The sequence below is a fragment of the Aptenodytes patagonicus genome, chromosome 7, assembly GCF_965638725.1.
Source record: "Aptenodytes patagonicus chromosome 7, bAptPat1.pri.cur, whole genome shotgun sequence".
NCBI lineage: Eukaryota > Metazoa > Chordata > Aves > Sphenisciformes > Spheniscidae > Aptenodytes > Aptenodytes patagonicus.
In genome coordinates this window covers 42,292,628-42,436,806 of record NC_134955.1, presented here as the reverse complement: position 1 = coordinate 42,436,806, position 144,179 = coordinate 42,292,628, and the positions used below count along the sequence as shown (strand labels likewise).

Here is a 144,179-nt window from a genome sequence, read left to right as displayed (position 1 = left end):
TACGCACTTGTATTTTACCTGTAGACCCATTTTTTTATTTTATTTTTTTCAATAGAAAAGCTGACTTGTCCACTGCATAGTCAATTTTTTTCCTTCTCTGCTGGTATTTCAACTTGATAACACACGTAGACTAAGACAGAGTTCAAGATCAGAGAAACCAACACTTACTATCCTTCATATTAAAAGTTTTACTGATTACTGCCTAAACAAGAAACCCCCTCCATTTGTATTGCTGCTATGACTATAGCTGCTATTAAATTGGCAGCCAACACAGTGCCACTTCCTCTGCCCCAACCTTTTGGCAGAACAATTGCCACGATATACTCCAGGACGTACAGCAGCTAGTCATGCTGCCCCTGGATCAGTTCAGGACTGAGCCTGCACCCTTCTAACCGCTCCTTTGCCACTGAACTGTCAAGATATCCTCAGACAGAAACGAGAATGGTGCTAGAAAACTTACCATACAGACTGTATGGGACAGTGGTCACGACCATTTAAAATCCCTGTTGCAAAAGCAGTTTAAACCAGCGAACAAGTTTTGCTTGCCTTTTTTTTTTTAATAATCTTTATATTTCTGAGGTTCTTAGCTGTCTACTTGATACTTATTTCAACAGAGCTTTTCAGACACATTATTGTTGAAGTACAGGCTTTAGGTAACTCTCAAAAAAAAATTTCTACCTTTACTGTACTTACCTTAAAGATTAATCAGAAGTCACTCCCACAACAAATACACAAAGATGATGCATTTTGAGGTAGCTTGTTTAATCTGAACCAAGTACCGTTGCACTGAGTCAAGACACACAGAGTAAAGGGACAAGTGCTGAATGGGACTATACTAAAAAGTAGGCAGCTTCTGAAGTGTATGTTAAGTGAAAACTGAATAGAAAAAGCCTAGTGCTACAGATGACACTGGAGAACTATCAAAACTTCCTTACCTGGTCTTTAACGATATCCTCAGAAAAAAGAACTGTCTTTTAAAAAACTCAAACAAAAAAAATGCTCTCTTCTATCTCACCTACAGGCAAGCAAGATTCAAAGGAAGTGTTAACAGAGGTGAAATAATTTTTACATGAAGATAACTATGGCAGGGAAATAGGAACAGTTAAAACCCAGATAAGAGAAAGATCACCCTGCAGTATGAACGGGCCTACAGTACATCTAATTATGTGAACGAACAAGTCACTTCTCAGCCACAACGAAACTTTGGATAATTTCAAGGCATGTAAACTAGAGATATATTTAGCTGAAAGAGTTATGAATACGTTTATATAGAATCAAATGTTCCATTACTGTTTGTAATTCACTTTCACTACAGGTGAAAAAATCATTTCCTTATGTATTTCTTGTTCTTCCAATAACTTATCTTCATCCCTTTCCTTCTTTTCTATTGAGCAATACTTTTAATAAAAGTAGGACACATTATAGAATCAATATGCTATATATTTTCATTTATATACTGATCTGATACACATTCCTCAATAGATATGTAATGTATGTAATATCGTATACTAAACTGTTAACTCTATTTTGTGTTCTAAGGCACACTTCCTTCAAACTCTGTTTAAGGAAAATGATATGATGCGTCCCCGAAAACCGTCCTTGTTCCTGAGATATGGATTACCAGAGAAACACCAAGCACTGATTTTGGTCTTGAGTATTACTGCCTGTTATCTACCAGTCCAACACCATACAACACACAAGAACAAAGGTAGCTTCTCAGACTAGACTCGTGGCAAAAGGAGAGCCTGGATTTAAAAGGTGGTGTTTTATCTGAAAAACAATGTCCATCCTGGCCATACGCAAGTAGAAGTGAAAAGAGACAAAAATGAGGTTGGACTCTGGACTGTGCTGAAAAGCCATTCATCCACCAAAGAAGTAAAACCAGAGAAGGACAAATATACACATATTACAAAGAGTGAAGCTACATGCAGTAAGTATATAAATATATATATTACGTGCTTTCTTAACAAATGTATTTTCCAAAGTAAGAATTCCAGAAATTTAAATAAGTTGCAAGTGTAAGAGAAGCATTTAAATACTCATTACAGGCACAGACCACCAATTATGAGTTAAGAAGTTAATGAGTTAACAAGTCCCCATTAATGAATTTGGAAACTAGGCCCTTCGATGCTTTATTGGAGTATCTGAAGCATGATAAACTCTGGAAAACAGATTTGTTCATATGGAAAAAACCAAACAAGCATCCAAAGTTATTTACAGAGTGAACGCATAGTTGATGCTCTTAAAACAAACAAAAAACCCTCCACCATCTAACAATAAACACCATTATAAAATACCACCAGTGTTTTTAATGCAGAAGTCTGGGAACCTCTGTGTTTTCTATCTGGCTGACTTAATTATTTTAAGAACTTAATATTTTATCAGCTTGTCTGAATGCACACAAGCTCCTTACACTTACATTATACTATAAATCTAGATTAGGGTACTACTTTAAATGGTTTATATGTAGCTATAGAAGTAAAGCAGCTATTTCTTAAGAACATGGTTTTAGAAAGTTAAATACAAGCAGAAGTATTTTACTCTTGCAAGCAACTTTATCCTGTCAAACAAAAGGTAATAGCTAAGACCAACCAGAACAGATAAAGAGAAAACAAAGAAAAATTTCAAAGCCCCCAACAGATCACACAGCTATTTCTAATGTAAAATGAAATTATAGTATCTTTAAAAACATCATCGCATGCTGTGTTCCTCTCTTGTTCAGACGTCCAAGGCTATAACACTATTGGTTCTACAGTTAACCCCTTCTTGAGACTGACTAGTAACTATGTCAGAAGGGAGAATACAGTTTTTAAAACCAAAATAGCATATGTTAGTCTGGAAAATCTATTTGTTATTTTCTAAAAGCCACCTGTACATCAGATAGAACCTGCTGGTTCTCCCTGTGATCTGTAAGCTTCTTTCTTCGAAAGAGGAGATGCAAACAACTTTCTCCAGCACAGATTTAAGACTACCATGGTCACCACGCAGAAGCAAAATGCTTGTGGGGAAAAGAAATTTAGCTGTAAAGCCTTCCTCTTTCAGAATTCAGGTTCCACTGTCAGGGAAATCACTGATGCCCCGAACATTAATGGACTCTGTCTCCTTCCTACAGCATGGTCGGCCAGCATGTAACTGCTTCGTCGGTTGCTAGGGAGCAACGAGCTCATTACACGGCATCATCCGCACCCTCCAGAAGGATGCTGGCACATGCTTCCCATCTGGGGATACTACTGATTGAAGTAACAGCACTGGAGTGCCTGCCACTTCAGTCTCCCAGGGTGAAGTACACCAATACAGCAGGTGCTAACTTTAGCTCTACCTCCGACGTTTTAGGCTGTAGTCTTTGTGAGCCTGGCCAATGCAATGCAACACACAAAGAGGTCAGAACAGCCTTCCACAGCTATCGGCCTGGATAGCCCTTATTTTTAAAGGCCAAATCTAGACAAAGATGTTCTTCCTGAAATTTTGGCAGACACATGGCTTTTCTGACTAGGGCAATAATTGCCACTATTCTAAAGTCTGTGTCAGAGGAGAAAACAGTAAAAATGGAAAAAGGCTGAAAAAAAATTAAAATCTTCTTTTCAGTCATTAAGGGAGCACAAGATTTGGAGGCATTTACAGAATACATACAGAAACCTAGTGATCTCCAAGCTGTATACATTAAATCCCTGGAATGGATGTCAGCCGTGAACAATCTGGGTCACTTCAAAGTCTAAACGTGCAACCTTAATGCATTTTTTCAGCTGTTTGTCTCATTAGAACTTCACAGATCTATTCACAATAAGAGGGGGGAAAAAAAAAAAATCTGTCAAGAAATAAAAAAGCCACCCCGCTTCCGTGTGCCAGGAAATTTATTAACTATCAACCTATCTGCATTACACAGAGATGGTATCTAATGGTTTTCATGTACCTGTCATATGTCAAACGCCATCCAAGAATTCTTAGTGCTGGTGATTAACAAGCACATAAGGGAATACAGCTGTAGATATGCATAGATACCTATACATTCAAATCCTTAGGCAACCTCAAAATGCCTTTTTTTTTTTTTTTAACAATTGCATAAAGAAACATAAAAAGGAATGAGAAGGAAGGCAAATTGGGGTGATTCACTCATCAAATGCATGGAACAACAGGTCTATTTGAAGGGGATAAATACAAAAAGTGTCAACTTTCCCTCTTACCTGAAGTTAAAACTAAATTCTTAAGAATTTAAGACCACCAAAATACAAAAATGCTCACCACCAATACATGAAACAATATCATGGACACTCATGTATCAGTTAAATGCATTTTAAAATAACCGATTAGTTTGAAACACAAATATGTACCCTCAGTCCTTACCTGTCTCAACAGCTTCTCAACAGCTGACATTACCATGAGCCCTCTCCACACAACTGGGGCAGTCTCTTCTATCAAGAAACCCATAGACATGCTGAAACAACAAAGCAAAAAGTTAAGCTTTCCAGCACAATACCAAGTACATCTGTAAAGAAGTTTGAGTTAAATTAAAACATATGCTTACCATGCGATTCCATAGTTCTTAAGGGGCCTCATTAGATTTTCTAAAACAGAAGCAAACAAGGGGGGTTTTTTTGAGGGGGGGGAGTTGGTTTTGGGTTTTGTTTTTAGTTTTTTTAAGGGAAAAAAGCTTACACAATTTTTTTTCCTTTTAAGAGCAGTTTTCCCTCTCTGTTAAAAGCATTTATCTATTCCCTCCCCGTCCTTCCATATATGTATACATTTATCTATTCTACTCAAGAACCTGGCCCCACTTTTTCTTAGGTTGATACATTTTACTGATACCATTCATCTTTTCCCAGAATAACAATGCATTTGCCCATAATATAATGTTACTTCGTGCTGCTGAAACCGACTTCATCTATTTGTATGAAATCTCCACGCTCCGAGGCATAAATCCCCTATTAGGCAGCCTTCTACTTCTGCAATACTTCGCTAAATGCCGAGTCATTTATATCAGAATAAAATCAAAAGTCCTACAGCATGATGGGATTTTAATTTTTTTTTTTTAAACTATGCTATTCACTAATCTCATGAATCAGAGGATCGTTCCTATTAACACACCAGTGTTTTGGGGAATTCTTCTTGTATTAAGTGTGCTTTGGAACCCCAGAGGAGAGGTACCAAATAAAGCCACCCCTAAACTACATGCTGTCAACAGCTCCAGGTAAGAAGTCCTGGATTTCTTCAGACTGGCAGAAGCCTGTAGGACTTCTAAAATTTCTGTAGGAACAAAAGACGCATATTTGAACATTGCAGAGGTAATGTCCTTGTCATGCTCCACATTGCTATGCTTTCCAGTGTCAAGAAAAAAAAAAAGGGGGGGGGGAATATTGTAATTGTTCTGCTGGCAAAGGGGCAAGCAGAAAGTAAACACAAAAGAGTGCATTCAAAACAGAACCTCACAAAAGTCAAAAACTCCTCTTTATAGTCTCTGCCATCTAAATCTACAGCTTATCTCAAAATGGTGCGCGTGCACACACACACAAAAGAACAAAAGGAATTTTATTTGGTCTAGCTGGTTTATTTTAAGAGCATGCACAGGCAGGAACCAGCAGAAAACAGAAAGAATACTTTAAGCAATAAAAAAATATAATACAATACATATTTTGACAGAAACCTTTGATGCACCCAAAGTAAAATATATATAGATAGTAAAATAAAAACAATGTGAATATAATGCAATGCTTTCAAAGCTGAACTCCAAATTCAGACAAAATAACACCCAAAAGCACGCAAATTAAACAGCTAAACTCTACAGATTAAAGCTTTCAAGCAATCAAGTAAGTGGGCATACAAGCCATATAATTTTGTAGAAAATAAATTGGATGTTTTGGTTTACAAATCAAAAAGAACAAAATAGGAAGCTAAACAAATCACTTGCATAACTATTGCATTCAGGAATGAGTATGGAACTACTATTGGAAAAGAGATGGGGTTGGACTGATGCACTGCACCAGTGTAATAAAACTCTTCTCTACTTGCACAGCTCTCTTCAGTGGTTAGTCAGGGATTATTCTGGTGGCATTATACTGTCTAACCACATTTCTAGGAATCATAGTCTTACTTCTCCCCCCTGCAGTAAGATAGTTTTGTTATGAAGAGGTTGATGACGTTTGAACTTCAGCCTAGAGCCAACTCCAGGCACTGCTTTGGTGTCCTTGTAAACAACGTATGTACTGCCACAAGTTATAATACTGTTAGAAGTCTTGAGAAATATGACTACATATTTACCTATGAGAAGGTTTTAAAGAAAGAAACAGGAAAAAAAGTATCTGCAACAGCATATATCACTGCAGATTTAAGGTCTGCTTCATTTTTACCATGGAACAGGAACAATTTTAAGAAAAAACAAAAGAAAACAAAATGGGGAGGCCAATCCTTGACTGCTCGGCACATGAGGACCAGGAACTGGAGGGTAAGGAGAATGGGAAAGATGCATTTATTCTGAGAAAGTTGACGGAAGTACTATGCCACTTCTTAGTTCAATCCAAGTGCTCTACAGTACGTCAGTCAAATATCCAGAGGCTAACTTCTCAACATCCACTACCTGCATGGACAGTTTCTTCTGTATAGAGCCCAGATAGACATACTAATCTCACAGAACAGACACACCTTCAGAGACCTCCCTCTCCTTCACCTCAATGGGTAAAATAGGAGAGTTGCTGTAAGTACACAAACACTGACCTACAGAGTAGCCAAAGGGGCCTCTCTATTGTTAAAACATGTGCACTGTTTATTTCTCAACGGTAGAGTTTCATTTTATGAAAACTGGATCTTATTTTCTTTGGTTAACAACAAGGACTATAAACTGCTCCGACCACCAAGATTTAATCAAATTTATACAATGCACAAGAACAAATCACAACCTGCTGTATATTCTGGCTATTATGTTCTGCATACTCTCAAAGTAATACAAAATACTGCAGAGCACCCAAATGTTTGCCTACTGCTAAAAAGCATTCTTAAGACTATCTCAAATCTGAAGTGCTTCAGCGGGCTCTGGTAATCACCCTTGTCTCATCAAAAGCAACAGCGATTCCTCCTCCTTCGCCCTGCGTCTCATGAAGATTTTCTAAAACATAACATGTAAAGAAGATTTAGCTTAATGAGATCTCAGTAACACCTCTAATTTCCATTGCTTTCAGAGTAGAGTTAACACTTCCTTCTCTGTTATCAGATGCCTACTATACAGCTCCAAAAATCCAACACAACAGATTTCTTAAAATCGCAACACACAGCAATATATGCCACCTATGGTAAGAGATCAATAAAATATCCTTGTTTACAACTCTTCAGTAAGCTTGATGGCCCTAATTAAAAGGGTGCTGTGTTTTCTCTGAACATACAAAATCAGATCAATAAGATCAACAGAGCACCAAATGTCAGTAAAATGCCTTTTCCAGTAGGATACAAGTAGGGCACTGGAAAAGGCAGACACATGCAAATTCATGACAGCATTACAGCAGATTGCTGACTAAGAGTTTTAGGACTGGTCTGAAGGCTGGACTGTTACGTGGGGAAGAATGATGTCATTAAGATGGATCTTCTGCATTTTGTCATTTTGGGTTTTTTTAAACTTTTTTCCCCCAGAAGAATCAAGCCTTGCAGACTATCCTGACAAGCTAACTGAGTTACTCCATTCTTTTTCTCTAGAAAGCCCGGCATAGCTGTTCAATGGCAGCCATAGGTTAATGCAGCACAGAAAGTACGTACAGAGCCATATATATGGTTTTGGCTGGGACAGAGTTAAATTTCTTCAGAGTAGCTTGCATGGTGCTATGTTTTAGATTTGTGCTGAAAACAGTGATGATAACACAGTGATGTTTTAGTTATTGCTGAGCAGTGCTTACACAGAGTCAAGGCCTTTTCTGCTTCTCACACCACCCCACCAGCGAGTAGGCTGGGGGTGCACAAAAAGCTGGGAGGGGACACAGCTGGGACAGCTGACCCCAAATGACCAAAGGGGTATTCCACACTATATGATGTCATGCTCAGCAATAAAACCTGGGGAAAGAAGGAAGGGGGAACGTTCAGAGTGATGGCATTTGTCTTCCCAAGTAACCGTTACGCATGAGAGAGTCCCGCTTTCCGGGAGATGGCTGAACACCTGCCTGCCAGTGGGAAGTGGTGAATGAATTCCTTGTTTTGCTTTACTTATTAAACTGTCTTTATCTCAATCCACGAGTTTTCTCACTTTTACTCTTCCGATTCTCTCCCCCATCCTGCTGGGGGGGAGTGAGCGAGCAGTTGTGTAGTGCTTAGTTGCCAGCTGGGGTTAAACCACAAGGAGACATTTCAATTCTTGGCTTAGTTTTCAGAAGAGATCTGCTGACAGATACATTAGAGCAAGCAAAGGCTTACATTCAGTCTTATCTCATCAGGTAAGTAAAGATCATTATTCCAGAAGATTGTGATGTTATACTACACGTCCTTAGGAGGCATCATGCTGTTTAAGAAAAGCAAAAGGTAGCTTATAATTATTAAATGTGAGTATAGTGGATCATGCAACACCCTAGCAAATCTATTTTGAGCTCACTGACTGAGCAAGCACTAACGCAGAGGAGCCGCTCAGAGTTTTCAAGTGTCTGAAATAAGGGGTAGGTTGGGGTTTTTTACCATTTCAAAGGCAAAAAAAAAAATATCCAAACATGAGATGAGAACAGTAGAAGCTCAGATTTTCCTCCCTGTTAAAAGATTTCCTATTGTACTCATCTATTTTTGGAACTTACCACTATAATGGAAGATCAGAGACTTCCTAGAATGATAACTAATTATTTTACTTAATGTTTGTCTTCAAAAAAATCTTAATAGTTGAATTCACCTGTCCGTCCTAACTGGATTTTGGTCATCAAGCAGGAAAGTGTCGCTTTTAAGTTGTTCTAAGATGGGACATAAATAGCTAAATCTATCAAAAAGTAGAACAATTGTACAATTTTCCAGTTAAAAACATCCTACTGACCTTTGCATGCAGATTTCCAAATGTTTCCAAAGACATTACCGATGCAGAAGTGTTTGCCAGCACAGACACCACTGCAAGCTCCGGGCTATGCTCTGAATGCATCTGTTTCCCAATTCTTAATTTTTATACAAGCCCTGTTTCCGTAACACCCATGCACCCAAAATGAACCTTTTAACCTAACAACATGCTTCTGAGGTGGGGAATTATTATCTCATATTACAGATGAGGGAATCAAGACCTGGACTGTGAAACTTGCTCTAGGTTATTCAAGAATCCTGTGGATTTGGAGACCTATGCTGTGCTCCCCCAAGGTCTGATGCTCTAACAGAGCCATGGCTCCACTTACAGCATCTCCAATGTTGGAAAGCATGTAATGCGCAACTGATAAACGTCTAGGAGATTTAAACAGCTTAGGTGCATTGCTGAAGTTACATAATTTTCCCTTGAAATTCCCAAATATATCTGAAAGAATTAAAATTTTAAAAAGCAAACTGAGGCACAGTGTACAACAGAAAAAGCTGTAGGAAATTACACTACATATTGTCTATAATACCTAAGTCTCTGAATAACATTTTAGTATCTCATGTTTAAGCATTAAAGCAACGGCTTTAAAAGTGTATTTCTGACTAGCTCGTAAGTTTAAATATTCCTTCATCTTTCATAGTATGTTATTTAAATAAAACCCAGACTTTAACTCCTCTGCATACATTTATCAAAATTTCAGCAAGTTGATACTTCTTCATAGTTTATACAAAAGCTAAAGGTTCTGCCGCTGTTTGCACAGCTCATCATTAGCTGAGGTTTTCATGACAAATTGTTATTTTCCACCTCCTCACATCTCAGTGACATCTCACTGCCTAAGACACAGAAGGAGTACAGCACAACAAAACACACAGCCACCATTCTAGTCAGAGAGAGACACTGCAGAATAGCCTGTGGATTCCAGTGCATTAAACAAGATTATCTAAGACAAACTCAATTAATGTGCCATACATACAGACAAGCTGAAACAGATTTTCAGCGTGGTCACTTGTAAAATCTCAAAAATTTTTGCATCATCTGTTTTTTTGATTGTGTACAATTTCATGCTGCAGTGACTACAGAATATCACAATCTAAGTTAGGACTCCAGCTTACACAGCACTTTCTGTTAATCACAGTAAACAGTAATCCTCATATGGCTGTCACTATGTAAAAGTATAAGGATAACTTATACAAATAAGTATAACTTATTTGCTGTTTATTTTGAAAGTCACCTCCCACGATCAATGTTCTGTAACGGGAGGATCCAGGTTCCAGTCAAGGACACAAAGGCTTCAGACTATATATGGTTTCCAACAACAGAAGGGAGGAAGAAAAGGGGGAAGCGGAGAAGGGGTCATAGGACAGGAAGAGTAACAAAAAGGTTGGGCTTTACTGGTATAAATATAGATGTCTCCTGCCACTCTGGATGTCTTAGGGAGCTGAGATTTGTACAGGGCTAGCAGATTTGACAGAGGGCATACAGGAGAGCCATATGTTCCGAAGGGGCAGCTAGATGCCACACACCATACTCCAGCGTGTTTAAAGCAGTACTAGTTTCCTAAGCAAAAGCAAGTGAATTCCACCCATAGTGCAGTAAAGGGAAAAGAAATGCGGCGGAGGGGAGGGCTACAAATAGCAACAGAGCCCCAGGGTATCCTGCAATAAAACACAGAGACACCAACTTATGCCAGAGGGGAGAGGATGCTGTCACCAGAAGAAGGTTAGTCAGAGTCACAAATTTTAAATCATTGTTTTAACTGTAATCATTGTTTTAACTGCTTATGCCAGAAGCCCAGAATATTCTATGGCAAGTGACAGACTAATTGAGACTTCAAGCTTGATTTCACACTGTGTTACAAGTTTATTTGCAGGATTGCCCCAGAAATACTGCAATTTGTATTTTAAGCTTGAAGAGCTCCACACAAGAAAGGCTGTGATTTCCCATTACACCCTGCACTAACAATGTTACCTAACCATGAAGACATCACAAATACTTAAACCAAAGCAAACTAGCAATGAGACTCAAAGAGCATTATTCAATGCTCACAGTTCAACTTTAAGAAACAAATGCATAAAGAAACACAACTTTTTCCAACAGATTTGCTTCTCATATTTAGTCAGTCTACCAACCCCACTACCTGAGCAGGTTTTCCACTTTTTTTCCTCCTGATAGACTGCCGAGGAAACAAAGCTCTGTAAAAGCTTTTTCATTAATAGAACTGTTTCACAGATATGACTTCATCAGTCCCACCTAAAAGCAAAAGAACTAATTGCTTGCTGGAAGACTACACTTCAAAAGCAAGCCTGGCACAAGTAAACAGCACAGTGATTTAGTCATATCTTTGTTACATTTTAAAGCATTGCTGACTTTTTAGGTTTAGAATAGTAACACAGGACTAGTTTTAAGTATCTTGCCGTTACCTTCCATCTCAAATGTCTTCCTTACAATTGCTAAAATAACCCACATTTTGAAAAGCCCTCAGATCCCCATGGAGCCAAAAAAGTTTATTTATAGTGGATCAAAAGCTTTATTAGCCTAATTTGGGCGGGTTCTTTTAGTTCATTATACCCACGAGGAACGAAGCAGAGTAATACAACGTTCAGTTCAAGGCTTCTGTCCTGACACACAAAACCTCTGGGAAGGCTCATGTTATCTGAAGCATTGACTTGCTTCTGTGAGAGGGGGACTGCCCGGCCACATAACAGTGTGACAGGCAACAGTCAAGCAGAACAGGGAGAAGCAGGAACCCAAGGGGCAGACATTCCCTGCGCGTTACCTTCAATTCAAGATCTAACTTCAAAAAACATTCCAGTTAACTAGGGACTCAATACATTTGAGTCTACTCAGCCTTTTTAGGTTCAATATTGTAATCAAGACCCAAAAAAAGAAACACAGATTAAAAGACATGGAAACAAAAACTGCTCAAAGGATTATGTGCAATTTAAAAAAAAAAAGAAAAAAGAAAAAAGGCACCTGGACACTGATGACAGATGAAAACTACAGTAAACTTGTTGATTCTCCACTTTAAAAAAAAAAGTGTTTCTGTGTATATTAAATATTCCCTTTTGCATTTCATATGAATCCCCTCATACATCCTCCTGTGATTTTATACTAATTTCACCACTTGTAAAGTGAAGTTCGATGTACTTTACAAGATTATGACCATCAACTAAAGCAAAGGAAAAAAATGCTAGCTATTAAACTCTTAACTGTCACTTTTAGCCTCTGGTCACTATATGGAAAGGATTAAAATACATTTTTTCTATTTTTGATGTATTCCACTTCATTTCTTTATTCTGAAAAGCCACTCCATCGTACTGTAGAGAAGGGGAAGGAAAGAGGGAAAAATACAGCAAGAAACCCACAGAGAAAAAAAACATGAAAGTGAAATTGCAAGGTAAAAATATTAAGAAACTTCAGAACTAGTTACAGTTCTTTAATTTTACTTCTAGCAGAGAAGAGGGATGGAAACATTTATTCCCCTGAAATAAGCAAAAATGTAAATGTGTTCAGTGTACAAACAAAAAAATGAATCATCTCTTTTGTTTATGTATGTACAATGAAATGTGTATCTATCATGCTACTATAATAAAACCATTTTGCAATTTAATTCCAATTTGTATAGAAGCTGAACCAGACAAACCATTTGTATCTCTAAGAGTAAACTTTATGATGTAATGAATATTTGCTAGCCATAATCCATATGAAGACATTTATAATTACTGCACTGCAGGATTAACAACATGAAGAGTAATACAATTCTGCTTTCAAGTACTTGAAATGTATTTTTTCAGGTTACAGTGTTTCAGTAATTTATATTGCAATAGCATTTAGTAAAATTTGATTGCCATTTACCCAAAAAAGACTGCTCTCCGTCAGAGACTTTAATTACTACACTGTATTTCTCATCTTATACTTTTTTGCCTTACATTTTTTGTAATTGTAAATATGAATTTACGTATAATGAAGAATAACATTTTAAAAAACCTCTAGACAGTTAATTTAGGTTTTTGGGGGGTTAGGGTGTTTTGGTTGTTGGGGTTTTTTTGTTGGGTTTTTTTGGGGGGGGGTGTTTTTTGGTGGTTTTTTTGTTTGTTTGGGGTTTTTGGGGTTTTTTGTTGTTTTTTGTGGGGTTTTTTTGTTTGTTTTTGGTGTTGGTGGTTTTGGGTTTTTTTGTTTTTTGTTTTTTGTTTTTTGTTTTTTGTTTTTTTTTTTTTTTTACACAGCAGCTAACAACTTCATGCCTATAAATAATTCTTTGCAGAGTTGGGTATCCTCCACCTCCTTTCCCTTGCAAGTGAAGGTAATCAATTTTTTCCACAAATGAACTCAACAATAGCTGAATTAATCCAGTTTGAGGTTAATTGTTACAGGCTTGAGGGCAATAGTCAAGGTCCAGAATAAAATATTTAACACTTGAGTATTCTTCTCATTTTCAACTACCACATCACATATGAAAGAGCCTCCAAAATATAAACCACAACTAATTACAACATTCTGAATTATTATTTTGTCACATGTAAGACCCATGGGACTACTCTACTTCAGCCATCCAGTTAAACTGGGATAAGACATCACCAGAAGTAAAACACAGGGTTTCAGTTCAGACTTCTTTCAAAATAGACTCAGTAAAGCATACCATTGGACTATACACAATCTAAAAATCACTTGTTCACAAATCAAGAGGTAACAGCAGTAGCAAATATGTCTTTTTTTGAAAGAATCAAATTTAGTTTTTATTTAATCAATCATGATGCAGTTCCCCTGGTAAAGCATGATAAAGATAACTTTGTTTCAGAATACAAGCTGTATATTTAAAATTAAACCCTTATGTCAGATCGAGAAACTTCTTCATGTTTACCTTAGTAACTACCCTACCTATGTAACATTTTTCCTATTTAACTAGTCCACTCCAAATTTTCTATTTATAACCCTCAAATGGATGCACCACAATCCCTTGATACAGCTATTTCCAGCAGACATCTTTAAACAGTCACAACAGATTCTATTTTAAATTATCATTTTCTGCTATGAGATTCTGCTATCACAGTCTAAAGAGTAGCAGACATGTAAATGTGTCCCAGTGAAAAAATGCAAGTGTCCATTTCTGACTTTAGAATTTTATCAGTAATTTCATTTCTATAGCTCCTGCAATATTATTAGACTCAATGGGGCCAGACACAACTACTGCTAGCTTACTCTCAGAAATTACTTTTTATTCCAAATTTTAAAAACAGATGCTCACTACTGATCTTTTGAATGTACTATTTTATTAAGACATGAAAAAGACACTGAGGATATCATAAAACGGCAACAAAGCTCTGAAATATTAAGAGAGTACTCAACTGTCATAAAGCAAAAAAGCCCACCAAAACCTTCAGAATCATTTAAATTAAGAGAAGAAATGCTATATTTATCTGGCAAAATGGCAATATCTTTTTGGCAATATAATAGCTTTTATTCTCTGCCAACTAGTTTAAATGGTAGATTTAAAAAAAAAAAGGGGGGGGGGGGGAATGTAATTATGCCATTCACTAAGCCAGAAAACGGCTTTTAAATAAATTATTTGGGGAAAGAACAGAAGTAATGCTTTTGTTACTTATGCTATAAGCATTGCACTGTGCATATATTGTAGCTGATGTTAATATTTATTCCATAGTTAGATAATCCTCCATTAGCTAATTAAATTCAGTTGTGAACTTATTAACCAATATTTCCCTGACCATTTAGTTAAAGTATTTTGAATGTCACCCTATTAAATGTTAGCAGACTTTCCAATGTACTACAGATTGCAAAATTAAATTAATGGAGTATCTTCCATTTATACAGACTCTCTCCTCACTAAGAACTCCTAATTCATTTTGAAAACTTAAATTATAGCCTAACTATAATAATTTCTATTCAGAAGTAATAATTGTTGCATAGATTTATTCTGTATGGTACCAGGCATCCCTAATCCCTTTTGAACTGCTACATGTGAGAAAAGAAATAGAAATCAAAGAGTGCAAGAGTGCTCAGAACCTCCCAGGATTACTCTACTGATTCATTTTCAAATCCAGGCCTCACACTGAAGACAGCAATAGAATTTAAACATAATTTTCAAGTGCTATGCTATTAAAAAAATGGTTTTAATTGACTTATTGTTACGTATACATTGTTAATGCACATCTTTATCACAGAATTGCCTGGGTTTACTCAATTACTGTACAAAACAGTATTTGTTCAGAGATTACATTTTATTCTTGAAAATGTAGTAAGAAATTGGAAAATAACACTTAACCTCATTATACCAAAATACAAGGGTCATATATATTTCTATATCTATACATGCATATATACACCTATATATATGCACCATATATATACACTTATGATGGATCACTTCCTTGCAAGCTTATCCTACCTGTCACTCATTAAAGGAATCCTTGAAGTTCACAGTTAAAGCTTCCTACGCCCTCCAAATTCCTATTTTCACAATGAAATAATCTTAATGTCAGCTACTTTGCCAGCACTTTCATTGTTATTACTCTACAGCTTCATCAACTCAAGAGTTAAAAGTGCACAGAGAAGTGAACAGAATTCCTGAAATACAAATTCTATCCTGTTATCCTTCATACTGAATTACTACATGAGTTTCTCAGTAGACTTGAGTAATGTGCCAAGCTTTTGAAGTACGCAAATTCATTTTCTGTCAGTTAAAAAATAAAGTATGTTCTTAAATCCTGATAATACTTGCTTGTACATTCCACACAGAAGTAGAAAGAATACATTTCAGCGATCAAAATGTTAGTGCTTACAAGTCAACAGCAGCAATTTCAATTCAGGGAAATCCTCCAATTTCTTTCTATTACATTGAATTCTGTATTTTTAACAACACTCAAAACATGTTAAGACAAAAGCTTATAGTGAATTCTCAGCTGTACACCCAAAATATCTACAGTCACTGAAATTTATATACAAACAAAATTGAGCTGCCCTAATATCTGACTGAATACACTCTTAAGCTCTCGCATTCCTAGCAAGTTAATTTGTATGACCATATGAAATAGACTGGACAACTTGCTGCTTACTTGTGGCTTGTGACATGGATTTAAATTTGGTATGGATTGAAAAAATACATAGCAAAATGTGTAAGAAGTTCAAAGTTATCTAATCAATTTTTCAGACAGTGAGGGGGAAAAAAAAAAAAATGGAGAATCAAATTTTTACCTGATCTCCTTTGGAAAGGAAAAAGTCAACATCACATAAAACAAGAAGAGAGGAGAGATACGAAGAACACCGCAACATAGTTCCTTTTGTGTTCATATTGCATAATGCACTTCAAATGCAAAATTCATAGCAAAAAAATCTGGTATGGAAAACACAGCCTGTATGACATATACCCTCAACAGGGTCCAAAGTACAAGAGAATGCAAGAATACTTCAATTTGTATCAGGAAGTCAAACTCCACTGACGATAGATGAAAGAGTTCAGTTATTTATTTCTTACACAACAGAATTAGCCTTTGACTTCAAAAAAACAAAACAGAAGCCCAACAAATAAAACCAAGTACTCTCCTCCTCTCTTAGAAATTAATCTAAATAAAGTCTGTATTTGTAAGCCAGATACTTAAATGTAGAAAATACTCAATTTGACAGTTGCCTGTATAAGAACATGCAGTGCATCCGTATATGGAAATACGTTACTACTTCTTTATCCAGAGTACAGGGTATAAGCATAAGTAGACAGAATTTTAATTATATAAGAAATCCTAAGTTTGTCACTTAATTTTTCAGAGGCTAACGTCGCAAGCTCAATAACCACCCTTTAAAGATATTGGCACTGTTTCATTCTGCACGCTTTATACCAAGTGAGAATGTATAGAACAACCACCACTACAACACCCATACACATGCACAAATTAAGATCAGTTACAAACAGATGTTTTACAACAATAGCAAAGTAGATGTAGAGGGATGGAACACCTCTCCTGTGAAGAAAGGCTGAGAGAGTTGGGGTTGTTCAGCCTAGAGAAGAGAAGGCTTTGGGGAGACCTTCTTGCAGCCTATCAGTACTTAAAGGGGGCTTATAAGACAGATGGCAGCAAACTTTTTAGCAGGGCCTGTTGCGACAGGACAAGGGGGAATGGCTTTAAACTAAAGGGGGGTAGATTTAGACTAGATAGAAGGAAGAAACTGTTTACACTGAGGGTGGTGGAAGACTGGCACAGGTTGCCCAGAGAGGTGGTGGATGCCCCATCCCTGGAAACATTCAAGGCCAGGTTGGACGGGGCTCTGAGCAACCTGATCTAGTTGAAGATGTCCCTGCCCATGGCAGGGGGGTTGGACTAGATGACCTTTAGAGGTCCCTTCCAACCCAAACTCTTCTATCATTCTACGATAAATAAACAAAGATCATGGCATGAAAGGAAGTGTAAGAAATATTTAACTTCCCTTTTACCTAGCAATTACTGCCCACAGACATTAATGGGTATTTACAGTTGATTATTTCACTGAAGCCCTTTTACATCCTATTTGAACTGGTGCATGTCCTTGATCCCTCCCTGCCAACAAGTATTGCCAGTTTGTACTTTCTTCAGTAGGATCCCAGTACTTTTTGATGTGTAGCCCAGGTGTTACAGTGTAGGACCGTTTTTGTCTGTGGTTATATGTTTTTAATTTTTATAATTACATGCACTTTATTACAGGATGGACAAAACAAAGCATTAAACAAATCCTATCGCCTCAGTGTCCCTACTACCCCAAAAAAAGCACATTCCCTTACACTCAAGCATCACATGAACAGGGTATCAAGATAAAGCCATTCTTCAGTTTCACCCTTGGTTGGCCTGGGTGTAAGTTAATTTTCTGAAAGGTAAACAGACTTGATGCAACCTTTCTACTTTAGGTCTTCCTATTTCTCTCCAGACTCTCCTACTTGAATTTGCTTTCCCCCAGACCAGAATCCTTCCTAGCAGAAGGAAAATTAGGAGTTTTGTCTACTATCTTTACCTTGTGGTAGTGAAGTCACCACCACTGCATTCCTAAACACACAACTTCAAATAAAAATGAATCAAGTGGCCTGGCATGTTTGGCTGAAGAAAGAGAGACCAAACACAATCATTTCAATGACATTTTATACAAGCTACTATAATGATCCTTCTCTTATTTCCTAGATTAGTCTTTTTTTTTCCTAGACTAGTGGGGTTTATTTTTTAATTTGGAGGTCTTCTGTAGGGGGATCCTATATATCAAGTTTAAAACTACCGACAATAACCTTCCTTTCCTAGCTACCCTTTCCAGTGTCTCTAGTAATAATCCATGAAACTCCCGAGGCCTGTGGACCAAAAAAAAAAAAGACAACCCTGAATATGCTCGTAGTTGTACAAGCTAGCTTTGAAAGCAACCTCATTACTAAAAAAACCAAAAAAAAACCCAACAAAAAAAACCCCAAAACACTAAGACTTCATCTTCTGTTTGCGTCCCTTCTGTGCCACACCAAGGAAGCACCAAGGAGTGGTCCATGCTCATCCCTGAGCAGACGACAGCAAGAAAGATCACTTCCACTTACTTGGTGTTAATTCTGGGTTTCCTTTTAAGTTCATCATCTTTGGAATTGAAGGTCCATATATGTCTGCATCAAGTAAACCAACTTCTTTTGTCTGTGTAAGGAACAAAAAAAAAAAAGTATTTGTCAAAATGTCTGTCTTCCTTTATGAATTATTAGTTGAGCAAAATTTCATAACTGCCCATAAAAATACAATCTTGATTTTAGACATGTTATCACTGTTTTCTTTCTCTCTAAATTGCAATTGAAGCATGAAATATAACGTCTCTACAGGTTGAGCAAGATGTCTTCACAAAATCTAGATTCTCAATACACATAATCCTCACTTGCACATTTTCTTACTTACAATGTAGACCACAGACTTTACATTAACAAACATTATAAGCAATGTTCTCTCTACTCCATGTACATTTATGCAGAAATATCTTAACTTTTTTTAAAAGATATCAAATTTTATTGTTAAAAAAAAAGCAATGTTTGTAAATATATTTGAATTAATATAATTTGAATTATACTAGTGACTACAAGGCATGTAAAAAATATAAAAAACATTTATCTTCCATTTAAGTGGCCAGAGTAAACTTTTGCAGACAGCTTGAAAATACTGAAATGCATGTCTCTGAAGCCAATTAAGCAGGCATAACATTTTAATCAAATGCATTTACACAAAAGAATGCTAAAAAATAGGTTTATTCAACTACATATGGTACATTAGGCAATAAACTTTAAATAAAAATTATTTCAACTATGTAGTCTAGGCTTACAAGATTTCTATATGCTTTTTTATAGATATACATACATATTTTGTGGAAATTAAACTATTTTCCTACAGATGGCAAGACACACTACCAATTACCAAGTTCTGCAAATTAAGTAGTAAAGAGCAAGCCCTTTAAAGTGCTGAACGTCAAGTTTCTCTAATATAAAAAGCTAACTGTATTCAACATTTTGCAAAATTGCAAGCAAGTATGTTTAAGGGCTTGTTTGAAAGGTTAAGGCAGCAATGGGAGCTTTTCCAACAATGCCGAATCAGACTTTCACTGTTAGTGTTTCAAAATGTGTGCTTCATTTTTTGGATGGAGATTTCGTAATTTGGTATCATATATTAAGCCATTCTATTATCACAGTTTTGATGGGAAAGATGGAGCAGAAGACAAAGGCTCAGTGATAACTATCAAGTTTCTGGTTAGAAGATGACTATAACAAGGCTTCTAATGCAAGTGTATACAGCATCTCTACCCTTGAACAGGATTTCTAAACGTGAAGTATGTTCTGTGGCATCACAATCAGTTTGTTTTGGTTTTTTTTAAAACAAAAAAGCAGCTGGATTAAAAACCTAGGTATTCAGGCCACTTCTAAATAAATCTGAAATTCAATTAAGATAAAGAAACTAAATCACAGAAGCCTAGACACCTGAGAAGCAAGACTGACCCTTTTTACTACAACATATATAATAATTTGGGCTGGGGGGGTTGTTTTTCTGTGGGAGTTGCTTTCTTTTTTTCTTCTTCTCTTTTTTTAAGCTGTTGATAGTGAACCCTAAAGACACCCTTAACAGCTGAGCAATTTAAAGTGTCAAATTTACCTAAAACAAGCCAAATGCATCTTAGATTTTACAACTGAGAAGTAAAAAATGCATTATCATATGTGATCTACCATGCACTTTGCAAAAAAAAGTTTTTACTAAAAAAATCAACGAAATTTTGGTTTAGTTATTCAATACACTTTTTATTAAACAGAGCAAACCATATGTAATTACATGGATTATTTCATTTACATATTTTGATATTACTTTCTTTATAACATCTTGTGAAAGCTATTACAAAAAGGTTCAGGAGTTACTCTGACAAATTATTCTACTTCTTGCCTACTGTATGAAAGCTGCAATTTCAGAAAGATTGAAAAGACCCATTTTTATGTTAGACTTCAAAGACATCAACAACAGTATTAGAGCTTCTTTGTTCTTGTACAAAATGCATATTTTAACAGATTAGAAAGATTCATGACTCAGTCCCTTTATCTGTGTCAGCAGCTAATCGAACCCATCAAAACATCATCCAAGGGCTGTGCCACCTAATTACTTCTCAAACGAAAGTAAATATTTGCAGAAAAACCTACATAGTGTTTTAAACCTGACTGACATCCTTTCCCTCAACTTTTTGAGGGTTTTCCCCCCAACAAGGATCGTGACTATCCATTGACTGACTAACTACAAATGATCTTACAACTCACTACAGTTTTGTTTTCAACCTAAAGGGACTGAAGATTTAGGAAGATCTAAATTAGTTAGATTGACTTCATGATCTCCCGGGCGTAGTCAGATCTTCACCACCACAGGTCCACTTATTCCTAGGAGTCAGCAGGAGTGTATCTCCGAGTGTGCCAAATTTCCTGAAATGAAGAATAAATACATGCACACTGGAGAAAAAATATCCCTCAATTATCTAGGAGGACTTTGCAAATTCAGCTACTACTCCAAATTACAAAGCTGATCTTTGTTTCAAGCTAATACAATAAACCTGACAGTTTCTCAAAAAAATTTACACGCTTCCTCCAGAGTAAGAAAGATGCCTGTTTCCAAGATGCACTGCTTTTGTTCATGGATATGGTTCAATAAAATGGTTGTCTTCAAACAGGAAAATAATTAACAGATTCTCCAGTTTCTACAACTCTTGTTAATGACAGCACAAGCGTTCCTGTAGGCATGGTGCTTTCTACAGGATTATAGGAGAACGGTCTTTCAGAAAACCTTTAAGTCACTGGCAGAACCTCACTAAAGACAGCCTAAGATAGATTGTTTGGTTTTTTTTTTTCCACCAAGCAATTCAACATGTTAGGTAGAAAGAGTTCACACTGCCTAACAGTAGCAGCTTATACAGAAAGCACTGTCCCGCTAAGCTATGGTTTTGAGTTTTGTTTCTCCCAACTACCCCTGCATTTGCAGTACATAAGCATCCCTAGAATACTAATAATAACCCTTTACTCAAGGTTTACTTATCTTGGAAAAGCATTATGGCAGCTACCAAGGGATCTTTTAAGACAGGCACAGCACAGTCCAGATCATCTCTTCCAGCATTTTCAATGTTTTAAATCCCCAAGAGATGAAATAATGTGTATACACCTGGATGCTAAGACATGAAACTGTTAATCAGAATTACCAACACCAGATACTTCTCATGCTGAGTGAAGCTTAATCCAGGTGCATGAGTTACAATAATAAAAAAAAATAAATTAAGTTTTGATAAATGGTGTTTTCACCCATATAACCCACACCTCATAAAAATCAGCACATCTTTCAAAGTACTGCTATATGAAAACAAATCCTAAAGAATATGCATAACATCAGACAAGGCAAAAAAGAACATCTGGGCAGAAGGAATATATTACAGGGGATCACAAGCAGGGCCAAGAAAACTTAAGAAAAAAAAAAGCTCTAGGATTCCTCTGATATCCTCTGACGTTATTTTCATATGCATATACATTTCATACTGATGTGGAATCATTTTTTTTCTTAAGTAATATTAGGGTTATGCAGACAGAAATGCAGCAGTCAAAGCACACCCAAGCATGTCAAAGTGCACCTGCTTCTAAGTGTTTTTCAGAGCACAGCACATACCACTGCTACAGCCACCCTCAGCATTCTGCAGGAAAATGATTCAGGTAATACAACTTCACTGTCTTCTTATGGCTGCATTTTCTCCTTATGAAAATATTTCTATCCTGTGCTGTTAACAAACAGCATTCTGTCTCTCCAGCTGGCAGAGCAATAACCAAGTTCAAAACAGCTATTCTCAAGTTAATATTTGTCCTTTTCCTTCCACCTGCCCAAATGGGGAAGAAAGTTTGAATCAATCTTCAAGTTTACTTCACTTGGAAAATACTTTCTAGAGACCTGTATTTTTTTGTTGCCTAACTGCAAGTTCTAAACAGCTTAAACTCTGAAGATGTAACTGACAATGTAACCATTCCCATATGATTTAATCATGTACTTCCACGTCACTGGACATATGGCAAGCTACTTTGAAAAACTATACTAAAGTAACACATGCAGAATTATCGACCTCTTCAGTAAGATCATCGAATCATAGAATAGTTTGGGTTGGAAGGGACCTCTAAAGGTCGTCTAGTCCAACCCCCCCGCCATGGGCAGGGTCATCTTCAACTAGATCAGGGTGCTCAGAGCCCCGTCCAACCTGACCTTGAATGTTTCCAGGGATGGGGCATCCACCACCTCTCTGGGCAACCTGTGCCAGTCTTTCACCACCCCCAGCATAAACAATTTCTTCCTTCTATCTAGTCTAAATCTACCCCCCTTTAGTTTAAAGCCATTACCCCCTGTCCTGTCGCAACAGGCCCTGCTAAAAAGTTTGCTGCCATCTGTCTTATAAGCCCCCTTTAAGTACTGATAGGCTGCAAGAAGGTCTCCCCGAAGCCTTCTCTTCTCTAGGCTGAACAACCCCAACTCTCTCAGCCTTTCTTCACAGGAGAGGTGTTCCATCCCCCTGATCATTTTTGTGGCCCTCTTAATCAAGATCCTTATCAATATTCCATCAGGCAGAGAGAACACAAAATTAGAAATAAATATATTGTCGGCACATGAAAAGACAAAAGTACTCTCTCGGTCTATTCAGCAAAAAGTACACTTAAACACTCATAGATGTTCATATTTCCCTTCTAATCAATGCTTTTAAGGTGTCCCCCCCCCCTCTAGCTAGTGTTCTCTAGCATAGGCTAACTACTGCTAGGATTTGCTCTTTCTGCAATACTGGTGCCAGCCGTCATGGTCTCATCTGATCACTGGTGAGCTCAAGATCACAAAAAAAAACCCCAAACCCACATTTACAGGATAAAGGACTGTGGTAAAGAACTATAACTCCTCTTCATCTTCTACTTTTACATCACTGACTACATCATCCTTTTTACTTCACTATTGTTAATCTTCTCAACAAGATATTAATTTGCCCAGTTAGACCTGTCTAAAGATTTCTGACAAATATTCAGGATAAGGTACATCTATATAATCACTGCATCTCTTACCCCAGTACAAATACAGTAAAGTTGTCATTCCAATTTAGAAACTTCTCTCACCTACACTAAAAAATGAAAATAAGTTTTCACAGTCACCAGGTATAGATTCTGTATTTACGAGAAAACCAAATGCTACATCAACAGATAAAGAAGATATTCTTGCATATATCCCTGAAAGATGAGAATCCTACAGCTTCATTTTGTGCAGTGTACAAATTACAGGCATAGATAACCTCGCTAAAAAGATCCCTTCCTTTAACTTCTCTGGCAAGATTCTCAACATAATTAAAGTTCAGTTTAGCCTTTGAACTTGGCCACTGCCTTGTGAGCGATAGAAATCTGCAAGATAGCTGTATTCTGAATTAATGATTTTCAAGCTCTGAACTTAGTTGTAATAAATCCTTTTGGGAGAAAAAAATAAAGTTGTTGAAGGTCATATTAGACACAGTCCCTCTATAAACTGGCAAATAGAAGTCTTGTAAAAATCCTCTAAATTTTGCCTCCTTTGCTTTTCTTTATGCACATTCAAAATTATTCAATTGCTATTATGTTTGTTCTCTTAGGCAGGTGAGTTATACTCTACGTGGTCCTTGTACAGATAACATAGGTCCATGCTAATGACAAAATGATCCATATCTTTTCTCCCGTTAACTGTTTTAGCAGACACTTAAAGAGTTATTTAGTCTCTCCAATACACTTTCTTTATGTAGGTTCCCTTCTTTGTCTTTCAGGTAATATTAACTATGAAATCAATTACGTTTTCCAGTAACAGATTTTTCAACCAAATGCAACCAGTTCCATTCATGTATGACAGAGGACCCCTTCACACATACTTCTGTGTTCAGTGGAGAATCTGGTGATATTCATTGATTTCTTCCAAGTTGCCAAATGCTTTATTGAGGAACAAGCCTGATAAAAGACTTCATGCCAATAGAGAGAAAGAAAAAAAAAGAGAAAAATCAGCTCACAAAAAGCTGCTACGAATAGCTATTAATCAACATAGCCTATGTTACTGCTAAACATCCAAAGACTCTTCGACAGCATTAATTTCATTTTTGCTCATCTTTTCTGAGACTTTTTTCCATACTTGGTAGGGCATATATATACTCCACTGGACATTAGTGGATGATATTTTACTTGGAAGTAAACTCTGCAGACCAACAGAATTCCCTTGGTGTTCAGCCTGGGAGGGATGGAGGCACAGGTTAATGAGCTATCCTTGTTCTATACGGTGAAGGATTCCCTACATTAGAGGTGCTCCCAATATTCAGCAGCTGCAGCCCATACCAAAGACAGAAATTCCAGCTTTGCTAAGTGAAGGTGCCAGTTATTTTTAAAGCTGGTGCTCTTAATCCACCACAGGACTCTAAATTTACCCTTTTAATGTCATTATAGACTTAGAGCTAATCTCAAACTGCAAGCAGCAACAGATAGGACAAAAGGGAACTTAAAATCAGGATAGGCTCTGGATTCCTCGTTTGACATACTGACACACTGAATAGCCATCTTTTAATCCCTAATTCTCTAACTCTTTCAGCTGCACGCTATTTAAGTGCCTAGCTGTAAATTGGATTAAAGCCAAAAAAGCACCACTGCAGTTTTCTCACTCTCTATCCTAGAAACACAGACTTGTTTTAAACACTCACTCTTCTACTGATTTAAAAGCCCTTTCCCTTCATATGAAGATCTTCTAATTTTCTGTCAGCTACAGAACTTCTCTGGCATTTTTTTCCACAACAGTCTGCAGTAGGCTCCTAGTCAGAGTTCTAAATAATCAGATACCAGTAATTCAACCTTGCTTGGCCTTCTTGCACGTTATATATCCTACTGCAAAAAAAAAATTCAATACAGCACCATTTTAAAAATAAATTACCAAAATCCGAAACAGAATCCCAAACGTTACATCTCTACAAGATGCCTCACCGCTTTCACAGCATGCCAAATTTTTATAAACATGCTCCACCTTTCACATCAGCCTCTCTGGCATCTGCACTAGGCTTTCAATGACTTGAAGACTCAGGATGCAGGTAATTAAAAAAAAAAAGTAAAAATTTTTAAAGTATTGCATGTAGAGTTACTTTCCTCAAATTAAGGATACAGTCATTTGATTAAAATAAAACATTTTAAGTGGCCTATGCTTAAAAACATTTTTAATTTCACTCATTTTTTACTTGAAAAACAGTAAGATTTTTAAAGCTTTATTCTCTCATCTTCTCAGCTGATCTAGAAGCTGAGCTGTCATTGCAAGATAACCCCACTCAATTCTAACTGGCATCTCCAGCTTTATTGACACTTTTTAGCATTAAGAAACAAGCATGAACACCTTATCTATAGCAATCAGAGTCTTCTGATTCTCTAAGCCATGAAGCTAAAGATGCCTAGAAATCAAACCCTAATAATTAGGAAAGCTGCATAGGAGGAGGACAAAACAGGTCAAAACTTGCCTTCACACTATAATTATTCAGTGAAGGAGCCCCGTTATTGCCTAAATACTTCTAGATTTGTTTGTTCCCCCCACGTGGAATTTTTTCCTTACCAGAAAGAAACGTATATACCTTGTGAAGTCATCTATTAATGTACCAGTCAAATACTATCCTGTAGAGAAATAGTTTAATTACAGGAGCCAAATATTTGGAAAAAAGCTGGAATGTAAAGAAAATAGGCTGGGTGGATTTTGAGTAGTTTTAAAATTAATGTGTGTTGTTTGATTGAACACGCATTTTGAAATAATTAAAACTAATTTTATTATCACAACAGTGAATTCACATGAAGACTCTGCTCATAGCTACATACTTTCCATGCTACAACTTACTATGTATTTGTGAGAAACCTCTTACTCACGTATGCGTGTAATAGGCAGATATCCACACGAGTTTTCTGCTTTAAAAAAAAAAAAAAAACAAACCTGCCCCGTGACATGTTGACTGTGATATTGTTTGAGTAAGTGTTTTTCATTTAGCTAATCACCAACTTTCCCCAGCCTTGTTTACATTACGAGACAATGCGCTTGGCCTTTCACCGCCCGAGGTGAAAGGCAGCGCGGCGGGGCGCAGCGCTCCGCGCACCCCCCGGCGCTCCCTCTGCCGGCCGGCCGCCTCCCGCGGCGCAGGAACACTGACGGCCTTGTATTTAAAATACTACGTTGCTCAGCAACCAGCGGGTTTGCTCGGGAAAACAAAGGCCACTCCCCAAGATAAAATCACCCTTGATGTATTTCAAATTTTGGTCCTGGTCTGCTTGACCCAATAATCCCCTGACACACAGTTAGGCTAGAATAGTTAAAACTGATGCCTTTAATCACATGCCCCCACTACCGCAGGCAGAAGCCACTTGCTCGTGCTTAGACGCTAATTCGTTCCATATGGTTTTACTTCTTGCTCCTCTGTCCTTCACAACACAAAAACCATTTCATCCTATAGTGAAAAATGTGAATCTCCCCGGAAAGAAAAGGAGAGTCAAAGGAAATCTGACGGGGGAGCTTGCCTCGCTGTGACAGCACGAGCATGCGGCCTCCCAACTGGATTTGCGCCATCCTTAGTCATGCACAGCTGGTGTTTGCTCACTAAAATACTCTGTTCATAAACAAGCAATCTCTATCCTATTATTGCTGCCATCTATTAATTCAACTTGTTTCTACTATAATAAATCGTCTCTGGCCAGGCAGCTTTCATAAATAGTCATTCTTGTCTGAATATGAATCGTCCCGGCACGAAACCCAAAAATTCTTCCCAAGTGCTCCTAGGGGAGCACAACTGACTGCTGGTACATCAAAAGAACGAAAAGAATCAGCTGTCAAACTAAGCAAGCAATTAAAAACAGGACACAAGGGTAAAACTTTAAGTTATTTCTTAACACAAAAAGAACACTGTATAGATTTATAGGTCTTGACATAGGCACAAGAGCTTATACAATTCTTAACTAATCCATCTACAACAGGTAACCCGGGGTACCAAAAGCCTAATATTCCAGAAAGGGATAAGAGGCTGCCCTGCTTGCTTCCCTGGCTTTGCATCAAAAACACCCAAAACAAAACTCCAAAAAACCCTACTTTGTCTTGGACGTGGTATCTAGGCATCTAAATGAAATCCTGTCTTGAATTATTTACTCTGTAACCATGAGGTAAAAATACGCCAAACAGACTGAACACCAGCATGCAAGACTTGAACTCCTGAATTCTAATCCCAGCTCTGCCAACAGCACTATGCGCCAATGACAATGTCCAAGGCTCTGTCGATGCCTTAATACTTCAGACCATCACTAAAATAACTGAAAAAGCTTCCATATTAAAAAAAAATTATCTATCCATAGAAACAGTAGGGTTTGGGATTTTAGCTATAGAAAGTAGACTTTTACGAGAAGATGGACGGAAGCTTTCTTTTATCAAGAGGACAAAAAATTCCTTTATGCTTTGACTGTTAATCTGCTTCCATCTTATGACACTATCAAACAACAATAAGATGTCACAGCTGTTACTGAAAGCAGCAAGAATCTACTCTAATCTAATCTCCTCTGAAAGCATATTCCACAGATCTCCCTTACCAGAAAACAGTTGTTCTCAATAGTCTGTGACCTGTATAATCTTAGAAAAAGAACACTTGAAAGATCAGAAGACAACATTATTTTAAAAGTCATTTAGCTCCGGCAGACCACTTGCTTTGAAAATCTAGTTATAAACATTGAACTTGTAACAGAAACAGACTGTCTCTAACGAAGGAAGCACAGACCTTTATTGTCATGGTGACCTATCTTTCTCCACGAGTCCTTTCTTTCCTCCTTTAAACAGTACATCAAGTTCAAGCATCAGTTTCTATAAATCTGTATTTTGCTTGTAAGAGGCATAAGGACTGTAATGAAGTTGCAGGAGGCTGCTGAAGCTCTGATCTACTAACAGAATCATTACTGCTTCCTCAGAAAGAGGTGAACTTACGATAGCAACGAAGGGAAGGGAAACCACGGGAAAGCAATGCACAATCAGTAGTTATCAGAAGTAAAATGAAGAGGTCCATTCCTGCATATCTGAGGTCAAAGACATTCACTGTAAACGTCAGCAGGAGGCACCAATGGACTCTGGAAAACAACCTCCTTATTTATTTCACCGTAACAAAACTGAACATTGCAATGATCCCTACAATTCAGAGCACTGGACAATCCCAGACTGGATCAACATCCCAGAGATATTCATTTCATAACCCTGACTCACAAAACTAGTAAACTGAAATCAATGGGAGTACACAAATGAACACACCAGCAAATTCAAGCCCAAAGGTTAAACATAAATGTGATGTATGCCATCATCATCTTAAAAAAAAAAAATTAATGCATGAACAAACAAGATAGAGTTGAGTTTATTCAATCCACCTTAATTTCATATTTTCTAACCTATAACTACATCAATGCACAACTTCACCATGGCAGCAGCTTGTTAAATTGTGACCATCAGTTCATGCAAGTCACAGCTATTTCATCGATTTCAGCTGCTCTTCATTGATTAACATCCACCAGATGCTGGCCTTCGATTTTACACCACCACATAATCATAACATCAGAAATGACTAGTGTATTCTATGTTTACTTAACTTTCTTGGCTCGATTTCATTTAAAATTATTTCTCAGTCCCTGATTTTACAAATAACCCCGGCAACAACCTCTTCAATCATTCTAGACTACAGTCTCTCTTATTTGTGTGCTTTACAAGTGTTTTAATGGGCTACTGAAGTGGTGTATCACATCATTATGTTTAAAGCCAGATGTTTAACTCCTAACGAAAGGGTATAATCCCACCACTTGTGTATGACAATTACTAAGAGATGCTTTATCTAAATATAAATTTAAACAATGCACAAAACTGCATGTTTGAAAAGTATCAGGCACAATCCTAAAAACACTTAAGCTGGTACAGAAAGTTACGTACGATCAGTTGACATGGTTTCCATGGAGCTACTCAATGACCATGCCACAACACAGATCACATTGCAGGATCACATTCATTTTGTAAAAGTATTACAGCAAATGCCATGTTTTAAAGTTAATTAGAGAGGACCATTCAAGCAGTTTTGCTTTTCAACATGACAGATTTTTCTCTGCAATCAAATTACTCCAGCAGCCTATTTAAAACACAGAATTAAAAACTGAAATATCAAGATTAGATGCCATTACAAACAGTACATATTTCATGTAACGGGTTTAAACACTCTCTTCTTATCAAGTATGACTGAGTTTATGGAAATTTTTTTTATCTTTTACAAAATTCCTACAGGAAGGGCACAGATTGCATGTAAACCTCACTCCTTCTACCTGTTGTTTTCTTTTACTCATCTTTTACAACAAGAAAAAGATGCTACATTTACCAGATTAAAGTACTTGAGGATACTTTGTTTTTAATTAGTGCTTTATGAGTACAAAACCTGCGTTATACACCCTTACACAGGAAGTGAAGCTTGCTTCTGAGTTTACCTCTGTGGCAATAAATGTGCACAATGGAACTACTCCCAGTTTACAGCAGCAGGCGGACATAAGGAAGACCTGTTGTTTTTACACTTGAATGGTTCCCACTGTCTATTTATAGTCCAAGTAGTAGTTTGAGCAATACAAAACTGGGCAATGATATTTTGTCACTCAAAAAATATATTTCCAAGCTTTAGGGAAGATACATAGCTCCTTTTTTCCCTCAGCTGTTTATATATAAAGTATTTTTACACATTAATTTCTCCGGAAAAAATAAATCTTTAGAGCTATAAAAATGTTTTGGACACCATCCAGCACTTACTCACATTTTTTCCTTCAGTGCTCTGAAGTGATAGAATTTAATTATTTATTACGTGTCTCCAAGCTGCACAAACATCCTCTACTATGTCTACACATCCTTGCAGAATTGCAGTTGAACTCAGAGACACACAAGGGAAAGGACACAGCCAAACCCAGATGAAGGATGAGAGCTACTAAGTCATTCATGGTACTGATAAAATATAAACAAATTAATATTAACTCATAAGTCCGTGAAAAAACAAATAAAGAAATTAACTGTCAAAGTAAATACTTCGATTTAACATATGTGACTGCCCCCAGCAGTAACCATTTTATTTATGACTCACACTTGTTTCACATTAAGGCTAAAAATTAGATGTTCACCTACCGAATCATTTGCTGCTAGGGCGAGGGCTATATTTACTGCAAGAAAGAGGAAGGGAAAAAAAAAAAAAAAGGTTAAGTGCAAGAAAACATAATTCCTAAATATTGAGAATGTTATCATTTCTAACAAGAGAAAATATAAATACATCACACTTAATAATTGCATTCATCATCTTGATTCTTAGCTTCTTGCACCTCTACAATATTACTAGTTTAAGTGGCAGCAGCACCCGCATTTCAGTCCACGTTTGCTAACAGGCTCACAAACTCAAGCTAATCTGCAAAAACTTGCAAACTCCAAGTTTCTAGAGGACACTGCAAAATAAAAATACAATCTAAGTATTTTGCCAAAGGATAACATTAAAAAATATTTTGAGGTACCCACTTGACTTCTGAAAAGTGGACACTGTACTATAAAACTAAAATAGCCCTACCATAGGTAACCTTCAGCACAGCTTCTAGTGAACTTTCTTAAAACTAGAGATTAGGTAAGTATTGACCTAAACTATTATAGTACAGTGACCAGAAAGATGATCACACCCCTTTTTATGGTTTCTTGTGATATATTAAACGTGGATACTTTCTGGAAGAAGATGCAATGCATGCTTTTCACGTGATTTTTATGTCAGAAAACAAAGTCTCATCTACCCTGAAAGCATCTGTAACAACTAAAGAAACAGAAAACCGGAATGAAGCAATTAAAAAGACTGTGAGTTTGTTTACAGGTTTTACATTTCCATCAATACTTAACATGTAAGAAATGGTATCTTTTAATGGCTCACCAGCTTCAATTATGTTGGAAGACCTCCTAGAAGCTTCAGTATAACCAAATAGTAATTGTTATAATCCAAGGAGTAACATGTTTTAAAATAAATTTAAAAAGAAACACGACAAAAAAAACCCCAACACACACCCCCCTCTTTCTTGGGTAACATCTTTTGCTTTCTTTACACATTGCTGTATGTCAGTCCATAAAGCCTTTTAAGAACAACAAGCTGTGGTCAGCCTTGTCGTACTGGAAGAGTATGAAGGTACTGAGAACAAGCTGGGGAGCCAGATTCCCAGCTTAAAGAATTTAGTATTGAGAAAGGTAAGTTCCTTTAAACAAAATGGTGAGGAGGTTAACAAGGAAAATTGTACAGCTCTCCCTAAGAAGCACACAGCCTCTTACTCCTAAGCTGATAAAGCATATAGATTTTATTCTTCAGTTTGCTATTTAAACAGATGCTTGATTAACTGTTCCCTGAATCAATCACAGGAAAATCCATCCTCTGAAACTTGGAGACAAATCTACAAATCACAGATAATGAGAAAAAATATGCAAACCAATGATAAATAAAAAAGAAAAAAATAAAATCAACTGCAGCTTATGTCTGAAGAGGAACAAAGGACGCAGCAAGTTACTCCACACACTGTCTCAAAACCACTTTATACATCTTTCTTCTTCCTATGCAATTACCATGTGTGAAAATTAAAGTATGATCCACAACACTTGTTCAATAAAGGATATTCGACTACTGAAGGGAAAAAGGGGAGACAGTGGAAATAATATAGTAGGAAAACCTGAGTTTTTTAGCTGAATATCTAGCTGGACACCTCATGTCCTCTACTGAATCCAGCTGATTCTTGCGTTCCGTTGTCTTTGTATTACCGACAGTTCCAAGAGGGCGTAGAGATGCAACGTAGGACCTAACCTGACCCTAAACGTTCATGTTGGCCCTAACTAGTAAGATCCCATAACCAGGGGTGCAGGAGAGCAGGGCAGATACATTCCAGAAGTTCAATACAACTTTTTTTTTTTAATTGTTTTTTAAAACTTCAAAGCAGGCTCCAAGAAAGCACAGTATCTCCACCCATGCTAAACCAGCCAACCAGTATCAAGAATGATGCACATGGAGATCAGAGTTAGTCTTCTTGAAATCAGTACAAGTCTGGGAAAATTTATTAGTTTTGACTTTGTAACTTCCAAATCCTAACTGGTCCTAGGAATAGCACAGTTGAAATCCCAGAACATTGAGCTAACAATACAAATAAAATTTCTTGGCCCAAAATGAGACACACACAGAGCCAGCTGAGTGTATCTACATCTGTGACATGGTTAATCTACACCATCAATAAAACACCTAGATAACCAAGATGAACTCTCTCTGAAAGATAACTTTCAATACTTACATCTCAATGTAAGTGGCATTTAGAAATAGAATAACCAGTTTATGACTATTTATCATAATATTTTAACATGTAGAGAAGGCCCTGAATCAAAAAACATGACGTTGACCCTGGAAAAGAACCATGAACAAATACTATTACCACCTTTGCCAAAGCCCAGACCTATGTCTGGCTTGGTCAGGTGAATAGATGGATTTTGGCCCCTACCTTGAAAGGGTGTGTTTCAATAATAGTACATCCTACATGCAGAATAAAAGCATGCAAGAGGAAAAAAAAATTAAAACACAGTTAATATGACTGAGATCATTTGACCATGTGTTGACTTTATCAGCTCTCCTCAACAATAATGAAAAATCTCAGCCCGTTAGTCTTTGCTAAAAATGTCTGAAGGCCAAGGTAGTTGGTAGTATCAGTAGTTTTATTTTCCTCAAACTGCAGGATTAACAAAATGTGAGCAAGAACACCAGCCATTAATTTTATTCCACTTCCACAGCTGACAACAGTAAGAGTTCCAATAAATTAGAAACTTCTCTTCTTTCAAGACCACGCTTTGAACTCTTCTCATGCCAGGATCAATTTTCTATAGTACTCTCATCTTCAGGTAATGCAAAAGAGGGGACAGAAGAGACAAAAAAACCACCAAACGAACAAAAAAACCACACCAAAAAACACCCCCACCTTTGGCCAGGTGGAGTAAATACAGCAGAATGCTGGTAAAAGACAGAAACTTGACAGGAAAGAGATAGGAAACATAAACAACACTTACACCAGGCAAACAAAAACAACAACAATAACAAAAACCAATCAAAGTATTTAAACATGCATTGAAAAATATTTTCTGTAACACAATTTCTTCTTTTAATCATTGACTACATTGATTTCAGAAGACCAAAAAGTGCTAGAAGCAACAGAGAATACAATATGAAAGCTATATGCAACAAACAGAAAGTTATTCAACAGGAATACAAAGACAGGTTAAGGAATAGCCCTGACAAACTTGACCAGAATGCATATCCACTTGTCCTGAAACGGAGATCCAGTGCAATAGAAACATAAACCCACTGGGGGAAAGAATACTAACAGCCTTGACAGTCCTTCAGAGAGATGCAGACAGTAAGACTAATGATACTTTCTGTGGTGCTTTAGGAATTCGAGATATGTACCACCCTCCTTCCTTTTCAACTCCTGCTCTCAAAATGAGTCAGTGGAGTTGTCACCAAACATGTTCCCCACAAACCTCCATTATGAAGAACATAATTTTAAGTACATCATTCAGCAATGACACCGTGCAATACTTTTGTTCGTATGAATTATCTGATCTTCAATTGTTCATCTGAACCATTAAATTTATTCTCATTTTAATAAACAAGAATCTAGATTTGTTTTTCTTCTCAATATTATAAATTAATACATTCATTAACAAAAGGCTGTCCAATACAGCAACATCTGAACAGTTAATTTACATTTCAACTCTCATTTAATGCTTGTTGAACCCTGATTTTTTATTTTTAAATGCATGGGTATGAACTCTCAGCTCTTTAAGTGTTATTTATACATGTGTCATACTTTATGTACAAATTACATACAGATATGTACAAATTACATACAGACACCAGTTAGCGGAACTTAAATTAGCACATTTGTTTACAGACATGAGGAGGATAATCTGAATTTACTGCTCAAATTATGTGCAGTTTGTAAATCTGTTGATTTACAAACAGATACTTGGTATTTTCAGTAACCTAAAACAAACAGCCTATGAATTATAACCATCAACCAGAAAGTACACCATTAAGAACAGCAGGTGTTGATTGCTTTGCATGTCTTTGTACAGGAATGTGTATCCTACGTATAGGATAGTATATCCTATACGTATCCTATGTACAGGAAAAAATACTTTCAACTTATTTTTTTAAGTACAGTTACTCTCACTATGGGATATCATGTTTGTCTGTTCTAGTATTTATTAGATAGCAAGTCCTTTTCAAGCATGGCTGAAATACAAACCACAAAATGAGAAATTAAGAGCTACATCAATGTGTGATTCATGGTAAATGGAGATGAACAGCAGATAACATTCAGCTAAAGGATGACTCTCTTCCTAACCTAGATGCTAAGGAAGAGATTTTTAAACAAATTTCTAACACTTTACAGAGATCTTTGCAAAGAGGTTTACCTTCAGTATCATCTTTGTTTAAGTTCAAGGAAATTTCTGCAGTACTGGTAACCCATGTACTATCTTGTTCTACCACCTAGGAACTGCACAGTTAGAGAAAAATTAATTCAAAACCTAATGGTCAGGCTGAGAGAAGAGTTCAAGATGCTTCACAAGGCTCCGATCAATTTGTGTGGTTTATAACTACTGTTTCATCTTTTGTTTACGAAATGCCTATACAAGTAGTTGAGAAAATTGGAGAGACACCTGATTTTGAAACCTTCTAAATGTTAGTATCCTCTACAAAGCACATGACTATGCTGACATAGCACAGGGGAGAACTGTACAGGCACACCTACACTGCCAGAGAAGGAGGAACAGTATCACTGCACCGGCATACAATCCCTCCACCTCAGCTCACACCGCCTCTTAAGAAAGCAGGCTGTCCCAGGACAGCACTGCACTATTACAAAGATACTATTTCAAAGCTGCCTGCTCGTTTTGCACCTCATTTAAAGCCAAGACCTCTGTACCCACATAGATCCTCAGTGGCTGCAACAGGACTTGACAGAGTTGAAGGGTTGAGTTAGTGGGACTCAATTACAAGGTAATGACACAACAAGTGCCCAAATATTCCTTACAAAGTATTACAAAATGTTCAAAGTAAACAATAAAAAAAAACAAACAACCCTTACCTGCTGTTGTTGATTTCCCAACTCCCCCTTTTCCAGAAGCTAAGACCACCACCTGCTTAACTCCTTCTATGGGCTTCTGTTTCGGCAGTCCGCGTGACAGGATCCGGGCGCGTTTGTCCCTTAGAGCCTCATCCCTGGAGCTTGAGGACTAACAGAAACAGAAAGCAAGCGAATGCGTATGCACCCACCTGCAGCTTTCACAGAGAAAGCTGACAGGGAAGAACCCACCTGCGCACTGAGAAATTTTCACTACTGGTCAAAAAAAACGTTTTGCACGCAGGCTTTCCCAAAGGGAGCCTGCTTCACAGGCAAGCAGGCTGGCAGGAACGGGGCCTACTCAAAAATAACCCCAGTGGGCATTTTGTTTACACACACAGTTAAATATGATCGATCTTAACACTTAAAAGAAAAAAAGAATGAGGGCTTCTGTTAAAGTAAACTAGAACACCACTTAAAAAGTTGGAAGCTTTAAAAAATAGTCTAGACCTAGTGGCCTTTTATGTTACAGTTGCTTCAAGCACAACAAATACAGCTAACAGCAAAGGAGGAGAAACCCTAGGTGCTGAGGCGCCGGTGAAGCACAGGCGGCTTTCCGGAGGGCCGTCCCTCCCCTGAGCCGTGTCGGAGGCAGCCGTACTAGTGCCGGTTCGCTGGAGCAAGTCCCACTTTGCTGTTATTTCAGACCAAGAGGCACACGGCGGCTTTTCTGCACCCTGCGGACCCTCCGCTGCAGGACGGATGGACTACCAGACAGAGCCTGCATCTCTACGGGCAGCGTCCCACGTACTACCTGGTGGCCCAATTTTACCACCACAGGCAGTGAGCGACCGCTTGCTACTTCCACAGAATTGGCTTAAGGTCCAGGCAAAAAAGCCGGCAGAGACTCGCCCTCCTCTGCTCGGTCCGGCCGCTGCCCCAGAGCACCCCGCGCCGCTATCCCTACACCGCAGAGCAACTGCTGAACACAGCCCGCCAGGACAGAGCCCCCCAGGGTACCCGAGCAGGTCTAGGCCACGGCGGCCCTCCTGCTTCCCACCCCCCCGCAGCTCCCCCCCAAGCATACTGACGGCCCGACCCTCCGCGGCCGGCGGGCACGGCCGCCCCGCTCCCCTGCCGCCCCGGGGCGGACCCGGCGCACGGCGGAGAGCTCACGCTTCACTCACCGCGGAGTCGGCAAACGGAGCGGCGCAACTGGCGGGCCCGCAGCCCGTGTCGCGCCGCGGCGCCGTTGGAGCCCTCCCGCCGCCGGCGGGGAGGCGGGCGGCGCGCAGCGCCCAACGCCAGACGGGAGCCCCCATGCCCGCCGCCTGCCCCTCCCCGGGCGCGCTGAGATGGCGCCGTCTCGCCGCGCCACGGCCCGCCCCCTGCGCGGCGCCGGGCCTGGCCTTTCCGCGCTCGGCCCGTGCCCAAACACCTGCACAGTCCGGGAAACCCGGAGCCCCGGCGGCGGGGCAGGGGCTGGGCGGGCCCAGCAGGCCCCGGGGAGAGCGGGGAGCTTGCTGGAGATGGAGGATTTTGCGCGGAGAACTGCTGCTGCTCCGGACCTTGGCAGAACAGACCAAGGCCTTCCCGGATAGAGTGCCGAGCGGTGGCACTGTGAAGCAGCAGCGCAAAAAAGCAGCTCCCTGCCGCTCTCTGTAAGAAAACTGGGCCCGAGGGGAAAATACCGGGTGACCATATGCCTTACAAAGTGGTTTGGGGTTATTCCTCGTAGTGTTGTACTTGCCCCCGCTGAATCTCGCTCTGGTTTTCTCTGTGGCGCTCCTTCAGCTTGTCGGTGCCTTTTGAATTCTCATCTTGGCCTGCAAAATGGTTGGCCAAGAGCTCGGTCCCTCCTTGGTTTGTGTCCTCTGCAAATGTAATAAATAAATTCCATTTCATCGTTTGGGTCATTAATTAGAAGAACAAAGAGACCTGTAGCCAGGACAGATGCCACCTGGGTTTTTTTTTAATAATACTAATATTGAAGCACTGATAATTGTTCTGGTTATAGTTTTGGTTTTCCAGCCAGTTTACACCCGCTCTGTAGAAGTTTAACCAAAACCACCTTTCTGTTCCTTATGTCGTGTGAGATTTGTTTAAAGCTTTAAGATACACATCATCTACTGCTGCTCTCCCACCTACGAGGCTTGTAACCACGTTGTGGAAGGAAATTAGATCGGTTTGACATGATTTGCTCTTGACAATTCCATGAACAGTCCTTATTCATCTAAGTGGTATTATAGAAGTCATTCAGATCTTGGCAGTTTCAGGCCATTAGTTTTCAAAGATAAAATACAGTGTAGATAGTGTCCTTTGTAGGTATCTGTTGTAATACGTAATGGATCAGAGGATTTTACATTGGTTTAAAGCGTTATTATAATAAACATTTCATCTCTTTCACATTGAGCAGAATTTTCACCGCTATTTTAAATGTTATTTTTTGACTTGTATTATTGAAAGTGCTAATCAAGCATTTTGCTAAAAGACATAATTTTCAAAGGCTTATTCCGGTGGTTAGCTACCACACAAAAATTACGATGATAAAAATGAATTTTTTTGCTATCCTTTAAGTGATTCTCACTCAACCTCTCATTTTTGTTGTACCCGCATGAGCATATTTTGCATAGCTAGCACAGACACCTGAAAAGGTGAAATAGTTTCCCAATAATTTACCCTATTGCCAAATGATAATGTAAAAGAATACTGAAAACCAATGAGCCACTATATTGAAACTGTAATATAGATCTACCTCAAGGGCCTTTTTTTCACTGCCTCAGGAAACCATATTACCTTTTGCCTTGCAAGAAATTTGCATAATTGGTTTTCCTACCTTGAGCAGTTGGAGGCAGTGTTAAAGTGCAAAATACTATGCATCTCACAGAAATGAAATCAGTAATGCAGGATCACTGGAAGGCATACAGTTTAGATACCCATCACTTCAAAGTCTATACAAAGAAAAGAAAATGGCAAAAAAGGTCCATCATATACTCTTTGGTTCTGAAAATAGCTCTAATACCAACTGGAGCAACCCTCACAAATATTTTTGTGGGTTTGGTTTTTTGTAAAGCTGATCTAGCACAAAATAAAATTGATGTTTAGAAAAGTAAGCTGAAGGTGTTTTCCAAACTGTCACCTAAGAAAGAACAATTCTAAATGTTTTTAGTTTTAATAATTTCTTTTAGCACTGGTTTGGTAATAGTAGGGGAGCTAATATGGCGGTAGGTTGTATTGAATGTGACTATGAAAAGTAGAATTTGGCCATTAGGGATTAAATTTGCTCAGCAATAAAGCAGACATTTTCAAAATACCTTGATTGTTAATAGTGGAATACATTGATTACAGTTTGAATGAGTAGGATTCCACCATCTCTACTAATTGTGAAGACAGTTTTATGGATTATACACTTCTCATAATTGCTTTTGGCTTCCTATTTAAATTTTAACATTTGAAAGCATTGGTCTAAGTTGTTTGCCCAACATGTCATTGCAGTCCACATACAGTGCTAAAATATGAGTCTAGGAAAATGCAACCAAAAAATTAACAAAGATTTTACTGCCAGACTTGAGTCTTTATGGAAACTACAGGCAATCTCTGCATCTTTCAGAAAATTCCACTCCGGACTTTTCAATAGTTCAACAAAATGAAAAACATAATGTTTCATTTTAATGCAAATTGATAACGTTTTCTTTAAGTAAGTATAAGAAAATGTTTCAAAGACTTCAAATTGCTATTCAGACTGAACACTAACATGATAAAAAATATAATTGATTTTTGTCTGAAATTAGATTGTCTTGTGTTTAAATGTATTCTTTCTCCACCCAAAATCAATTAAGGGTATCCAGGTATAGCTAGGAGAGGTTCGTTGCCAAATGACTCCAAATTTTAAAAATGAATTAACATTTGAAAAATGACTTGGTAGATAATTAGGTTGATTTGTGTGCAATAGGAAGTAAGCAGCTAAAACAAGAGTATATCATCAAGACTAAGCTTTCAAGACTGATGGAGCCCTGCGTTTCCATTCTCATTTCTGGGTGTCTACATAGTACCACATTAATAATATAGTAAGTTACGGGCACGCTGCAAACTCTTAACTTATATGAGCCATCCATTTTGGTCACAATTTAAACTAGAAATTATATTAAAGAAAGGCTAAATAAATGTTCTTCAAAACTAAGGGGTCATTTTAGCTTCATGACCAGGCCTGTAATCTTTGGCCGCAGAGGTATATACCATAGCATACCAGGGCGAGTGTGTGTGGCACGGGGGTCACCGATTCTGTTTTTTCTCCCTGGCTGGTCAGCCAGGCCTGGCACCTTTAAGATAAATAAGGTTAAAATGTTGCTTTTTATCTTTTTTGTCCACATAGTGATAATTAATTGGTTCATGAAGAAAGGAAGTCTAAGATAGTTAAGTTTTAGGCCAGTTATCAAAGCTCATGTGATCGACAATGAGGCTGATGTTGCACGATTAAGAAATATAGATGAATACTTTAAATGATGAGATAATCTTCCATATATTGTTATATGGTAAAATAAGATACAATGTCCTAAAAAAGAGTTATGGAAGTTGTGGTACTTCTAGAGAAGCCAAGAAAACTTTCACTATGATTGCCTTTTAGAAGTTACAGACTCTGCTTCTCTCTGAGCCTCAGACTGCTGGAGAGCCAGGAGGACACGTGGGGTCATCACGTTCCCTTTTTTCCATGTTATCTTAAACTGGAGCAGTTGTTCCCAAGCTTTTTTAAAGCTAAGTCTAGTTTGAAAAAATGGTAATCCTCTGTGACTTCTTGTGCTCTTACCCAACAACTGCTGGTGCAGGGAGCCTTGCTGCTCTGTCCTCTTTTCTGAGCCTCGGGCTTGTTAGTGTTACCTCTTGGCTCAGCCCATGCACTGTGTCTCAGGATGGCTGCCGCCTCCTCCCTTTGGCAGCTCTGAGACCAAGATGGAGCTGCTCTCATGGCTCTTGCCAGACTATCGTTCTTCTGTGGGGCCGACAAACTAGATCAGGCTGCAAAATAAACCAAGCCAAAATGCCTACCGGTGTGAGTTCTTCACTTTATCTTTGCTACACTCCTCGTGTAAGTTAAAGCAACTACTTCATGCTGAGACACACAATCTGGTCCTGCACAGACCAGCGTCGGCTTGGCAGAGCTCATGCACATGGGCTCAGTGTCTTACCTGGGGGTAATAGGCTCCAGCTGTATCAGTAAGGCACACCTCAAAAACATGTAAGTAGGGAATTTCAGGCATGAGAGGAGAAAACAACTGCAGGTTTGTGTGAGGAGAGTCCCTGTGTCTCACACTGTTGCCTCTCCGTCATTCACTAGAATTTCTCTTCTTACATCTTTTTCCTGCTAGGCTTAGATACCAAGGCCAACGTCACTGACGTCAAGGCAGTTATGCCCACTCGTTGCAAAGCAAATTTGGCCCAAGGGATTTTAACAGGTTCTGATTTCAAACACCCATACAAAACAAGTGAGGTTTACCTGTGTTTTCATATGGAATATTACCTTGTTTGAGAAGCAAACTTTGTTCATTATATATGGCAAGACTTGAAACTGCAACATCTTAACAAGCACAATGAAAACACCTAAGAAACAGTAATAATGTATTCATTTTTCTTTATCATGTGTATTAATATTTTCAATAAATATAAGACCACAAAAGTAGCTTCATCCTATGTGAATTCACCTTAAACTGAGCAAGAAATTAAGTTGTCTCCTTCAGTTCCGTTTTGCTAAATGAGGAAGAAGGTCTGGCAGAATTGAGCCCAATTTAGTTTGTATATTGCTTTCGTGTGGACATTTTAATCAGTGCAGTCCGTCACAGTCAAGAAGAGATGAAAACCTTATTTAAATTATCGCTAGATTGTTCTGAAGTCAGTCATCAAGTTCTTCAGGTTAATATTGCTTACCGTAGTAACAGTCACATCACAATGAAGATGCAGCTAATATTACAGCAATTTTTCCAGCCTTAAGCAAGTGGTGCAGAAAATGGAGAGATTTATTTTGTTGAATATGCCCTTCAGTAACAAAGCCACATAATTCTTCTTAGGCACCTGATATATAGATATTCCTTGCATGAATGGAGTTAACTCCAATTAACAGTATTTCCATACTTGAAGAAAAGAGAAAAACAAAGGGTTTGAATTTTTTAAAAGTACTCCAAATCTTGCCTTATATTTTACAAGCGTTGAAGGAAGACTGGCATTTTCTTTCTTTCTTCTTTTTCTTTTATTTTTTTCAGTAATGGAGATAAATTGCAATGATAAGAGTCCCAGAGGCAGAAGGAGCCCTATTGTATTAGACATTGTACAAATACAGGATAAAAAAGATGCTCGCTGTCCTAAAAGCTTCAGTAAACCATTTGACAACACTGGTCTGAGTCATAATGGCATTCAGTCACAGTTTCAGTTTCTGAAATAATTTTAATTCTGCTCTTCATTCATTTTTCTCAGTAATGAGCTTATGCTTTACAGGAAGCATTTTTGTTAACATCAGAACCTTGAGCCTAACTGAGTTCTGTATAGCAAATTGATCTTACTTGACCAATGAGGCTGATTGAGACGTTACATCAACTTTTAGTGTTTTTGGTGTTTAGTAATTATTTTTAAAATCTGGTTCGTGTTCCAAACCAGTTCAGTTTTGCTCCTTGGCCATTCAATACTTATCTCATAATTCTCAGTACACTAGCAGTGCAAGATATTTCAGAAGGGCACCGATGCGCTTTGGGTGTACATGGACCACTTACACAACTGGGCCAGCAGCAACCTGCTCCGGAGTGTTTCATGTGCAAGGACCAATCTCAGCTGAAGATAAATGTGATCCAAGAACACTTCTTGTGTCTGTGCACCCTGTTTGAAGCACTATCATGTAAAACTGTGAGGCACTCCACCACTGTGGAGCCAGAGCAGCTGATTCTTGGAACGCAATCCTCTGGTTAATCCTCAACTGTGAAGGAAAGTAACTGTTCTTCAGGGTTTTACACTGAGCCAGAGGCAGATCCAGGAATATAATCTGGAGTTCCTGATTTCTAATCTCCTATGCTGAAGTGTTACTATTACTGATTTACCCCCCCAAAAAAGAGAGACACAGTGACTCAGATTTTTAATTATGCTAACGTCCTCTAATGTCAAACAGCAGGCCGCTATAGGCAGAATAGAGCCAACTGATGTTCCTAGCACAGAGAGCGAAGATAGGCATGTTTATAACTTGCCTATTTTCTCCTTTATAGGAAGCTTAGACCAAGGAAAGAACAGCCTAAAGGAGAGCACCTTTGAAGTTTAACTTTGACAAGAAGCTCAACAAGTTCCTCTCGATTCAGAGAATTTATCTTTGCTTTCTTTTCCATCCCAGCTCCCTGAGCATGAAGAGAAGAGGGACTGGGTTCACAGCTCCCTACAACAAAGTAACTACGTTTCTCATTGTAATTTGTTCAGAGGAAGGTAGTTTTCTAGTGAATTCTTCATGAAAGCTCTTGGCTGATGGATCTTGAAACTAAGGTCTAAAACCCAACTCTATCACAGAAATAAATGTAATTTGCATTCTTCTAATTACCGCTACTAAAGGACAGCACTGTACTTTTTAAAATACCAATTTAATCAAACTTTGACATGAGGAAATGTAATGGTATTACAGGAAATAGAGGGACTATTGATTGATAGAAAATACAAAATTGTTTTGACACTAAGTGATTGTTGAATTCAGCACTTGGCTTATTAGCTCACACTTAGGACTTATGAAAGTCGTTAGAGAAGGGAGGTTTGCAAAGCAGGGTGGTGTCATGCAACCCGCCTCTTGAGAATGGGCTCTGGCCCATCTTAACTGCTGAACCAGGACCAGAATTTTTTTGTTAGTGAGTGACCCCTGGCCAAAAGTATGTCAGGAATCGTTAAAAGTAAAGATGAGTTGCAGTGTCCAAGAATATCTCCTGTAATTGATTAACATCCTAGTACAGATGTAGCCTAGCGGTTCACCTGAAGGTGAGCTGAGTCATTCTCTAAGCTCCAGAGTGCATTAGTTAGATCTGTGTTTTCTATAACAGGAGCTAAAACACCTCATATTTGTGCTGGAATTTATTTGTGGGCAACAAAATGAAGTTTTTTTTAATCTGGATGTGGCCCTCACTCAGACTGTCACTATGAAGACACAATTATTTTTTGTCCTATGGGCAACAGAGTATCCAGGGAAAGATTAAATATCTGTAATTGATATTAAAATATCCCAAGTTACAGAGTAATTGTTTTACCCAGTTATTCATAAAAACGTAACCCTCCAGCAGTTCCAAGAATTATCTGTGAAATAAAAAGCTCTTTAAGAAAACGTTATACCAAACACCATTTTTCTATTTTGTTAGAACATCAAATATTGAAGATAAAGTGTTTTACTTCCACTCTGTAGCAGCTATTTAGCATCTATTGTAAAAGAAAGAAACTGTGACCCACAAAGATTTCGTGAAAAATCTTCTTTTCATCATTGCAGTGCTTCTGAGGTATCAAATAATAAAGTAATAATATCACCCCAAATGAGTTCAGAAACATGCATTAAAAAATCTGTGCTTTAAGAAAGTGTGAAAATCAAATATTAAAAAACAATTCTTGACACTGGAAGCTCTTTGAAACATGTTAAGCCACACTGGAAGTCATAGCAGGAAGCCACATTATTTCTTGACACGTGGTCTATTATCTTATTTGACTCCATGAATATTCATTAGAATTTACAATCTTCTATTATTTAGCTCACTGCATTAAACATCTGCTTTTTTTCCCACAAGACCTGAGGGGAAACAAGATCACCTTCATTTTATGTTGGTTAAAATCATAAAATGGATTATATATACACTATTGTATTAACTGAAACAAACCATCAAAAACTAAAGGTGGATGGTAAATGAAAGTCCTACAGTTGCCATTTGTTCTAAGCGGAACGAGTTCCCAAACTATAATTTTAAGAAAAGCCCATAGATCAACATTACTGTATCTGTATATGATGCTGTGCTATGGCAAAGTGAAATACCCATTTGTGTTGTAATGCAATGTTCTTACATCGAAGGGAATAAAATACCAAAATCTGTCAACCCTGCTTGGCTCATCGCGCTCCGGCAATCTTGTTGAACTGTGCCGCGACAGAGGTTGCTGTGTTCTGGGAACAACAGATCCAACAACTGATAAATGACAGACCAAGCATATAATTAGTGCCTCCTCAAACTTACCCAGTTTTATCATGATGCATGGCAAATAGCACTTGGGATGACTTCAGAGGTTTGCTATTCAGAGAATTTCCTAATGACGTATGATTTGTGTGCATGCTTTCCTGACTAGCTAAGGATCAGTATGCCTGAGGGGAAAAAACTGATAGGAGCTGTGGCTCAAGGAGAAAGCTTTTCGCCTGAAGCTGTGGTGAGAGTATTATTTTGAAAGTCATCCATATAAATGCAAAAAAATGACATGCAGCCTGATTATGCCTGCACACTCAAGAGTAACTGGAGGCAAGGAGTCCTCCAGGTACATAGCGAATAATAAATGACTTTTCATACCGTTTGTGAAAGGAGCAGAAAGAGCCACGTCTCAATCCATGTACATTTTTAATAATAACATGAGGCTTTATGCCAATAGTCTGATAATTTTACATATGGCATCTACTGAAAACATGGAAACTCAAGTTCCAGCTCCTAGAAGATATTGATGCATTTTTGTCTATAGCAACATCCTCACATTACCATCAAAATTTCTCACTGAAAATGAAAAAAATGGGATTAACTAACAAAAGCACATGTCTGTACTACTAATTGCTATCGCAAAAGTGTTTATGAGGTGAAGAGAGCAGTGATGCAGCAATACCTGGGGAAGAGAACAGATTTTAATTCCTTTACATGGCAGGGCTAGAGGACAGTATCCAGCATAACAGGGACCAATAATGCAGGGGCTGTGAAGCACAGCACAAACACTTGGTGGAGTCACCTTGGGTCTGCACCAAACCAACCCTGAATGTAGGACATAAAAAATGTAGGACTTGTGCCCCACAGTGCCTGCAACAGGGACTGGTCTAAATACCTCCTCCATTAGGAGGAACCCAGTTTGCAACACGCATCCGGATCAGTCAGGCATGGGTTAGCTTAGTGGATTGAAGCAAAGCAGAACCACCCCCTACCATGCTACCAGACCAGTGCCAGGCTCTGTGCAGATGTGTGGTCAGCAGCTCCATATGGAGCACAAGAAGCTGAAGCTGAGTTTCACTGATCAAAGCTGGCCTGAGTGGGTATACTGAGCTTCCCCAGGGATGGCAAACAGGCTGTACAACTGCAGGCTCTCATTCAGCACTCTTACTCCTCCCTGTTTGCTCCAGGCCCTGTGACCATAAGGTTAGCCTTTTACAGCTAGGTGGGTGCTTTTTCCCTCACCACTGCTTCAGTTACTGTCCTACATTCAAGTTGTTTTCATGCGCTCCTGTGTAGAACCCAGATCCCAAACTCAGGAGACTGGGGAACCAAGTACAAAGACATTTGAATATGGCTGCAGGGATCAGCCTGGATCTGGCAGTACCATTCCTAAACCAGAGCAGAAAACTGCTGACCTTTGAGGGACTCCTCCTGGAGTCAGTTTGGTGGCTCTGTACAACTTCCCTCTGAATTCCAGAATTGAGAGTGTTGTGTTGAAACTCAAGGTTGGCTCTACACAAGAAAGGTTCATAGAATCATAGAATAGTTTGGGTTGGAAGGGACCTCTAAAGGTCATCTAGTCCAACCCCCCTGCCATGGGCAGGGTCATCTTCAACTAGATCAGGGTGCTCAGAGCCCCGTCCAACCTGGCCTTGAATGTTTCCAGGGATGGGGCATCCACCACCTCTCTGGGCAACCTGTGCCAGTCTTTCACCACCCTCAGCGTAAACAATTTCTTCCTTCTATCTAGTCTGAATCTACTCTCTTTTAGTTTAAAGCCATTACCCCCTGTCCTGTTGCAACAGGCCCTGCTAAACAGTTTGCCGCCATCTTTTTTACAAGCCCCCTTTAAGTACTGATAGGCTGCAGCAAGGTCTCCCCAGAGACTTCTCTTCTCTAGGCTGAACAACCCCAACTCTCTCAGCCTTTCTTCACAGGAGAGGTGTTCCATCCCCCTGATCATTTTCGTGGCCCTCTTCTGGACCCGCTCCAACAGGTCCGGGTCTTTCTTATGCTGAGGGCTCCAGAGCTGGACACAGTACTCCAGGTGGGGTCTCACCAGAGCAGAGTAGAGGGGCAGAATCACCTCCCTTGACCTGCTGGCCACGCTGCTTTGGATGCAGCCCAGGATACGATTGGCCTTCTGGGCTGCGAGTGCACATTGCTGGCTCATGTCCAGCTTTTCATCCACCAGTACCCCCAAGTCCTTCTCAGCAGGGCTGCTCTCAATCCCTTCATCCCCCAGCCTGTATTGATACCAGGGGTTGCCCTGACACAGGTGCAGGACCTTGCACTTGGCCTTGTTAAACCTCATGAGGTTCACACAGGCCCACTTCTTGAGCTTGTCCAGGTCCCTCTGGATGGCATCCCGTCCCTCTGGCGTGTCAACCACACCACTCAGCTTGGTGTCATCTGCAAACTTGCTGAGGGCGCACTCGATCCCACTATGTCATTGATAAAGATATTAAACAATACCAGTCCCAATACGGACCCCTGGGGGACGCCACTCGTCACCAATCTCCATCTGGACATTGAGGCGTTGACCACTACCCTCTGGATGTGATCATCTAACCAATTCCTCACCCACCGGACAGTCCACCCATCAAATCCATACCTCTCCAGTTTGGAGAGAAGGATGTTGTGGGGGACCGTGTTAAAGGCCTTACAGAGGTCCAGATAGATGACATCTGTAGCCCTTCCCGTGTCCACTGCTGTAGTCACTCCATCATAGAAGGCCACTAGGTTAGTCAGGCAGGACTTGCCCTTGGTGAAGCCATGCTGGCTGTCTGGAATCACCTCCCTGTCCTCCACGTGCCTTAGCATAGCTTCCAGGAAGATCTGTTCCATGATCTTCCCAGGCACAGAGGTGAGACTGACTGGCCTGTAGTTCCCCAGGTCTGCCTTTTTTCCCCTTTTTAAAAATGGGGGTTATGTTTCCCCTTTTCCAGTCAGTGGGAACTTCCCTGGACTGCCACGACTTCTCAAATACGATGGATAGTGGCTTAGCAACTTCATCCGCCAGTTCCTTCAGGACCCACGGATGGATCTCATCGGGTCCCATGGACTTGTGCACCTTCAGGTGCCTTAGATGGTCTCGAACCTGATGTTCTCCTACAGTGGGCAGCTCTTCGTTCTCCCAGTCCCCGCCTTTGCCTTCTGCAGCTTGGGCGGTGAGGCTCAAGCACTTGCCGGTGAAGACAGAGGCAAAAAAGTCATTAAGTAACTCCGCCTTCTCCATATCCCAGGTAACCAGGTCTCCCGTTTCGTTCCAGAGAGGGCCCACATTTTCTCTCGTCTTCCTTCTGTCCCTGATGTACCTATAGAATCTTTTCTTGTTGCCCTTGACGTCCCTGGCCAGATTTAATTCTATCAGGGCTTTAGCTTTCCTAACCTGTAGCTTATCAGATTAGCTCAGTTCTGTGAAAAAAATTGTATTGCTTCTAACCAGTATGAGGTGTTACAATAAGACTCTATGGTATGTAGGTAGGCTACTCCCACTGCTCTGTTGATTTCATTGGAGCGGGACACACAAGTCCTTTTAACATTAATGTCTGTCAATCATGCAAAGGTTTGGTGCAGGAAACACCCAAGCAGGGAAAAAATACAGTAGTTAAATGTCACAGGCAAATGAACATGCCTGACACCTGTGGAGAAAGAAACTGTGATTAATAATGTTCTTATTTCCTTTAGGCAATCATGGTAAGCAAGCAGATTGCGTGTCTTTATCTGGCTACCTTTTCTTCCAGTAGAGCCAGATTTCTGCTTCTCACGCTGTAATTGTACCTGACACAGCCTTCACACTGAATCTGTTATTTTGTTCAGAAATTTAATTAACTTTTGATTACTCTAATTTAACACATTTCTGTACCTGTTTTGTAATTGTATGAAGGACTAAACAAAATACTAATCTATTTTTAATAGTGTATTTAATTTTTTTTGTGTACTTTAAACATGCATAAAATCAACTGCTCAAATCACAGGATTGTTCTTTCACAACAGGAATACCAGTCTTCACTGGAAGCAATTCTAACATTCATGGGGACAGTAAATTGGCTCTGCTGGAAGAGCTAAAGAGGTGTACCAACTCTGAAGCTATAAAACTGGTACTGAGTAAGTCACGACCTTCCTCAGAGCTATGGTGCACACCAGAAAGATAAAAATCACAGTGCCATCTCTTCCTCTCAATCATCTTCCCTCAGAAGTCTGCAATGCTTCTTTTGAAGGCTAAACAGATCTGGGGTCTGTTTGGAGAGCAAAGTTGATGATAGTCTTCACCCTACGTCTTCTCTGAAAGAGCTATTTCTAGTAGCTTTACACAGGCATTGTGCAATACTTGTGGTCTTTGAGTGACAGGACAGCAGACTGTTTCTGCTGCTTGACTTGTACTAGGGAAATTCTTCATGCCTTCTCTCCGCTTTCCTTATTTAAATACCTCTGGAGGAAGGAGGAGGATGGTTGGGAGGCAGACATACTCCTGACCTTAACATCTGGACAGTGCTCTGAATAAGAGAGAAGTCAGTACTAAATACAGTCATCATAATGTGTCTGCTACTTCGATAATAAAATGATTCTACCACGACCACCTAATCCTCTCTACACCCACATCGCTGTTCAGCAATATCTTCTCTCTTCCAGCTAATCAGCATTTCAGCTAGCAATTCTGAGGCTGTAGAAAGAAGAAAGCTTAATCGGGTCTTGAACTAGACTGAGAAACAGGCTACGAAAAAAAAGATCACCAAATACAAAGAGCCAGATAGCTCATCACAGATAGCATGAGTAGGCTAATGTCATGGTTTAACCTCAGTCGGCAACTGAGCACCACCCAGCCGCTCGCTCACTCCCCTGCGCCCCAGTGGGATGGGAGAGAGAATCGGAAGAGTAAAAGTGAGAAAACTCGTGGGTTCAGATAAAAGCAGTTTAATAATTGAAATAGAATAAAATCCTAATAATAATAATATACAAAGCAAGTGATGCACAGTACAATTGCTCACCACCCACTGACCAATGCCCAGCCAGTCCCCCAGCAGTGGCCCCCCCCGGCCAGCTTTCCCCCAGTTTATGTACTGAGCATGACGTCACATGGTATGGAATGTCCCTTTGGCCAGTTGGGGTCAGCTGTCCTGGCTGTGCCCCCTCCCAGCTTCTTGTGCACCCCCAACCTCCTCAGTCGGTAGAGCATGGGAAGCTGAAAAGTTCTTGACTAGTGTAAGCACTACTTAGCAACAGCTAAAACATCGGTGTGTTGTCAACATTATTCTCATCCTAAATCCAAAACACAGCACTGTACCAGCTACTAGGAAGAAAATTAACTCTATCCCTGCCGAAACCAGGACAGCTAAGTAGCTCAAAACCAGAAGCAACGTAAGTAAACTGGGAGCAAAAGAGAAGAAAAAGGGATCATCATCCAACAGAAAGCAAAGGACTTCGTTCAGGATGTGAGATTGTAAACATCACTTCAAAAACAAAACACACTATCATTCTTAGCTGTCTTGTGGCAGTTTTAACATCTTAGACTAAAGATATGCAGTATCTTTTTTTCTTTCTTTCTTTGAGGGATTGTTCTGTTGTTTCAGCATGGCCAAATTAAAAAGTGTATTTTGTTTAAACACTAATCCCAGTTTACAAAGTATTTTGTGGATTTTTCTTTATCTTGTGATGGAAATCTGCAATTCATTGCTGCAAATTCCACTTTCCAAGCCATCTCTGATGATGAAAGTCTTCTAACAGCATCTTCTACTAGCTAGCACAGCAGTCTATCAGTTCTGTCTCACCCTTCACAGCAGTAGTGGCATCCACCTGTGATTCTTTACTAAATGTTTCTAAGTGATTTAACTAAGTAGTCTTTCTTTCCTTATGTGTGCCTTGCTACTTGTCATTTTTTTTTTTTTTTTTTTTTTAAACTCTGTATGTGTGGGGAGAGTTTCACACTGGACGATGGAGAAAATAAAACGTTTAAAACTAATTCTTCCCCTGACACTCTGCAGCCTTTCAGCTACATCTGTCCCACAAGAGGTAGTTCTACCAAGATATAACCCTTACCAGCAACCTATTTTGTATCTTTGCTATCTAAGTGCAACTGCAGCTTTGTATAGTTTCTCTTCAAAACAGGTGACACTACCTAGGGGCACTCTGTTGATGTGATAGCTGCTTGAAAGACCTTTGATCACAGTTTCAGACACCGCAGACAGAGGACTAACATCTAAGATACATCCCGTCCCTTCGAAGTTCCAGTCAACTACTGCCCCTGCCAAATGGTATGTAACACCAAACTAACAAAAAAATCATCCCTAGGGAAGAATTCAAGACCACTTGAGATCATTTTGGTACTGAAAGACACCTCTAGCATTTCATCCTCTGATAAACAGGAAAAAGCCAAGAACCTGCAGAGGCAGTGCTCCCAGCACCCACCCCCCTCTTCACAAAAGGATTCATTCCATTAAACGTACATGAAATATGCATGACCATTCACACAAAGGGTAAGGCAAAACACATGTCCACTGAAATTTGTGAGAAATGGTTCATACTGCCATCTGCCCCTCTGAAAGAGAACTGATGTGAAAATAACTAGAAATGTCTTCTGGATACCAGTCTGAAAATACCTACTCTCTGCTCCAGAGACAACAAGCAGAGAGGATACAAGATATATTCTGCGACAGCTGTCAAATCCAAAACGTGCAGCAAAATGTCTTTATATAATAACTGATAAAAATATCAATACATTTTATGCATGGATATATTCTTTAGATGTCAGGAGGTTCTTTTCTATACAAAACCCACAATCAAATCCAAACTCTCATCTAAAATTTAACCAACAAATTTACTATCATTCTTTGGCATACAGAGAGGCCTTTAACCTAACTATGGCCCAGTAAGATTCAAGAAATGCAAGATGCATTACAACAAAATGAATTTGGCTTCCCAAGGAAAATATGACATAATTACACCAAAAATCTATAAATAAATAATGATGTCATACTAATTTTGCTATACACTTTCACAGGCATTTGTGTTGAAACTTGCACATGAGTAAACATTCTCCATCAAATCCTGGTGTAAGTAATGGTAGTGCAACAAAGAACAATCAATATCCTTGTATATTAGTATCCCTTTATCATCTGCTTACATAATTTGCTCAGACTGCAGCATAATCCATTTTACTTAACAATCAATTTATATCACAAATACATATATGGAAAACCCCCCACTTTAAATGGATTTCTACCTCATTAAACTCTTCTTAATGAGTCTGGGGATACAGCTTTAGAATAAATGAACAGAAGGTATTTTAAATAAAATTAGCTGAGTTCAAATAAAAACAGCTCATACTTAACAATACCCTACAGCTAGCAAAAATGAGCTAGCTTATGCACTAACCACCTAGTGCAATTTCCTCTTCTTTCACAAATGTTTGCTAAGGAAAGAGCAACCTCACTGAACACTCATGCAAGAGAATGTTATTTTAAAATGACAGAAGCCGAATGTATCCCTGTGTGTAACACTGGCTATTAATGAATGCATATTGCCCCTTGCTGTGCAACAGATAACTCCAGTAATCTTACTCTGTGATTGAGGCCAGGTAATAAATTTGGCTTCTTACCCACGCTGCTATGTATTACATCTTTGTTAAAAAAAAAAAACATGGTTGTAAAAAATAAAAGCTTAAGTCTTAAAATGAATTCCGAGAGAGATCGAATTCTGCATCGCTCTGTCCTGACTTTGCTGCCAATGTTATTCAAAACTTCTATCTGTCAGAATTCACGGACGAGAGGAAGGCACAGCTCTTCTAATTTAGGAGCTGTTTGATGAGTATTAGGGTATGTAGCCAAAAACCTGAAAGACAGTAAGAGAAGCAGTTGCAATACTTTAACTTCTCCCATTAGATATGAAAGCTCATTTCAGAACTAAGCACTTCTTTTTCAGATCATGATTTTAATCCCTAGCTATCCAGATCCCTTTTAACTGCATTCTTCTGTTCCCTCTGCTCCAAAGCAGTACCATTGAAGAGAAATGCTCCGACTTGATAGGTTCACCTCAGTCACCTGAAACACAAACATGACTTGTTTTTAAAGAAGTGACAAACAATATTCAGATTAATAATTGTCTTACGTTTCCATGCAGAAACTACACAGCATACTATTCTTACCCCAAGCGTGCAACACTTCCCCACCAGAAGACAAGCAGATTTTTCATTTCTCATCAAAAGAGAAAACAAAAACCTGCTCCTTGCTAGCTGTAGGGCATGGGAAGTTGAACTGCAAAAATACTTTGTTTATTCCTTTCTAAAGCTTGTATCCTCACTGCTTGTCCCCTCCTTAGAGGTCACTGACGGATCACAAGCCCTGTTCCACCGTCTGTGAAAGGTATACAGTATTTGCTGATTTTTTCTTGCATTTTGAGCAAGGACTTTATCGCTTGCATGTGAAATAAGCCGCTTTTAAATATCTGCAGAGCAAAGTCGTTGCCGCCCTGCAGACCCCATCGTTAGACTCTCCCTTGGCGTCGGTTACAGGCCCGGTTTGCCGTGCCCGTTACTCCCCCTCAGGATGGCGGCGCCCGCCCCCCCTCCAGCTGCCTGCGGTCGCAGCCTGTGACCCGTGGGCTCCTCGGGACGGAGGCTGCTTCTGTGCCGGGGATGGGGTACCTAGCTCCATCGGGCACCGACGCGAGCAGCCTGCGGTGGCGGAAAGGCGTAACCCGGCGGCAGCGACCGGCCCAAGCACCGCGCACACCCGCCCCCGCCCTCCTGCCGTGCGGGGCCCGCCATGGCGGCGGCGGCGCGGCCGGCGCTGGCTCGGGCCTTACTGCAGCAGTGCGTGTCTGCCAGGCTGCAGGTGAAGCCGCCCGAGCGCGGCTCCGAGGCCGAGTGGGTGGAGGTAACGTCTGCCGCGGGCCGCCTCCCCCGCGGCATGGCCCCTGCTTCCCTCGGCGGGGCTGGAGGCGGCGGCGGCGGCTCGGGGGCCGCTCCGGGGCGGGCGGCAGGAAGACGGTGCTGCCTCTTGCGCGCAAGTGCCGGCGGGGGGAGAGGGAGGGTGTGCTCGCTGAGGTCGTGGTCCGTCCGCCTCTACGGAGGGTGCTCCCGGTGATGACAACAGGAGCGAAGCTGCCGTCCTTTCCCTGCGCGTGGTCAGCTCAGTAATGCCCGTGGAGCTTCAGGAGATCCCGGTTTGACTTGCTATCTATACTTGCCTTCAAAACCTGCAGTCTGTCTCTGCTTAGGTTCGCTCTTCAGAGAGCTGGCTGTGTTGGAAGCAACCCTCGGGTGGTGGGCTGGCCCCTGCTAGCAGCCAAGCGCCCATCCAGCTGCTTCTCCACTCCCGCCAGGAGGGGGAAGTAGGAACAAAAGGAGTAAGAGAAGCGGTGGGTCAGGGTAAAGTCAGGGAAAACACTTACCAGTTACTTTCACGGGCAAAACAGGCTTGACTTGGGGAATTTAAGTTAGTTGTTGCCAGTTAACATAAATATTTAATTAGCGATTTGGGCGTTGGGGGGGGGGGGACGACCAAACAAAACCCCCAAATATCTAGACATTTGAGGAAAACACCCCTCCTGGGTGTTTAAGAACAGTTTTCCCAGTTTTCCTGGGAAAAGGTTTCCCAGCTAAGCTTTACTTGAGCCACCCTCTCCTGCCCCCTTCCTGGTTTCCACTCCAGAGCCTTCTCCTTACCCCTTTTTTATCACCACAGGTTACACTCAGTCCCTTCAGCAAGGCAACGAGCAACACAAAAGATTAGGGTCAGTGCGTAGTGGTTTCTCTCTGCTGCTCCTTCTCACTTTCCCTGTGCTCCAGCATGGGTCCTCCACAGGCTGCAGTCCCTTCAGGAGTGTGGCTGCTCCACCGTGGAGCATGTCCTTCCCCTCTAATTTTGTTGCTCCCTCTTTGGCATTATCTGCCTTTTCTTGAATACACTTTCACAGAGGTGCTACAAACTTGGCTGATGGGCTCAGCTGTGTACCTCATTAATTGTGTGACATTGTACGCTTGGAGAAGAAAGGCCAGGTAGAGCAATGGGACTATGGCAGCAGTAGTTCTCTTTTTTTTTTTTTCCAGACCACTAACCAAAAATGAAATTTTGGTGTAGACCACCACACAGCTTGAGGGAAACGTTGTAATTTCCTTCTTTTCCTCCCACAGTCTTCTATCGGCAGAGGTAGGTAGGTCTGCAGACTCTTTAGGCTATGCGCTATGCATGCAGCCCAGGGCTATTTACCAAAGCATGAAGGCTGCCCTTTGGGATGCACTGTCCTGCTGTAGTTGTCACTGTTTGTGGATTACCTGCACTAGAATAACTCATCTGTGCAGGTGTCAACTATTTAACCCTTGGGTTTTTTTCATTTTGTCTTTTGTCTTTCTTAAAGACTACTACAACAGAAGGGGCTAAATACAGTCACTCGCATAACTTTTTGAAAGTAAAAATTCTATTGTGTTTAAAGGGCTTATGAATTCATTCAACAAATCTGAAGGGAGTTTAAAAAAAAAGTCTGTCCCTAGGTGTTTCCACTGTTTGACTTTCATGTTGTTCTTAAAATGTTTCTCTCCTTGTTTGGAAGAGGCAGATGGATCCATAAGACGTAGTTTCTGCAGCGAGGTCTGGGAAACCAGAACATTTTGCTCAAAGGAAATATGTGTCATCTCACAGATACTGTGTTTGGCTGAAGTGCATCTGGGTGTATTGCATTATTAGCCTCTCAGTGTAAGGTTAATTATAGTGAAAGTTGCTCAGCACAGCATAAATTAGGAGAAATATCCTATTTCTAGCTTGCTAATCTCAGAAGTAATTGCAGATGACACCAAACTGAGTGGTGCGGTCGACATGCCAGAGGGACCTGGACAAGCTGGAGAAGTGGGCCTGTGTCAACCTCATGAGGTTTAACAAGGCCAAGTGCAAGGTCCTGCACCTGGGCCAAGGCAACCCCCGGTAACCGTACAGGCTAGGGGATGAAGGGATTGAGGGCAGCCTCAATCCCTTGTGTGCCGAGAAGGACTTGGGGGTACTGATGGATGAAAAGCTGGACATGAGCCAGCAATGTGCGCTCGCAGCCCAGAAGGCCAATCGTATCCTGGGCTGCATCCAAAGCAGCGTGGCCAGCAGGTCGAGGGAGGTGATTCTGCCCCTCTACTCTGCTCTGGTGAGGCCCCACCTGGAGTACTGTGTCCAGCTCTGGAGCCCTCAGCATAAGAAAGACCCGGACCTGTTGGAGCGGGTCCAGAAGAGGGCCACGAAAATGATCAGGGGGATGGAACACCTCTCCTGTGAAGAAAGGCTGAGAGAGTTGGGGTTGTTCAGCCTAGAGAAGAGAAGGCTTCGGGGAGACCTTGTTGGGGCCTATCAGTACTTAAAGGGGGCTTATAAGACAGATGGCGGCAAACTTTTTAGCAGGGCCTGTTGCGACAGGGCAAGAGGGAATGGCTTTAAACTAAAGGGGGGTAGATTTAGACTAGATAGAAGGAAGAAATTGTTTACGCTGAGGGTGGTGGAAGACTGGCACAGGTTGCCCAGAGAGGTGGTGGATGCCCCATCCCTGGAAACATTCAAGGTCAGGTTGGACGGGGCTCTGAGCACCCTGATCTAGTTGAAGATGTCCCTGCCCATGGCGGGGGGGTTGGACTAGACAACCTTTAGAGGTCCCTTCCAACCCAAACTGTTCTATGATTCTGTCTAGTAAATAAAAGCTGAAATGTTATTTTGCTGGCTGTCTTTTAAACTATCCCAAAAGAGGCATATGTTATGGTTTAGAGATATCATGACTAACTCTATTACAAGGAAGTTATGCTGGTTTTGTCTCTTACTTGAAGTTTTAAATGGCTTAACCAAAATCACTGGGAAAGTAATAGATTGCACTAAAGGAATCTGCAAGAGATTTGGGCAGTCTTAGCAGCAGGTATTTTTCAGACATGAACCTTACTAATATTTGTCATAGGTACTTAGGAATCTTTCCTGGATACCTGGGTCTTTTTAGGAGAAATCTGTTGTAACAAGAACTAGTCACCATGCAGCAAAAACCTATGGGAAGTTCATCGTTTCTTTAGTGTGACTACTTTAGAGGTCATTGGAAGGAATGTTTGCATTTTCTGGTAGGGTAATGTTACTTCCTATACATGTGTGTCAATGCAAAAGTAAAAAATATAGACTCCACAAACTATTATTTACATAAACCAGTGTGTTCCTGATGATCTGTAACAACTTAAAAGTAGGTCCTCACCTTGAGAAATTTCTAGTGTACTATAAATAGCACATTATGTAGGTGGCTTTGAATAGCTTCTGAGCTTTAAGAGACCCCTGTAGGTACTTTAGAAACTTTAGAGCACATGTTCTCTATCTGGAAAAAGGTTAGGAGTGTACTTTTTATCTATACATGAATCACTGCTCTTCATTGTGTTTCCATGTTTGAGTTTTTCTGGCCTGTTGAGGATTACTGGGAATGGGATGTCTTGTTTATGGAGAAATGTTGGTTGGTTAGCATCCATAATGGGTTTATGTATACATCAAAATACTTAAGAGGAAAAAAGGAATTATCCTTTTAAATGTAGGGGAGAAATGAGGTAAGATTTGGTGTGTTTCACAACTATGGGAGAAAAGAAACATAAAAATGAATATTCAGCTAAAACTTGTAAGTGCTTACACTTTATGCAATGAAAACTCTCTCCCTTACCTTATTTCCCTTGATTTGTCTTCTGGTTAAGATAGCAAAAAGAGATGCGAAGTGCCAGGCACAGACTTGTTCTGTGACCTGTGGTAGATGATGTAATCTCTCTCTGAGGCAGCTGAATGTATGAAATATGAAGAAATCTTCTCACGGGGTAGCAAATCTGAACTTGAAACGGAAACGTCAAAGAATAATTTATATAAATTCGTTTCACAAACTGGCTTCCTAAGGATTACAAAGTGTCTCCATTTTCATTATCAGTTGCATTACATTTTCCGGGGGGGAGGGAGGGAAAGTAGAGTTGAGAGAACATTTTGCAGAATGTAGGTTTTGCTAATGAAATCCTGCAAAATTCAGATGAATGTATTTAGTCAGGAGGGTGAGGGAGGGTTTAGTTATTTGTTTTTCCTGCAGGAGTTAAAAAGGAGTATTTGGAGGCAGCATTGTTAAGGCTGGCTGTATGACCTTAGGGGCTGGGTACTTGAACCCTTCATGATGCGGTCGCCTGGTTTGATGATTACTTAGGACAGTTGTATAACAAATGCCAGTGTTGCAAAGTAACATGCTTTGCTGGTTTATTTATGTAGGCATTTTACCGATAACAGCAAATGCACGTAGAGCACAATTTCCCTGCCCAACTGCCTGCCTGTCACTGCGTATGTTCCTTGCAGTGCTTGTTTGCACATCAGCATGTTAAATTTGTAACCTTCTTATTTGTGTTATTGTGCTTAACTTTTCCTGCATTAAATATAGCTCTGAAGAGCAGTCAACTAGAGTTTGATAGGTTACAGAGGACCTTCAGCAATGGTAATGTTTTTGGTTTGGTTGAAAAGGTTTACACATTCCCATTCCTTACACTGGCAACAAGCACAAGTCTTAGGACGTCTGAAACACTGATATAAGATCAGAGGACTGACATGCATTATTATTAGGTTAGCTCTTGAAATTGCATTCAATTTTACATCTTCTATTCAATTAAGAAAATTAAAGAACAAAAAAGTAAGATGTAATGAGGTTGAAACATGGTTGCACATGTGTTGAAAATAGTGTTCAACCACAGTTTTCAGTCATAGTTAAAACTGTAAGTTTCCACTTACAAATAGTTCAATAGTTTTCAACTATAACATAGTTGAAAAGTGTTCTAGAAGGTCATAAACATGCAATATAAATCGAAGCATCCTCTAGCAGCTTTAACGTGTTTCTGAATTAATATTTTTTTTTCATTTAACCTTCTGTCCCTCTAATTTCCCTTAATATGTACGTCTCATCTTGTGATAAAAAGTATATTCAAAAATAGGCATCAAATCATGAGAGAGGCTGGAAAAATAATGAATGTTTTTACTTAATCTTTAGCTGTCTGGCCTTAGGACTTGCAGATGTCGCTTTATTTACCTTTTCGTCTTTTTAAATGAGCTGCTTGCAGAATATTGTTACTTCTGTATGCGAGACTGTGCAAAAAATACTGTCACAAGTCTGAGAATTAGCATGATCTTCTGTGACGTGCGCTATACAGCAGAGTCCCTTATTTCTAATGCAGTGCTCGGGTGTATACAGTGTAAATGCATTTGGCCTATTTTACCACAAGTGTTTTTATTAGTAGGTATGTGTGCATTGTTATTCTCTCTTAATATCCTGATGCTGGTCTGTTTCTGGAATGAATATTTAACTAAACATGTAAGGATATCTAACTTTTGGCATCCTGTATTTCTCTCCTTTATTTGAACAGATGGTTTGAAATGTCATTTGAGGTTCAGGCCATCAAATTTCTTACAGTGTTTATGAAATATGGCAGTCATTTGGGAACCCGTATAATATTCTGCAGTGGTCAAAATGAGTTTTGAGAGGAGCCATTTAAAGCTTTTGAAAGATCGCAGCATGTGACGTTTTGGCTAAAAAAAGCATTCTCTTTTTCCAGAAGTTAGTCACAAGAAAAATATTTGAGAAGGCATGGCTCTTTCCAGTCATTGCCTTGAGCATTTTGTTTAATCTCTGCAATAACAAAGGGATAGAACCTCATGTGTGTAGCTAAGTTTTCTTCACCAAAAACCTTTATCTTTTAAAGAAAAGGGGGAGAGAAAAAAAAGCTATTTTTAAGAAACTATTCACATTTCTTATCCTTTTGCTTTGATAACGTCGATATTAATGACTCCTTCCTGCCACAATCTAGTTATCATCTCTTAGGTGGTATTTCATAAGCTGACGTTTATTTTTTCTTCTAATAAAAATATAAGGATACTTATTCTTGACAAAGCAGTGGTGAGGTTTTCTTAGATACTGTATGCCTGTGGATTTTGTATGCCTTTCTTTTTTTTCCTGAAGAAGTTAAACCATTTAGGTGTACTTGTGTGTGAGACATAATTGCTGTTGGCTGCAGAGCCTATCAGTTTGTCTTAATAAAGCACAGGTTATTGCATGTGCGTTCCTTATGAACTAACCAAGAGAGTAGAAAAGCTACACAAGAACTGCCTTGTGCTTTCTCCTCAGTACAGACCTAATTCTTTCCTCAAGTAGATAGTTCTTGCAAGTAGTCTCCCTGAATGCCAAGACAGTGGCATATCCTTTACTCTGCACAAATCAGGGGAAAGGTCCCATTTCACCAAAAAGACTTCACCCAATCATAGTTGTTGGTCATCATATTTAAATTGGTCATCATATTTAAATCTTTAATTAACAGACTGTGTTTTTTCAGAATTATCCTGTACTAGATTACTTTTAACATCAAAATATAATTCAGTTCACTGACAAGTCCTGTGGTGTTTGTCGTGTTTCATAATTGGAAATGAACTCTTAATTCACACTGAAACTTCTTTTATCTGTATGTTTGATAGGAAAAAAGCTTAAGTTATTTCCTATGCTGGATTTAAATACACTAATTCATCTTGTCACCTTGTCTATGTTAACACTGTACATTGTACATTCCAACTAAAGTTGGCTTCACGTGGAGCTAATAAATTGGCTTAATTGTATGTAGAAGCATTGTGCAGGTAATCAGTATGTATCTCATAAGCTTCCACAGTGTGGTGTGTAAATTTGATGTCTGAAGCCATACTAAATAACTAAAACTACTCTCAGAAGCTTTTTTGTTGTATAGTTTTGTCCTTTTTGATACCAGTTTTAATGATAAGTGTGCATGGTGGACAATGAGAAACATTGACATAGTTTTCTGTAATCTTTTGTAGATCCGGAGAGGGCTTGTTATCTACATATGCTTCTTCAAAGGTGCTGATGAGGATCTTGTTCCAAAAATTGGTATGATATAATCCTTATAAATTCTTGTATTGTTTGAAAAAGAAGAAAAGCAGTAGAGGCAGAGAAGGCAGCAACCATTTGGACAAGAAGAAGTCAAAGAGCCATCAGATAGCATCATTCCAAATCAATCACCTGGCTTAAAGAACAGCTTGGTTGGTCTTGTTTCTTTTGACAGTTGTCCATACCTCTCACTCTGTCCATCTGCTCATGATCAACCTGTTAGAAAATCAATTCCCATGATGATGACATTCTGGCAAACAGAGAAAGCGCTGCACCTGCTGTTTGACATATTACATGAATCAGGCAACAGGTTCAGTCCAGGACAGAACTGAATTTAGAGAAAACTGTTTTCAAATAATTCATGGCTTGATTTGAGAAATATTTAACGATGATCTCACTGTATATGCAAGATACTTAAAATTATAGCCAGTAGAGGGAGTTGGGTGGATAACTAAACAGTGTCCTTCCCATCTCATTTCAGAGATACTATATACACTGTTGGCATTTCAAGTGCAGTTTTCTGGTTCAGAAGTGATAACAGCAATATCTGCAGTTCTTTCCCTCTTCTCCACATGCACTTTAACATTCACATCAAAGCGGAGAAGATGCTGTGGATAAGGTCAAATGGTAGTGGTTTCTGTCTTCACTCACTTGTTCTGGCATAAGGTTTTTTGTTTTGTTATTGTTTTCTTTTTTACTTCATTTCTTCTCCCTCCTTTCCTCCATCAGTAGCACTGGATCACTTGGGAAATTCCATGATGCCACGTATTCCATATAAAAGTACCCCTTTTCTTTTCTGTGGCTGGCTGATACTAGTGGTTTCGCAAAAGGTCATGTAATAATAGTGTATTTCAGGCTACTTGCTGGGACCAGCAGAAAGACCTGGCAGTGTGCAAGCACAAGTGTTATTGAAAATGCTGAGAGCAGCTCCTGGGGGGGTTCTCTCTTGGTCTTGGAGGGCACAGTTTTTCTGTGATGCTAAACTAAGTTGAAATCTTTGGGTGTATTTAAAGGTATGATATGAAAATTGATTTTGTGCTTGTGAGAGTTTCATGAGAGTGTTAATTGGGAATAATGACCTTTTCAACTGTGTGGCAGCTGAAACAGGTCAGAAAAAGAAAGTTCTGTTTCCTATTAGGAGACTCATTTATGAGTCCTCCTTAAGTGTCTGTCTTACATAATATTTTTTCCTAAATATATTTTGAAACTGTTTAAATGATTGTTTTTCGTTCCTGAATCACAACTCAGCTCTTTTTGCTTCAAACAACATTAAACTTTTATGGGTTTGGAGGCATGACTAGCATTCTTACAGCTTTTAGAGAGTAGGAGGAAGTTTTGGGGGAATGATTTGATTTGTTATAGAAACATTGGAAAATATAATGTTAGTAAATGCCTCGATTTTATTTGCCAGTTTATATATTCTGGCTTATGGGACAAACTGCATCTCTGACCTTCCTGCCCATTTCCTCTCTCAAAAGACAAGCTGGTACCTGCACGTCTCGAAGTGGAGCGCTGAAGGGCACTCGCTCCACTTGCGACCAGACTGCTGAGCTGTGCCGTCAGCCCAGACCAGTGCTGGGTCCTGCTGCGAACTACTGCAACCAGGGTGAAAAGACAGTCAGGGCAGAAACTTCTCCAAAGTGCACTGAAGATGGTGTTATCTCCTACAATGTGTAGCGTTGTGCAAATGTTGCCTATTTGAGTATCAGGCAATTACGTTAGGGTCACTAATTGGATCCTGGGTTCCTTTGGGGGTGTCCAACTAGAATCAACTTTAGGATTTCAGACAGCCAACCACTTCCCCCCAAGAATAACTCTTTAGACATATTAATATAAATATCCTTCACATTCTTCACAATACTGAGACATCTTAGGTGGTTAATAGTATTTATTGACTGTCCATGTTTCATTTCATTAACAAGCAGTTTCTTTTACTTGAATAGTTTGTCACGCATCGCAGTATTTGTTGAATCTTGTTTATGATGTTATATTAGGTCCTGTTTAATTTACTTTAGCTACACTAACTCTTATTTTATTTTTATTTGCAGTCAATATGCTGTTGAATGTTAAATTAAGTGAAAATGAAAGCGGCGAGTACGTTTCTGTTCTTGATTTACCAGGCAATGTGCTAATCATACCACAAGCTACCCTAGGTGGCAAACCGAAGGGAAGAAAGATGCAGTACCATGCAAACATTGAAAAAGAAAAAGGGCTGGAACTTTATTCTCAGTTTGTGACTTTGTGTGAAAAAGAACTGGCTGCCAATGCCAAATGCGTGGAAGCAGGTGTTCTCGTCAAGCACGGCACATACGGAAACAGGCAGGTGTTAAACCTGGATACAAACGGACCTTACACTCATTTGATTGAATTTTGAAAAAATAAATGATATCCTGGATACTGTACTGGCTTGCAACTGTTGTATTTTTTCTTTTTTTGTTCCCATTTCTAAGCATTAATGTACTTAAATGGTTTGGGAGATACAGTGTAAGAAAGACTTTCACTCACCTGTACTGGTGTTGCCAATCCTATTAAATAGAAGGATGCCTGAGACTGCTTTGCGATAATGAGTGTGTGTTTTATGTCCATATTCATCTGAAGTGTGCTCAAAATAATTGTTAATATTGATCCAATGAAGAGGTATAATTTGGAAGGCTTTATTAACAAAAATGGGGTAATGCATACATTTCTTACTACAAAATAGCAACATGTAATACTTTTGTCATTATTACAACATAATAAAAAGTATTACAATAGCTATTGTAAAGTACGCTTGAGGAAGCGAAGTTTATAGATTAAAAACAAAGAATGCTGTAGATGTACTTATTTGTTCCCAGATTTCCTGAGTCAGACAATTTTTGTCTTTCTGTTTTCTATCTATAAAATAGCAATGCTTTCTAGCTAACAAATATATTGAAAGCACAAATTCACTGAACTTTTAGCGTCTTAGAGGGTAGGTACTAAATAAGAAAGTCCATCCCCCTCATCCAGAGTGTGTAGGGGTGGGACACGTAAGGTAGTACTAGGGCTGAACATGGGCTATAGAGGGGAAAAAAAAGGGAGGCACATCTAGAAACTGAAGTCAAGGCTGTACCACCGAATTGCTTTCTTGAAGTTTGCACTCCGCAGTCTCCTCTGATGTGTTCTGATAGGCTGCTTGCTATAGCTTGGTCTGTGTCCTTGTTACCTTGGTCTTGTTGTCTACTCAATTCTTTCGTAACAGAGCCTCAGGAAAAGGACTGAAATATTCAAATGAAAACAAAAATAAAAACGGTACGATGTATGCTGCCATCTCATTGTTGCCTCTGCCCCTATTGCTTCCTTCCAGCGTGGTGTTCATTGAGTCCGCCAGGCAGAGACTAGCTTGTATTTCTTTTATATACAGTGCTGGCACATTTGGGGCCCCATTCCCAGCTGACCCCCTGTGCAGTACTGTCATAAACATTATTAACAGATGGCGTTAAGAAGATACAATGGGAAATTCTGTCTCGTAAGGCAGTAAGAACAGAACAGCTACATTAAAACGTGGCAAATTCAAAACTGATTCAAGTGCGTTCATCCTGTGAGTCAAGTTTCTCTTTTACTCTGCAGCATCATGGTTTTTGAAGTCAGTAATTTAGAAGGGTTCAAAGTGAAATTAGACTATGGTTTTCAGTAATTATCCAGAATTCCTATTTAAATATGTCCCGGTTTCGGTAAAAATTAATTCGGTAAATTAATTTGGTAAAAATTAATTCAGTAAAAATAAATTCTTCTGGAAAAGATGTAAAACCTCATGGCTAGCAAGCATGCCAGCTTGTGCAATCTTAAATTGTAGGTCAGTAGTTACGAATATTCTGTCCTTTATTTTTTAATAAACATAACTGTGTAATCTGCAGGCTCAACCTATGCCATGAGAATCACATTTTTTGAACAGACACAAAGCTCATAGTTTTGATAAGAGAGTAATGAGATTTTTCAGATTAATATAATGTATGGTTAATAATTATGAAATACCAAAGGATGTTGAATTCCTGGCAACTGGCACTCTCACAGTTGAAAACAACTATTCACACAAATGGCCTGGAAATATTAGCTAGGTCCCAAATGACATATTTATTCATTAATAATTAACAGTTATGATAGACACAGTAAGAGTCATGTTCTAAGTTCTTACTAGTGACATTTAAATAAGATTGTGCTGATGTGAATAACTAATACAAATTCATTACGATTTGTGTGCTTGAAAAAGCTGGCTTTATTCCTCTTTCTGTTGGAGGCCAAATCCTAAAAAGTGCTGAGTAATACCAGTTTTCACTGACCTTACCGGAATTGCAGGTATTCAATCTATCTCAAGAATTGATCCTTTGAGGTATAATACAAAGTCTGCAGTTTTTAAGGTGGTGGTTTTTTTCCCTGGCTCCAAAAGATCTTTGGTGGCCTGGCAATTCATTCTCTAAGTTTCAAGAACTCTGCAAGTTCTAAGAGGGATGAGCTTGAAAATGTTTGGTGCAAAAACAAGACTTCAGACCAAACTCCATTTCATACTGATCTCTCATATAAAACACATGCAAACTGATGTATATTTCAGTGGTTCTTGGGACAAGACAGAACTCTGGAGTTTCTGTAAAAAGGTGGCATCTTTGTGTATTATCTGCCCGTTTCTGGTTTATTTCTGTGTCCATCTTGGAATACTGATTTCTGCCGTCTTCTGCTCCAACGATTGGCAGCTTGTTGAATGCTGTGCCCTTTGTACTGCTTTATTTATATCTACTATTGATTCAGAATCCATTTACTGAAAGAAGCCATTTCTGAATAACATGATGGACCATACTGATGAAAAAAATGATTAAAATTGTTTTTTCAAAGCCAAATGCTCATTCCTTTCTGCCATGAATATATGCTTTCAACGGACGACCTGACACTCCTTTAAATAGTTTCTGTTCTATGACTAGACAAAAGCTCAAATAATTATCCTGTTCTATACTTAGAGAATATCTATTGGAAGATGCTTAATATTCCCCACTTCCTTGAAATAAACTATAAAATTAGGGGAGTCATCATTATGCTATTCTTGTGTGGCCTCCAATTCAACTGTCACACAGTAATTCTCATATCAGGTTTTTGTGACCTTGTTTGCAGGATACACACCCAGTGTGTCTAAGCTGAGCGTGCGTGGACTATGAACCGTGCTCATAAAACTAATGAGTTCAGGTGCAATAGCTTGTTTTCTCGTCACCAATATTCCTGCTTCCTTCCCTTGCCCTTTGTGGAAATATTTACCTCTGCTGCTACATACAGTATGCAACATACAAATATTAATCCAGAACTGGAAGGTAATAAACAGCATGTAGCCCAGTAATATTAGTAACAATGCTGCAACTGTATTGCTATTGCTAGTAACAGTCCACAGGCTTTGTCCTGAGTTTACAAGACCTCAGGACAGAGGCTTATCACGTGTCCTTTGTCTGAACTTTCCCTGATCTTCTTGGAGCTTTGGTTTTACTTGATTTAGTTGTAACAACAATTTTTCTCAGGACAGGAGACTATGGCTGATTTGTTTTACTTTTGCTTTGTATGGTGTAACCACAGTTTTTATATAGATATTAATAATAAGTAGTTATTCTGTGTAGAGTGATATATTTATGACCCTAACTTCATGTTACGGTGTACATAAATGAAGGCCAGTTACAATAGCAGCAACCTTGAGAAACGAAGACCCCAGCTGCAGTGTAGAGTAGAGGCATGGGACGATAAGAGATGGGGCACAGGCTGGCACTGAAGACCCCAAGGCTATAAACAACTTGCCAATGGTCAGTTAAAGAAATGCTGGCCTGGAGCTGGGCAAAACTAGTCTTAGGGGTAAAAAAGAGAAGAAAGAACAAGTATCTGAGATAAATAAAATACAAAATACATAGTTGCAGACTAGTGAAGAAAAAGCAAGGTGTAAAACTTTATTAGAAAACATGTAAAAATAGCCCCAGGGGAGAGCTATTTCCAAAAGAGGAAAAAGGAGAGAAAGAAGAAGAAACCATAAACACCAACATCATACTCCTACAGGCACAGGACTCCGGATGCTGATGGTGCACTGTGCTCCTTCCACCAGATGGAAGCCACAGGGAGGTGAAAGGGTAAGCACAACACCAGGAGAAGGGGTAGGTACTAGATAGTGCATGCATAATTATTTGAACTGTAGTATTATTATTGAGACTTTCTATACAATTTCCTTATTTTTATTTCCTTTCTTTTTCTGCAATAATTAGATCTGGACTAATCATAATTCTTTGATTAGACTGCTAAGGTTGCAATTATACTAATAATAAATTTTGTGTGACTTTACACATAGGGTGGGTTTCTTTTTGCCCATAACAAGATTTTGCACGTAAGAGCTCCTGCAGACCGTTGCTTCCACATGTTGAAATGGCACCCACTTGATGGGCTGCTGGATATTACCCAGCCTTTGTGGTGTTTTTCACCAGGTCCTTTAATGCAGCTGTGATGTCTGATCTCATTTACCACAAAAGCTGCACAAAAGTTTCTTTCTTCATTGTGACTCAATGGAACCACTGCTCTTCAGCCCCTCCTTGACAACAAAGTCAGTTCCATCAGTCTGAGGCATCTACATGGATTTAAAAGTATGATCTGGTGAACCTCAATCTCACCCCTGGTATAAAAACAGCTTCTGTGGAGGAGGAGGTATGAATCTTTTCAGCTTCCATTATTTTCTGCTTTTAATCTCTAATAGTCTCTACTTTGCTATCTGGCCTCCTTCAGACACATTATGTTTCTCTTCTGAAGCTGGAGTGGCAGTATGCCACAGAGGGCTAGAGTGGTCTCCAGAAATCCACGGGCATTACCTGAGGTCTGCCACCAAACCCCTATGTGACTGGCTAAGTTTCATAACTTCTCTGCGTCTCAGTTCTCATCTAATAAATAGGTATTGAGTTTTTTTCAGTGTGTCGCTACTTAAGACTGTACATTGAGCAAAACAACGACTATCACTATGTTTAGTGTATTGCACAGCACAGTGAGGCTGGACTCTCTGTGAGATTCACCAGCTGCTTTATATTAGAAATCAGGGTCACAATTGCTGGACGAGAACAGAAATCAGAGCTGCCTCCTTAATCTGTTTCTTGGGAAAACAGCATCCAAAATTTGAGACTCTCTCTTTAGAATTTAGTGAATCTGGGATTTCCCATTCCTTCTTATTTTCTTGAAGCTCCTTGAAAGCAGCTCAAAATTTGGGAATCCCTACAAGATTCTGCTACCAGAAGTGCTGTGCAACTACAGTTGAAAAGTAAATGGCATATGTGGACAAGAGAAAGAAACAGCGGTTAGAATAGCCTGAATAATATGAATGTATTGCACATTTTCTACTTAAACCAATGCTGTCCGCTAGTTCAATTACTGCCAGTGTGTGGCTTTGGGCAAAGCAATTTTCTGCTCCACTTTTTCCATCTGTGAGGCAAAGAAAGAATGAAAATGGGAGGAAAAGAGGTTTAAAACCTCTGCTTTTTTCCTCTTTTACTAAAGGCAAAAAAAATCACCTCTGTTCCTCTTTTTGCGTCAAAAGGCAGTACGCTCTCACCTCTCTTCACCTTTGTTGGAGCTACAGGAGTTTGCCTTTCTCTGTCTTGTACCTTAGCTTCTGCCTCACAAATGTGACTTGAGCTAATGTCCACAGAGCGCTTTGAGTACCTCAATGAACGGCGTGGTATCGCTACAAAGGACACCCCATACTATTTCTAAAATAGGAATGACGCAGACAGACGGCATGGAAAAGTAAATAAATGGTATTCCTGTTGCACTGTTCTGGTTCATATATATTTATGTATCTTGTTACTGTGGATTTAAGATTGCTTTCTAGTCACTTTAATCATATTTGCCTGTGTAAGTGCCACAATATATGCCCTATTACGTCAATATGTATTAAAAATGTGCGAGTAAGGAGCTTAAGGCTATTTAGATGTGCTCCGTTAGAAAAGAGATTGCAACGTAGGTTTTGGATGAACAGTGAAAGCAAAAGGTTCTTGGGAGGCCTTAATATTCAGTTGGCAATCTATTTCTAGATCTCATTAATGTGCAGCTAATTCTTGTCAGAATACTTTATCCAGGATTCTTCAGGTATTTAATTTAAAAATTTACAAAAGTACATTATCCATATTTACCAGTGAGGATTGATCATTTATTCACGTGTTGAACTGTTTGAGCTGTATGTGTCGTGGTTTCGATGGGACTTGTTTCCCTTTCTTATTTCCCGCTTCCATTTTGGTAGCTGTATCTAACATTATCTAGGCATGCATAATACTTTTATTTACATTCTAGGATTAAAAATAACAGCAGGACTGTGTAATTGCTTGGCAGGAATTCAGGCTTTGTGTTTTGTGATAGCACAAAAAGCAACTGTATTGGGAATAAAAAGAATTCTAGCAGTATTTAAGCATGAAATAAACCCATATATTATTGTCAATATTCAATGTGTAAAAAAGAAAGATTCATAACTAAGGCTTTGCTAAAGCTAGGACAGACCAAACTGTACTGGATTCTACGCACCTCCAGAAGGCAGCTGCTCCAGGGACCTGAATGTTTCACTTTCGGGATTAGAAACACGTACATGGTTACTGTCTCAACCGAGGGAGCACTGATGGACAGCCATGGATGCCAAGGGCTGCAGCAGCTCTAGAAATGAGCGTGCCTATAAACATTAGTTTATAGGCAGATTAATAACCTTATTCAGTTAAAGCCAAATGGAAGTTGCCTGTTGCTGTTGGTGTAACTGTTCGCAGAATCAGACCTTAATGGTCTGACTCTGTCCTTAAATGAGTATATTGACTATATAATATCATCGCAAAAATAAAGTAAAAGTAAATGTTTAGTCTTATAATTAAAGCCATTTCTTCTTACTGGTTTTAAAATATAATGGAATTTGGTTTTGTTTGCTATGTAATTATTTGGTGATGTTTCATCTGCTTTAAATCAGGCCTCTAGTCCTGCAATTCTTACTCAGTCCCACTGAATTCAAAGGAATACATTCTTTTCTCTTCCTCTAGAGTCACTGAGGATTATAAAGCTGTAAGAAAGAAAATATTTAGCTCAGAGGCATATGTGACTGTATAGATATTCTACTATGACTGGAATCTGTATGGCAGAACTGATTCATGCTCTGAATCAGTCAACCCACTTTACCAAAATAGACTAACTAATGAGAAGACTAATCAGTAGGTTTGTGCATTGCAATTATTTGCCAGTCGCTTATTTTATTAAGTAATTTGCTATTGAAGCTCAGTCAGGACTAATGGAGAAAGGGGAAATTGAATTAATACATGGTGAATACATGTAATTGTCCTATTTTTGTCTGTTTCAGAACAGAATACTATAAGCTTGCATGACAATATTTTTTATTTCAGATTGAAAAGGGGAAAGATAAAACTGACATGCATTACTGCTGAAGTAGATGCTAATTCAAATCAGTGCATGGTTAACATTCTGTTGACCAATTTAGGGAAGAAATCATATTAAAGAATCAAGGTCAGCTATGAACCCGATAAATACAGGGTCTTACCCTCATGTAAGCGCTGCTAGCACTAAAGCTGAGGTATCTGGAGATGGAAGGAGCATCCTGCATCAGTACCCCTCATTATTCCAACTGATTCGTATGAGTTGAGCATTAACACAGCATTACTCAGAGCCAATATCATGTATACTGGGGGCTGGGTGAGACCATTCTTGGGAAGAACGGAGCAAGACTGTATTTCTTACTGATGATATTTTGTCTTGCCTTGTGCTCATGTAACATTCAGCAATATGAGATACTAATCTTGAGTGGGTCTCTGCCTGTTACCACAACAAAGTGAATAATCATCATCATAACGATAATAACAGCAATAATCTTGTAAAAATTATTCTAGATTTGGTTTTGTTTATTTGTTTCTGAGCTAAACATGATCAATCCGTCACAAATATTGCCAGGTCTTTCTGTTACCTCAGGACTGTCAGATGGAGCAGCCTTTGTTTTTCCGGAGTTCATTATGGAAAACGTCATAACACCAACAGCCTTTGAATATAAATTGTTCGGTTGACCTTTCTCGCAAGTTGAATGGCAGATCGCTTTATGTTGAGCAGCAGCAACTCATCTTCCCATCAAAATGAGGTTAACTGAGCAAATAACTCTTTCCTGGGGGTGTACATTATTTTCGATACCAGGTGTTAACACCTTTACACCAGTAGGAGTTTGTAGAGTTGATTTATGTGAAATATACTATGGAAATAGTTTCCTGCTTCAGGTATTTGTGTGTTCTTCATTACCACATCCATTGACAGAGCTTTTTTGTAAAAGGTTGTTGCATCAATGCTCGTGTTTCTTTATCACAGGCGATTTAGTAAAAATGAAACCAGTTTCCATATAGGGTAATGCAGCCTGGTGCTCTTGGCATCTACAGCAAAATGTAATCAGGCAGTTCTGTGTGCGCTCTTTGAAATATTCCTCAGTGGTATCATCTACGTGACTGAATACAGATGTTCACAGAGGATCACACTGTACATAAACTTTACATGTTGAACCTATTTAAAGATGAATTTACAAGCTTATGTAAGGACTAGACACAATTTTGGCTCCTACACTTATGCACCCCAGGCATTACTGCCTCCCCATGATGGTTTGCACCACTTCAGAGAAGATGGCTCCAGAGAACCCAATTCGTGGAGAGGAACCTTAGCTTTCGCACTTTGAGGTTTAACCAATGTCACACTGTGGGATTAAGAAGACAAAAGATCATCTTTAAGATTTGTTGTCTAGTCAAAACCAGTGTTTAATTCCAGAAGGCATTATTTCTTCAACTTTGTAGCAGCAGCTAAGGTAGCAGTATTAAAACAGAACATCGCAATCCCACCAAACTAACTTGTAGCCAGCAGAAACCGGACCCGATGTGTCTTCCAGTTTGCTCTGCTAGGTAGTTGGTACGATGGAAAAGCAATCCAGACATGGCTGGGCATCAGCTACAAAACTACAAGAAGATTATTGTTTGTTTATTTTTAAACTAAAAAATGGTTGAGCGACATCTATTTTCCCTTTATGAAGGCAGAACTTCAACTCTGAAGGCAGAATTCAGAAAAGAGAATCCCCCCAACAGAAATTTTCTCATGACCAGTGAATTTGCTTATGAAAATTTCCAAGGGTGGAAGTCATTCCCAATGACGCAGCAATCTCTTTCACTTGGAGCACCTATGCAGTAGAAAAAAGATAGGCGAAAAACCCGGAGGAGCCCATGTCTGACCTTGTCAGTAAGACACAGAATGACTCGGTGACTCGGGATCCCATCTCGATTTGGGTTCAAAGCTTACACTGGTGAAACCCAAGTGTAACAACTTTTGCAAATGTTGGGTTTGACAAATGGTTAAGAATATAAACGGGGTGTTTCTGTCACCGTACTGGTGTAGGGCCAGGGTCCCTCTCCAGAAAGCACAGATGGGTGCCTGTGGAGTGGAGTGAAAAATCGGAAGTCATGGCAGACTCCGAGCAGAGCCAGGTACCAACCTCAACAGCGCCAACTGAGCCACCTTAAAAAAAACCACCAAGAGGGGGTTTTTGTTGTTGTTTTTGGTGGGAGAGCGCTAGCTCTCGGCTGTGCCCCCCTCACGCTGCTTCAGGAGCGGGAGCAGCGCAGGGCTCGTTCCCCGCCACGGCGCCGCGGTGGCTGCAGAGCCACGGAGCGACCCCGGAGGCGGTGACTCCCTCCCCTCCGGCACCCCGACACCTCGCCGCGGCGTTGCGGCTGCCGCCCGCCGCCGCCCCGGGGCTCCGCGCTCCCCCAGGCCGCTCCCGCCCTCTGGAGAGCCGAGGCCCGCGCCGGCCACCGCGGGCGCTCGATGGCTCCGGGCCCGATTGCACAGCCCTGAGCGACGGCGGCGCCCTCCTCCCTCCCTCGCCGGCGGGCGGCGGCGGCGGCCCGGGCGCAGGCCCCCACCGCCCCCCCCGCGCCGGAGGAGGGCGGGCGGACGGACGGAGCCGAGGTCCGCAGCGCCGCCGCCGCCCCGCAGAGCGGCGCGGGAGCCTTGCGGCGGGCCGTGCCGTGCCGGCCAGGTACCGCGGGCGGGCGGGGAGGGGCGGAGGGCGCTGGTCCTGCCCCGCCAGCCGCCGGGGCAGGCGGGGAGTGGGAGTCCGAGAGGGCTAGGAAAGGGGCGCGGAGAGCCCCGGCGGCCGCCTAGGCGAGGGCGCGAAGGCCCGCTGGGGGCACGGCGCCGCCGGGGGGAGGGGGGAGGGCGGGGATGACCCTAAAACAGCGGGGTGCCAGCCTCTCCGCCGGGCGGGAGCGGATGCCCGGGCTCGGTGCGGGGTGAGGAGTTGTGTGAAGGCGGCAGAAGGGCCGAGGGGAGCCGGGCCGAGGGGAGCCGGGGAGCTCGCTGAGGGGCTGCCGGAGGCCTGCGCCTGAAAAGCGCTCGATCACCCCCGGAGCCGACTGGGTGGGTGAGGCAGAGAAGCCGGCTTTAAAGCCGGCGGGCGGGCGGCTCCTGGGCTCCCTCAGCACAGCCTGTCCCGTCCCGTCCCGTCCCCCCCCCGTCCCCCGGCGTTGCGGGGCAGGTCTCACTCCCGTGAGGGGAGCGGAGAAAGGTCTTCTCGTCGTGGGGGCGAGGCAAGCCGGCCACACGCGTGGTGCCGTCCGAGTGTCGCCCCGCCACGCCGCCTGGATGTCACGGGGAGGGGCGGGAGAGCGACCGTGCCCCCCCTCCGGGTTTGGGGTAAGCAGGAATGGGGTGCGGGGTAGGCGAGGGTGGGTGTTTGCCTGGTACAGGTCGGTACAGATCCTAAGACTGCAGGGACGGATTTGGCATTCACTTGCAGCGAGTGTACGTGGTTTTAGGGGCTGTTTTTATATTTTCTTATAAATCTTTTAAATTAAGAATATTCTGGTATGCAGAAATATTATTGCAGGCATTTGCAATTTGAATTCCTGGCTGTTCAGATAGGACAACAAGCAAGCCTACACCGTGTAACTGGTAAAAACTTTGCAGAGGGATGTAAAACCTGTGAAGTTGCATTAGTGTTGACATTTTGGAAAGAGGGAAAGAGTAATAGACATCGTAAGTTTAGTTAAAAGTAAAGCTTATTGAGATATGGGTGGAAGGGTGATAAGAGAGGAGGAAGGCAGATAAAGTTAACGTGAGTTCAGCTTTGTGCTTCTATAAATGAAATCTGCTATTTTTGGAAGTTTGGATTCATTATTTGTAACGTTTCAAGTCTGCATTTTGATTTAGTAGGATTGTTTATAGTTGTGACCATGAATTGTACTAAACTTTTATTTTAGTCTCACACGCCAGAAATATTTCCCCTGCCTTCAGAAATAGTCAAGCTCTATTATATGTTTTGGTGTTTTGCTACATGATATGTAATATTGTCAACTCATGTATGAAGTAACAATTGAGACCCAGAAGATAGATTACTTCTGGTTGTGTGCTGAATGAAGTTTGGGTTTCTTTTCCTTTTCCTGATGGTTTGACACAATGAAAAGGAGGTGGGGGTAGGGAGGAAGCCAGTTTAATATTACACTAAGTCTAGCAATATGTTGAAAACTTGTGCTTGATTCTTGAACAGAGGATTGTTTTTATTGTCAGTAAAGTAGCCGAATTACTGACTAGTTCATGACGTTGTATCCCAACATGTCAAAAACTTTGTTAGTCAATGCAGGATGATTTTCTATTTCAAGATTCAGAACATCCTAATGAGGCAGGAGGTTAGAAACACCTTCTCACAAAAACATTTTCAGATTGTGGGATGTTTGTTCTATTCAGTTCTTACCCTTGCAATTTTTGCTGTTTTAAGGAAGCAGAACCTTAAAAAAGACATGAAGTATGTCTACATCTACGTTGCAAACCAAAAAATCATGAAAACTCTATACAGTTATGATTTTTGAGCTGTTTTAGAGTTTTCTTTGGGGAACAGCCATTTAAAATATCTAGAGAATCAACCATCACAGTGAGGTATGTCAGTGATTTATGCCTGGATAGTGGTCTCTGATCTGCCAAACAAGTCTCCTGCAGAGTCTGCACCTGTGAGGGCTTCTGCTGCTAAATTTCTGTGCTGGTGTATTTCAGTGCAGTTGAAGTCTAGTCGTAGCACTAGTTAAGCTGGTACAATGATAGCCATAATGATTTTCAGGAAAAATAAGTATACTTTTCCAGGATTTCAGGATATCTTCAGCAAAAATTTCCTGTGGTTTAATTTAATGCTAAGCTAGACTGGATTCAACGTTTACCTTTAATGGAAAATTGGTAACTAAAATCAACTTGCACTTTGCATTATCTATATGCATATACATCACCTACTATAAGTCAATTTAACATTTTAACAAATAATTTAATTCCACGAAACTGCTATCATTGCGACAAAAAAACCCTGTCAGTATACTCAGTTTGGTATTTTTTGTCTATATTAGATAAACAATGTAATCTATAATGTTGCCAGGAATAAAGCCATGTTCAGACATATATTGAAATTATTTTTAGGATTTAGGTGGATGTTTGCACTTCTGTGATTTTTGTGCACTTGCCTTGCTATCACACCAGTTTTCAAACCTGCAAAGAAATAAAACCAAAGCATTCTATGCATTTTTATTCAGACTGAAGTAAGTTATTGCTTTTTGAAGTTTAGTTAGTAAAATTTCTTTTTTTTTTTGGGGGGGGGAATCTTTTAAACTCACTTTGTCAGAATCAGACTTCCAGATATGATACTGTTTTTCTAACTATTAGAAGCATTGGTTAATTATTTATATGCAGTTTGCCAGGCTGCCTGTAAATAATGTTCTGAGGTCCCTGTAATGGAGCCAAGTTTATCTTTTGACTTAAAACTTTCAGAAATGAACCTAACTAATATTCAAGAGTTGTGGGTGCTGAGGGGATGGAGCGTGCCAGTAGTGCCTGCTGTGGAGCTCAGGAAATGGCTGGTTTATATTTCTCAATAACTGAATGTAGCTGTTTCTTGGTTTCCTGGAATAGTTCTTCTCATGTGGAGATAAAGATTAAAGTGATGATAAGAAAAGCAAAGTACATGTAGTTTTTAACATGATGAATGAATGAATATCTTCCAAAATCTGAGTTTTTAAAAATGTTTTGAATGCTTTGCATTGCTGAAACAGCTATTGCATTTCCAGGCACATTTTTTCAGGGTATTTTTTGTCTAGTTATGTCAAGCTTTGTCCTCAAAACTTCACAGAAATCATTCAGCATTCCTAGAAGACATTGTCTTGTAATTTCTTTCACACTTCAGCAAATGTATATTGTGTTGTAGTTCTTATCAATGTCACGGTTATGTATGAGGGTTGTGGGTGGTCACATTCTTTGTGTGAATATTTTTAAAACCAGCAAGCCCAGAACAAGGATTCTGATAGATTTCACTTAGATCTTTGTTGCCTTTAAGCTTTGTTGCTTTTTCAGATACAGGGTGATTCTTCTGAAACTTGGAAATCCATAACACTTGACAAGCATTTTGCTAGGAAAACCAGTCATTTGGAACTGCTCCTGTGGGAGTAAACAAGTACTTTGTCTGAGCATCATTGTTCACAAATCATCAAAATACAGCCCTTTTGTTTTGCAACACAGATGAAAGTAGCTGAGAAACTAACAAGAATTCTGTTTGGGCTGCATGACATTTGTTCTTTAGCACAGTGTGAAATGCTATGTGAACACGGCAAGACCTACATGTAAGGTGCAATATATGAAAGATGCACTTGGATTACATCTTTAACAAGTACCTGCGTAAATGCTACCAAATTTTCAGTGGTAGAATAGATGCATAGTTTTCCTGGGGCAAAACTTGCTTCATCCAGAACGCTGTTAAGCGGAGAGCCTGAAAGAAAGGGGTCTTGTTTCAATATCCATGATTTCAGAATCACGTTTCTAAGCTGGATAATTGCATACAAAAATATAACAGAAGTGGAAGTTGTCCCAGTCTGAAATCTTCAGCAGTAATTAGAGGAAATGGATGGTTGTGTAATAATCTGTTATTTTTTGTTGCTCTTAGTCAAACAGATTCCTCATTGCTTTTTGCTATTTAGGATAAGCATGTGATGCAAGTGCGTACATATTTTTATTTAGAAAGGAAGATAGCTTGATTTGTGAGTGGAATTGAATCCCTTCATAACACAGAATATGCAATAAAACATACGAGTACTCAATTGCAAGATTTACTATCATCTGGTGCGTTTTTCACGTGCTAGTGCACTTAAAATCTGATAGTAAGAGTTACAGTTCTGCTTGATTTAAAAGTCTTAAAATCTTGGACCTTCTCCTGCGTGGCCTGGTGTTCTTTTTCCTTGTGCTCTGAGTTGTGGTCTTGTGATGACTTTCTTGTAGCCTGTTCTCGCAAACAGCTGTCGAACATCATTGTTAGTCCCATCTTCTCCATGCTTGGCTTCAAATTTCCCCACTGCTGACCAATATAACATAACACTGCAAAGTACCTGGCATTCTTATGGCAGTATATTAATTTTGGATGAAAAGCAATCAAGTCTATTTGATGCCAAGAAGCAATTTGGTCCAAACTGATGAGACCAATCACTGATCAATTAAAGCATGTGTGTGTATGCATTGAAAGACTGGGCTCTGGTTTCAAAACCTCTTCATAGTCCTCCTCATCAAGGGGTCAATTCAACATACCAATGCTTCTGCTAAAGAAACAGTCAGTTAACTTTCTCTTTCTCCCCCCTCTTCTCTTGGTGTCTTGGTGCCGAAATGCCCTAAATTTGCTTGTATGTTTTCTTTGAAACTACATGCAAGAAAGCAGTGAAAGAGCACATGAAATTCTCAGCTTTTTTTCGGTTGAATGGGAGGCCAAAAGTGATTAGCACTGCTGAACATAATGTGTACGGAGGGGTCAGTGATATGTCGGGACCAGCAGTTACCTGCCGTTGCTTCACATGGCTCTGCAGAGTGAAAAATTTAAGGCTTCTGTATATAGAGAAAAGGCACAAGTTGGCTGAATGCTGAGGGTCCTGCCACACAAAGGATATTGGAGTACTGGCGTACTTACGCTGACACTTTCATTTAGCATTGCCTTCTCTTACTGAAGATTTTGAGGCAGACTTTGCTTCTCTGTGTTAGTTGGTAATAGTTTGTAGAAGTCAGTAAGTAAAAGGCTGCCCTGTCTTTCGAGTAATAATAAATACCTTTCTCTAGCTGTTGAATATTCCCACTTCAATATATATCCAGTGTCTCAACTCCAAGCTCATCTGAACTGGAATTTTGGTTCTTTTTTATTTCTTATCAAATTATTAAGATTTTATCATTGTAGTTTATTTAAATTAGATTATTTCTGTGTGTGCTATAAATTCTAGCTAGATTACAGCTGACGATAACTCAATCCTTCATTCCCTGGGCAATCGGGTCTCCCGTTTGAAGTTGCTGGGAGTTTGATCCTGCACTTTTTGCCTTCTCCAGACCTCTGTGCCTCCCTGTGTTTGCCTCCTAGCATAAATGATACAGTGTAACTATTGGATTTTGGTCTATGTTTCATTCATCAGTAGCTGAATTTGGCTGGTGTTTTAAGGTGGTTTTTCGGGACAGCTGGCAAAAAGAGCATCATACCCAGTTTCTCTTGTCAGAAGTAAGCCCGAGGGAGCTGGGCAGGAGTTTTGTTTATGTTTGGGAGACACTAAACAGGTGTGTGCAAGGGCTTAACATAGGCTTGAGCATCGATTGTCCTGCCATGCAGTCAGCTCAGATGCATGGGTAACGATCATCCCATTAAACTTTTAAAACAGTGCTGCAAGAGTAACACTGATCTGAACTGTTAATGACTAGAACTAAACGTGTCAGGCTGGAAAGCTTTCTCTTAAATGTATTGGTGTCCTGGTTTCGGCTGGGATAGAGTTAATTTTCTTCCTCGTAGCTGGTATAGTGCTGTTTTGGATTTAGGGTGAGAACAATGTTGATAACACACCGATGTTTTAGCTGTTGCTAAGTAGTGCTTACACTAGTCAAGGACTTTTCAGCTTCCCATGCTCTACCGACTGGGAAGGCTGGGGGTGCACAAGAAGCTGGGAGGGGGCACAGCCAGGACAGCTGACCCCAACTGGCCAAAGGGCTATTCCATACCATGTGACGTCATGCTCAGTACATAAACTGGGGGAAAGCTGGCCGGGGGGGCCGCTGCTGGGGGACTGGCTGGGCATCGGTCGGCAGGTGGTGAGCAATTGCATCGTGCGTCACTTGCTTTGTATATTCTTTTATTATTATTATTATTGTTGTTATTATTATTACTACTACTACTATTATTATTATTTTATTTCAATTATTAAACTGTTCTTATCTCAACCCATAAGTTTTCTCACTTTTACTCTTCCGATTCTCTCTCCCATCCCACTGTGGGGGCTCAGGGAGTGAGCGAGTGGCTGTGTGGTGCTCAGTTGCCAGCTGGGGTTGAACCACAATGATTGGTTCGCTTGTTAGAGAGATGACAATAAATTTTGCTTTCTGAGGAAAAAAAACATGAATTGTAAGTCAGTTAAAATACCACTGCAATGAAGTGAAGGACAACTTGATGCTAATGAATGTGCTTCAGCTCTGTTTTTCAGCAGTGTGATGGTTATGATGTTAATTGTGTAGTCAGCCCAATGGCAGCCGTTGTGAAAACACTGGTAATTATTACTAGTCATTTTTTAATCTTACTCATTACTGTTACTCATTACTTATTTTTTACTATTACTCATTACTGGCAATGAGTAACAGGGATCATTTCTTAGAAGAATAATGTTCTTTTTACTTCCCTGCTAGACTAGTCTTTGGTACAAAATTGAATCCACAGGTTTATCTTTATGCTTTATATCAGATTTAATGCAGAATTATTTTAATACTTATGAAATTAGAAAAATATAAATAATTATTATTAAGTTATACAGCCCTTCATTTTCTTCACTAAGTAGTAGATGTAAAGGACCTAGATCCTCATCTAGATTGTACACTAGATCCTCACCTGAGCGTCATGCTCAGAGAGCTCAGGTTGGTCTGATTTCTGTTTGAGCACCACTTGTTCCTGGCAAAGACAAACTGCTGGAACAACAAGAGATCAAATGTGAGAAATCTTAAAAGAAAATAAATTTGTAAGTACATACTTGGTCTGTGCGGTGGTTTCCATTACTTGTGCTGATTTTCCTTGAAATGATGAGTCATAATTTAAAGGCTTAATTTTTTTAGTGAGAGATCAATTAGGAGTATGCTTTATTGCAGATTATCTTTCTTTTTTTTTTTTTTTAATGCAGACACAAAATATGCCATGGGGTGAAAGGAAGGGGAAAAGTAAAACTCATTAAGTTGCCATTGCTGCTCATAGCTTTTCATTGTTGTGTATTAATTTTTGTCTTAGGCTTCTACGTGAAAGAAATAAAAGTCTATGGACTGCTTCCCTCAGCTTGTAAAGCCTGTGGAGATTAGCTGTCTCAGAACAGACTTGATAAACATAATAGATCTATTTTGAATTTCAGCTTGTTTTTTTGGCTCTGTTATAACTTTGTCATGGGTGATCTGTTGGTTCTCATATTTTAAAGCCAGTTGCTCAAGGCAGTTATTCAGATCTGTGTTCCCCTGCTTCAGTCACCCTTTTTTTTTTTTTTTTTTTTTTTTGTTAAAGAAGACTACAAGTCCCTTTTTTGTCTCTGTGGTTTATCAGGAACTTTTGAAACTCAATTGCTGTTGCCTTTTAATGCTTGAGTCACCCTATATTCCTTTCCATTTACAGGGCAGCATTCCATCTAGTGCTTGTTCTAAGAGCTTTTCTGAGCTCTTTTCTGATAAGTCTTGAACAATCCTACTTGCCAAATTGGCAGTCAGCAAATGAAAAATTTTTCATCAGTAATAAGTAGGAACAACTTCTGCCTTGTCCAATAAATCTTTGTGACAGTTTTGTAGCATAAAATGTAAAATACACTTACCTCATAGGAAAAAAGAGGGATTTTTGATTGATCTGCTCTTGTAGCACTGATGGGAAAGTAAATCTTGTAATTACTTCAGTTATCAAAAACAAAACCAAAAGGATGGTGCGTCATGCGAGCTAGAAAATTCAGGTTTTTTTATCACCCATGTATGCCTTTTCATTTTTGTTGATGGCATAGTTATGTGTTTCATTCAATGAAATTTCACATTTATTTTTCCAGATTTCTTTTTCAGATTGAGAAGGATCAAAGCATAACACCGGGGAAAGGGACTTTCAAATAATTCAACATCTTTAGACATGGGTTTCATGTAAATACGGATGCATCTTTACATGCTTAGCTTGTACTTGCATCGATTTACTAATGTGTGAGGATGTTCAAGAAATTGTAATTTCTGCAACAACTGGCGTAACATTCAGTCTTTCATCATGCTTGCTTAGCCCACCACGTGGCTGTGCCATGCCTCTACTTAGAGCAGAGTTGCACCCTTGTCTGGACTCTATGTGTTTAGGTTTGATGTTTCCTTCTGCACTTAGAAATTGCCTAGTAACATCTTGTATGCATAACAAGGACATATTTACTATTAATCAAACCCAGCTCGTCCCCACATTCTGTGCTTGTGTTCTGTTTTGCATAGCCTTGTAAGCACCGTGCCTTTTGCATTGTTCTCCAATCTGACTGCAAAACCAATATGCCGCAGTAACAACTTGATTCCCTACATTCTCACCTTTCTTCTCACAAGGTTGTATGCCTGTGCTCTTTCTAATTATTATTTTTAAAGCTTCGTAAGTATTTCTGGTGTGCAGGCTTACAACTTATTAAAGGGAGTCTCAGTAGGTGTTTGGGTAAGTTTTTTTGATAGGATGGAGAGTATACCGTTTTGTACGTAGCTTCGTGGAACCAAGGTTTGCTTGTTGGCCAGCACTGGAAAGATCAGGTCTGTGATTTTTTTTTTTTTTTGCTGGGTGGTTAGTTCTCCGTTTCTACAAAAATAAATCTTGCATCATAGAATGATAGAATGGTTTGGGTTGGAAGGGACCTCTAAAGGTCGTCTAGTCCAACCGCCCTGCCATGGGCAGGGACATCTTCAACTACATCAGGTTGCTCAGAGCCCCGTCCAACCTGACCTTGAATGTTTCCAGGGATGGGGCATCCACCACCTCTCTGGGCAACCTGTGCCAGTCTTTCACCACCCTCAGCGTAAAACATTTCTTCCTTCTATCTAGTCTAAATCTGCCCTCTTTTAGTTTAAAGCCATTCCCCCTTGTCCTGTCGCAACAGGCCCTGCTAAAGAGTTTGCCGCCATCTTTTTTTATAAGCCCTTTGCCAGGGCTTTGTTAGCTCTTTGCCAGGCTGAACACTGGTTCCCCAGGCTGAAAGAAGTTTAGATTACTTTGATATCTACATGTACTTTTAATTTGTTCTCAACATCATTCTTTTAAAGACTGATTGAAAACTGATTATGTCTAAAATAGCATGCAACCTGTATTTCATGTCCTGCCAGACTAAGTTCAAGTTGAACGAGCTTTAAAAGGAAATGTTTTCACCCATTGATTCTAATATTAAAATTATATCTGGGAGCTAGGAGAATGGATTGATAATCCTCATGTCTTTTTGTATCCATAGTATTGTACAAGAATATTTCAGAACAGTTGAGTCACCTTTGCCAGCTCTGCTGGTTGTTGATTTAGACATGAATGCTGTTGTATTGTTTATGACTTAATGCTAAAGACATGGTCATTCATGATAGCATTCCAGATTAATATAATAAATATTTTCCACCTATGCTTTTTTAGATATATTCAAGTAATGTAGGTCTGATGAAGGCACTGTAATCATCTTCCTAGAAAATATTTATGGTATTATGCTGTCTGAGCTTACTTTGTTGTTGTTGTTTTAGAATTAATCTGAGATCAGAAATAAGAAAGGTGGTTTGAGTAGTTAAATGAATCAAACTGTATGGTGAATATGATGGATCTGCCCATTTCAAATGCAACATATAAACAGCTAATAATATTTATGGAGCTCCAGTTCAGTGCCTTTTGGTGAGCTATTAGCTAATAAAAATTGTCAGCATGCAAGACTTCGGAATTCTTGGGATTTTTTGTAGAACAGACACTTGTAATACTTCATGTGCTTTTTAAAAGTTGATTTTTGTGTTAACTCGTTTTCTAGAAAATCAAGCTCTTGACATCCTTTATCCAAGAACCTGGAGCAGCAGAGAGACAGTTTTTACAATGAGGAGAAACTATCTGCTAGGTAAGTTAAGTGCCAATGTGTGACAACGATCTGTGATCTTTTCAGTTGGGGAAAACAGCTATAAATTGTAATCCTCAGCTCTGTATGTAAGTTGAATCAGTTGCTGTGGTAGTACATGATTTAGATATACTAGACATTGGGACAGGCCTTGGGTGAGGTAAAAAGGAGGGTTTGTGACCTGTACATGTAATTTCCATGCTAAGCAGTGACGAAACTCTACTCAAATATTCAATGAAATACATAATCCTACTTTTTTTGGATGTTTCAAAAAATGTGAGGATAGAGTTAAGTTCTGTGAGTGTTCTAGGACTGAGATAACTGGTAAATTGTAAACATCTGTGTACCTAGGCAGATTAAATATATATAGGTATACTTAGGTATGTATATTTACCTCTGGTTGTCATTTTACAGTGTAGTGCCTTGTCAAGCTGCCTGGTATTTCAGGTAAATTTTAAGTGACAGTTCATTATAGTAAGTTAGATGTGACTAATTTCCTCTGTGAGTAAATTTTACATAAAAAATGTGTAGAAAGTAATAAAGGTAACGTTCTGCTGTGCATTTGATGACAACCCGAGTACTGAATTATTTACCATTGCTTTGTATTGCCCATTTACTATTTGATAGATCATTTTACACTATAATAATGTTACTGCATAGGAAAAAAATGTGTGTTCAGCAGTCTCAGTGACCTCTGGAAAGGATGATTTGTTTGGGAATTTGAAATACGGTTGACATTTTACCAGAATCTCCTTGATTATTTTTGTTCACAAAGCCTACGTAATATTATATTTTGTAGTTTAGGTTATATGGCATTTAAATCGTGGAAAAAAAAGTTATCATTATCATTAGAAGTAGTTTTCATCTCACTTTGCTTCTAGTTATGCCTATTAACAATGTGGAAATTCCCAAAATAGTCCAAGAGACATAAGTAAAATATAAATTCTTTTGAACTTTGAGTTTTTGAAACATCCTTTTTTCAGGTGTGGGTTTTTTTTGAAAAAAGACAGCATTAGAGGTTTCTTCAGCAATGAAGTTCTGTTTTTTCTTTATGCCTTGCTTGGCACTGAGAATACATAAAGTGTTTGAAGAAGATGGTAGAATTTCTATTTGTGAATATAATTAACATGGGTTTGCTAGGTGTAGGTTACTGCTATTGCCACACTTAATTCTAGATTGCAAAAGTCATTATGTTTGGGGCCAGTTACTTTCAGGTATATATGTGATTAAGTACTAGTAAACCTCACCTCATGCAAAACAAGATGAAAAGAAAAATAGTAGCTCAGTGAGAACCCCTCTGATTTTTCTGAAGTATATTTAACTTTAATTCATATATTACATCAATACCATTATCTCATTTCCAAAACCATTAAGTATTACTAAAGCCACCTAAATAAAACTATTGTAATCTTTTTTTTTTTTAATTCTAAGTTTTCCTTTGAAAGTTTAGTTTTAATAAGCCAAGCACAAATATAATATGATTGCTGACTCGCTAGTAATTTTTTTCTTTTTCTGTTTAGGTGTTTAAACTTCTGATTCAGTCACCACATATTAATGGGGAAGAAAACCTGATTGATTAACATAGTTCTGGTAGTTGGTTTTGTTATTTTTTTTTTTTTTTTATTCCACGGTGTTTGAGGAGAGATTTGAGGAAAATTTCAAGGAATGGAGTTAGCTCACAGTTTACTACTTAATGAAGACGCGTATAACCAGCTTGGTGAATTTCAAAAAGCAGAGTTCATTTTTGAATGGCTACAGTTTTTGGAAAAACTTTTACCAGTGACTAGCAGAGTAAGTATAATGAGGCTTGAGAAGAAAAGCATATTATAGAGCTATTTTTCTCTGTCTTTTTTGTTATCTTGTTTAAAAACAAAGAGCAGTATTCAATTTCATTTGCTTCATGTCTTTTACGTACACACAATGAAAGTATGTTCAGTGTTAGCAGTAACTTTCTAAATGTTACAAGTTTTTGGTCACAGCCCTTCAAGTGACAGACCCACTTGTCCAATGAAAGGAATTTGAGAAATAAGCATTAAGTGATTTTTTAATTTTATTTTTTTTAACTCAGATTATTACTGCAAGGTTTTGCAGCTCCATGATGAAGAATGGCAGTCATGCTTCCACCTAGCATGGCACAATTACTTGGTAGTTCTCTAGCAAGCAAGAATGTAACATCTTTCTCTTTGTTTTTTATTTTCCTAATCATGTTTCCAGCCAACTGTCCAACTGTTTGGTTCACTGTTTAGTGTACATTAAGTAGCATATGTGGATATTTAACAGTAAACCAACCTAGATAATGGTATTTAAGAATTATGTTATTTGTGTTAAAATATGTAAATGAAATACAGTGCCAGGCTCTTAATTTTATTTTTTTTTTAAAGAACATTTAAAAAAATTGAGATAAGACTAAAATAGATGATTATTTTAAGGGAAGTTCTTTCCTTTCTAATGCTCAACTTCCTGAAACTCTGCTAAAGTTCTTCTTTACTACTTAAATGACTATATTTCTATGAATTATTTTAGTTTAAAACAGGCATAAAAGAAGTAAGAAATGGCGAATTTTTTTTAGCAAGATATGACTATTCAAGTGCCATAGGGAACATATTCCTGAAATGCTACTAGAATGAATTATGCTCTGAAAAATGTGTTGGTTTTTTTTTTTGAAGTAAGAATAAAATATTTGAGATGGCTTTTCTTTGAGTAGAAAGGTGCAATAAGATGTTCATTTTTAATTAAGAATGTCAGAGTATCATAATGGTACTAATGAAAAGTAAAGAGATTTAGCATTAATTATCTTTAACTAACTTCTAAATTTAACTGTTTACTCATTTTATTTCCAGGCTGATATAAGGGAAAACCAGAAGAAACTGGTTGAACAATTGACTTCTTTATTAAACAATTCACCAGGACCTCCTACCAGACGGCTTGTTGCCAAGAATTTAGCTGTACTTTATAGCACTGGAGACACTTTTTCTGTTTACCAAACAATTGACAAATGCAATGAACTCATTCGGAGTAAAGATGATTCACCAAGTTATCTGCCTACGAAACTGTAAGTATTTTTTTTAACCCTAAACTTCAAATCCAGTAATAACAAGAGCGACAGATTTACATGGTGAGAAGTTAATGCAGGAGAGGGTATGCTCCCTCATTTCTGCCCATTGTCCAGTAGAAGCTTTGTACCATATGACACACAGAATTTGGGAGCCTCCCTGATTTGTATCATTATTGTGGTTGTATCCAGCTGTAAAAAGTAATTTTTTCTTCGGTATTACACCTCTAAAATTTTTAGACTTGAGTATTACAAAGAGAAACTGAATTCATCTGAAATCTGAAAGCAAATTCAAGTTGCTTCCTTCCCTCTAAGTATTATAACAATTATATTTTAATTGTTTAATATAAGCTGCCTTCAGGGCAGAATTATGAGTGGTTAAGTAGTTGTGTAACCATTTATATACTCCTTTCTGTGTCTTTCCTGGAAAGTGTTGAGTAAGAAGTTCAGCTGCATGTTGTGGGGAAAAAAAAGTCAGGTCAGTACTTTACAACATAAATTGCCCTTGAAAGTTTAATAAGCTTAAAATATATTTTTGTTCCTTATTTAGAAGTTTCTTGTTATGATTCACATAAATATAACATAAAATCAATCACATTAAAATGCTTTAAAATCACATTACTTTTGAAGCATTTAATGCAGAGGCAATCTGGTGGCTGATGGGAGTCAGCGTAGGTTGCATAAGCTAGAACAAAATTTGACCTGCCTAGCTAGCTGGTATTTACTGGATCCACTGGAAAGAAATGCCTTGAGTGATTTGAAAGCTAAGCTAAATTCATTTATTTAGGAGTGTAGGAATGCTAAACTTGTTGCTATCATTCAGAACTATAATGACCATAGTCTGCTTTAAGGTAATGGGGTAACATGAGGCTGGTTCATGCTTTATGTTTTTGCTCAGTGAGGAGACAAAACCAGCTTGCAATACACATTGCCGTATTGAAGAAACCATGCTTTACAGCAAGTCAGACAAATGCTGCTTGTTAGATAAAAGGTGAAGAAAGCTTTTCATAAGTAACTTATTTAACATTAGTAAAAGAAAAAAATATGTTTCCCTGACATGATGCATCTGAGTTCACTACCACAGGATAGATAATAAAACAAAGAATGTGGTAGTATTAGATACTGTATGTGTGCAGCAGGAACCAAAAGGGTAGAAGACAATTGGTGATCTCCAGCCAGACAATTGAAAATCAGGACAGAGAGAATACCAGCAATGGATAACAGCGTTATGAGGGGACAGGTGTTTGAAAAACAAGGAGAAGGTAATATACTGCTGAATAGAGCAGTAAAACAGAGAAGTACAACTCCAGGTACAAAACACACAGTTATTGTGTACATTTCTTAATCCAACTGGGAAACTGGATATAGTTAGTTAGAAACAGCTGAAATGTTTGTAACTAAACACCTAAAGCCTAGCCAACAGAACAGAGAAATGTGAACTGTTACTGCAGGATGTGAAACCAAATCTTAAGGTGCAGAAATATTATGAATAACCTTCATTCCTGAAACAATGCACATCTTTCACCATAGTGAAGAAAATTAAAGATAAAGGTAGAGATAGTAAAACATCATTGTGCGTTAATGATACAGTAGACAAGGCAGAGCAGAATCTGTCTTCCTCCTTTGCTTCACATGCTCATCCTGTTTCTGACAACCCAAGTGAAGTTTCCTGAAAATAGATTTTTGCAAGGAGTCAGTTGTATTTTCCAGTATCATAATATTTTTTGTTTCCCTCTTGTTCCAATTGACCTTGTGCAGTCTTTTGAGTTAAGAGTAAGTTTGCTATAAAGGGTCTTAGTCCTGCAAAGTAAATTACTGCTATACTACTGGCTCCTCAACAGTGAGATGCATTAATGTTATAGGTGAGTTGTACTATGAGACAGAGCTCTGTGGGTCTTCCTTGCTTCGGCTGCAAGATGCCACACTGGATGAAGGGGGATGATGTTCGCATAGCAAGGAGGGATGATGGAGTCCATCATCCCTGGCAGTAAGGCAGAAATGGCAAAGACAGACAGAAATGGCAGGTATCCAGACTCAGAAGGCAGAGAAGTAGCTGGGGGAGAAAGAGAGAGGTGGCAGTGTTCAGAATCCTGTTGGGTATGTAAGCAGTAGTGAGGAGAGGAAATAAGAGATGAAGTGGAGAAAAAGGTAGCAGTAAAATATGGTTTACTTCAAAAAAGATTTGGAAAAGGGATTTCTTATAGTACTGACACTGAGACAACAGGCTACAGGAAAAATAATTGGGACTACAGAACTCTATTGAGTAAAATCTTTCATCTTGCACTGCAAGTATATGGAATAGTTGGTGTTCAGTGAAGAAAGACTGCTTTTTTTTTTTTTTTTTTTAAATCTTGATTAACGTGTTGTCTTTGTTTGCCATCTGTCCTTATTTAACATACATGCCCATGTTGTCTGGTAGCAACACTTGGCCATCATTGTTCACAATATGTTGATTCATCTGGAAACGTCTTTAAATAAAGTTTCCAGTTAATTGTTCTCTTATCTCGTGAATTATAATTTTTCTTGTTTCATATAGGTAGAAGATGGAAATGTTTTAGGCAAGCATTTTAAAAAGAACCTTAGTTAGGTGCTCATCTCCTACTAAAATTGAGTGTGATGTGAATGCTATATCAGGTCAAATAAACAGGTTATGTAGTGTGAATACAGCTTATTACTTTAAATTACAAAGTTTTTAAAATATCCACTAGCATTTTGAAAGCATTTGGCTGGTGCAAACTTTCATAGCTGATCTCAGTGCTATGTTACCACATTTAAGTATCTTAGTTCTGCATTTTTGCTGTTACCTCTCCAAGTACAATTGTTAAGGCAAAATTCGAGAGAAAAAAACTTAAACGTATCTTATAGAGAGAGTCATATATCAAAATGGAGGTGTGCTGCCAGGGAGGAAAAAACACAGGCAGAGAGGCTTTTCCCTGCAAAACTCCTATAAATGTGCAGGCTTCCTTGGAAACTTCTGGCTGTTGCTTGTGATTCGACAGATACAGTGACTCAATAGTAAATACAGTTTGGACTTAGTGAAGAAACATTTCTGGAAAAAAACCCAGACAACTAGAGTCATGATACAATCCTAGAAGGCAGTCAGAAGAGCTTCCTGGGTCCTATGCTTTGAACTTTTATGGAAACTTAAATCTTGATGTGCAGAAGGAGCTGGATTCTCATCTTCAGTTGACTAGATGTTACTCATCAACAAATATTGCCACTTTGTTGCTAGAAATCACTGTTCAACACTGATTGACTCTTTCATGTGACACTTAAGCACGTGGCAGTACAGCCAACCATGTAAGAGTGTTTGCAGGTTATACCATCATGTAATAAGGTAGTTCTGCCTTGGTTTTTTTTCATATATATTTGTTAAATATTCCTCCTTTGGATTATGATGTGAAATATATATTATTTAGTCTTGAAGCTAATTAAAGGAGTATCTGTGACCATCAGATGATCAATTTCGTAATAAGGTGGTGCAATTGTAATTTTATGTCCAGCCGCACCATGAACAAAATTAAAATCCAAACTGTTGGTGTGTACTCAGTTGGATGAAAGCAATAATGAAAAATGTTGCTTTAATGAAAACAGGATTTTGGTATGATAAGAGATAAAGAACATCAGTTTTGTTTTTCTTACTGTGCTTTGTCATTTAGGGAATTACTGTTAATATTAAATACATTTTTCTAATTAAGAATGTGTTCGGTATGAGATTTTAAAATTCTTTATGTGAAACTTGAATTTAGTTGGCGAATAAGTATAATGTTGTTTTCTTGAAGGAGGTGCTGAGCAGTGTCACTGCATATTTAAGTAGGTCTGGCCAAAGAGCTGAAAGCTGATTAAAGATATAATTTCTTTTTTCCTTGTATTCATAAAATTAATTGGTTTAGTTATAGATCTGTCAATACAAAACCAAAGTGTTTTCCTTAATTAATTATTCAAAGGAAAACACTCTTTAATTAAGCAACTTTTTCTTTATTTCTTTTTTTTCCCCCCTCAATATTTAGCAATTTTTACTTTTGCTAAAGGAGATGCCGATGAGCACACAGAGTCCAGTTGCCAGGTATTTCACCTGGAAACTAAATTCAGAATCTGTGTGCCGTGAAAAGGACATGGGCTTATATTTTTATTTCCTTCAAGGTGTTTCCTCATTATGTATTGTTCTACATAAATGCCGGAATTTTAATTACTAGACCATTTGCAGTCTACTGTTGACCATTGAGTTGTAAATACTGTCCCTGACTTCTTCTAGCAGCATCTGCCATAGCACAGTGCCATAGACTACAGGATGCAGGGCATGCTTAGTTAGAAATTAATGTTAAGGTTTAACGGTGGATATGAAAATTGTATTCCTATCGTAAAATTTATTGGAAGATTGTATTACCTGAATTCTTGTATTATCCAAGTTATTTTCCAAACCCTGTGTCCGCATTTCTCCTAGAGCATGAGTATGTGCCACACACATACTTTTTTTTTTTTTTTCTTTTGATAATCCACTTACATTTTTGGGACATTCTATTTAGTTATTTTGTTGTTTGCCCATTGATTATGTTAGTTGTCTTAACCCCTTTCATCTATTACTGCATCCATTTTCACGCGTCTTTGGATTTGCTTTTGTTTTAGTGCTGCGGTGGTATGCTTGGGCTATTTATACAAAAAATTGGGAAGAATTTTGGGAAACAGTTTTACTGACACCGTTGGGAATGTGCTTAAAGCAATGAAGAATGCAGAGGTATTGGAACAGCATGTTTAAAAAATGATTGGAAAAGTAATAGGATGTTTACTGTTGGTAGCTGGACCAATGAATAGGAGAAAGTGCATGATACCAAAATATGAAAAAATTGTGGAAAGCCATAGGATAAAAAGCAATGTCTAAATTCCAAAGAATTACTAGAGACTTAATGGATTATGACTATAAAAGGATGGATCATAGCTATTCTCAAGCTAATTTCATGAAAGAACTTGATAAACTAGAAAATTTAATTGCCTTATTAATGAGAACGTTTTTGCTCCAGCTTGTACTTCACATTTTGAGTTTTAAACTGCTATTGAGTACTTTCCAGTAGAACACAGAATTACTATTTTCACTTGCTTACAGTGTTATAGAGCAAGTTGTCTGCTTTAACTCACTTCCGCATAAAAAGACCTCTAAAAGTCTGAAAGACCCAAACCATTGTTTACCTATTTCAGTAGTTGGCGTTTTTTATTTCCAAGGAGCTCAGGGTTACAGGACTTTAACATTTCTCTTTTTCATTTTTCAGTCTCAAGGTCGTTATGAAATCATGCTTAGTTTGCAAAATATATTAAATGGTTTAGGAGCTGCTGCTATCCCCTGTCATAGGGATATTTACAAAGCTGCCCGATCATGTTTGACAGATCGATCCATGGCAGTCCGCTGTGCTGCTGCAAAGGTAAAGTGCTCTAATAGCTGTTTTTATTAAGTAAGCTCCCTAAATAAAATTCTATTTTAATAGATGATGAACACAGCAGTAAATACATTGTTTGCTTATCTTTATTTCTTTGATATTGCCTTGGCAGCAAAAATTCAAGTCATTTTAGTATGAAGCAACCTGCTTATTTTGTTAGGGAGAACTCTGTGTATTATGTAGCAAGATAAAATTTGTACCGAGTGCTTTTCCACATCAAAACATTTTTATTTCCCTTTTTTGTCTAGTGTCTTCTTGAACTTCAGAACGAAGCAGTATTTATGTGGAGTACAGACCTGGATAGCGTTGTGACCTTGTGTTTTAAATCCTTTGAAAGTTCCAATTATGATGTACGATTAGCAGTTTCGAAACTTTTAGGCACAGTATTGGCTAGAGCTCTAACGTCTAAACAGACAACAGGTAAAGTATGTACTTTGTTTGCTGATTCCTCACCTGTAAAAATCTGTCAGATGATCAGAAACTCTCAAGTTCTGTTGAAGCCCAAAGGAAAGTCACAATGTAAACTCCATCTGGCTGCGCATATCTCTGGTTTCATCTTTTTTGTACCATTTTTCTTGTGAAGTGCTGTGTTTTTTGTTGCATTAACCCATATATATATATATTTATAAAGTCACGAACAAGGAAAAATATTTGATAAAACTAGTTGGCTCTGTTACAAGATTGTTATCGTATGGAGAGAAATTAGTAGCCTCAAGAATTTAAAGGCAAGATTAATTTCAACAGGGTATAAAACACTAAGATTTGAGGGAGTGTCTCTTTGTCAAACTTAAGAGTTAAGAATATCTTTTCAAGCTGTTTTTCCACAATCATCAATACCACATCTGGATTGTCTAGCAGTACAAATGTGATCAGAGGCAGAAATGAGCATGCAGTTTTGTTCACTCAACAGAGTATGTAACAGTTTTTGCTGTCAGACAGTACTTGATCCAACTGATGCATCCTGGCACAAAATTAACATCTCAAATCTCTGGTGTCATTCAGACTGGGCATTTTTCAGTCCAATCTTAGGAGTCCAAAGCTAAATATTTAGCTGTAATCTAAACAAAATACAACAGAATGCTGAGTAAGTGTGATTCAGACTGTTTGTTCTGCTTTTAATGGCATTAGAGAAGACCTTCAGTGCAATAAGCAGCAAATGACAAAATTACATGCCTTTAAGCCCAACTGCCATTCAAAATTCTTGAGGCTTTTTTGCATTGGAGACTCTGAAGTCTTGATTTATAAAGTATTTTTCTAAGAATCTCTTTGGAGACAATTATTGTGTTACAGAAAACAATCAGCACTTATCTTTTCCCATTAAAAGTTTAAAAAAAATACTCTGACCTCTTTATAAACTCAGTAGTTCTTTTTAATCTTTGTAAGCAGTGTAGTTATATAGTCTTACCTTAGCACTTTAGAAATACAAGAAGCTCATCAGCCGTTTGGTTGGTTATTTTTAGTGGGGAAGCACTAGGTTAAAAACAAGTTAGAGCAAAGTGAGACAGAAGCTAGGTGGGAGATAGAAGGGGCTGGGGGAGAAGTGGAGGGAGCAATGCATGAAGAATTGTGTAGTCCTGAAGTTTCTGCTTTGTATCTGATAACCTGCTGATGTTGGGTTGTTTTTTTATTTTTTTGGACATGATTATCTTAAATCCTCTCACTTCTTTTCCCGATACAATACTTCAAAGACAATGAAAAATGCAGTGAAAATTTTAGGTCACTTAGTTTACACGCTATGCAGTCATTGTGCTATGTTTGCATACACATGTCCCAGCACATATTTTAAATGAACTTTCTATCAAGAAATAAAACCACAGAATAGGATCTATGGGTAAATAATTTTCCTGGAAGATTGTAAACATGTTCTATTATTCTCATTATTTTGGAGAGCTAATTTAATACTAAGGTGAGATGCTTTTGTTTCTAAGAGACCCTGTTGCTGTGCCCTTATCTGGCTAAGCATATGTCCTGGTTTTGGCTGGGATAGAGTTAATTTTCTTCCTAGTAGCTGGTACAGTGCTGTGTTTTGGATTTAGGATGAGAATAATGTGATGACACTGACTGATGTTTTAGTTGTTGCTGAGCAGTGCTTACACTAGTCAAGGACTTCTCAGCTTCTCATGCTCTACCAACTGAGAAGGCTGGAGGTGCACAAGAAGCTGGGAGGGGGCACAGCCAGGACAGCTGACCCCAACTGGCCAAAGGGATATTCCATACCATGTGACGTCATGCTCAGCACATAAACTGGGGGAAAGCTGGCCAGGGGGGCTGCTGCTGGGGGACTGGCTGGGCATCGGTCAGTGGGTGGTGAGCAATTTTTTTCATTTGCAACACTTGTCTTTCTTGGGTTTTGTTTCTCTCTTTTTGTTATTTTCCTTTTCATTACAATTTATTATATTATTATTATTATTATTATTATTATTAATTTTATTTCAATTATTAAAGTGTTCTTATCTCAACCCATAAGTGTTCTCACTTTTACTCTTCCGATTCTCTCCCCCATTCCTCTGTGGGGGGTCAGGGAGTGAGCGAGTGGCTGCGTGGTGTTTAGTTGCCAGCTGGGCTTAAACCATGACAGCATAGCAGAATGGTAATCCGCCCTGTCTGGAGTTCGGAATAGAGGGTTGTCTTTGGCGGTAAGCTGGAATGAGTTAGAGTCAGGGCTTTCATGAAGCTTCGGGTGGTAGGAGTAGGCCGTACAGACCTTTTTGCAAAGGGAGCTTAGATAAGACGGTAAATACTGAGGGAGGGTAAATATATATATACATATTAGGTGATGGCCTAAATTATTTAAAGACAGCTGAAGCAGAAAAACTTGAGAAATATTGTGGTTCACTGGAGCACTGAGTCCTAAAATGTCTTAGTTTCTGTTGTGAAATTATGCTCAAACAGTATTTGGATTTGGTTGTGCTACTGAATTTGTGCAAATCGTTTTTTCTCAAACAATTAGAGTTGAAACTTTTCTTCTAAAATGTAACAAGTTTTACAGAGCTATTCCTCTGAAGATTTACATCTATTCTTAGCATCCACCAGGCATAACTTCCGCAGAATCTCTTTGGAAGAAGTGATGGAGCTATTGGGAACTGGGTTTCTCCGTGGAAGTTGTGGATTTCTACGAGCCAGTGGCGATATGTTGAAAGGGACCAGTTCGGTCAGCAGAGATGTTAGAGTTGGAGTCACCCAGGTTTGGATTACGTTATTTATGATTTTCTGAGATTGCTAAACATTCCTATAATAACTGTTTTGCTCTCCATGTATCTCTGATTTCATCCTTTTTTGTATCTGTGATGAAATATATGTAATTTAAAATAAGGATTTACATCTTGTTATGCTAGAAAGAAAATAAAAAAGATTTCTGATGTTGCTTATTGTTTACCTGATATTTAATTTTGAAATATTCAAACTATGTATTACTTGTGAAAGCTTCACGTGATACGAATTTCAAGTAAGTGATATAAATAAGTACTTTTCTCAAATTTTTAGTTTAAAACTTAATACCTTATGTCTAAAAATGAAAGGGGGAAGTTAAAAGAATTCTTTGAACTTGGAATAGTTTCCTTCTATATAGAGACATTCTCAGTCCCATTCTGAAAGAATGGTTCTGCTTTGAGTAAGTGCGTGAAAAACAAGAAAAACATAATTTAGTGGAAAAAAACCAAGTATCTGTTTTGTTGTGTTCCACGATGCTCACTTAGAGGATAGAATCTTGTTAACTGAGCAGGACTGAAGTCAGACCATATAGTGCATGCTGGTAAAAACAGTATAAATTTTTCAGATAATATCAGATTGGCTTCTTCCTGTACATGTTATCTTAAACGGCATTTACATGCTAAGACCTAGATATTCAAATGTTAAACCTGTGAATCAAGACTAAAGGTCATGGTGAACGTTTACATATCAAACAGCTGTGATTATTTTAATATGTTACAGTCCCCACAGCTATTTTATACGTCCCCTTTGCCAGTAAAGGAATTTTTCAGTGCATTTCAACTTCTGTAATGCAAAAAATCTGTAAATTAGCTTGACTTACTGATAGAAGCTGCCAGACTTCCGCTGAAACAGCTAGAAGGTGCTCACAAATTGTCTTCTATGCTCAGATCATGCTGGGTGGAAGCATTAACTTGTGGCAGAGAGACTGAAAAGCTGAAACAATAATACCTTGACAGCTATTTGCCTAGAAAATGCGTGCCAGACTCCTAGGGTGTTCTGTATACATGGTGTTTTTATTAGTTTTCCAGGAATAGATATTTCAGTTCAGTGTTTTGACTATTTGTACTGGGTTTTGGAGGCTGTCTCCTTTTCATGCATTTCTATGTTAACACAATAGTACCTGTGCTAGATGGTACACTCTAACTGTACCACAACAGTTAAAATAGTGTAATGTTTCTGTAAGAAAAACTTGAGAAATTGTGCGTGTATCAGTGCCTGTAAGTAGAAAATGCTTGCAGTTATAAAATGTATTAATTATTATGTGAATTGCAGCTTATTATAAATTAAAAAATAAGAAAAACACTGAAGATGACTTCTTACATATGGCAGAAGAATTTATATTTGTTCAAGACACAGCCAGGTTCAAGATGTAGCCATGTATAACTCTACTGTTCAAGATGTAGCAGTATAACTCTTCACAAGTCTATTTATCCTGTTAAAGTCCTCAGTTTTCAAATCTGTAAAACAGGGGTAATGTACTGGTACATTATGAAGCCTAAGTAGTATTTTTCAAGAGCTATTAGATGCTGACAGGATCTAATAGTACAATTTCTCTGTCTACAGTACTGCGCTTTCTTTTACGTGAATAATGTAGTTGTTAATATTAGACATGAGACAAAGTATGTATGAGGCAAATATAGAAGTTCGTTGATATGGGTAGTATTTGTGAACTTTCTTATGAGGAATTTTGTGTGTTCATTTGCATATTCTCATTTTTTGTATTCCCTTTTCTTGATGGTAGCACATCCATTCATTTAAAAAAAAAAAATCTAACACAGGCACATGGAAGAAATTTGTAAGGGAGCGTAGTATGTGGCAAAATAAATGGTCTTGCGGTGATTAGATTTGTAAAGTGACTCTGCATTCTTTCTCTTTGCTGTGACAAACATAGTCTTTTTATGGTACCTCCATTGCAAGGCAAACAATTAAAATTCATAGAGATGAAGAGCAGTGCTTGGGGGCTGCAAATATTCCTTAATTCAAAGGCTATAATAAAAAAATTGTCTCAGGGTTATGGGTTATAGTTTTGTAACATAGAAGTTCTTAAAATGCATTCATACATTAAATTTGGGTTCCATGTGCAGAATGCTAAATAGCTGGAAGCTGTTGTTCAGTGAGACCAAACCCAGTGTTTTACATAACAAGTGCCTGTGCAGGATAAACTGCCATTTCTCACACTCTGGAATGAAATAACATGGGCAAGCAGCTTGAATTAACTTACAGTCAAAGCAGGCTGCAATATTGCTTGTACAGTTTTGATAGTAATTTAAATTATTTAAATAGATCCAAAAAATCTGAAGCTACCTGAAGTGAGAATATATGTGATTTATGGATGCATAAATGTATAAATAATCTCAGTTTCATGACGTTCTAGTTGTGGCAATGTGCAGAGATAAAAAAAATTATGTATGTGAGATAGCTGGCAGTGGTTTTCCAGACGATTTTGCTCTAAAATATGGCTTCTTTTCAAATCTCTTCCAGGCGTATGTGGTATTTGTCTCTACATTAGGAGCACAATGGCTTGAAAGGAACTTCTCTGCCTTCCTTTCCCATATTCTAGATCTCGTGTCTCAGTCTCACCCTAAGGCTATTCAGAGTCAGATGGATGCTATCGGCTGTCGTCGCTGTGTTTCATTTATCCTTCGAGCTACAGTAGGAGGCCTTCTTGGGGAAAAAGCTCAAATTGCAGCTGCCAAGGAGATATGTCAGGCCATCTGGAAACTGAAGAAAGTTGTGGGTATGGGTCTAACAAGATTATCCATTTGAGCCTCTGTTTTTCCTTTTTTAAGTGATTGTCCAACTTCCTAATCCAGAGACTGCAGAAATAGAATATATAGTGCTGATTTATTAACATAATAATGTAGAGGGCTTTCGATGGACTGCTTTGTTTTTAACTTGGGCTCGTTTTTTGCTTCTGTGTGTCTGTGTGCATGTGTGTACCCACACAAGTGTAAACATCTTTTTTAACACGTCTTCCTTGGCAAATATCATTTTAACCAATTACAAATATAATAAAATAATAAATATATGCAGTAATAAAATACAGACAGTATTGTAAAATAAGTTAAATTGGCGGTTAATATATGTCTAGCCAGATTCTGCCTTCCTGTTCAGAGCAGCTGACACTACTAGTGGTTCAAAAAAGAAGCATTTGTTCCTAATTGACAAAATGAGCATTTCTCCTGGAGAAAACAGATCTCTTGCATGATAAAGTCTTGTACACAGCTTCCAAAAAAAGCTGCTGATCTCCCACCATCGTCCTTGTAGGGGAAAAGAAAGAGAATGCTGGGCATAACCAGTCATCCCCTGGCATACAGCTGCATATTGTATCCTAGTTAAATATCTAAATGTTAATGTCTAAACTGACATAATCCCTTGTGTCTCAAAAGATGAACTTTCAAAAAACTCCAGATTTTTCCCTCCCTCTTTATTCCCCACCCCCACTGTCTCGCTCGCTTGTTCTTGCACTATTTCACTCTTTCCTTCCCTTTCTTTTTTCCGACTATGTAGTAAAATCTGGCAAATTATATCAAAGCATGTCCTCTTCAAGTCACTTTTGGTGAGGCTGAGAATAGCATGCTTCTTACTAGCCACTGTTCCCCATCACTTAAAGATAAGCAATTTGATAGTTTCCATTTTACCTACCCTCCTGCCCTCACAGACATTACTACACTATCCAATTGAGTAATAGAAATGTACTTGTCTCAGTGAAGGTAAACCTTTATGAAAACAGTTTGGTAAATAGTATAAATGGTAATCATAAAAGCTCATTTGGTAATATAAACAACTTATCATAGCAAAATCCTTTTTCTGATCTGTTTGTTTCATTTTGGTGATGATTTCATGGGGATCTTCCTATATTGTGTTATCAGATGCTGCAATGAGTGAAAGTAACTTGGAAACAAGAATTAGTACAACAGATGTAACAGCAAGTCAGCATGTGCTTGTGTGTGCACTTCAGGAACTCGGAAGTCTCATCCATGGCTTAGGAACTACAGCAGCACCATTACTACAAGACTCCAGTACAGGTACAAGCCCTGAATTATTTTGTGAACCAGAGTACAAAACATATTCCTTCGTTCACTGTGATTTTCTCTGATTTCCTATGGCTAGACTGTCAATTCTTTCAAATCTCTTGGGATCCTTTGTCTGGCATTGACTATAGCAGCCTTTCTTCTGGTGTGCAGTCTCCTCACCTGGACCTCCTTAGTTCTATCCTTTTCTGTTTTCTTCCACTAAACTAAAAAAAAAGAAAAAAAAGGAAGAGGGGAAGTTGGCTACCTTACATGCTGTAGGAAATCTTCAGATGTTGCCCAAAGAGTTCTGTATCTTCTCCGGCCTGTATGTTAATTAAAAAAAAAAATCACTATCAAATTTAACTCCATTAAGGGTTCATAATGTTGTGTTCCAACACTTCATAATGTTTATAGTAAATCAGTTTGATTGAGCTGGGTATCTTCATCTGCCTTTATTGTTTTCATTTAGCTGCAGGGAGAATTTTTTTTTTTCTGGATGGGTTCAAGTGTACATCTGTTTCCACTGCATGGATTTCTGCTTCCTTGAGAACACTTACAGATATTTTCTATGCATGTTGGTGAATAACTGCATAATATGTTAGGTTTTCTTCATATTGTTACTTTTCATTCAGGGTAACTTTTTTTGAAAAGTATCGAAGTATTTAAATTTGATAAGAAATATTTCACAATAAAAATCAATAGTACTTTTTAAAGAGAAGTACAGAAGCTGGATAGCGGTATGTTCACCAGTCCTCTGTATACATTTTTGCTTGTTTGACCATCTTCTTGCCTATTTCTTAAGTATGTTTTTGCATTTTATTTTTCAGGAGTTCTGGAAGCAGTAATTTCTGTCATTATTCATCCCAGCATTTCAGTTAGACTAACAGCAGCTTGGTGTTTACGCTGTATTGCAGTAGCATTGCCCTCCTATGTGTCCCTACTGTTGGATCGTTGCATTGAACGTCTTAGTGCATTGAAATCCTCCCCAGAAGCAGTAACCGGCTACAGTTTTGCTGTTGCTGCTTTGCTGGGTGCAGTAAAACACAGTCCTTTAGGAATTCCACATGGAAAAGGGAAGGTATGGTCTGAATACTTTACTTACAGGCAGTTCTTTGATGTTTTTCCAGTAGTATTTGCATGTATTCTTTATGATGTGATCACGTAACCCAGTAGACTGATAAGATATTTTCTTTCCTCAAGAAGGGGATTTTGAAGTATACTGTAACTCAGATAAACAAGTTTTTTTTCTCACATGTGTCAGGATTGTGAATTTCTCAGGAAATGTCACTAATGACTTTATTAACCACTCATACTGCTACCTTTTTCTAATGGAGAGGTTTGTTAGGGGAGAAGTTTGTTTGTTGTTTTGGGACAGAGGTCAATTCTGTGGAGCTGTAAGGACTTAAATTCAACAGTCTAAGAAAAGGTTTATCTGGAGAACACATTTTGTGAGTAGAGTTACGTTTTTCAGAATTTCAAACTAAATTCTTTACAGCAAGATCAAACTTTCTGCAATTCTGGCCCAGTTTGACATTGGCTTAAATTAGACAGCATTGTTAATGGTGAGAAAAGGCTAGTCTGGAGTACATACAGCTGAAATGTATCAGACTCTGCCAAAGGAAAAGATTTTTCTTTTACAAAAAAATAATTAGAAGTATACATACAGATCTATTGCATGCTGTGATGTTAGAAATAAGCTTCCTGGAAGGAAACTCATTCAACCACAGATTAAGCCAAATTAATATTTCCCAGGCCCATCAATGACTCTCCAGTGTACAGTTTAGTCAGTGCTTATACCAATAACAGCAATTATGTATTATCTCGAAAATCTTTGGTTGAGTCCAACAAAATCTTTAATCAAGTCCAACAGATACACGCTTTCATTTTATTTTACAGAATTTAACAGAAACCAATTTCTTGCATTAACATAGTCTAAGATGCTTGTACCAATCTCTCCACTAGCGCAGATAGGATATACTGTGCTCTGAAGTTTTAGGGATATGCAGATGTAGAAATACAGACCAGGAGAAGAAGCTGTTTCCATCTCAATGCGAACTTTATCCATGGAATTACTCACAGTTGGAAAACCATGGTGCAACACAAATATCAGCAGTACATGCTAATTCTCTGCATAATGTGGAAACTTACATTATCAGTTCTGAAAATATCTGTTTTGGAGCCAGTGGACATTGGAGAAGAAGTGGCACACTTTGACACAAGGATTGTGGGTTTTTTTCTTGTTATTACAGCACTGTAAGATGAAAGGAATGCTTTAGTACGTTAGGAAAAATGTCCCTTGCAGTGATTCCAGCCCACCCTTTCAGCGTTGTTGAATACTAACTGTTCCATGCCACTCCTTAACAGACATTGCTAGCTACAGTTCTCAACATTCAAAATCCCAACTGCTGATGAAACAATTTATAAATATTAAAAAAAAAAAAAAGCCTGTTTTTCTTAGCTTTTAAAAACTTTTCCTCATGATTACTGAAAGACCATGCGGAGAGAACAAAATGAGTATCGTTTGCCCAGTTATATAGATAAGAAGTGCCATTCAACTACTGTACACCCAAGCCGAGCTAAAGTTTCTATTTAACAGAGAAACGTAATTCTTAATAAAGATTTCTTTTAGAGGAGTAGAAAAGGATTAAAGAGGGCCAGGAGGAGGTATGGGAGGGCACAGAAAAGTGTGGGAGAAACACTGTATTCTGTACTAAGCTGGCAGGGGGGAGAACAGAGGAGTTGACAAAAGCCCTTTTCCATTCTCTCCTAGGAACACTGCCAGATTCCAGACTAGCTCCTCTTCTGAGGAACTGAAAGAGACCAGTGTTAAATAGAGCAGTTTTGAAAAGGAAATATCTAACATAGGCAGTAGTGATCTGGACAGAAGCTGTTTTATATTAATGCATTTTCCTTTGAAAGAGTGGTTAGAGTTGCAGGTGGAACCTATTCAAGAGAACGAAATAATTAGTGGGTGTGTATATATTTAGCATTCTGTATTAGTGCTTATACTTCAGTTCAAAAAAAGTCCTTCAAAAATAAGACATTTCTCCTAGTACATAGAGAGAAAAATTGCCAGAAATCATTAAATGAAATCCTTTCTAGGATGCTTGTTTATCAGGTAATTTAAGTATAGCTTAGTAAGCTGTTAGTGATTTTTAATAATATAATTTCACAAGGGTGCTGTTTTAATTTTAGAATAAAATATTTCAAATCTATCAAGAATCTGTGAAAATAAATGTCTTCATTTGCAACCACCTGATAGCATTATGGAATTGGGGAAACGATTATTTTCAGACTGTTAATATTTCATTAAGTTTTGGAAGTGTACAAATTTCAAACTTTCATGAAGCTAACTTTTATGTGCAAACTTTCATGAAATTTTATAATTTTTCAAATAAATTATAGAAGGATGCTGTCTATACTGTCCAAATAAATTAGAGTGTGCAAAAAAATTATAGAAGGAAATTTGCTATACTGAGGCTTTTAATGATATTATTGATAATGACACTTCTTTCTTGTAATACTAATTTACAAGCAGTTTGTTTTGGCAACCAGACATAATGCAAGATGTAAGAGACTTTTTTTGGTATATGTGAAACAGAATTGAAACAAACAGTTTGCAGAATACTTTTTGAAGTTGTAGCCATACTGTGGTAATTGTCCGTGGACACACTGTGTGTTCCTCCATGTAAATTCCAGCTAGCTCAGGCTTTGGTAACAAGCGCACATTGTCACCTTGCATTTAGCATGTAATAGTAGGCACATGCAATTATTGTGGAGAAGCTAAGATAGGATTAATTCTAACCATACCATACCATTCTAACTTGTTTGTTTAGTCATATCATTTGTTGATTAAAAATTTGTTGATTAAACGTCAGAATGATAGATCGTATTCTAAAACAGGGATAAAAAGATCATTGCCCCTTTCACCACTTCTTCTGAGCTCCAATTCGTAGGTCTCATGCTATCCTTTTTCTACCTAGTGGCATAAACAGAATATCAGAATACTTCTATCCTTGCCACACGTATTCCTGTGAGAATTATCAGCTCTCATTTTACTGCTGATAAAAGAAGGGGACAAAGCAGCAAAGTAACTTACCTAGTACCCCACAGGAAGTGTTGAAGCTGTCCCAGACTAGCACCGAGTTGGTCACTGCAACTTCATGAGCCTGAGTTTCTTGCTACAGTGTGAGAAGAAGATGGCATTCTATTTGGGAACACTGAAATAGGATTAAGTATCACAGCAAGTAGTATTGAAGAATCATTTGGTAGTTACTAAGATGCTGATGCTCTGTTTTTCTCTTTAACTTTGAAGGTAATCATGACAGTAGCAGAGGATTTGTTGTGTTCTGCTTCTCAGAACAGTCGCATTTCACTGCAGCGAACCCAGGCTGGATGGCTGTTGATAGCGGCCCTCATGACATTAGGTGGTAGCTTTCTACAATTTTTCTTAAACTAAATTAACCTGTTCTGTGTTCTTTCTCTGACTTAGTTCTTTTGATGTTTCATTTAATTTAGCACTGCAAAATAATTCTTAAAAAAAATGTAAATTGGAATCTTTAGAAAAACATTCTAAAATAAAAATGTCATTTCTTCCAAATTTGCTATTAGTTCATTGGGAGCAATGTCTGAAAAACAGTGACTGGGTGAGACTGCTATTAATTAAATGTAGAAGATAAATTTCAAAGTCAATCTAACCAAATGTCTTTGCGGTCATGAAGAATTACACTGATGTTTTTTTAAGATCTATCCCAGAACAAAATGAGCTAATCATTTGTATTTCCCTCTTGTCAGGCATTTGAAATCTTACAGAACTTTCTGATATTTATTAGTGGTCAGATTATTGATTGCGATCACTAAATTACTCATGAAGAATGTATTTTACCTGTTTTGTTCATATTTTTAAGGCACCTTTCCTGTTTTCAGCTATTGCTTCTGCCCAACAGCTCCCAGCTGTTTTCTTAGATTACGGGAAACACACCTTGTAGATTAACCTACCACAAATGTTTGCTTTTCTGAACATCACTATTGCTTATTACATCTCTCTTATGCTGGTGATCCACAGGGTCTGTACTTAGTAAAACTGAGATTATAGTTGGCTTGGTGACATACTTGTAAATGTGTCAGTGGGTATGTAGTTATGTATGAAAATGGAGTACCAAGGCAGTAAATGTTTGAGAAATGATATATGAGACGGCTGGGAAAGTAGCATAAAGTTTTTTTTCACAGCTGTAATGATTTTGTGAACATAGATACAAGAAACAAAGAGAAAATTTAATTTTATTAATCCTTACACTGGCATGACTACTGTCAACGCTTACAGGTCCTGCAGTTGTCCAACACCATCTGCCACGAATGCTGTTACTGTGGAAGTGCATCTTTCCATCATCTCCTAAAGACCTAGAAACAGAGAAGACACGAGGAGATTCATTTACCTGGCAAGTAACACTGGAAGGTCGTGCTGGTGCTCTCTGTGGTAAGCGGGATTTATTGTGTATTTCTCTGCATATTTATAGTTTGGTTGTTTGTTTGTTTTTCCTTCTGAAAGAACAACAATACTTAATACTGATTCTTTTCACTGGATGGTAAAGGATGTATTCACTCCCCAACATACATGCTTGTACATATATATTTACCTGTATACCTATATCTATATACACGTGTTTCATTTTTGTAAAAAACAAACAAACAAAAAATCCAAGAGCGTTTTTCCTCGTTCTTCTAATCAGTTGATTTCCAAGCAGTAAATGATATCAGGAAGGTTGCTTCTCGTCTCTTGTTTAACATACATATCACTGTAACGAATGAGGACCCAAACTAGGATATGTTCTGTTGTTTATACAGTCTATTTTATTTGGTAAATAGCAGTTCTGTTTCCTAATAGCTGACTTCTGTAAGCAAAATAGAATTGGTGAGTCAGTCAGACGCATTTGTGAGAGCGGAAAGACTCAGGTAAAAATTACAATAAGGAAGTTGCAATTCTCAGCCAGTAAAGAGTACTATGTATTTGTCTGCTGTTTGGTAGGTTGCATTTTTTCATCATGAAATATTGTGAATTTGGATTTCCAAGAGATTACTCCAGTGACCTTTAAATACTTAATGTGTTTCAGTGATGTGTTCTAGAGTACTAAAGGGTCCTTTACATTGCAGAAATGTGAACCCTACTATAGTGATCACCCCTCTCTCTCACTATTAAAATCTATCGGAAAGAGTGGAATTCAATAGTAATTTCATTTTGGAAGTAACCTAAACAATTAACCTTTAAATATTTTTTATTAAAAAATAAATAAAAATTTATAACTATTGTAAATATTAATATATAATAAAATAATAAATATAAAATACATATGTAATAAATAAAATATAAATAAAAATAAATTTTTTAAATAAAAAAATTTCTTTACTGAAAGAGTGGTGAAACATTGGAACAGGCTGCCCAGGGAAGTGGTGGAGTCCCCATCCCTGGAGGTATTTAAAAGACGTGTAGATGAGGCACTTAGGGACATGGCTTAGTGGACATGGTGGAGTTGGGTCGACGGTTGGACTCGATGATCTTAGAGGTCTTTTCCAACCTCAATGATTCTATGATTCTATAATTCTATAGTTTAGTGGACATAGTGGTGTTGGGTTGGCGGTTGGACTCGATGATCTTAGAGGTCTTTTCCAACCTTAATGATTCTATGATTCTAATTTCTTTTCCTTTTGGAAATAGGTCTTTAATACTGTATATTCTCTAGATGCTTTCTGAACTACTAACTCAAGTTTAATTTTCTGTAAATAATGAAAAATACTTGTGTAGATATAAGTTGTTTCTTAAAGTACAGTAAGGAAGCTAAATTTAAATAGAGAACTAGCAAAGTAAGCAGCAGGTCATCTGATCATCATCCTTCTCCCATTTTTTTTTCTTTTTTTTATTATTATCACGGAATTATCATAAAGTTGAGTTATATCCCATAATTCATAACAAAAAGCAAAAAACACTTGCATTCACATATGCAATTAAAAGTCGGGGTATGAATGTCCAAGCTGAGACACTGAAACAGTGGATCTGTAAATATGACTTTTCATTCGAGATTTTCATCAGTTTCTTAAATTATTGGTCAAAATAGTTTAAATATTTTTTTTTGCATTCTTTCTTCTACTTTTAAATTATTAGTGAGGTAATAACGTGATTACTTCACTAATGGGATTTTTTTTCTTCTAGATGTCTCACATTAAGTAAGTTAAAATCCAATTCCTTTTCTAGCTATCAAAAGCTTTGTTTCCCACTGTGCTGGTCTTCTTACGGATGAAGTTGTTCAGAGACTTCTTCCTCCACTCCCAAGTGCTGTTGATTTATTGACACAGTAAGTGTGTGTATCAAACTGTTAAATGAGATTCTGGTTTTGAAAAGCTACAGAGTAATCTTATTGTATTTGATTCGGTGCACTTTCTAAAGAACTTTCTTTTCAAAGTACAAAAATTGGAGTATAGTATTCAGCTGTATAGCTGAAGACTTTAGCTGGCATAATGTGTCTTGCAGATTCCAGTATAATGTAAAAATGCTAGGGAAGAAATTATTGCATGCTTTTGTTAAGTTAGTGTTTTTATTCTACTTTTTAAATCAAACATACACATTTGTGTTTAAGCATGATCATTTTTTATAAAATTAAAAAAAAAATTCAAGAAACGCTTGGACAAAAAGTTTTAGAGATGGGCATTTTTTATATTTAGATTCAGACCTAAGCTGGTAAAAGGTTTTATAATTTTTAAATTTTTGCCTTCAGAATATGTCGTGTTTTAATGTATTTGGACTCTAAACACAAATTTACAGAGATATATCAACAAAAAAGTTAATTGTAATAAATATAGGTACAAAAAAGGCAATAGAAAGCCTTATTTATTTCTCTAGTATTAAATAAAGGTAATGACTGGGAATGGAGAACATAGAGGTTCTGTCAGAACATGTGAAATAAATTGTTTTGCTTGTACTATTGGTAGTGCAAATTAAAACTGTACTTATGTATAGACTTTAAAAGTATTCAGTAGAGTGGTACAAATGAAACTGCAGTGTTGCATAATGCTTAAAGTCTTTAACATCTCTGTGCTTTTTATATTTTAAGGCTTTCTTCAATATATAAATCATATGGAAATTCTTTAAAAACATCATCAACAGTTTACAGACATAAACTTTATGAATTACTAGCAGTATTGCCTCCAAAGACCTATGAAGGTACGTATTTCCTTACAAAGAGATATCCGTTAAAAATACCATGGGCTCATTTTTAAGTTTTTGTTCAACATATATTCAGCTAGCAAGGAGTAGTTCCACCTCTCCTAATAAACACATTTTATTCCCTCTGTTTAGATTTGATGCAATTGTAGTGAAGTCACTATGGTTTTGAAAAGCTAGTGTTCATGATCTCTTTTTCCCTTCTATTACAAATACAGACTTTTGTCCTATTTTTAGTTGAAACTTGAAGGTAGACAACTTTGCAATTTTAAACTACTTGAAGAATTGACTTATTTTGATGCCTGTTTTACTTTCCATTGAATCCTAAATCCAAAATGTATAATCTTAGCATAAACCAATTGAATATAGTCCATTAAAAGAATTTAATTTAATTGCTTCAAGTAGACATATATTACAGATATATTAATCTGATCCTGTGCAGATTGTGGATAAAAAATTTGTATTTAAAGACAAATTTCAAAAAAGTCTGGGGATAGGCTCACTTTTCTGTAGCAGAACATAACTAGCAGTATTTAAAATCTAATCCTCTTATCCAATGACTATGCACTGTAGCTCGACAGGTCTAACAGTTCAACTAAAACTTTAAATACCTTTGTTGTCTTTAAATTGTCATGTGAATATAGTTTGCCATAGAGTACTGTATGGACTGAAATAAGGAACCAGAGTGTTTGACAGTTGTAAAAAGAAGTACAGGGTGTTTCATCAGGACAGAGAGAATGTGGGCCAGCCAGCCACTGAATTGGCTGTGTCCTCTATATGGTGGAGGGAATCCTTACTCAAATAATCTGCTCCATCTAGTGGTAACTGCTAAGTGAATCTTCATAAGGACAAATCCCTGACCTTTGCCTTAAAGCTGTTGTCACTTCAGAAGTCTGTATATAACACTTGAAGCATAGTGTATAATATTAATGTGTGACTTGGACTTAAAAGACTGAAAATGACACCTCCATCCCTTACAGCAAGTTATTTCTTTGGTTCTTTTATTACAGGGGCAATGTTTTATAGAATACGGATTTTTGGGTGTGAGTGGTTTTGGCGATTTCTTGGTTCGTTTGGGATTTTTGCATATGGTCTAGCTTTATTGAAAAATAGACAGTTGACCTGTAAAGTCTGAATCTTGTGCAAAAGCATCCTAGCTGAGGATGCTGCAATCTAGAACCAATAAATAAAGAAAAAGCTTAAAAGGTTTGTCACCCTGCTGAAAGCTTTGTAAATAGCCTTAGAATCAAAACAGTAATTTGACAGTTGTAGTCTCATAGTTGTTCACCTGTTTGTAATATAGCAGTATGAGACTGGGGAAAGAATGGAAATGCATATGTTACCAGAGCTTATTTTCAAGGTCTGTTATGTATTTTAATATGTAAGTATGTATCATTTAGAAATGCAAAAAAAGTTTTTAAGGTAAAGCTTGAAACAAATACCTTCCTTTCCACATTATTTCAAGTATGACAGCTTCATGCAGAAACTGTGTCTTTGCAAATACTAGGATTTTTTAAAATAAATTATTTGGGAAAACAATACGATTATGGAACCCAGGGTGTTTTTCCAATGTCTGATTTTAGTCATTATCACTAGGAAGAACAGTAAGTGTACTCATGTTGCACATCCTGGCACATTTTGCATGGCTCAGGGTGACACACTGAATGAGAAGCTTTCACCAGTTCATGGTTTTATTTCTTTTCTTTTCTTTTCTTTTCATTTTGTTCGATCTGGGTAGTTAGCCAGAGGCTAGAAACGTGCAAGTTGTTTCTTTTTGAGAAACTCAGTGATGGGGACATATACTAGGAGTTGTAACTCAAGCTTTTAGTATTTGCAAATAATGTGCAAAGCTTTTTTTCTTTAGCAGAAGAGGAACAAACCAAAATACCCAGCAAAATAAACAGCTGAAAACAGATTCCTTTATTCATAGCTTCAAGCTTCTTTGTCAACTCAAACCGTTAGATTTCTGAGGCCGGAGATACTAGGACTTGTTTAGGCTCCGCTTGGTCCTTTCCTGCTCTCTTTCAGCCTCTCTGATGTTTCTCTTGCTGCTTTGTCATCAATAAAAAATGGTCTGCTCAAACAGCAGAATTATGAAGGCTTACTGTGAGTAGTAGATGATTTTTTGCATTATTTCAGAAATGACAGCTATGAGAAGAATGTATTGGGTTAACTTGAACATCAGTGAAAAACATTTAGCATGTTCTAGGTGCTGTCTTCTGTCATGTGTGAATGGTTAAGACTTTTCAATTTAGCTGATACAAAGTATGGACTTGTTAAGCTGGGAAAAGCAGGTTCTGTTTCTAAGATGATTTTTTATATTCTTGATCATTTTCACGTCATTAGTTTTGGATGCTGATGTGCTCATGTTTTTGAGGCTAAAACATTTATTTCCTGTGAGTTAATAAAAAAAAGTTTAATTATTATGATGTCCAATTTGATAATTTCACAGAAATAACTTCAGTAGTTTGTATTTTGATTATTAGATTTGTTGATGTTTTCTGTGGTCTGAAATTAATGTATTTTGTCAGACAACTCATTAGGGTTCTTTTTATTCTTCAGTTTTTTGTGCTTGTTATGTTCCACTGTCTAAACCATGAAATTGAATACAAGCATTCACTTCTCTTTCTTAATAGGATGAGATGAATAGCTAGAATGCTGGAACAGCCTTCTGGCTCAAAATTTTGAACTGCTTTACATTAGGAAAATATTATTTGACATGTTGAGGATGGCCAAGTGTCTGGGACTAAAATAAATGTTCATTTGGTTAAAAATTGCTGAGGATCTCCATTAAATTTTATTTGAAAAGCTGTTTTCAGAGAAAGGGAATTTTTCAATTTTTTTTTATTGTGATCTATAATAATCAATGAAAGAGCAGTTTCTAGTTGTTTTTAATTATTGCGTTTTTTAAAAAGACTCAATTTCTGTCCCTTTCACACACTATCTGTGCATCTTGGAATATATTTGATAGTGGTAACGTTTTACATTTAGATTTAAGCATTTTGGGAAAAATTACATACTTGCTAATTAGTCAGGGAGGCAGGCAAACCAACAGATGCCTGCATGGGAGAGAGGCTGATGGGGACAGGAGTTTTGGGGGTAGGAAGTCAGCTTTCTCAGAACAGATTCAAGATTCAGGAAGGGTAAAATAGCTGGTTACAGCTACCAGCTCCAACTATACAAATGGTTCTGCTTGTGCTCATGAGGTGCTGACAACTGTGTTGTCCCACTTTTTGGAACTTCTGTGTGTTGAAAAATTACAAGCAACTTTAGTGCAAGCAGGTAATTGTGTGATCATCTAACAGCAAAACTGAATGCCAGGAACTGGATATGTGGACTTAAGCCCCCCTTCATGCTGATATTTCCCAATTCATGAGGACTTGACTTTGCAATCTTAATGCTCTGGAGGTAAATTCTTATGTAATATTTGCATAAAGAGTGAGTGTATTCTTTAAGATCAGTTCTGCAGCGTTTTTCAACACAACTTACTTATCAGATAAGCCAGACCTTTTTCATCACATATGGTTCAGCACTGGAAATGTTCTCTCACTGCAGTGACTATTTTAATAACCTAAAATAGTCTGACTCGGAATGCCTAATGTTGCTGTTTATGTATAATGCACAATCTTGTCTGAAATATTGTGTACAAAAATATGTGAAAGTTTTAACTACCAGTGTAAATTATCATAATGTAACCTACAGTAAATTCCTCGTGCTTTGCTTTTTGAGTGCAAACTCCTGAAATAGGGGAGTATATTCTGCAGCTTTTGGTTATTTATCAAACTTACGGATGTTTTAAATTACATCTGCTTGCCAAGTCCAAGTATTCCTGCATGGTTATGTAATACATTCTACAGCATTAATTTTCAGGAAATTTGTAGTAGAAATATGTCTGTGCTTGTAACTGCCTTTTTTCCTCTACTTTAATTGTAAATGTAACTAACTTGTTGGGTTAGCAGCTGTATGGCATTATGCCTTCTGTAAAGGTAAAGGTCTCTGTTTTTCAGCTTCTAGATTGCTGTATGTGCTTAGTTTGCTTATCTCAGGTAGTGCTCTGTTCTTTCCCCTGTAGCGAGAGTGTTCTCCAATCAACTATTTGAAGACTTAAGAAAAATGTTAGATGGATGTTGCCATTTCAGTATAAATATCTTGCTCCCAAAGTTGCTTGTGGCAAGAAATTAACCGAAAAATTTGAATATTTTTTTTAATTTAAAGGAAGCTTCTGTGCTGTTCTAAAAGAGTTAGTGGCCGACTTGACTGTCCCAGATAGCCAGATCGATGCTTCTACATTCTTGCTTCCACCCCTTTGTCATGAGAATGATCTCCTTTTACTTGGTCCCTTACTGCAGGAGACTGACCACCGATTTATCGAAGAGCAGGTACTTTTTGATCTAGTATAATGGTGGTATTATATTTTCATACAGTTCTAGTTATTTGGGTCAGTGCTCGTTTTGACTTGGTCAAAAATATAGCTATTTCTTTTTTCCTTCTTACAGCTCCTTTTAGGTAACAGCATAGCTGGCGGCAGCCTGGAGTATGACCCTTACTCAATTTATGAGAAAGTTGCAAAAGGTGATTCAGTACCTAAACCGCTACCTCCTGTATTGTCTGTTATCAGTGCAGCAACTCGTCTTTTTGGAGTAATGTTTTCCCATGTAGCAGAATCTCACAGGTAAAGTAGTAACTGTAACTGTTGGGGAATTTGGGAGATGCTAAAAGGTGGTCACAGTGTTTGAGACTGAACACAGAAGAAAACAATTCTGGAAAAATAATGAATTGTATAAGCGGATTCTGTAAACATCTGAATAACATAATTCAGACTAACAAATTATTAGACTCTCTGTTTAAAGTTACTCACGATGAAAAGGCACATCCAAGAAGAGGTTACTGTCATTGCAATAAATTCTGTTGACCAAGAAAAATACCGTTTTGTTTCCATAGCCAGGTCAAAATAGAAGTTATTTTAAGAGAAACTACACAATTATTATAGTGCTTAATACATAATTACCAAATGCCTTAGAACCAAAGAGGGACAAAAGGGGTAGGAAGCTGTAGTAAAATTTAACCCTTATCCTGCCTCATTCTTTATAAAAAGTGGATGGGAAGTAACAAGAGTGTGTGTCTTAACACAGTTGTGTCAAGGTAGAGGAATGCTTGAAAGGGATCACAGACTTCTCTTGGATTTTTTTGTGTGTGTATCTTCCTATGCTCACATGGCATTTTGGTTTGTTTCACATTTATAAACACACCGATTGCTGAAACATGAAATTCCTCAAGATTTTTGCATGCTGTTGCTTATTCTGTGTGCTGCTGGTAATTTTCTTGAATGCAGCATTAGAGCAAATCAATTATTTTTAATTTGAACAGTTTTATATTTTCAAAGCCAACTGTAGTTAGATCTCAGATCATGATCATTATAGGTGGTGATGGCTTTGTAATTTCTTGTAAGGGATGAGGGCTTAGCATGCAAGTCCTGAGTCTTGATGTCTTCACTGCTTAGAATGCTCAGGATTTAGTGTAATCCCGAGGCAGCTGTTCATATATGAGCGTATCTGCCAATAAAATTGCCACATGCTTTACGATACATTCTTCTGACTTGCATTTCCTTCCTTATTCTGTCTTCACTGACTGCTTTTTTTTTTTTGTGGGTTTTCTTCTGTTTGTCTGGGCTTTTTGCCCCTACTTGTCACCAGGTTGCTGGTTGGTTTTCTTCACCTATTTCTCAAGACCTGAACTAATTGTTGCAGATAACTGCATTTTCCTTTTCTTTTTCTTTTCCCTCCTCCTTTCTCAATTGTAAGCCAAAATGCATCATTCCCATACACGGTTCCTTTTAATAACATCTGTCTAATGCTACTTAGATATAAGTGATTATCTGTGAATATGTATATTATAAGGAAACAAAGGCAAAAAGTTCGTGTTTGTAGAGTAATTACCTATTTTAATATGGAATACAAAAATTTTTTGTAGTAGACAGGGATGCCAGTTGAAGGAAAATGCTCAAGAGTTAGGGTCATAGATTTGTCCCACTTCTGTTTCTATAATATATAGGTTTTGTTATGTGTTATAAAATAAAATAAAAAAGCTTGATTTTTTCCTTAATTTTTAATTCTGTGGTTTCTTTTCTGTTTTTGTTTAAGGCTCCAGGTGTTAGAGCAGTTGTTGAATTCCATAAAGCAAACAAAAGGATCACGGCAACAAATAGTACAACTTAATGTTGTGTCAGCCTTTTCTACTTTCTTAAAGGTAAATCTCCTTTGTTTCTCTCCTTTGTTTCCCTCGCTCTCCCTCCCTCTCCCTCTCTCTCCCTCCCCGCCCCCCCCCCCAAACATGGCATCTGTTGGTTCAAATGTGTCTACACAGAAGTTCTTATTTTGATTAACAGTCAAGGTGAAGATCAGTCCTGTTTTCTGTGATAATATATTTTTTGTGATGTCACACTTTTCTTAACTGCTGAAGAGTCACAGTTTAATTTTTCCCTTTTTTTAATGTTAACGGTTAGGGAAACCCATTCTAGTACACTGTAGTATACTAGCATCCATACTAGTGTCATTCAAATAGGAGAGAGATGGAAAAATTCTGTTTGTGTAATTTCTGTCTTTATCACTGTCTCTTTCATATTTCTTACTGTATAAATAAAAAAGTAACGATTGGTAAAATAATCTTGTAACTATCTGCCGTTTGTTGCTTTTCCCTGATGGTTTATTTGTATTTTCCTCTGTTTGTGTGCAGTTTTCATTCTTCCTTTCTTAGGCTTTCTTCAAACTAAGGCAAAATGTTTTCACAATAGGCAAGACCTTTCATTGTACAATACTTGTATTTGGGGCGTATTTAATATGCATTCCAGATAACTGCTGTAGCTTTTGCCTATACTCTTTTTTTGGACTGGGATTTTTCTTTGTGTCATTATTCTGTTTTCACTGGTTTTCTTCTTATTTCCTGAATTTTATGCTAGTGTGATGGTTTATTGTGTTCTACTGCAATCTATCCAGTATTTCTTAAAATCAGAATGTTGATATTATAATGTTGTGCTATGATGTGCACTTACCTGGAGTTAGACTTCTAACTCACAAAACAGCAAATAAAAATAGAGGAATTCCTCAGATAAAAGCGGAAGAAAATCAAATTCCTTCTGCAGGTCTTGTAATTTTTGCACGACTGACAGAAAACCACATTCTGATTACTATCCTGTCTTGCTGTTTAATATATTTGATACCTATTTTTAGCACTTGGCTAACTGCAAAGGAAGTTTAGGTCCAGAAGAAGTTAGAAGGTCTGCCCTGACATTGGTAATGAGTGCCTTGGAAAGCAATAATCCACTCCTAAGATGTGCTGCTGCGGAGTGTTTGGCCAGATTGGCACAGGTGGTTTCTGACAGTGCCTTCACTGCTGGATTAGCACAAGTCAGTTTTGACAAGTAAGTTAAAAAAAAAAATGTGGTAAGTTACTGGTTGAGTTTATAAAAATGTTTGAGAAATCTATCTGGCCACTATTATGATAATTTTTAAAAGCTGTTTTGCTTCATGAATTTGATGTCACTTCAGAAATTAACAGGAAAAAGCAGTGCCTGACTTCTGCATATGTTTCTTAGTTTTGGTGATCTTTAAGAAGATTGTCTAAGTAAGCATGTAGATTTTCAAATAAACTGGCTGCTGTTCTAGCAACGTCATTTAAGTATATCTAAAATATTTTTGGTACTTCCTTCAGATAAGAGATGATAAATGAACTTAGAATTTTGGCAATATAACAATGTCTATTAAAATATTTTCCTGATTATATACTAGAATTCCCATTTGTGGATGTGCTTATTACACAGTATCAGTCTTGGTGATTACACTAACAGCTTTCTTTCCTTACAATTAATAGGCTGAAATCTGCTAGGGATGTGGTATCAAGAACAGGTCATTCTTTGGCTCTGGGATGTCTGTATAGGTACCTAGGAGGAATAGGTTCTATTCAGCACCTGAATGCATGTGTTGGAATCCTTTATACTTTATCTCAGGACAGTACTTCTCCTGATGTACAGGTACTTGTTACTTATCTAAAAATGTTATGTTACAAATGAACTGATTTATATTCTGGAGTATAAGTTTTTTCTTGTAAGAATAACACTTCACAACCTCTTAGGCATATGTTGTGGTTTAACCTGGCAGGCAGCTGAACCCACACAGCCGCCCGCTCCCCCTCCCCCTCCCGCCCCCACTGGGATGGGGGAGAGAATGGAAAAAAAAAAAAAGTAAAATTCATGAGTTGAGATAAAGACAGTTTAATAGCATAGAAAAGGAAGGGAAAATAATAGTAATGATAAAAGAATATACAAAGCAAGTGATGCACGATGCAATTGCTCACCACCTGCCGACCAATGCCCAGCCAGTTCCCGAGCAGCGGTCAACTCCCCCCAGTATATATACTGTGCATGACATCACATGGTATGGAATATCCCTGTGGCCAGTTTGGGTCAGCTGTCCTGGCTGTGCCCCCTCCCAGCTTCTTGTGCACCTCCAGCCTTCTCAGTCAGTAGAGCATGGGAAGCTGAAAAGTCCTTGACTAGTGTAAGCACTGCTCAGCAACAGCTAAAACATCGGTGTGTTATCAACATTGTTCTCATCCTAAATCCAAAACACAGCACTATGCCAGCTACTAGGATGGAAATTAACTCTGTCCCAGCCAAAACCAGTCCAGCATACCTCACAGGTGATGGCTGGAGCGCAAAGGTAATGAAAACCATAGTCCCGGCTTGAAATCCACCTTCCAAGAAAGAACTATGATGAGATATGGGAGGTTCTTATTTAATGATCAGTGAGGCTGATAAGGCTAAGATATGCTGGCTTCAGAAACAGTATCTGATGTTTTAGGAATTGATTAATTTCACGTTCATCTATATCTTGACCTTGACTAGATAGTACCTAGGTTTTTTTGTTCGTGTCAGTTTTTGTCTCAGCTACGATGTTTTCCTCGCAGCATTACTTGTTGAAGGGTTATGTAGTAAATACCAGGTATTTGTAGCCTGAATGCTGTAGAAGTTGGTCAATATACTTCCTTGAATAAGGCAAGATGTTCTGAAGACTAATTCAAATTATTTCTCTGTGGCTAAAACTGTTATCTATCAGAATAGCTTTAAGAGACATTGAGTGTATTCCATATAATTGTCTAAATCTCAATTAAAGCATTTTTTAAGCTTTATCTACAATATCTTTACACAGAGAAGAACTGTGTGTTGATATGAAACAGATGTGGCTATTGATGCAAAGTAACTGAGACTAAAACAATATGTTGTTTCAGCAACTCTGTTATAGTATTTTTTCATAATTCTTTTGTTCTTGCACATGGACCTATAAGAAATTTTACAAAGAGTAGAATGTATTTGAAGAATAATAATCGCTATTAAATTAATCTACTATTAGATTAATTTATTTTTTTAAATTAACAATGACAAATTGAAAATGGCTCTTTCACTGCAGAACATACAGTTCCTTGTAAAATATTCAAAATGGTTTATTAAGCATCAGGTTCTTAAAGCTTCTTTCTATAACCTCTCCATTTGTCCCTTTGGAACCTAAAAGTGCAACTTTTATTACACAATTACTGAATTTCACTTGAACTATCAAATTCTGAAAAGAGCTTACGTTTATTCTATCATATAGACATTACATGACTGCTGCTCTTATTTTACAGGCATGGGCCCTACACTCTCTGTCACTGATAGTAGATTTAGCTGGCCCCTTGTATAATGTGCATGTGGAACCTACCTTATCTCTCGTTCTCATGTTGTTGTTGACTGTGCCTCCTGCTTACGCTGAAGTTCACCAAAGCCTTGGTCGCTGTTTAAATGCACTTATTACCACGCTGGGCCCTGAGTTGCAAGGTATGCAACATACAATAGTGTTGGCTTTGTTTGGTTTAGCAACAAAATTGCTAAACATTGTTTGAATGTGTAATTCAAATTTTATCCACAAGTAAGTGCATGCTAAGTTTTTTAACTCGTTGTAAGACAGTATTTCACAGGCCATGAGTTTATGCAATCAAGATGACATGACTGCTAGTTTTCCAAAAGTAGTGTCTCTTTTTGACATCTTTTCCTTTGTTTGAACTGGTTCTCCAAGCCTTGTCTTGGGCTGAAAATTCTTACATTTAGCATGAAAACAGAAGGTATTCATATTTCAAGAGTTAGGAGCCAGTCTGTGTCTTAGTTATGATGCAGACACTTAAAATTTGCATCTAAATCAACTTTTAGGTAGCTGGACACTGAAATTTCCAGAGAGCAATGTGACTGTTATTCATTGATATCAGAGTATAACGCAGACATAGAAAGTATCCTTCAAGAGGATGAGAGTTATGGGTCGCTTGGGAAGAAGACAGGTTGTCATGTTTTGAAAAATAAAGTTGATATTTTAAAACCAAAACCCTTTTTTCTTCCGAATATAGGCAGCAGTACGACAGTTTCAGCCTTAAGAACTTCCTGCCTCCTGGGCTGTGCAGTGATGCAGGATAATCCCGACTGCCTTGTTCAGGCTCAAGCCATCTCTTGCCTTCAGCAGCTTCACATGTTTGCTCCTCGACATGTCAACTTGTCTAGCCTTGTAAGCTGCCTATGTGTGAGTATACGTTTACTAGTCTATATCCTTGTATTTTGAAACATTTTGTTCAGAAACACTTAAAAAATGCAGATGCTTCTTTAACCAGAGAAAATGATCATTGTGCAGGGGTGAGGTGTTTCATATCCTCCTACAGGCAAGTATTGTCTATTTTTTTCAGTTTTTTCCCCAGTTGCTGCTTCCCCTTTACAAAATGAGCACACTCTGTAGAAATCTGGGCCTTCTGAACTGCTTGCAAGTGCAATCTGCTGCTCTTATTATTACAACTTCGTGCTGGATTTTTACCAGCTATTTTATGTTGGCCAGTTTTTTTTTTCTCTGCTGCTTTCTATGTCTTAGGTGAAGGATTGATTAAAAAAACCTTGTGTGCTAATTACTGAGAATTGTTTTGTTTGGGTTTGTTTTTTCATGATGGTGAAAAATTGTAGATTTCTCTATTTTGTAATTTCTGTAGCACTAATGCTTCAGTGTACTGACTTCTCGGCAGTCAGTATAAAAATTTCTGACACATAAGTAATAGTCAAACTAGGTCTTTGGAAAAAATAAACAGGATTCTTTTTCAGCCCTATTTGACAAAGAGGTGGGGGGTTTTGTTTGTTTGCTGGGGGGTTTTTTGTTTGTTTTTTTTCCCCCCAAAGTCTCTCTGTCTTTGAATAGCTGCTGTTCTGAAACACTGAGTTCTATGAAGAAAGCAAAAATAATTATCTGGTAGTTATTAGCCTCGGTGGGTTTTCAGGGGCTAGCTAGGGTTTGCTTGTTTTTGTTTATTTTGTTTGTTTTTTTTTTAATAAGACCATCTAGTCTCCCTGTAAATCAGAGAGAAACAAAAAAACACAGACAATAAAGTATGGTGGGGGTTTTTTTTTAATCTCTCTTGTCTATCTTAACACAGTTCTTATTCACATCTTCCCCTAGGTAGCACTTGTATATCGATAGTAACCATGTATTGATTTTGTATAAAGTTTAGATTCCTTCCATTTATCTTTTATTCAGTTTGACTAGAAACATGATTGTGGGAGCCAGGAAAAATTGAAGGAGAGGCTCTTTCAGCCCCACATTGTGTTAGGCACGGATATACTAGTTGCAGAAGAACTGGAACTCATCTGAAGTGTTCTTTCTTTTAACATATACCAGCTAGGATTATCTCTTCTCTGGGTAAAACACAGTTTTTCTTACATTGATAAAATCACAACAAATCATATAAGTCACTCTTTTGCTCAGAGGATATATTAGCATTTAGGATCATATGTAAGTCCATGTACAGTCTGCTTCCATGTACAGTATGATCTCTCTAACTAATAGCAAGTACTTATTAATAACAAGGATGTCGTGATAAAGTTGTCTGGTCTATACGATATTACTGATCTTTATTGTTTTTACAAATTGTCTCAAAGTACTTCATACAGTACATTATGAACTTTATAATATTAAATTAGTCAATTAAGAAGCAGCATGGTTCATGGCTCAAGTGTGTGTGTGTTTGTGCATCTGTACACGTGTGTATTCACCTCTATCCCAGAAACGATTGTGAGCTTCACCACCAAAGGAGGAGTCCACCAAAGTCAGTGGCCTTACGTGGATGAATTTTTCTCATTCTCATGAACTTGTTACAGAACTACAGCCAATGTTGCTGATACTGACAATTCAGTAAATGTCAATACGTCTCTCAAGAGTGTCATAAACAAAGAAGGTCTGAGTGTGTGCTTTGCAGGTCTGTGAGAAGATCATTGCACAACCAGACTTCTGCATTTGTAAAACTCACCATCCATCCATGTAGTTTCCACCCACTAAATCACCGTCTTGCTAGGGAAGCAGAATAAACTATTGGACTGGACCCGAAATCTGCTCTTGTCTCTGTTGTTGGCTTGCAAGGTGACCCTCAGCAAGTCATTCTCCATGAGTTTAAATTTCTGCAAGTGGAGAACAAGGTGTGACTGTCCTCCTTTGCAACACATTTTGAAGTCTTAAGGGGAAGTAGAGTATAAAAGCTGGACGCTAGATGCTGTGGATATTCACCACTGCATTCTTTATTTAAGACAGGAAAACAGGAGAGGCAAAGATTCTGCAGTCAGAAAATTGATCTTTTCCCCTTCTGTCCATAGAAACATGAATTCTCATTCATAAAATCTTGAAGACAAATGTGCAAAGAATTTTTATTTATTTTTTTTTTATTTTATTATTTTTTTTAGTAATATTTGAACCAACTCCCCTTTCCATCCTTTTTCCCCAAGGTTTCCGGAAAATTTCTGTGTCTTCAAACTTGCCTGTATAAAATTCTGAAATAGACATTTTCTTTTCTGTTGTTTTCTTTTCTGTTGTTTTCTTTGTAAATGTAGCATTAGGCATGCCAACACAATTGCTGTGACCAGCTGCAAACTGCCTTCTCCATCTGTCTTCCCGCACCCTAGAGCATGAGGTGGTTCAGGTCCCCAAAGTATTTAGACCGTTCAGTTTGTGACTATGCTAGCACTAACAAAACATGGCTCAGGCAATGGATACACAGCTTCACTGGCTCGTTTTTTGTTGTGGGTTTTTTTTTTTAAATTGTGTACATGTGCCTGTCATTATCCAGCTTCCCTTCTCCAGCTTCTGCAAGTATTCCTTGTTTGTCAATTGGATCTTTTTTCACGGGGCTTTGCATCTAACAGTAATGCTTATCCTGTCAGTTAAATTCTTGGCTCTAGTGGAATAGAAATCATATGCTTCTAATCATGTCTAACATTAGCTCTAAAGCTAACTTAGCACAGACTTCTAAAGAGCTTATCTGTGTAAGCTTATGATGCAGTGAACACCAGTTTTCAGCTGCAAGACATTAAAGATATTTTGAAACACGATAAGTATACTATGTCAATAACTGTGCTGTGCTGTTGTCTTGGTACTGTTTAAGTACTAATTTTAGGGGCAGCTGGCTTGCAATTTAAGTGTGTTATTAAATATTAATAGCATTAAATATAAGATAAATGAACTAAGCAAATTAGGGTTTTGGTATGTTTGAGGTAAGATTCTGAATTTTAATATACGCTGAATTTACATGTAACAGTTTCCATGTGTGGATGTTATCACTGTGATATCTATATTTTGGTTTTGTCATGACTGGTTTGTCATTTGTTTTTGTGCAGGAAATCTTGTTGGATAATTCTGTGTTGGTAGGTCCCTGTGCCTTGTTAATCCTAAACTTTTGCAGTTTGCAGTGGTGTTTTTTATTTCATCTGTTATCTTTTCCTTTTAACCATTTTAATGTAATTTCTTTTAGCATGTCAAGTGACATTTGATTGTTATCCTAACCAGACCCTTCCTAACTTTCTGCAGATGGCAGACATACATTTTATTTATGTGCGTAGTGAGGCATAATTTTGTTTTTAACGTGTTAAGCACAGAAAGGGAACTGTTTGTTCATTTAAGTTTGTATGTGATGCTTGCATTTTGTGTCTGTTATTTAGTCCTGTCCCCTGCTTAGAATGTGGGAGAATGAGAGAGATGACAAATGTGCATCTTGCATTATTCAGTAGCCTGAATTGGATCCTCTGTTTTTTCCCTATTAAAAATGAGCACGCAATTTATGCATGTCCAACTTGAAGTAGAATGTGTAGCCTGCTTGCATAAATGTTGCATTAAAAGCCTCACTTGTTTTTAAAGTTTCAATTAAAGTATCTTGCAGACATACTTATTGAGTCAGGTTTCTTTTCTTTTAGAAGGATTGTGCAGAGAGTGTATCTTTGTGTGTATTAAATATGTAATTCTGAGTATTGTAGATTCATGTGCATGCATAGAAATTCAGAAGACGAAGCTTAGTTTTGTTAATGTAACAAAGCTTTTTGTCCTTAAGTTGTTCTTTTTAACTGTACATTAGCTAACATGTATTAGTCATTTTGACTAACATAATTGACCTGTTGCTGACAAATGAGGAGCATGACCTCACTGCAAGGTTTCCCTGCAGCAGACACTCAGCTCTGTCTACTTTAAGGATGATGACAGCTAAGAGTACACAATTGCTTAGTTGTAGAGAATAACTTTTTTGATGATAACCTAAGCTTAATTTAAAAGAAGCTGCATAAATATTGGTGTAGCCATCTTGCCTGGCCACACAGCTGGTTCATTGTATCTTTGGGATCCCCTTCAGAATGTTCTTAAAATTGAAAGCAAGCAAATAAAAATCAGAAAGCTCCACTCTAACAAAAAAACCTTGAGGCTATGTCTTGGGGTTTTTAAGTGTTTTTCCTTATTTCTGTAATAATGAATCTGTTATCATGTATTTTTCAGTATAAAAAACACACACTGGCCTGCTGGTGTTAAAATATGGTGATGCTATAAACTCTTTTGCTAGAAACTGCTCAGGAGAGCTGACTTGTCTCAGTGTGATACATTCACCAGTAACTGTCACCCTTCCTCTCACCTTCTCTAAAACATAATTTAATGTAATCTGAGTATATAACGTTTTTTGTGATGAAATTGCAGCAGTATTCTCTTTGCCCTTTCTTAAAGACTTCCTTTCATGCATGGAGTTCAGATTTACTAAAGCGTGATTGACTGTCTCACCCTTGGTTACATTGGCATTTCTCTAGTTACATCTGAGGATGATTTGAGTCATTTTCTTTTGCACTGAGTTTTCAAGCCCATTATATATACTCTGTAGTCAAAGAATGGAGTTAATTGTTCACTGAGACCACGATTCAGCTGTCATTGAAGTTAATGGAGGTCTTTCTACTGGTATCGGTAGGATCCAGCCCCAAACCAGTCTTATAAGTTACCTTTGGAGAGAAAGTGTTAAAAGTACTGATACGTTAAAATTGATTACAGGAGTTGCAAAACCTTTCATTTGGGCTTTAAAAAAATAAAAAAGCTGAGCAAAAATAGCATCAATTACATGCTTACTGACTTCACAGATTTGCCATAACTGCAATTGTTCAGAAAATACCGGCCTTACTGAGGTATCGCTATAAAGTTTTGTTAGCCATCTTACTGTTTCTTCTTGCATGTTTCAGGTGAATCTCTGTAGCTCATATTTATTATTGAGACGTGCAGTGGTAGCTTGCTTACGTCAACTTGTGCAAAGAGAAGCTGCTGAGGTATCAGAATATGCTGTTGCATTAGTTAAAGAGAGCAGAGAAGATTTTACTCCAGGTAACGTATTGAAGTTTTGAGATCAAAGAGCTTGACACATTGATAGTGAATTTTAAACACACTCTCCTATGGGTATGAAAACTTTGCTATGTTCTTGAAATCTTTAACTCAAAAAGGTTTTCTGCTTCAGTTCTTTATATAGTACCAAATTATGGAAGCATCCAAACCCTTTCTTAGTGATAAAATGAAGATACTATTGCTTTTCATATACTGTGGATAGTAAGGGTCACTATGAGAAAATGCAAGTGGAGTTCCAGAGAAACCTAAGCCTATCTAGCCATTAGCTGTTGTAGTAACTGCTTCATAGTCCTGCATTTTACATGCATATTCATAATTTTATTTTCCCATGTAAATCTCTTCTTAAATTAAAAATCTGTCATTGAGGGAAGTTGTACAAAACCTGTTGAAGAAAGTTTCTGTTGACCTCTTTGGAGAACTAGTTAAGTAATGATCAGCTGGGGTCCCTAGAATTTTTAATTTCCTAAAGGTTTGGGTTTTTTGCTAAAAGGCCTGAGAATGATCACCAGTTCATCCTCATGTGCCTTCCTGTGAGGGGATGGTGGTGGTAAATGATTTCACTTTGGATTTCAATTCAAGCTCATTTGGAAATTTTCAGAAAAGATAGACTGTAGCCATTTTGTAAAACTGCTGATTTTTAAAATGGTTATATTGGGCAAATAAAAATCGGTCATATTCATTTAACAAATCATTTCCACGTGTCTGGTTTTGAGCTTTGGTGGAGAATAACTTCCCTTTCAAGTTAAAACATTGCTTTAGTATTACCTTATGGGTTAGTGTGAGGAATCAGATGGCCAAAGATAATTTTTTTCAGGAGCTCAGATGCTATGGTGATTACCTGATATGCTGTGAAATTCAGAGTAGGATTCTTTTTTTTGCGGCAGGGGGGGAACTTTCTTCCTGTTGTTAGTATGTTTCTGTAAAAGTTCAAAGTTTGTTTTGTACTCAGATGGTTTAGACATGGTATTAAAGCAATTAATACTATTATTTCAAAAGTATTTCGGGGCTAGATACTTGTTGTTCACAAGATACTCTGTGTGCAACCTTCAGTGGGTTTTCTGTGGTCTTTACTGCAGTTTTGTGATGTACAGCATTCAGCTCACAGACTTTGTTCTTAGCAGATGTTAACATCAGAGAAATAGGCCTGGAGGGGGCATTGCTGGGCTTGCTGGACAAAGAATTGGATCAAAGATTGTGCCAAGATATCAAAGAGACTCTGACTCATATGCTTACTTCAATGGCAGTTGAAAAGCTCTCTTTTTGGCTGAAGCTTTGTAAAGATGTTCTTGCTGCCTCAGCTGGTAAGTCCTAATACACTGTGTTTGAGAACACAAAATAAGGCCTGCAGCAGTACAGTATGTCGCTGAGGGAAAGTATTCCTGTTTCTTGAATTTTCACATTTATGAAGTGTATCATTGTCCTTCATATCGAAACACTGAACCCTTTAACTTAGTTCTTTCAGAAGGAATATGACTTTCTCCCTTCTGACTGCCTTTTCCCTATCGAACAAGTTTTTGTCAACATTTTAGTATGTCTTGCCTATTCATATTCTTGTTGATTTATAGTCCTAATGTTAACTTATTTCCATATCAGAAATGGAAATGCAGAATACATTTGAGCTTGCGCATCCTGTGGAAGTACCTACAAGAAAAATATTCAGACCTTCTCTTCTATTAATAATAGGAATGATGCAGACCTACTGTATCATAATGAAACTCCTGAGCAGATAAAATTAATTATTGTGCTGAATATTGGGGGGGGAATTTCTTTTCTTTTACCTGCAGTGCAGGAGGAAAACTTCTTGGATTTAGATTTTTTGATTTGGAAAGGTAATAGCTTCTAATGTGTCACACTTACTTTAAAAGGGTTTTTTTTTCTTTCACTTCTTTCACTGCAGTTCTTCATTTAATTTCGTGGTATTGATCTTGTCTTCCAGCAAGTAATATCAACCAAATGCAGACAGTTTTGTTACATTTTATTTTTAATTATAGCATTTACTTTAAGACACCAAGGTTGAAGGGAGTCATAGTGAGTTGGAGGCTAGAGATGGACTTTGAAGAGATTTTCTTATGAGTATTCCTGTAGTTTTCAGTTACAGTAAGAAAGAATATTACATTTCTTTTTTTTTTCCCCGTGTTCTAAATACAGATTTCAATACAGTAGCTTCAGTAGATACCACTCAAGAAGAGGAAACTGCCAAAGTGGATGATGCATCTGTATTAACGTCTGACAGCGATGAGAGGTTCCATCCTTTCAGTAATCCACGATGGTCTACCAGAGTTTTTGCTGCAGAGTGTGTTTGTAAAATTGTAAGCCAGTGTGAAAATGCAGGCAGTGCACATTTTGACATAACTTTGGCTCAGGAAAGAAAACAACGTGATTCAAGGGGTATGTGTTAAGCACTGAAAGAATTTCTCAGAATGCAAAATATGCTTAAAATAAATGTTAGCTGTTTGCATCTTAATGAAATTCATCATAAATTTGTTGTTTGTAATCATTGAAGCCTTTGATTACTCTGATTAGAAGCTTTTCTTTATTAAGGTGTAGAGCCATTTTTATTTGTCAAAATATTGGCGTATCACTGCAGCATTTACACTCACTTTCCTGGTTATAGTACCATGGCATACACGTAGGAAGCCATTGTTTCTGCATAAGCATTGGCAATCAGAAGTGATAGCTGGCACCAGCCTACAAAATCACAGTTTGGTATCTGGGAGTATGACTAAAAAACTCCACTTTTTTTTCTTTCCATAATTTGCATAATTACCAGTAGAAACACAGAGCTAGTTTTCAGTGCCTCTCTATGTTTACCTGGAGCTGTTTTCCTCAAAACTCTTTTAGAAAATCTGCCTCATACATAAAGATATTTATGCTTTATTCTAAGTACTTTTTTTTTTTACATTCAAATGGAAAGGAGCCTAGATCAGCTAACATAAGATGTCCAAGTAAGATTGTTGTATGTGTAAGCTGCCTTAAGTGAATCCTTGATATGTAGTAAGGTAAAGGGTAAAATATACATTTTAAAAATGTTGGGAGCAGTCTTGCAAAATATATTATGTCTAAAGCTAAACTTAATAAAACTGTTTTCTTTTTTTAATTTCTGTTTTCTCTTCAGATGACTTTTTGGTATTGCATTTAGCTGACTTGATCCGTATGGCTTTTATGGCCGCCACAGATCACAGTGATCAACTTCGTCTTTCTGGGCTTCAAACATTGCTAATTGTTGTTCGGAAGTTTGCAGCTGTTCCAGAACCAGAGTTTCCAGGTCATGTAATTCTGGAGCAATATCAAGCCAATGTAAGCACCATTGCTAATAACTTAGAAAAGTTTAGAGTTACAGTTAATCACTAAAAGAAATTTGCTTTTTGCAGTGCGTAGCACTAGAGTTCGGTTTCAGTTACTTTGTTACTGAAACTATTAATTTCTTCAGACTTAACTTCCTTAGAAAGCATCTTTTCAGTTGGTATATGTTTTAGCCCCAAAGTTTTTCAAGTTTCAGCGTTTTTCCCTCTTCTCTATTTGAATACAGCAAAAAGAAAATAGAACATCGGGGTTTTTTTGGAAAGCATTGGTTTCAAAGTGCAGAAGTATTGCAAGAAATATTAGGAACAACTATCATTTAAAACTCTGCTTAGAAATAAATAGCCTTTGCACACCAGAGATCACACTAGGAGATCTTGGTCAATAAATAAGCTAGAGGAGGTAAAAGCATGGATTGTACTCACAAGGCCTATTTCAGTTAAGTCTTGGTTGAGACCTACAGAAAAGATGTCCTGATCATTTTGCATCTCAGACTGCACTGCTATTAAATATGACAGGCAACTGTGTTAAGCCTTATCTGGCTCCCATTCTTCAATTTCTAGCAGGCATTGAATAAGTCAGATCACTTTCTCTCATAGACATGGAGAGATCCTGACACTGAAGACATCCTAACCCACTTTGATCTTGCTTTTGCCATTAGAATTCTATTCTACTGGCACTTCTTTGTGGGAAAGGAGAAGTGCCTTGATCTAGTCTGGAACTACCAAGGGAAACAAATACACCACCTGTCCTTGCTGTCCAAAACCATCAAGCAGGTCACAAGTAGAGCTAATAATTCTCCTTTTAACCTTCACTACCCTTAAAGTGTTTCTGCTAATACTATGCATAGATCTTCTCATCAACTGTTTCATAGAAGTTGAAGAGATGTGAAGCAGTTAAATATCTAATCGTCTTCTTGTCAGTTTTGATAACAATAACCAGAAATAGATGGATGTAGATATTCCATAGTTAAGTAATTGTTTCCTGAAATCTTGTTCAGAAGTTCCTTAAATGAAGTCTAAGCTTTAGGGGGGTCTTAAGAAACTGTCATTAATTGTCATTAAAAACAACTCCTCTTCACTTATTTTCACAAACTTGTATTTGTAGTACGTGTACTACACTTTGTACTTTCTTTTCAAAGAGCATCAGACTTAAGTCTGAGTTTTCAGATATCAGCTAAAGCAACAAGGGAAATTTTCATTAGCCTTTAGTGAAATAGCTTTCAACAGTGAGAGGAGGTGAAATCTCTGCAACCTGGTAAGTATATGTTTGTGTGTTCTTTAGGCAAATGGGGTTTGTGCTCTCCCCTTCTTTCACTTTGCAAAGTTGACCAACTTCAGCTGTTTGTTTCCTTAAATCTGTATTCTTTCTGAGTGAGGAATGAGTAAGGAAATGTCAAGTGTCTTGCAAGTCTTTCATGGTTTGGAACATGGTTTTTTCTTTTGAGGGCTTCTCATCAAGTCAAGAGTTCAGGAAGGAAGAGGTTTCTCTTTCAGTTTTAGACTGTGCAAAAAATAGAATCAACTTTGAAGACCTCTCTGAAAGAGAACCATGTCTTCAGTGTAAGCAAAACAAAACAGTAAAAGTATGATTGCAACTGTCTCCCTGCTCTTTAACCTCACCGAAACAGTCTGTGGAAAAATGAAAAGGAAACTATGCTTTATAATGGAAAACTGCAACAAAACCTGCTTATGAAAAGTAATTATTTAGTTAATTGTTCACTATGTATTAAATGTTGTATAACTTCTCTTTAGGTTGGAGCAGCACTTAGGCCTGCCTTTGCTCCCGAAACTCCTCCTGATGTCACAGCAAAAGCATGTCAGGCAAGTGTTGAAAATCAGAAGTCTTAGGTAATAGACCCTCTGAAATTTTCTTTTTGCTTGATACCCCACACAAGAAAAAGGAAATAAATCATCTAGCCTCAAATCCTCGATGCACACAAAATAATGTCACCCATGTTACCTCTATATTGTAACAACTCAAAGATTTTATGCACTTTAAAATCTTTTGAGAAACTTTGTAGCAGTTGATACTTTGGCTATTATTTATGACATCCCTCTAATGTTTTTGGCTTTCGTTACTTGTGTATACTAAACTGTAATGTCATTTAACATTGATTGTTATCCAAGAGTAACTGTATCTCAGTAGAAATTAAATCTGGTTTCTTAATTTTACAGATGGAAAAAAGAGTATCCAGTGGTGTTTTGCTCTTGTTTCTCATTATTTCTGTTTTACACCACTAGGTATGCAGTGCCTGGATAGCAAGTGGTGTAGTAAGTGATCTTAACGACCTTCGAAGGGTTCACCAGTTGCTTGTATCCTCTTTGGTAAAGGTGCAGGCTGGGAAAGAAGCACAAAGTCAACAATATAATGAAAGCACCTCAACTATGGAGATACTGGCTGTGCTTAAGGCTTGGGCAGAGGTTAGTCTAACAGCTCTGTAATGGTAGTCTTGATACCCGGTAGGTGAGTTAGAACCTTTCAGGCAGAATGGTTTCAGGAATTTCTTACATGCTTCATTATATAGAAGTTGCTGGTCCTTTGCTTTGCTTTGATACCTCTAAACAGTACATGACCTTTGTAAAGTTGACAAAAGCACTGCTAGTTAAACTGTTTGTATTATACTATACATTAAGAAATATGACTAGTACTTAAGAAATATGAATTTCTTAACATGTTCTAATATTTCAATATTCATTTTAAATTGGCGTGGTATAAATGGCTATGGTGATGGTCCACTGAACGTACCATTTTAAATAGGTGTCATTTTTCTCATTGTCTATTGGCATTTAATTTCTTACAGGTAGTTCCTGTAAGTTAACAATGTCAGTTCAGTACTGCATTGGCTAACTGCCTTAAAGTCAGCTCACATGAATGCCCGTTTTAATACATATAAATGCAAGGTTAGATATTCAAAAATAAAAAATCTGAAAAATGTATGTAATCTCTAGAAGGTGTGTCATAGAAAGCACTGATAACAACCTTGGATGCTGACGGTTGATAACCAGCTAAATATGAGCATGTTATGTAGTTAATATGATATTTCTGTGTATAACTAGGGAACTATTTTGAAGGAGAAAGCAGGCAATAGATAGCTTTTATGTGAACATTTGTAGAAAAACTTACCAACCTCTGGTGTCCATACTTGAGAAAGGATATTGGCAAAATAGGAAAGCCATTGGAGAAAAGCTAGCAAGAGGGAATAAAAATCTTGAAAACATGCTTACACCGACAGATTTAAGTAGATCAGTCTATTTAATCTGTTCAGGAAAAGATAAGGTGCTGTGATCAATTTAAAATTATTATATGGAGAAAAGGTTTTTAATGGCATATAACAATAACCTATCATTGGTCAGAATCTGAGACAAAATTCAGACTAGTTGTGAGGCTCAACTGTAAGAAGTGAAGGTCTGTAGATTGTTCCAGTCTATAATTAAGATCACTAGAAGTCTTCAAAGCAAACTCTGTATAACTTTCTACTGGATCTTGGATATGAGAAACTACAACAAAGTAAACTGGTGATAAGCTTTTGTGACCTATAATTTACAAATATTTCACTTAAGCCCTAGGCGGTTCCTTCTCACTTAGGATCTTACCTATTTCTTGTTTCCAGAATTTTAAGGAATTCCCCCATCCTGTGGCGGGGAGGAGTGAGAGAGGGGCTTGGTGGGTGCTTAGCCGCTGGCCTGGGTCAACCCACTACAACTAGCAAACTTGAAAAAGATACAGAAGTCATAATTGCAGGAGACGGATAGTCACAAAAGCTAACTTTAGATTAGTTGAACTGGTCTCCTATGTGTCCTTTATAGTTGAGGAGAAGAGCTTCCCTCCAGGGGCATTTTGGAGAGACTAAAGAGGGCTGCTGGTCTGAAACATTCTCAAGCCTATCTTTTTCGATAACTAGAGAGGCATCTAGGGAAATTAACGTTCTCACATTGAAGTTAACCTACTGATGGTGACACCCAAAGTTTGCAAATGATGCAAGACTGTACTCTTCATTCTTTACTGCTAACACAGAGTAATACATAGTTTTGAGAAGTTGGTTGCAAGTGCAATATACCACTTCAGTTAAAAGAAGATTTAGAAATTATTTGACTGTGGTTTCAGGATCATGATTATAGGTATATTATTTGATAATGAGTTCTTCAGTCTTGTAGCTGTAACTGTAACAGGGTTTGATGGTTAGAAGCTGAAGCTGGACAAGTAATATTAATTTTTAGGAGCAGGGAAGTTAGGTTTCCCTTTATTTGGACTCGCATCAAGATTAGCTGGGAGAGTGGATTCAGAAGGTTTAGAAAATAAGTGTTTGTTCACCCATGCCTGCTGGACTTGAAGCAGGAATAGATTCTAGGAAACCTCATGCCCGTTCAACAGGCAGTCATGCTAATCATCACAGTAGTTTTCCAAGTGTTAATATTTGTAAATCTCTCTCCAAATATATGAACAGGTTTACATAGTTGCAGTTGAAAAGCAGAAAAATCAAAGTGATGCACACAATCACTGTTTAAAAATAGCAAACTCTGCAGAAGAAAGCTACGGAGAGGTAACATCTTCAGCCAGTGGACTTCTGGACTTAGTACAGGCAGATCTTGGAACACTGAGCAAGCTCTGGCTTGCTGCACTTCAGGATTTTGCTCTCTTAACTTTGCCTTCAGAATATGCATCGCAACTACCTGCTGAAGGTAAGGCAGCAAATCAGTTGTATTTTCATAAGTCACTTGTAAGTGCACATCATTAATGTCCTAGCTGACTTGTCTTAAGATCACAGTAAGATTAAATTGTATAGGGAATACACATACTTGTGTACCTATCTAAAGAGAAAGACTGCTTTTGAGAACAGAGGTTTCACTGATGTGAAAAGTAGTTTGTTTGGTATTCATGTTTGTTGGGTAATTTTATGGTTGAAAGAAGAAAAAGGTAATTGTATTGGATTCTATCCGGATAAATCTAAATGCAGTGCCCTCATTAGCCTGAATTTTAATATTGAACATTAAAAAAAAAAAAAAAAGTCATACATAAAATACGATAAATATAATTTCCATAAAAAGAAGAATCCCCTTCTATAAGAATGAGAAAATACGGTAGTTGAAAACAAATGACATCCTTAAAACCGTAACTTCTCTTCTTGTAGGTGGTACATTTTATACAGCAGAGACAATTGAAAATGCCAGACCTCATTACTACAACTCCTGGGCACTGATACTTTATGCTACAGCATTATGGCTTACTAGCACAGGTTTCATCGTCGTTGATCCAGATGAAGGAGTTACTAATCTCTCCAGACCTGTCACCCCAACTACAATGTGTCAAGATTCTTCTACCAGGCCCTTGGTGAAATCTCCTGAGGATGTGAATACGGACAGATTTCATCTTATCTTGGGTTAGTGAGTGCATAATCTGTCTAGATGCTGTAACCCAAAATGTAATTTTTAATAGATAAAACTGTTAGCAAACAAATATTTAATTACTCACATTTAACTCCATCATTGAATATTGCATCTCATAGAAAAATATACGGTCAGAAGAATTTTAAGTCCTAGTGAGAAAATTGTGGAGCGTTTTCCCAAATGTGGTAGAAAAAACACTCAGTGTGAGCTAAACAAGTCCTAAACAAGCGCTTACTGCTCTGCTCATAAACATGCAAGTTCAAGAGTGGATTATATTGCGGTTGTAGCACTACAATTACAGAGTGTACGGTTTAGCATCACTGAAGTACAGCTTTACATCACAGAATAATGTGTAGGTTGGAAGGGTCTTGTGGAGGTCATCTTGTCCACCACCTCCTGCTCAAGCAGGGCCACCTAAAGCCGGTTGCCCAGAACCGTGTCCAGATGGCTTTTGAGTATCTCCATGGATCGAGACTCCACAACCTCTGTGCGCAACCTATGCCAGTGCTCAGTCACCCTCCCAGTAAAAAAGTGTTTCCTTAAGTTCACATAAAGCTCTGTTTAAGCCTCCGCTACTGCAGAGGCTAATCAGGCAGTTGAATTCAGTCCCAGTTCTCTAAGTTTACACAATTAGGCATTTCTGGTTGTATTTTTTTTTTCTTTGGTATCTCTTTCGTATCCTTCTTTTGTAATCCCTTTTTGGAATGGGTTTGTATGACCCAGATGCATATGGCTTCTTTTGAATCCCAGTCTTCCTGCGCAGAGCCAGCTTCCTTTGGAACTCCATTGCTCCCTCAGTTAAAAGTGGGACCTCTGATACAAAAGCTGCTCGTTTCCCCTGCTTCCTATACTACTGGATTAGTGCTTCAAATTTCATATACTTTACCATGGACACCTGGCTTGTTTATTCTGCTTCTGAACATATTCCACTTGTTCATTTTCACTTCCTACAGAGAAACTGAAAGAACTTTAAAACAGGGACACTTCCTGTTGCACAGCTGTTCTTTAGTGTACATTGATCAGTTTCCCAAGTCATCTCACATTTTGGAATTACAGCTGTGCAACTGGGATGAGAATATGGATCACAGTTTATATGAAGTTTATCTCCAATGTCATAAAATCATCTGAAGAATCCTGAAAGCTCAGAAAAAAAGTGATTGTTTTTATCTGCTCTAGGATTTGCAAGCTTAGGCTTCATGTAATTTACTTATTGCTGGTCATCCAATTGTGGTAGCTGCGATCTTTAGCGTTTTTGTAAAAGGGGAAGATAAAGCCTCAGCCTTTGAGTTTGTGAACTGTCATTACTTTCTCCATTATTTTCTTCTATTACATAAATCAGTGTGATTAGGCAAATATTCTGCTATATACTCATTATGAATTGTCTGCCTATTCATTGGACCTAGAGTTCAGTGTTTTACTCAGAAATTGCTCTATTTTTTATTTATTTATGTTAATAGCCAGTTATAATTGTGTCTTGTACTGTCTAGAAGCTGAAGTTCTTTCATTGTTTTGAGGGAAATAGAGGTCTTGCCCCAAGATATTAGCAATAGAAGATGGATTCACTTAATATAAAATGCAAATGCTATTTCTATGTCTGCTCAACCTACTGTTAGGTTACTTAGTAATTGACAAAATTACTTCTTCAAATTTCAAGCACATATGGGTTTTTTCTTCTGATGCTTACAGGAATTAGTGTGGAATTTCTCTGCTCTCCTCGATCAGATGAAGCAATGGAGAACATTATTGCCTGTTTACGTGCCCTACAGGCACTCTTCGAAGTTCCATGGCCGAGGTCTAAAATAGGTGGTGATCAGGTAATGTCTTAATGATCAAAAGCCCCCCAGAATTAAGGCATAATTTTAGTTTGAACAGTATCTCTACTCTCTATTGTATATCCAGGAATCTTCAGCACATAAGTAGTAGGTGAATTACATGCTTTACCAAAATCCAAAGCTGTAGAGGGAGGAGAGAAAAAGAGCACAACATGGAACCTGTAAGAAGACAGTGAGGGGCAGAGGACTTGAGGACATTTCGTCAGGAAGGAGTAATTAGATGAGTAGGATGAGAGCCAGGTAAAGACAGAATTCCAGAAAAAAAAGTTCTCTTACTCTCTCTGTCAAGGGACAGTTCAATTAATTTTGTTGTAAATATTGAAGATGATAAAAGGAAACTGGACAAAAGCAGTGGTATTAATAAAAAAAAAAAAAAAATTAAAAAAAAAAAAAGCAAAACCAAAAAACCACAACACACCGATGATCCTAAAAAGAAGTAATAACTTCAAAATTCCTTTTTTTTTTTTTCTTTAAATTAAGCTTTATACCATCCTGTGTGCCATGCAATTGTCTAATACAGCAAAAGTGATAAAGCCTGTGGACATGCCCAAGTTCTGCTGACTATTGGTGCTCTCCAAGGAAATGCATATGCTGTAGGAGGGATACAGTGTAGTATCCCCACCTTCAAGAGTTAAACAGGCATAAGATGAAGATTACTAGGGTTTTTTTTAGTAGTTTTAAGTGCCTTATCTCTAAATTACCGTGATTACTGTTTTGTTGGGAGAATTGAGCAGGACTGCTGCTACTGGGAGCTAGGAGCTAGATGTTGAAGAAAATGCCAACTCCTGTGATTGTATCGGTTATACTGTGTTCCTTAGTGAGATTAATAAGAGTAATACTGTTGGCTTTAGCAAGTATTAACAAGTTTCTAAAATTCCTGCATTAAAATGGGGCTATATTAACCATTTTTCTTACTGTAGGAGTTGAGTGTAGAGCTGCTGAACGTTTTGCATCGACTGATACTGACCAGAGAATCGCCTGATATTCAGCTTGCTGCCCTTGAAGTGGTTCGGCTGATTCTTTTTGCAGCTCAGGAGCATGTGAAGGAAAAGCGGAGAAGTGCAGAAGGTACAGTAATGTATGAGATGTTGAATACACATTATCAGGGTTAAAGCATTTCTTTCTTGCAAAACTGGATTCTTGAAGGTGATATTCCAAGATGCATCTTAATTGAAGTGTTTCACAGTTGGTGACTAATCCTGGTTTACTTAAGTCAGTCCAGGTGCCTGACATAAGAAATTGGGGTGGTATGATAGATTGTAGGTGGTTTTGGTGGTGACTAGAGGGCATGAAGTGAGGAGGAAAACTAGAGAAACTGCAGTGGGGATCGTCTTGTGTGGTGTCAGGGAGGGAGGAGTCCTAGTGAAAAGTTGGGATCCGCTGCAGTAGAGCAACAGAGAGGCTCAGCACACACAGCTGTTACAAGCCAGACTCCACTAGTTACTCTGATTGTAACTTCCTAAAGTTCATTTTCTAAAGGAAAAAACTGGAAGAAGAATCAAAACACTTATATCGGGTGACATCTTACTGGCATGGTGCCTCAGCACGTTGTATGTCTAAATCTATTGCACACACTTTTGCCTTTTGACAATCAGTGCATAGTTTGCTTATTCAGAAGGATGGATGTTTGCCAATAGACCTTTGAATACATATGCATGCACATATATTTGTATCAAGATTGTCACTTGGTGATGAAACATTCTTAAGTAGTAAACTTTTTGGAAACAAGGTACAGCCTGCAGATTTCCGCCATATTTCTTCTTTTTGTTTTAGTTGATGATGGTGCTGCAGAAAAGGAAACATTACCAGAATTTGGAGAAGGCAAAGATACAGGAGGACTGGTGCCTGGGAAATCATTAGTCTTCGCAACACTGGAGTTGTGTGTTTGTATTCTTGTCAGACAGCTTCCCCAGCTCAACCCTAAATTAACTTGTAGCCCTGCAGTTCAGTCTGGAAAACATCTGTTATTGTCAGAAGATGGAAGTAGACTGGTGGCAGCAGCATTAGTTATTCTCTCTGATGTTCCTGCAATCTGCTCTCCTGAAGGTATGCTATTTCATCACAAGAAAAGATTAATGAAAGAATATTGGGCTCTTCTGAGCTCCCTTGTTATTACCTAATTTTTTCAGCTGGATAAATCTGGCAGCAAGTTTTGTTGATTTGCTTGTGACAATTTCCTGTTCTAATTATTTTTTTGACTGTCAGATTACAAAACAAGTTACAAAACTGAAGCAATTAAAGGAGTAGTTTTTCTTTTCCTCCCACATGTAGCAGTGCAATTAATAGATTCATTTTGTACAGGGAAGTATACAATAGCTACATGATTATATTCTACTTGAATTGTCTATTCTGGAATTTATAATGCAGACATAAATTAAATTTAAGAGGGAAATGTATCATGTTACCTTTCACTAAAAGCCATCATTTGAACATTAGGAAACCGCTGTAAGGAGTTACAGTTGATTTCTCAGATTAGTTGACTTTTACCTATAATTCACTTTGGATTCACTCCAAACTTTAAGATGGTTCTGCCCCGCCACCCCCCAATATCATATTCATACGTATGATCTTTCAGTACTGTTACAGCCACACCTATAAACCATTTCTGCCCTACTCCTCTGTTCCCACCCTAGATATCTGTGTTACACCTTATGCAAATTTTTGCATTTACCAGCCCTGGAAATTTCTTCTTTTTTCTTAATTTGTTCTCTGTTACAAGATTCTTCTTTGGGGGATAGCATACTCCAAATGGAATAGTAGGCAGTTCTTCCTATCGTTGTAGGGTGATGATATGATTTCTCTTTTCCATCTACCGCTCATTATTTATCAGTTCAAAGCAAAAGGAAACAAACGTAGCATCACTTAGATCTGAGGGCAGCTATCATGTATGAAAAATAATCTGTGATTTTTCTTTTCTCCCTGTAGTTCTTTTTGTCTTTAGCTGTTCAAGTTATTCCACAAACTAGCAGCTTGCAGGATCAGACCAGATGAGATGTTTACACTAGAGAAGTTAAGCATTTAAATCTTTAGGTGAAAAACATAAGCATTTTGCTGATTAGGGAAGGACATAAGCATATTAAGCCATATGCTTAACTCTGTGCTTTGCTGAATCAGAACTTAAGATGGGAGCAACACATAAGTATGCCGGTTGCTAGATTGTCTCCAATGTGTGCAGAATTCTGTATTACTGTTAGATTCAAAGACATAAGAAAAATGTCTTATAGCAAAACTGCTATGCCAAGTTACTCCTGTGATTTTTTTTAATATTTTTTTTAAGAGTTTCTTATTCTGACAGGTCAACTGTCAGATTCTCGGGGAGAGCTGAAGATCTGTTCAGTAGGCTGTGGGACAATCTGCTTCTCTCTCTTCCAAAATATTTGTTAGAGTTTTTTTCTTATAATTCTAGGAATTTTTGTTATGCATTTTTAGTCTGAGATCCTCTTCTTAATCTTACTAAATTCTTGACTTTAGCGATTTTCTGGAGCAATGACATCCTTGGCTAACTACACATCATGTGGGAGAAGTATTTCCTCTTACCAGTTTTGAAATTACCCCCTGTTAATTTCCTTCGCTGTATTGTCTTCATTGCAAAATATGCTTAGATGCTCATAATTTGTTTTCTACTATTCAGTACTTTGTATACTTCTATAGCTTCTCTTCTTCCACTCCTCAGCGGTTCTGATCTTTCTGTCCTTGCTTTTCTCTGAACACGACATAATTCCACGCTTTATATAATAAAATCATCAAGGAAAAGAAATACAATGCTAATTTAAAAGGGGAAAAGGTTTAACTTCACTTAAACAGTCTGACTCCACGTTTGCTATAGCAAGTAACGTGATATTTCAAATCTTTCTCCAAATTACCAGTGCCTCCATTCACATAGGTGATTAAAAATGATAAATTGTAAATAAAGAGAATCCAAGAAAACTGCTTCAATTTTTTTTAATGTAAAAGGTACCTGAATTTTTTTAACTTCTGTGAAATTAATTTGCTTTGTTTTACAGGAAGTGTTTCAGTTCTTCCTACGATCTTGTACCTAATTATTGGAGTACTTAAAGAAACTGCTGTGAAATTGCGAGATGGCCAGTTACCTTTGACGGTTGCTGCATCTCTACAAGCTCTTAAAGGACTCTTGTCTTCTCCAATGGCTCGAGCAGAGAAGAGTCGGACTGCTTGGACTGATCTTCTACGTAGTGCTTTGGTCACAGTGCTTAACTGTTGGGATCAAGGTAAGCACAAATTTTGGGCTTGTGTGTTTAAAACAAAACAAAACAAAAAATGTTTGGGTGAAAGGTTTGGTTTTATTTAAATTAAATTCATGCACATCTTAAAAAAAAGACTAATATCTCAGTCACAGGAGAATTAGTTAGCTACCAAGTACTGTTGAAACTATAGTGCAATCTTGTCACTACACTTCATATGAGAAGTCATCGTCTGTAAAGGTATAAATGTGGGATTGCAGGCTTACCCCTGTATTACGTAGTGCCACAATGTAGTTACATGGTACAGTGCAATAAACAGGAGTTACGGCTTCCATGTACAGTTGAGCATAAAAGACAGCTGTACCGCATGCAGGTTCTCCACAAAGAATTAGTGTCCGTATTGAAGCAAAGGGTATTAAAAGAGTAGTTCAAGAAAAAATATTTTTGTCTTAAGGTTAGTTTTCTGTGTGCTGCATCTTCAACTTCCCAAGACTGTAGTACTTTTATCATTCCTTGTGTTTAATATCTAAGTTGTAATTTGTTGTTGGAACTTTTGTTTATAGTGCTGGATTTTTAAGTTATAGCAAAGAATACGTGTTCTTAACGCAAATTTTATATTATTCTCAAAATAGGTTGTACCCTAATATGTCATACCAGCTCTTCAAAGATATTTATTGTACTTTATACAGAGGAACAATGGAATAGGAGTATGCTCTTATTTCTAAATATGCATATAACCACCCCTGAATTCCCATTTTGGCCTTGGCTTTTATTACAGTAAAAGTCCATATCAGTGCATCAGAGTGTGTCATGTATTTGAAAAAAAGAGATTCCTAAAGAAACGTAGACATTGATATTTCTATTCCACCTCTTCGTAACACTTGAATTCATAGAATTACTTTTTAATCCAAATCTAACAGACTGCTTGCTTTATTGATAGTAGATGGGCTTCTCCAAGAATTCGATGAAGTTAGCCTGCTTACTGCTATTACAGTATTTGTTATGTCTACCAGTCCAGAAGTTACTACCGTAGAGTGCCTTCAAAAGCGTTGTATCGAGAAGTTTAAAATAACACTTGACTCAAAAGATCCTCTTGTAAGTACTGCTGAAGTTATAAGAATATCAGTATCATATTAAATGGATTTTAGCTTATTTTCTGTTCAGTTGTCTCACTTGTCCTGTGTGTTGATTCCAGTTAATTCTGTCCTGACTATATCTGTTGTATTTTAAAACACAGTTTGAACAAGTTAGCAAAAACATGTCCAGCGGTGCATTTTATCATTTTTCATTCTGTATACAAGTCTGTATTCCTATGATTTATTTTTTTTATTGCATCAGACTCAGAGCTTTATATATTGATAAGTACGTGATACAGTCGTGTAGTTTTTCAGGCACCTGTTTCATTTTATTTGTTCATTTTATCTTCAACACACAGATCTATCTTTTGCACAGGAAATCCCTCAGCTGTGGGTCTTTGGGAGCTGGAGCAAGTACCACTACATAACTTCTACTGTCCCATAAGCATCAGCTCCTGGCCACTGCTGGAGGCAGCATATTGAACTAGATTAATGCTTTGTTCTGACCTAGTATAAATATTTTTATGTAGTTCCTTTAGACTGTAGTGCCACAGTTCATCTGTTACTATTCTTCTTCTAAAAAACCAACATATCAGGAAAAAAAAATTGTATTTATTATCATTGCAAATACAAATGGCTTTTCTAGGGATTGGGACTTCCTCACTCTGAAAGTCCAGCTCTGAAAATAACATGCATTAGATTTCATGTTTGTGAGAATTCACTGTAAACTGGTTTTCTTGCATCTTCTCCATATATATTCATGTAGTAACAGAAGATGAAACAAAGTTACCTTTACTTGAGGAATAGCTGTAAGAAAGTACTTTTTTTATATATTAATACATTTCTAGTATTATAAACACTAGTTTCCACTGATAGGAAACTGGGGATGCCAAATATGACTGCAGGAAAATGGTAGTATGCATTTGTAAATTTTATCCAACTGTTTAGGCATCTGAGCCTTTCAGAAATTATGTAGGAACTTGACAGTTTCAGTCCTATTGACTTCCAATGACATGCAAGCTACTGCGTCATTTGAGGCTTTTTAAAATTGTGCCTAAAGTTTGACAGAGGTAATGCTTACCTTTTAAGCACCTATTTTCAGTCAGCTGTATTTGTGCAAAAGAGTATATTTTCAAAACAGTACTAAGACATAAACTTCACACAAAAATAATATTTTTTTCCTTAACTCAAAAATGTAGGAAGATGTAGGACTCGGTGGAAAGAAACAGGAGGCATGATCTAGTTTCTCTCAATAATTTGATTACAAGTTATAGTGCTCCTATAAAGTATTATGTGTTAGCAGCCTGCAACCTGATGAATTTTCAAGGTGTGAGACGCTGTTGTGGTTTAACCTGGTAGGCAGCTGAACACCACACAGCCGTTCGCTCACTCCTCGCCCTCCCCCAATTGGGATGGGGGAGAGAATCGGGGGCGGGGAGGAGTAAAATTCATGGGTTGAGATAAAGACAGTTTAATAGGACAGAAAAGGAAGGGATAATAATAATAATAACAACAACGATAAAAGAATATACAAAGCAAGTGATGCACAGTGCAATTGCTCACCACCTGCTGACCAATGCCCAGCCAGTCCCCCAGCAGCGGCCCCCCCGGCCAGCTTTCCCCAGTTTATGTACTGAGCATGACGTCACATGGTATGGAATGTCCCTTTGGCCAGTTGGGGTCAGCTGTCCTGGCTGTGCCCCCTCCCAGCTTCTTGTGCACCCCCAGCCTTCCCAGTCGGTAGAGCATGGGAAGCTGAAAAGTCCTTGACTAGTGTAAGCACTGCTCAGCAACAACTAAAACATCGGTGTGTTATCAACTTTGTTCTCATCCTAAATCCAAAACACAGCACTGTACCAGCTACTAGGAGGGAAATTAACTCTATCCCAGCCAAAACCAGGGCAGGCACGTTTTGCCCCCTCCCTAAAACTTTGTCTGACAAGCTGTGAGTTTTAAAACACTCTGACATGTATTTTTAAGTATAACACTTTGTAACTGCAAATTTCATTTTCCCTTTAGGTACAGTGTAAGTGCTACCAGCTGCTGCACTCCATCTTTCAGCATCCAAACAAAACTGTGTCATATCCTTATATTCATGCTTTAGCACCATCCATTGTGGGAAAACTGCAGGAAACAGAAAAAGTAAAACCTGAAAATGCTGCTGAACTTCAGGTCATTCAGGAGGGAATAAAGGTGGTTACAGCTCTTACAGCCACTGCTGAGGAAGAGCACCGTAAGTTACTTCCATTACTAGTATCCAAAGCATTAGACATGCTGAAAGTTGCCGTAAGTAACAAATTAAAACACAATGACCACTAGGAATCCAGTCCTGAACACTAACTGCTAACAAAATTGCTAACAAGAATGTTGGTTCTTTTTACTGTAAAGTTCAAGTAACATTTGCAGCTTTATAGTTTGTGTTAAATGTTAACTTAGAGAAATACTTCCAGTTAGAATTTGAAGCTGTTTTTAAAAAGTGTGTGTTTAAGTTGTGTTTTCAATGTTTACAGGTGCTCATTTGGTGGCCTGCCTTCTTCCCATCCTTATTTCCTTTCTTTTGGATGAAAACACCCTGGTTTCTGCTACAAACTGGGCAAAAAATCTACATGAGTTTGCTTTGCAAAATCTGATGCAGATTGGTCCACAGTACTCCTCAGTTTTTAAAAAACTAATGGCTTCCTCTCCAACTATGAAAGCCAGGCTTGAGTCAGCTGTAAAAGGCAATCAAGAAAGCATCAAAGTGAAGACTGCTAAACATGCAAAGAATCCTGGGAAAACTTCAAGCATTCAGCTAAAGACCAATTTTCTTTGAAGTCTCATGTTGTCATTTTACGCACTTCAATATCAACCGCAAAAAACGTCCCTTTCAATTTCTAATCAGAGTAGGATCGCGAGGAGTTGATCTCATATATTTCAGTTTGCACTGAAGTATTACAGAAAGTTTTTAAGAGAAAGCAAATCTCTAGATAACTTTCTTTTAGTGTAAGACTTCTTCAACGTCTCTAAACACTATGAATAAATCTATCAGAGGTCATCTAATCTGTATTTTTGGGTTATTTTGGACTAAAATACCAGAAATACACATGCCTATATTAAAAAAAGTATAGTGTACTTTACCATAGATATATTTAGGAGCAGCCCACACTTAGCCATTAAGTAAAATTAATTCTGTTTTAAATCGATGTTTGTCAAAAATAAATCCAAAAACCAATCAGGGTAACTTAATTGGGACATAAATTTACTTGCAGGTTGTAATCTATCCTAATTACTAATTTAACACACTGCATCATTACGTAAACAGATTAAATATCCTCGTAAGCCTTACAGTAGATTATTGTTGATCTCAAAAAATTCAACTCAATACAGGTAATATTGATAGCTTTAACCCTAATAACTTCTTGAGCCGGCCGAGATTGAACAAATGCTGTGGAATACAGCTTTACAATGCTTCTTCACTGAGGACTCCGTAGTGAAGCTTTACACAGTGGGACTATTATGCATATGTAAGTATTTGCAGGCTTGGTGCCTTGCTGCTTGACATAGTCTCACTTTTCAGGACGTATACTTGTGTTAATTTTGTATTAGGCTAGCCAGGCAATTGAAGCTTACATATCTTGTCCAGGATAGGACAGCAATTTTAATATACTGTGCCTCGATTCAGACATCTGCTCTATCTGGATGTATGTTTCCTGATCTTTAAATGATCGGTTATATATACGTGTAACTCACCTAAATTAATGTATCTCTGCAATGAGAGATGGACATATTTGAAGTCAGCTTGTCTTGTGTCAAATAAAGTGCAACAAACTCATAGTAAGGAGTATTTAATTAACATTTTTATCAAGGAACATATTTTAATATAGAAGAATAACTGTCAAAATTGCAATGGCTATAAAGTATTTTCTACATATAGTGTATTGACTTCTTTCTTAATACCAGTATTATCTAAACCAAACACTGTCAAACTGAGGATCGTATTTCCTTCTTGCATCTAATTACTTAAAAAAAAAGAAAGAAGGAAAAAAAAGATTTACAGAACTGAGAAACACACCGTGACTCAGGAAAAGTGTGATGTACTGTATTTTATTATAAGTTTTGTATATAAATATAATTGTAAATTGTACAGATTTAACCATTTGACCAAAGTTCTAACAATTCGTTTTTCTAATTTACATAAATAAAGCTAATTTTCTTCACTTTAAGATTTGTCTTAGTCATTTTACCCGATAGCAGAGGAGCTCTAAGGACTTCCATAACAAAGAAAATGTTTGTGTGCTGCCACAAGGAAACTAGTAAGAAATGTTTGGGCTGGATGCACCAAGGTCTGTGACTTGACATTGCAGGTCTTCCTCTGTTCTGTATAGCAGACTGGGTATGTAAGTAGGACCAGGGAGATAGACTTTATATGTGTAAATACCTGTTCTGTGCCAGATGCTGAAATGTGTGAACTATGGGAGGATGGTTGAGATACCTTCCATCTTTCCCCAGAGCACCAGAAGTTCTTTCTTTGTTCCACCTCTTCATTGAAGTCAGATCTGTAGTTGTTGGCTGTGTTGAAAGGGAGTTACATTAAATTTGGCAGTTACTCATCTTTATCTCATTAGTAATTTTTTATCTCATTATTTTTCCCTTCAAGGTTTACTGGGTACATTCCCTTTCCCCTCCCCCCACCCCCCCCTCCCCCAGGCCACTTCTGGATAATCAGAGAGATTCTTATGGGACTTAAAAACTTTTAAATGAAACTCATGTCATGTTTACTACCAAAGTGGCCAAAAATATTGCTGAGAAAGTTAGCTGCTACAATAAGTATATGTGGCTACTTGTTTCGTTTTCTGTAATGTATAAGGACAGCATTAACCTTTTTTTCACTAACATTTTTAAATGTTGATAATACAATCTGATTAAATCCTACTTTGCTCAAAAACTTTTAAGAAGCATGCCCAAGTTGCAAGAACACCAAGCAAAGCTGTTAAAAGCCAAAAATTAAAGTTTAGAAGAGCTTAGTCCTAGATTTCTTGAGGATCTCATTGTAGTAGCTCCCACCTCAGTCACTGAGAAGTGCCATGATTATGTGATTTGATGGTTCTTGGTCAAGTCTTGTAGCCACATGTGGAAAAGCACCATTTTCAACATATCTGTTTATTCTACATGCAGAAACAAAAACTAGATTCAATAAAGAGAACCATTGCTAATTCTTAATGTCTGCTGTAAATGAGGACATATGTGTGAGCTTAATTTATCCAGATAAATAATTGATCCACATAGTAAAAATACCTGTGCCCCGAGTTGTGCTTTATTATGTACACTTAAAACAAGTTGGATCATGTGACTAAATCTACTCATTTAAGATTTTAGAAATGGGTCTTACATACAATCTTGTTTCAGTTATAAAAAGAATTTGGCTTTTAGATATCAGATATCTTTGATGCAGTCTTGTTTATTTACAAGGAACTTGCATAAATTTCATTTTTCCTGAAGAAGTAAGACCACAGAGCGGTTTTGGTTTTAATACCACTCTTCTTTTTTTAAGGCGTTGCTTGGCATTCAAGCTTGTAAGGTTTAACCAAACAAAAAGAGCCAAACATATGTTTAGCCATAAACCAAAGTCTCACTTTTACTGCTGCTGCTCCTTGTGTCCCATGCCTCCTTGCTGATTGTTCTTCTTGCCATTTCTCTGCAAGCACCAGTAAATTTTCTTCCAGTAAATTGTCTTTGCAATGAAGCATGTGGTCTGCATGCATATTTACTTTGTATGTGTTGTGGTTTAACCCGGCAGGCAGCTAAACACCACACAGCCGTTCCCTCATTTACCCCCCCAACACAG

The 144,179-nt window shown here is 38.1% G+C and overlaps 3 protein-coding genes and 1 long non-coding RNA gene across 8 annotated transcripts in view; 2 read left to right on the top strand and 2 right to left on the bottom strand.

Moving 5' to 3' along the window:
• Positions 1-37,024, bottom strand: part of NUBPL (NUBP iron-sulfur cluster assembly factor, mitochondrial) — a 157,388-nt gene extending 120,364 nt beyond the window's left edge. For both annotated transcript variants that reach the window (XM_076345002.1, XM_076345003.1), the window contains exons 1-6: positions 36,890-37,024; positions 35,727-35,874; positions 30,712-30,746; positions 18,555-18,645; positions 4,523-4,562; positions 4,342-4,432 (exon numbers count right to left, since the gene is read on the bottom strand). In XM_076345002.1, coding sequence (XP_076201117.1) covers positions 4,342-4,432; positions 4,523-4,562; positions 18,555-18,645; positions 30,712-30,746; positions 35,727-35,874; positions 36,890-37,024 — 540 coding nt within the window. The remainder of the gene's footprint in view (positions 1-4,341; positions 4,433-4,522; positions 4,563-18,554; positions 18,646-30,711; positions 30,747-35,726; positions 35,875-36,889) is intronic.
• A 12,740-nt stretch (positions 37,025-49,764) lies between these two features.
• LOC143163514 (uncharacterized) lies at positions 49,765-53,732 on the bottom strand. Its single transcript, XR_012995928.1, has 2 exons — positions 53,666-53,732; positions 49,765-52,902 (listed from the first exon to the last, which is right to left on the bottom strand). It is a non-coding gene; the product is annotated as an uncharacterized LOC143163514 (long non-coding RNA).
• DTD2 (D-aminoacyl-tRNA deacylase 2) lies at positions 53,620-63,169 on the top strand. 2 transcript variants are annotated; one of them, XM_076345000.1, is made up of 4 exons: positions 53,625-53,672; positions 54,547-54,595; positions 60,688-60,757; positions 62,806-63,169. In XM_076345000.1, exons 1-4 carry the CDS (start codon positions 53,626-53,628, stop codon positions 63,129-63,131), a joined length of 492 nt encoding a protein of 163 aa, XP_076201115.1. In that variant the 5' UTR covers position 53,625; the 3' UTR covers positions 63,132-63,169. The 2 variants fall into 2 exon arrangements, with proteins under 2 accessions (XP_076201114.1, XP_076201115.1); XM_076344999.1 differs by lacking the exon at positions 54,547-54,595 and having other exon boundaries at positions 53,620-53,736.
• A 9,578-nt stretch (positions 63,170-72,747) lies between these two features.
• HEATR5A (HEAT repeat containing 5A) lies at positions 72,748-142,557 on the top strand. 3 transcript variants are annotated; one of them, XM_076344996.1, is made up of 38 exons: positions 72,748-72,812; positions 82,825-82,908; positions 84,426-84,696; positions 85,746-85,957; positions 90,584-90,692; positions 91,222-91,371; positions 91,635-91,806; positions 94,410-94,570; positions 97,078-97,333; positions 98,469-98,624; positions 99,440-99,690; positions 102,928-103,039; positions 103,936-104,088; positions 105,859-105,958; positions 106,715-106,824; positions 111,040-111,203; positions 111,321-111,496; positions 112,965-113,070; positions 114,051-114,241; positions 114,691-114,850; positions 116,500-116,689; positions 117,250-117,419; positions 120,539-120,565; positions 122,402-122,540; positions 123,680-123,859; positions 124,707-124,946; positions 125,674-125,855; positions 127,613-127,681; positions 128,102-128,281; positions 130,306-130,540; positions 130,990-131,238; positions 132,932-133,059; positions 133,998-134,145; positions 134,851-135,123; positions 137,082-137,306; positions 138,220-138,374; positions 140,375-140,588; positions 140,866-142,557. In XM_076344996.1, the coding sequence occupies exons 3-38, from the start codon at positions 84,571-84,573 to the stop codon at positions 141,165-141,167; spliced, it is 6,171 nt and encodes a 2,056-aa protein (XP_076201111.1). In that variant the 5' UTR covers positions 72,748-72,812; positions 82,825-82,908; positions 84,426-84,570; the 3' UTR covers positions 141,168-142,557. The 3 variants fall into 3 exon arrangements, with proteins under 3 accessions (XP_076201111.1, XP_076201113.1, XP_076201112.1); XM_076344998.1 differs by lacking the exon at positions 120,539-120,565 and having other exon boundaries at positions 138,223-138,374; XM_076344997.1 differs by lacking the exon at positions 120,539-120,565.
• Positions 142,558-144,179: the final 1,622 nt, after the last annotated feature.

Bases quoted from the DNA above. Each gene is read 5' to 3' on its own strand.
- HEATR5A (XM_076344996.1), top strand. From the start codon at position 84,571: ATGGAGTTAGCTCACAGTTTACTACTTAATGAAGACGCGTATAACCAG. The intron at 114,851-116,499 runs GTACTTGTTACT...CTTATTTTACAG, and splicing joins GTACTTCTCCTGATGTACAG to GCATGGGCCCTACACTCTCT. The intron at 124,947-125,673 runs GTATGTGTTAAG...TTTTCTCTTCAG, and splicing joins AAAACAACGTGATTCAAGGG to ATGACTTTTTGGTATTGCAT.
- DTD2 (XM_076344999.1), top strand. From the start codon at position 53,626: ATGGCGGCGGCGGCGCGGCCGGCGCTGGCTCGGGCCTTACTGCAGCAG. The intron at 53,737-60,687 runs GTAACGTCTGCC...AATCTTTTGTAG, and splicing joins CCGAGGCCGAGTGGGTGGAG to ATCCGGAGAGGGCTTGTTAT. The intron at 60,758-62,805 runs GTATGATATAAT...TTTTATTTGCAG, and splicing joins GGATCTTGTTCCAAAAATTG to TCAATATGCTGTTGAATGTT.